General features: G+C 44.2%; 4 protein-coding genes and 1 long non-coding RNA gene across 5 annotated transcripts; 3 read left to right on the forward strand and 2 right to left on the reverse strand.

Annotated features, from left to right (window-relative positions):
- Nucleotides 1-8,354: 8,354 nt before the first annotated feature.
- tead1a (TEA domain family member 1a) lies at nt 8,355-39,204 on the forward strand. Its single transcript, XM_034589149.1, has 12 exons — nt 8,355-8,615; nt 23,676-24,131; nt 30,169-30,233; nt 31,620-31,682; nt 33,332-33,463; nt 33,766-33,815; nt 34,291-34,352; nt 35,552-35,679; nt 36,696-36,869; nt 37,695-37,835; nt 38,547-38,699; nt 38,821-39,204. Exons 2-12 carry the CDS (start codon nt 23,927-23,929, stop codon nt 38,932-38,934), a joined length of 1,287 nt encoding a protein of 428 aa, XP_034445040.1. The 5' UTR covers nt 8,355-8,615; nt 23,676-23,926; the 3' UTR covers nt 38,935-39,204.
- A 5,856-nt stretch (nt 39,205-45,060) lies between these two features.
- On the forward strand, nt 45,061-47,575 carry LOC117763759. Its single transcript, XR_004614212.1, has 3 exons — nt 45,061-45,071; nt 45,253-45,257; nt 47,489-47,575. It is a non-coding gene; the product is annotated as an uncharacterized LOC117763759 (long non-coding RNA).
- On the forward strand, nt 45,325-47,581 carry rassf10a (Ras association domain family member 10a). Its single transcript, XM_034589148.1, has 2 exons — nt 45,325-47,442; nt 47,496-47,581. The coding sequence occupies exon 1, from the start codon at nt 45,758-45,760 to the stop codon at nt 47,174-47,176; it is 1,419 nt and encodes a 472-aa protein (XP_034445039.1). The 5' UTR covers nt 45,325-45,757; the 3' UTR covers nt 47,177-47,442; nt 47,496-47,581.
- A 13,919-nt stretch (nt 47,582-61,500) lies between these two features.
- si:ch211-266k8.4 (rab GTPase-activating protein 1) lies at nt 61,501-106,665 on the reverse strand. Its single transcript, XM_034589147.1, has 15 exons — nt 106,452-106,665; nt 105,257-105,344; nt 105,055-105,162; nt 104,359-104,551; nt 104,102-104,227; nt 102,857-102,980; nt 102,177-102,246; nt 99,792-99,906; nt 99,496-99,613; nt 95,026-95,138; nt 79,984-80,088; nt 78,347-78,531; nt 76,725-76,843; nt 73,736-74,029; nt 61,501-62,292 (listed from the first exon to the last, which is right to left on the reverse strand). The coding sequence occupies exons 1-15, from the start codon at nt 106,598-106,600 to the stop codon at nt 62,226-62,228; spliced, it is 1,974 nt and encodes a 657-aa protein (XP_034445038.1). The 5' UTR covers nt 106,601-106,665; the 3' UTR covers nt 61,501-62,225.
- An 878-nt stretch (nt 106,666-107,543) lies between these two features.
- olfml1 (olfactomedin-like 1) lies at nt 107,544-112,441 on the reverse strand. Its single transcript, XM_034588841.1, has 8 exons — nt 112,023-112,441; nt 111,493-111,596; nt 111,185-111,375; nt 110,403-110,506; nt 109,772-109,963; nt 108,538-108,718; nt 108,302-108,461; nt 107,544-107,924 (listed from the first exon to the last, which is right to left on the reverse strand). The coding sequence occupies exons 1-8, from the start codon at nt 112,146-112,148 to the stop codon at nt 107,768-107,770; spliced, it is 1,215 nt and encodes a 404-aa protein (XP_034444732.1). The 5' UTR covers nt 112,149-112,441; the 3' UTR covers nt 107,544-107,767.
- Nucleotides 112,442-116,467: the final 4,026 nt, after the last annotated feature.

Genomic DNA, 116,467 nt, shown 5'->3' on the forward strand with positions numbered 1-116,467 from the left:
CGAGAGTGAAACAGATGAAAGGATCTGTTTTCCTCACACATTCCACAAGAGCTTTTGAAAGGAAGAGGAGGTGTGTGTGTCTGTTTGAGTGTGTGTCTGTGTGTGTGTGTGTGTCTGTGTGTCTGTGTGTGTTAAATGCTGCCTTTAGGGACACATTTCAAACAGAAGACCAGTTCATTGGGAACAGCTTTTCTAACTGGGAGCAAACTTTGTGTCCCCGATTGGGAAAGCATTGATCTTCGGGTCAATGGTTTGGGGTTGTGTTAAATTCCCAAGACATTGATGTGTAACTTTGGTCATCACATGTTCGATCTGGGCCCGTTTCGCTCCAGACATCGGAAACGTACAACTAGAGTCGGATGAATATCAGCTTTATCATGCAGTTTTTAAGGGGGGGGGGGAGCGAGGAACGATTGGACAGGCGGATGAATTTCTGACGTCTTCAAGCTCTCGCACACTTGACGCAGTCACGAGTCGACTCCCCAAACTCCGAGCTTCCAGTTTCTCACTGCTCCCGCGTGAAAATACAAAAACCATAGACGACGTAGCCTCAGCATCTAGATGGCCCCCTGGTGGCTGGCTGCAGTACTGGTCATACATCCCGCCTGCTCCTTCTTTGCAGATGGATCCTTTACGTTAAATCGAAGCGTACGTTAAACACATTTCTTTTAAAAGATGTTTTCTGTCATTTTAGACAGTTGTTATTACACTGATATATGCAAGTGTCCGTTTTCCCAGTGATTTGGTTTTAAAAAACCCTCCCCCGATCGCTACTGAGCAGATTCTGGCTCCAAATGTGTACATATAAGTGTGTGTGTGTGTGTGTGTGTGTGTGTGTGTGTGTGTGTGTGTGTGTGTGTGTGTGTTAGAGTTAGATTGTGTGAGTGGGTGCAGTCCTCACAGCTGTATGAAGCCCTGCAGCGGCTCCTGAGGGATCTGAAACCATGTTACGATCATTTCCTCTCGGCTCCTTCGCCCGGGGAACGATTCAGCCGCTGTCGTTATTACCTTGTTACGTTATTGTTATTGCATTAAAGTTACACTGACGCTCTGTGAAGGGGTCACATGGGGACACGGAGGCGCATTCCTCTGATTGAAGACGCCACGGCGACGGAGAAACGGACGAGTGCTGCTCCACAGACGGGAATTGGAGATATCATCACTTTTCATAATTTTGACAGTGGATCCTCCGACGAGGACGATACCGACGTCCCTCCGTGTGCTTGCACAAGGCTGCGGCGGAGGGGTAGAGCGGTCGTCCTCCACCCAGAAGGTTGTGTGAATGGGTGAATGTCAAACTGAGCTGTAAAGTGCTTTGAGTGCTCATCAAGACCAGATATATAAATACAGACCGTTGACAATTTGCATCGTGATCCAAAGCAGCAAGTGGGACATTTACAGCTCCGGCCTTTCCACTTTTAAAGTGTTGCTTTCAGATAGGGTGAGGTAAAGTTAAGGCCACGGTTAGGCAAGAATTACCTCTGGTTAATGTTAGAGTAAGTCTACAGGAAATCAATGAAAGTCTGTGTGTGTGTTTGTGTGTGTGTGCTCTTGTATCTTTGTGAGGACCAGTTTGAGCCAACGACCTACGGAGTGAGGACCTTTTGGCCGGACCTCACTTTGTGACCCTCCTTTAATGGACTGTTTGGGGTTTAAAACTTGGATTTAGGGTTACGGTTAGAATTAGGTTTAGGTTAGGTTAAGGGTTAGGGTTAGGCATTTAGTTTGGATGGTTAGGGTTAGGCTCAGGGTTAGGGGCTAGGGAATGCATTATGCCAATGAGTGTCCTCACTAAGACAGCTGTACAAACGTGCGTGTGTGAAGCAGTAGAACAATAGGACCTCAGACATTTGCTAACACACCCACATTGGAGGCGGTGCTTATGGTGAAATGGAGCTCTCTGATTGGCCTGTTCTGAATCAGCGAACACAGTTTGCTTAATGATTCATGATTCACAGTGAAGCTCGTCACAACTTGTTGCTCGATATTTGTGTTTGATTCATTGATTTTATTCAAACTCTCTGATTCAGTTGTTTTATCCTTGAGGAAACAAAATGTGATTTTCCAAACAGGAGGAGAAAACCTGAAACACTTTCTCATTCCAGTCGACTCGTCTCTGATGACGAGCTGAACGCTGTCAGAGCGAGAGCGTCCGTCTCCGTCGACCTCTTGAAGACTCCTCTCCTCTGCTCACACCTCTAACACTCAAACAGGTCTAACCAGCACTTTACAGAGCACCTCCTTCTCTACCTGCTCTCTCTCTCTCTCTCTCTCTCTCTCTCTCTCTCTCTCTCCCTCTCACTGAACATCTTCTGCACTTTATTCTAACTTCAAGGTCTCCGGCTGCACCGAAGCTTCAGCCCTCGGCCGTTTGGATAAAAGCATCTGCCAAATGAGAAAACACATAAACGTGAACGCAGAAGAGCGTTTCTCTTGCAGGGATCAATAAAGTATCACGTTATTATATTAAGTGGCAGTGGATAGAAGGCCTGGTCGTCAGGTAATGCTGCAGAGTAGCGGCGGATGGCTTCATCAGTCACCAGCGTATCGATGTTTGTGTGTTTGACATGTCGCCTTCTCCCTGTTTTTCCTGTGAAGCTCCGGTGGTCAGGACTCATATCACAGCAGAAACCAAATATCACTCGGATGAGCCTCTACATCCCATCATGTGTTCATGTGAGTATGTGTTCTGCATCACACTGTAGTTTGAAGTGCTCTCACAGGATGCACATGTGTGGACATGACGATAACAGCTGGGACAAAAGCTTCCTACTTTAAATGATGAATTCATATTTCTAATGTAAACTAGGTCACATTAGTGGGTCTTTATTGTGAAAAGGACAGAGACACGTGCATCTTTAGTTACAGAAACCATGGTGTGAACACACGGTATGAGTAGGATACAAAACACCAGATAATAATGTACTGTAAAGTATTTATACATACTGAGTTCACAGTATCAGGGATCTCTCAATGCTGCACATTAGAATAGATGTATGTGTACAATCCCAGCCGTCATTGAGAGGAGGGGAACATCGTGGACGAGGCAGCGAATCACAAAGAGACAAACAACCGTTCACACTCGTATTCAAACCTGTCTCACCTGATTTAATGTAGATTATACGCAGATCACGTGTTTTTGTTTCATCGGCATCGACCCGAATCACCAAAATCTCTCGAATCTCCTCGTCTGTCCAAGTTGACGTCTTTGTATTCTACGTGTTTCCATTTTAAGATATTTGTATTCACGACCACCACATGTTGGAAACGTCATCAACCCGCTAGCTGGGAGTTTCGCTTCGGGGCAACGAACTCTGACATTTGTGTTCTCACATGCAGCCCCGGCCTTCAGGAAAGGTTCAGGGGAATGTCTGGAGTTCACTGCAGGTCTCAAAGCAGCAGTGTGTTTGTGCAGCTCAGTGCTTTCTGGTCAGTGTGGACCTCAGTCACCATTCACCATTGAAACTGTTTGAATCAGCAGCAGAGTAAAGATGCTCGTGACCTCCGACTCCTTCATTCTGTCTCTGAGCCGCCGGATCAATGCTGCTCACGGAGGCCGAGCCCCCGAACCTCGGCCCTGTAAGCGCTATCTTTCATGTCTGCGTGGCTCTCTTCATCCACGTGTCAAATACATGTCAGAACATTCAAAGGGAGGCCGGGGGCCGCACTCCTCTCTCTTAAAAGGGAACATTTAAAAAACACAAAAGGAGAGGAGGCTACCTGAAGCCCGGCGTTCCACCGGCTGCTGCTTTTTATTGCAGGACACATAATGGAGGTTTCATTGTGTTCAGGTAAAAAAAAAACTAAAAACCCATGGAGCCTTGTTTCCAGGCTGCCACGAGGTGGAGTCGGCCTCAGAGTGAAGCTCCGAGGAAACACAATGTGCAACGTAACCTCGTTCACAGCTGCAACTGAAATTACTGTGAGATTATATAGAATAATTAGAATATAGAAAATCCTCTACTTCCTCCCTCTATCCAGAAATTAAGCCAAATTATCCCCCGGTGCGAACGCTGCCATCTTGGACGTTTGGAGCCGGAAGCAATCGGGTGGGGTGGGGGGGGGGGTGGAGCCGCAGAGACTCAACCAATCGTGAGTCAGACTCAGCTGTCAATCATGACATTTTACCCCCATTCTATAACATCAAACAGATTGTATATCGCAGGGTTTATGACCTATACTGCAGCCAGCCACCAGGGGGCAATTGAAACGCTTTGGCTTGTGTGTGTGTGTATGAGTGAATGTGGCTGGTGCAATAAAGAGCATTGAGGGTAGAAATGGTCCATTTACCACTGGACTGATTGTTGAAAATATATAAATTATAATTTAAATACATAACATATATATAAAGAGATGTGTTTTTTGTAGAAATTAAGTAGAATATAGTTATTCCAAGTTTAAAACCCATAATAAGATTTTCACAGTGTTTCCTGTTGTGTAGTACACTACAGGATTGCAGTATCTTGTGTATTTGATGTGTACTCGGGATGCAGACTGAAGGAAGCTGAAGGAGGCAATCAGCAGGACCAGCTCCTCTTTTCAAAGGTCTTCATTATCCCACTGGTCTGATTAGGCTGATTCTTCCTCGTTGAGATCGACTGGTGCGTCGTTGTGTTTCACGTGTTTACGTCTCAACACGTTAACTCGAGACTTCAAAACCTTTCCCCTAAGAAATAAATGAATAAAGACAAGTGATGTGATTAGGGAGATGGTAAAATACAAATTAAAATACATATTCTGAGGGGAAAGGATCCGACCAGAGTTTTAAAAGATCCACTGAAGCCGTCCCAGTGTTTCAGACACATTTCCCATCTTGGATAATCAGGCAGCTTCAAGGCTGCGACTGGTGAAATCACCGCGTAAAAAGAATCTGTAAATAAACAAAACCTAAATAAAAAGCTAATGTAAAACTGCCTTTCAGACATTCTATGCTTCATGTAGATTGGAAATCAAAAGCATTTTCCTTCTCATACAAAGCCTCAGGAGTCTCCAGGCTGCGGATGTACTCACCCTGGCCTTTGTATGAGGAGGTGCACACAAACAGAACATATACACATACGTGCACACGCACTTTGCTGAAGGTTACATCGAAATCTACACAAACTGAGTATGGTTATTAATTTGTGGAAGGATGAAGGTGAGCAACAATCGCAAAGCTCAAGGTTTCAGAGAAGCGTCAGAATAAAATGCTGCCGAACCACAGGAAGCTGCTTTTCTTCTTCTTCTCCGTGTTCCGGCCTCAGCGAGAAGAATAAATTCCATCGGGTGGAAGTTTGATTAATTTCTTTATTTTTATTGAGTATAACTCGCTCTGGGTTTTCTACAGAAGCGTCGAGGCCAAAGTTTAGGTCACTTTTAATTAGTAATTTGTCTAATTGCATTAATGACAGTTCCAAAACTGTCGTCACCTTCCTCTTGTGATTATGATCGTTTAAAAAGAAAAGTCGTCTCATTCTCGGCTCCGGAGACTCTTTATAGAAATGGACGTGGACTTCAGGTCCGGAGAGACAAACCAGTGAGGAAGTGTTCTCTCCAATGACCAGTGAGGTCGAGTCGACTGGTTCTCAATGAATCTCAAATATCTCAGGTACTTTGCAGCATGTTGTGATTTTGACTTCATTTGGATCCAGAGTCTGTTCCGTTGTGATCGTGGTGTTGAGCCACTTTATAAAGTTGTCATAGTATCAATTAACTAATTAACACCAAACTTGTCAGAACCATATTTATATAAAACCGTATTTGGACTTTTCAGTTTGGTCCATGTCCCATCCACTAACATGGAGGAGGCAGAGTTTATGACCTATTCTACAGCAGGCCACCAGGGGGCGATCCAGATGATTTGGCTTCACTTTTTGACAGCTGTCAAAATTCTATCCATCTATCCATCTATATATCTATCTCTCTATCCATCTATCTATAGATACATTTATCCTTTAATTCAGACTTGTGTTGTGTTGTTATTATCAGAAATGTTTTTGGATTCAACTCAGTCAAGATTGTGAATTTTATGGAAAAGTGACTTTGTTTTTTTCAAACATTTAAAATTGGTATTTGTATAATGTGTAACATATTCCACAAGCACGTCTGAGAGTTGTTTTTAAATCTTTTACCGATCTGCTCAGTGACATGAACGTCGCCCTCAGCTCAGCTCTTCAGAATCAAGTCCAGCCCACGTGTGGAGTCGACGCCCTGATTGTTCAGATTCCTCCTCGGACCACACGAGGGCTCTCGCTGACGCTCTGCACCTGTGGACGCCGACAGACTCTGTATTTCCTCCACCTCTCGCTCCCTCTCTCTCATTTCAGGCCCAGCAGAGACCAAACATATTCAATTACCCACAGATAGCTGCACAGATTACAGGGTTCACGTCGAAGCAGCGCGGCCCAAAGTGGAGCTCGTTGGACAAATTTGCTTCTCTGCAGAATTATTGTTAGCACATGAAAGAGTTTGACAGCGAAGAAAGGATCCGAGCAGCGATTTGATCTTTTTTATGTCAAACAAGTCCAACATTATGCAAATCTAAAATCCTTGACACTTTTCTAAATCCCGTTTTCCAGACTCCAGCTTCTGGGCTCCCCGGCGCAGGCAGCGCGAGCCGAGCAGGAGAAACCAGGTGAGGTCAGATTTCCGGTCAAACTCTTGACCTTAAGGTCACGGAGCTGAATGTTTAACTGCCTGTTCTGTGTTTGCGCGGCTCCGCCTCCCACACGCCTCCCGGAGACGTCTGAGAAGCCTCATCCGTGCAGCGCTCACACGCGTGAGTCAGCTGTGTGCGGGTGTGTTTGTGTACATCCTGAAGAATTTTACTAACATACAAAACACAGCCACGCTGCCATGTGGAATGCCGGCCTGCTGGCTGGGCCGGCCGCGGTGTCGGGTTGCAGGAGGTGTTCCCGGCTGCGACCCGAGCGTATCTGTGTTTGTTTTATGTCACAGCCCCTCCCTCCGGAGAGATGTCAGTCCAGCAGCGCCTGAGGGGATGAAACCTGAGATAGGAGAGAGGTTAGCAGTAAACAACAACTCCTTTATGAGGAGACGCAGGCTGCAAAGATCTGAGGGAGGGAGACACAAAGATTTGCTGGTTGGGGCAGTGGCTGCTCCCAAATGGGGTCCCCGACAACCCTGGGGGCCCTCCGGGGCCCTCCGGGGGGGGGGGGGGGGGGGCTGGAGCAGAATGAGTTGAATCTCACAGCTTGTTCATTGGAAGTCAGGACAGGTTGAATATCAGATAAGATTTAAGATGTGATTGTTCTCTGACAAACATCCAGAAGAAGCTTTAGATCGCTGGTGGTTAACATTTTCTAATTTCATCAAGAGGCAAAATACTGTAACTGAGCCAGAGGTAGATTTACGAGCTAGTTTTCATCTGCTTCAGCCAGATTATATCATTAATTAGATCATATCATATACTATGAGACATTATTAATACTGCTCTTATTTTTAGTGATATACTTTATATAGGCTAAACTAAAGAGAGCCAACTTAAAGTTACGTCAATGCTGGAAAACAAGCGTTTCGCAGAACGTTAGCAACACGTTAGCAACACGTTAGCAACACGTTAGCAACACAACCAAAGAGGCCACGGAGTCCAGCCTCCTCCGTGTTATTTGACAGGACATCGACCAAACTAAAAAAATCACGATACTCATCATATATGTTTCCCAAAGATGGTTTCTGTCGTTTCAGGTAGTTCTCATCACGCTGACGTTTATTCAAATGTTTGTGTTTCTGATCAGTTATTTGATTAAACCAGGGCGAGACGTCGTGATTGACAGCTGAGACTGACTCACGATTGGCCGAGCCTGTTGATCGGCGGGTTCAGGAAACCGTTGATGGCAGCGTTTACATCCAGGATGTTTTTGGCTTCAGTTTTTCGGATCGTGGGAGGAAGTGGAGACGTGTTGTCCGTCTTTATTTACAGTTGTTATACAAGGGGAAAAAAACAATGTAATATTTTAAAATGACGAAACCAAGGGTTAATTTTATTGCTTAAAAAAAATAAAACATCCACTGATTTTCTTCCCCTATAATTTGCTTAAATGTTTAAAATAACTCAATTAAAATAAACATATCTATATATTAATATCTCGTGTTTGATTCGCCGCAGCTTTGAAACTTTGAATGTTGCTGGGTGTAAAGTTGATCTGACGTGGAGCCAGCTGCTCCTCCGCACGGCAGGCTGGTTTATCTCCAGCCTTTCTCTCCCCCTGTGAATAGAGTTCACTCTTTTCTTTTGTTGTTAAACGCAGCCCCTACAGTCCAGCCCCTCCCCCCTGCCCCCCCCCTGCTCTCTTTCTCTTTCTTTTTCCTCCCTCTCTCTCTCTCCACCCATCCTCCCATCCCTCACTCATCCATCCAGGGTGACGCCAGCGCCTCTCACCCCGCCCCGTTCAACTCAGTCCACCGCGTTCATTTCATTCCTGCTCCCATTCCGCGCATATTTCGCATCCTTGGAGAGACGCTGCGCATTTTACGCACTCAGCGCGCAGCGAGCCTCCGCCAGAACCGACGCCGAGCGCAGAGCGGAGTTGTCGGCGGGTTTCCCGGTGCATTGAGCGGCTCGGATCCGTGGGAAAGTGTGGGAATTAATCCAGAAAAGAGGCGCACGAATCGAGGTAAGTTCCCAAGGAGGAGTCCCGTCCCCCCCCACCCCCACCCCCCTCCTTCCTCCTCCTGCGTACGGAGCTGGAAGCCCCCGGACGCTCCGCTTGTTCTCTAAACCGCGAAGTGGCCAAATCGAAACAAATATCGGCGACACGGCGACTCCCGGTTTCCTCGCGTTGACGTGAAACAAGTGGAAGCAGCTGATGAGCGCCGGCAGCTCAGGATCCGGGATCCACAGTTTCCCCCCTCCGATTTCCTCCCGACACCAAAAAACAAAACCTCTATTTCTGTCACTTCTCGCCCGCGTTTCGCTGGAATTACGCACAGAGACACATACGCAAATTTCATCCAGAGTTTCCTGCGTAATGTAAAAGAGGTGGATGAAAACAAATGGGCTGCAGGGGGAGAGAGAGAGAGAGGGAGAGAGAGAGAGAGAGAGAGAGGGAGGTTAACAAAGCTGGGAGTGAATGGGGGACTTGTTGCATCGGCGGGGTTTGTCTCTCTTCCTGCACAGGCCCCAGTCACAGGAGCAGGCCAGAGGCTGATAACGTGCACACAGCAAGTGTCCACCCAGCGGACCGTGCACATTATCCGGCGTCACACAGGCAGCTGCTCCGCTCCACCTCCACCCAGACACCTCCAGGAGACCGGGGCCGGTTTCTGTCATCAGACCCAACGTGCTGCTTCGAATGAGCCTTTTAAAAACACGCACCTCACATCAGGCGTGCGTGTGAAGTTTGGGGTGATTTGTAATAATGACAGATTTATACTCGAAAATGTAGATATTTCTGTAATTAAATTAATGCCGTTGATTTCGAATGATCATTTTATCTCCTTTCTCATCATATATATTCATATACATGTAAGTTTCTGTTCCTACACGCAGCTGCTGCTATTAATAATAGATTACAACTTATATTTAGTGAGTTTTCTGTAATGGATTTATTACATTGATTCAAATGAGTTATTCTATCTCCTTCCAAAGACTGATCATCTATATATATATATATATATGTTTCTGTTCCTATACGCAGCTGCTGCTTGTTATTGAAAAATTAACCTTATTAATAGATTACAACTTGTATTTAGTGAGTTTTCTGTAATTGATTTAATGCATCAGGTCAAATTAGTCCTTTGAGACTCAAACTGTCACTTTAACATTTCATTTCACATCATATATGTTTTTCGTGTGTGGTGATTGATAACAATAAGTGATCACAGCTCATATTAGTGAGTCGTCTGTTGATTTGAATGCGTTGGTCGTTTAATCTCCCTCTGAAGACGCAGATATATTAATAATATCAAGTGATTACAACTTAAATGAGTTCTCTGAGATCGATTTAATGTATTGAGTCAGTTTAACCTTTTTATTTCACATCAAATATATTATGCATTTCTTGGAATTATTGATAATAACAAATTTTAGTGCGTTTTCTGTGAGTAACTTAATGCGTTGGGTAAAATTACTAATAATAACTGTATCTCCTTCTAAAGACTCCGCTCGTGTGGAACATTTCATTCCACATCACATATATACATGAATATGAATATGTATGTTGCGTTTCTGGTGATTGATAATATTAATTAAGAGATTACAGCTCGTAACTCATGAGTTTTCTGTGATTAATTTAATCAATTTGTTCAAACTAGTCATGTCTTAAGGCAGCGCAACATTTTATCTTACACCATAAACTGTGTGTAATAATTCTGTGTTCGTGATTTCCTTGAGAACTCACCATCCTATAATAACCCACATATGGGCTTGTAGTTGTGGTGCGTCTTGTTTCCTTTGGAGAAGCGATTAAAGGGCCGCGCTCGTCCCTCTGCAACAAGAGATATGTCGTAATGCAGGCGAAACCACGATGTAATAATTGGGAGAGAAAATTACAGCCCTGAGGAATAAAAATAGTAGATGACAGAAGCAGGGGGGGGGAGGGGGGGGGGGGGGGGGGGGGGGGGGGGGTGTACGTCAGAGATGAAAGGGTTTTAGATTCAGAGAATACGACTTCTGGTGGAGTTGATGTGATTTAATTCAACTGTTGAGTGGAGATAAATGCTCATAATTAAAATCACGAGGGGTTAATGATGGATTTGAACGTGTTAAAACTGCTGCTCACAGTTGTGTCTATGGTTTGATTTTTAATCTGCAGGTTATTTTCTGGATTTAATCGACGATTTGTCCGTTTGTGTCCAGAAAATGTTAGAAAATAGTGAAATGTGCTCATTAAAGTCCCTCAGTGTCTCTGAGTGACGGCAGCATTTTAAAGCTCCTTTTGCCTCAGAAATGACTGATTGATAATAACCAGATTTTAAACAACAGTATCTGAGCTAACGTTGTCAGAAACACAGAATATGGAAGTTTTCCGACTCGGTAAATGTTCCTGCGTGTTTGGTAGAAGAAGTTTTGGTTCATCTGCAGCAACAACACAAGTATCTGCGAAAAGGAAATATGGATCCAAACACGTAAATCAGTTTTTTAAAGTTAAAACCTACTGAGAATGTGTTTATTGTGATTTTTGGAGCAAATTAAGTGTGTGATAGTGTAACAGAGGACGGAGGTGTGTGTGTGTGTGTGTGTGTGTGTGTGTGTGTGTGTGTGTGTGCGCGTGTCATTGTCTTTTGCTGTGTCTAGGCTGGTGAGTGTACAAAGCTTTGTCAGTCACCCTCGGCAAACAGCCCCCCCCCACCCCCTCCCATTGCCCCTCCACTTTCCTCCCCTCTTCCAGCCCCCCCCCCCCCATGTCTCTCCCTCTCCAGTCCGTTGACATCTGTTTTGAGTGTTTTGTGCACCTGTAGAGACCGAGGAAGTGTGTGTGTGTGTGTGTGTGTGTGTGTGTGTGTGTGTGTGTGTGTGTGTGTGTGTGTGTGTGTGTGTGTGTGTGTGTGTGTGTGTGTGTGTGTGTGTGTGTGTGTGAGGGAGAAAGAGGAGGAGGTGGAGGAGACGAAAGGAGGTGCAGAATGCAAATCCAGGCGTTTGTTCTGGCCTAAGCAACGCAGACTGACTGACTAACGACCATTTGGTGTGTGTGTGTGTGTGTGTGTGTGTGTGTGTGTGTGTGTGTGTGTGTGTCTGTGTGTGTGTGTGTGTGTGTGTGTGTGTGTGTCTTTGCCTCTTGCTGTCCAGGCCAGGCAGGCCCATTGTTGCGGCAGCAACAGGCGTCGGTGGATGAGGACGCACCATATGGCCTCTGTGTGCTTTAGTCACAACCGCTGTGTACGTGCGCGTGCTCGTGTGTGTGTTCATGTACTCCACCAATGCTGTCACAATATGGTGCGGTTTGGAGGCGGCCGGCTGCTCGCTGCCCTTCCTCCTCTTTCTCCTCTTTTCATCTGTCGTCTCATTTCTCGACAGGAGGACAGAATCCGGCACACAGATTTTTTACTGACGTGGGATTAGGTGGAGTAATCTGCCCGGCATGAAATTATGTCTTGTGACGTCCAGATGTCGGCACATTCTGCTAATTTAATTTATTCAAAATACAGCCTTCTTGTTTTAGAGTTTTGAAAAAGGACAAACTGGGCTTGAATCAACAGGTGATTCAGCTGCTCGCTGAGACGGGAGGTTTTGTTATTCATATTATTCAGAATATTCTTTTTTTTACACAGTTCCCTTTTAATTTAAATTTTGAAACCAGCGTCCCAGCAGTTTGATTTATTGTCTCTTTAAATACGTCTCCGACTCCTCCAGCTCCTGCACGTTGTTAAGTCTCTGCTCGTACATGTGGAGACTTGCCACGTGTGTCAGGAGTTTAACATACAAAGTGTAAAAAGAGCGAGAGCTGCGTGTAATGACATTTAGGAGCTGGTTTGTTAGAGCGACGACGCAGAGTGTGTGCGGGGGGGGGGGGAGTGGGTGTGTTCGGGAGGGCAGGGGGCAGTCAGGGTGTGGGTGGGGGGAGAAGGAGGGTGGGTTTTGGGGGGGTGAGGTGGTTGTGCGGGTGGGGTCGGCTTTGTTTAGGTGCTGGGGGAACAATAGGCATCCTCTTGGGTGGGGTGGGGTGCAGCCGGGTTGTGTGTGTGGGGGGGGGGGGGGGGGGGGGGGGGCTGCAGGAGGCCGGTGGAGCCTGTACTGGCTCGTCTGGCGGCCTCGGCTCCTCGTCTGTCCGCCCCTCCGTCCCTCTGACGTCCACGCCGACGCAAATAACATCACAAACACACATCATTCACACGGCGTATTTAAATCTGAGTGAGAACGCAAAGTGTCAGTTGCTCCCGACGTCCTCCGGGGGGGGTTTTCCCGTTGAGTCGTTTTCAGACATGAACTCCGAGGATGTCCGCAGCAGGAGATTCTCCGCTCAGACGCATTCACAACAAAACAGAAATCTCCGGAGCGTCAGGTGATCACGAAGGAGGCCGGACACAACGTACAGAAATTCTCACATGTTGTTTGTCTGAATTTCTTGTACGTGTATATCCTGAGATATTCATATTCTTATCTTTTCAGTTATGAGTCCGTCTCTCGTGTTTGTAGCATCATCAACACGCCAACCCGCGGTGAATCCTCCGGATAATCTCCTGCAGTTTTGTAAAAAAAACTATCCACAGATAAACCGTGATCAGATGTTTATACTCAGTATTGGCATCAGTGTTAAAAAAAATGCTGTGTTGTGTTAGAAAGCAGACGTTGTGTAGACGGGAGAAGAACTTTTAAAAACCCTGATGTGTTTGCCAGCGTCTCAGCTCCTGACATCAACGCGACAGGCAGCCAACACGTGGAAACTTTTGTCAACAACTACTTTGCCGTTAAACCGGCTCTGCTTGTTACTCCCTCCGCTGTCGACTTAAAGGTGGAACAACAGTGTTTTTGACGAAAGGTGATAGTGTTAAAAAGATAACGTTGTGATGCCAACAAATCTCACACGTGTTTCATTTCCCTGTCAGACGACTGAAAGGGAATAAATCACCTTTAGAGTTTGTGTTAGTATTTGTTGAGATAAACGGAGCTTTAGAAAGAAAACAAATGAAAACCTTTTGCGATTTGTCTTTAATCTGTCTTTAAAACAAACAGCAGGAAGTCCACATGTTAATGTTTGACATATAAAACCAGAAAGAGGGACGTGCACAGTGAGCGTTACTCAACAAGTGAAGCCATGTTTATCAGAGAAATCTGTGCTGTCGGGTCGCACCACTAACCTGAACGTGGTGGTGGTAATAAACCATTTCTCCCAGCAGCAGTTTACTCAGAAGAAGAGGAAGACAGTTCAGTGTCTCTCTGTCACGTCAGTGTAGACGTCCCACATTTAGAAACACGAGGACAGTATTTTAAAACGTGGACATGACGTGATCTCAGGCTCTGAAGGGTTTGAACAGCGAGCAGATAAATGGACGACGGGAAGTCAGAATCAACCCCTATGTTTCCTGATCGCAGCAGGAAGTGAGCAGGAAGTGTAGATTTCTACTACTTCCTGGTTTCCTAGGAACTGACACGATTAAACAGTGACTCTGATTCTCTCACTGTGGAAACGTGTCTTTTGTCTTCGGCTGCTCGGACACCGATTCCTCCCGGTTGTTTGTTCTCTGATAACATTTCTCAGCTCGGGTGTGGAGCGTGATGCGTTATTCAGAAATAGCCTCAATGACGGCTGAGTAGAAACCAAAGAATTATCAACTGGATGAAACGTTCAGCAGCTTTTTTACTTTGTCTGTTTTGTTTTGTTACGATGATAATTGGTGCTAAGATGAAATATGAATGTCTCTTCCCTCAGTCGAAGTATTTATTAGCAGTAAGAAAAAAAAACGTCCGTTCAATTTAATCCGCTCAGAGGCTGGTGATGAAATCAACATTTTCCTCAGGTTTACTCTAAATTAAAAACCTAAAAAGAGAAATAGTGAACAAAATAAATGTTGTAGTTGACTTTGATCACCAAGAACTCCCGTGACATCGTGAAACCCAGACGGTGAATCCTCCTGCTGAAGCCCTGATGTCCGGAGGCTCCTCCTCGCACTTTGGCGCTCTTACATACCGTCCTCCTGGAGAATATCAGGAGATCATCCGGAGTTCTGTGCTCGTCTGAAAGCAGCTTCACAGATTCAGTTTTTTGGGGGGAAAGATGAACAGGAAGTGCTCAGAGCGTGAAGCTAAAACCAGGTAGATCCTTAAATAACCTGCCACACACACGGCGGCGTGTTGACGGGATGCACGTCCGCCACGTTCCCTGCCTCCTAACCTACATCTGTCTAAATAAAGCAGTATCCAGGTCTTAATGGACCACAGCTGGAAAACACAGTTCAGAGGCTAATTCATTTTTAGTGTGTCTGTGTGTGTGTGTGTGTGTGTGTGTGTGTGTGTGTGTGTGTGTGTGTGTGTGTGTGTGTGTGTGTGTGTGTGTGTGTGTGTGTGTGTGTGTGTGTGTGTGTGTGTGTGTGTGTGTGTGTGTGTGTGTGTTGTCAGCGGTGGAGAGCAGCAGAGCCTGTGTTAGATGGACTGGATGTAATTGTAGTGGTGAGTGGATTGATGGAGTTCACTGTGCAGCCATAGATGTTCCTTTACTAGGTGTGGAATAGGACACACACACACACGCACACACACACACACACACACACACACACACACACCACACACACACACACACACACACACACACACACACACACACACACTCTGCACATGTGGTCCCTGTCTCCGCACAATGTTCCAGAGTTCACACTTATTAAATGGTGTTGGTATTGCTGTAACCTCGCCAGGCCTGTCTTTCTTTTGTTGTGTGTGTGTGTGCGTGTGTGCGTGTGTGCGTGTGTGTGTGTGTGCGTGTGTGCGTGTGTGTGAGACAGTCTACGTGTGACACCAAACCCACCCACCCCACAGGGAATGGCTGGATAATGGCTGGTTCTGACTCAGCAGAAACTTGTGGAAGAAGAAGAAGAAGAAGAAGAAGAAGAAGAAGAAGAAGAAGAAGAAGAAGAAGAAGAAGAAGAAGAACGCAGAGGGGATATAGGAAAACAGGGATGAGAGCTGCTGGCGAAACCTTTTACCATCATATTTCCAGGAGGAAATAAGCACTTCACTGTATCAGTGAGCAATCTGTGGCAAATTACTGTGAGTGTGCATAAATGGTAATGCTCCTGTGAGAGGAGATGGTGAAATAATGAGGCGTACGCGGTGAAACGCGGCCTCCTCTCCACTCACAAAGCCAGTCCCTCTGTCTTTCTCTGGCTTCCTCAAGTGTGTGCGAGCGCAGAGGGAAAAAAATGAAAGAAGCTTTGCTGGTTTTCTTTTCAGCGACGCAGCTTTTTCATGCGGCCTCAGTGAATATCCGTCTTTGTTTTTTAAAACACGGAATCAGGTCAGAACGAATCAGACCAACTCGAGACTTTCATAAAGGTGATTATGGTTTTTTTTCATCCCCTGGCTTTGTGCGGGATGAACTAATCAGTAATGGATTAATTGAAAATCGTGATCATCTGAACCGAGAGCGAGCGCAGAGACGTGCGTCAGCGTGGAGACAGAAATCACGAGTAATGGCACAGAACAAAGTCCGCATCAGAAACGGCGGCGCAGGAGATCAGTCGGGTTCGGCACAGTGTGTTTCTCGCAATTTGGGTGATGAAACCAATAATCCACGCTGGGCTGCGGAGACTAATCACAAAAGCCAGAAACCCACGTATGGACGGCGCTTCAGTCCTGACACGATTTGAGTGTGTGTGCCATGAGACGATAAAGCGGCGAGAGGCTCGCTTGTCCCTCAGTGCAGAGTATAGATAATGTTCACCATGCGGCATCTCGCTTCACGCTGGATCGAGGCGCTCGGGAGGTCAGAGCAGTTCACTCATGATTCTTTTGAAGAAAACCTCTGTGTTAAGAGTCGAACGTCTGCAAACTGTCACATGCTCGTGAGAAAACAGGCTTTTTTCAGCTTGTTGTTCTGTTTATACTTCGCCCTGCACACAAATGATGTTGTGTGCGTGCTTGTGTGTGTGTCTGTCTGTGTGTGAGTGTGTGCGGGTCACAAGTGCACTCTCCTGCAGAGTGAATGCACATAGCATGCACTGAGGATGCTTTGATCAAGTTATTTCCAGAGGTCGTCGGGGACACAAATCCTTCATATGACTGCCGCCATATGAGGCCACGTGTGGTTCACCCGCCCTGACCCCCCCAGTAGGACGACCTCGTTGACTCCAGTGTGTCTGAAGCGCAGCTGACGGTCGCATCCAGATGAGTTTTGCTGACGCCTGAAGATGTGCAGCTTTTACACGTGGAGACACATCGAGTCATCTTCAGCCGATTAGTTTGAGGCTAATGTGAAAGTTGTGCTTTTTGAAAATGTTTAGGTCGGACTTTAAGACAGAAACAGAATTCTAGATATTGGCTCGGAGATAATTGTATTGGATTTGAAACATTCATTTTATTTCTCTGCTTTTCTTGATGCCAATGTTTGAAGATACCTGCTGGGTTTTTGATTCCTTTATCTCTTTTATGCCGAAATAATGTCAATTGTGTCTATTCCCATTGCAGACATTGTTCTCTGGTGCACGTTGGTCCAAGTTGCTCCCCCTGTGGTTTGTAGGGTGAATGCACAACGGCGTTTCACAAGCGATTCCATAAACATTCATTTGGAAAAATATTTTTTATTTTTACTGGACCTGCACCAAAATATTGGTCCACGTCCCATCATTACACAGAGTTTCATGGAAATCTGTTTTCCTAGTTTTTGCGTCACTCCGTTGTTGTCGTTGTTGTCGTGTTGGACCTAGAAGTTGTTCAGCTGCTGTTCAGGAATACACATCTCTTTCCGTGTATTGATCACTTTACAGTCAGGTGTTGGAAGCTGTGACTTTCACACAACCCTTTTTTAGATGAAGCAGAATACATGATTCCATGTGCAGCGACCAAAAACACAAACGGCTGGAAAAACACGTTTCGTATAAAAAGTTAATTATCGTAATATCGTGATTTTTCCTTTGAAGTAACCTCGCCCTATTCTGACGGTTTGAGTAACGTGAGTGTGCTTCAATGATCTAACCTTGATAAATGAAGCTCCCCAGAATCTGTTCAAGCATCAAACTCTTAAGTCACATTTGTATGTGAAGAGATGAGTCTTTTGTCTCATGGTCCTTGATGCAAGAAATATCACCACAGATGGTAAATAATTCTGTTTGGGACGTAAAGGACTTTAAAACACGACGAAACTTTGTAAAGTGGATCAATGTTTACTTTGAAAATCGTTTGTGTGTGTGTGTGTGTGTGTGTGTGTGTGTGTGTGTGTGTGTGTGTGTGTGTGTGTGTGTGTGTTCATGTTGGAAACGGTTAAAACAGATGCCGTGGAATGATCCAACAGAAGAACGAGTGAATCAGTGGCACTGACGAGCGTTTGATAACAGTGGACATGTAAACCAACAGGACCCCCCCCCCCCCCCGCTGACACAAACATACAAACCCATGTCCCTCTGGTACGGAGGTGCTCACACATCAGAACATTTCACAACAACCTCTTTGGCGTGTGTGTGTGTGTGTGTGTGTGTGAGAATACAGAGGGCTTAGCGCCATGCACATTGAATGCACTCAGACACATACATGTACTTGGCATGTGGTGGCAGCCAGTAAGTGCTGTAGGACAAGATGGGACAGAGGGAGAGCATGAGAGTCCAAGGCAGCTGCAGGACTGTGGCTGCGTGCCCTGTGTGTATCCTCCTGAGGGCTGGCACTGACACCGTGAAGCCTGCTGTCCTGGCTGGAGTGGCCCGGGCCTGCCTGGTGACAGAGAGAGAGGGGGGGGGGGGCGTGCACGCTGCAGTCGAGTCGCCCAGTCGTCGGTTGATTGTTGTATCTCTCCAGTGTCCATCTGCTCCCGGGCCCCCGAGGCCTCACTGTACAGTGGCTTCAGCAATTATTTAGACCCAGGAAACTATTTTTCATCTCAGACAAGGCTCGGGCGTGAATCTCTGTTTGTTTGGGGGTTGGGAAACTGGGACTCGGGCGGAGGAACAACCCCAGGGTTTCTTTTCACCACCTAAAAATTGTAACAAAACACATTTTCCTTTTACTTCTCAACATATTTCTCAGGATATAAGACGTGGATCAGACACATTTAGGACTGATCAGGTCTGTGAATATGTGTAATTTGGATCTAGCAGATTTGAAATTTGTTCCATAAGCGCCGTTGGCTTTTCTTCAGTCGCTGTTTGGTGACAAATACGTCTAGAAACCTGTAACTACCATCAATGTGCAGCTGAGATCATGTGGATTCATTAAGGAATCAACAGTTTACATTTATCTTTAAGTTTCAGAGCTATGTCCAAATGAACACGACAGATTTGGTGTGGAAGTTAAAGGGGCCGATGGAGAAATGCTGTTGTGCCGTAGATTTAATTTTAAATGGATAAAACTGTGTTTTTACCCATCAAACTACTGAAATCCTCCATTTCCACAGGTTTTCTGAGCCTTTACCGGTGGCTCCACAAATTGTGATCAGGTGCTTCCTGTTTGCTTTAATTATCCCTGAGCTGTGGCGAGACCCTGGAATCCACCTGTGGCAAATTAAATTGATTGGTCCTAGTTTAGGAAGGCACACGCCGCCGCCGGTGTGCGTACATCTGAGGTCCCACGCTTCACACTGCGCGTCAGGACAAAGAGCCAGTCATGACATCCAGGGAACTCTCTGAAGACCTCAGCCAAATACAGAGGGGTCCTTGAAGAGAAGCAGAGAGCGTGCAACCTGAGACCAGAGCGCCGGTTCTCCTTTCACCACAACAATGTCCTGAAGCACACGGCTGAGCTTTGGGACAAATCTCTGACTGTCTCCGAGCTTTGACATGAAGCCTGTAGAACATCTGCAGAGAGAAGATGGCACAGACACCCCCCCCCCCATCCAATCTGATGGAGAGGATCTGCCAGGAGGAATCCAGATGTGCAAAGCTTGTACTCTAAAAGACTCACAGCTGCAATTGCTGCCGGAGCTGCTTCTATACAAAGAACTGAATTATGGGTCTGAATGCATTTGTAAATAAGAATGGCACCGACTGCATTCCTCTGCCAAGCCCGACAGTTCCCTCAGATTCATTCAGGCTGCACCAAATTTCACATATTCATAGACGTCAGTCTCCTCAACATGTCTACAGTGTTTTTCATTAAGATCTACGAATTATTCCCTCGGTAATTGGTGGAAATATCTCACAGTGTTAAAGAAAGAGGAAAATGCCTGTATCCACCCCTTTCTCCAGATCCATAGCAGAATTAATTGGGTTCCTTCTTGGCTCCTGTCGCATCTGTCATGGAAATCCGTTCGGTATTTTTTTGTGGAATTCTGCTGACGGAATTCCAACCAACCAATTAACAGCAGACTGGGGCAAATGAGTCCTTGGTGGAGTTAATGAGGTTTTAAACAGTGACGAGGTGAATGACAGAAGGAAAGAAGAAGGAGTCATCCACAACAACCCCCCCCCCCCACCAACTCCGCACCATACAGAAGCTGTGATGATCTTCATGAATTTGACTGAGGCCCCTGTAGTTGTTCTGATCTTCATGAATCCATCGTGTTTTACCTTCTACGAGCTGGTTTCTAACAAATGATCGAGAACAAGAAGAGCCGGGGGTCAACTAACGCTGCGTCTCAATTCAGGGGCGGAGCTGCGATCTTCAGCCGACCTGGTCAACGCGTCCTCCACCTTCTGCGTGGACCACGTCTACTTAGTGCATCACCAGCTTGTCCCGCCCCTTACAGCCATCGCCTAGCAACAGAGCTACGGACGAGAAGGATTTTTTGGATGAATAATAATATGTTGAAAAGATGCTTTTTTAAAAACACGTGCACTATATTTGAGGTTTGGTTTGTTCCGTGGTTTTGAAATGAAATTGAATATCTTCCAACTTGACGCCACTGGTGTCATCATCCCTTTTATTCTTTATATGGCTCATGTGTTAAATGAGCTTTGTCTCGGTCTCAGCTGCTTCACAGTTCCACCTCGCTGTTTGTTGGCCTCCATTAATTATCATAATCTCTACATGGGAACTAGTTTAATTTGGTTTCATGTTCATGGGCTTATATAGGACGAGTTTGTCTGCTGCAGCGATTGGTTTTATTAGATCATGTGCTGGTTTTATGTGTAAAGAAAGAGCTGCGTATGTTTCTGCTGCTTTATTTGACTGATATTTTATTGTAGTAGCTGTAGAACTCTTTTCAGAACCCAGGGTCGGAGAGAATTGAACATCGCATTGATATTCAAGGTTCAATTTTACTTTATTTATTTTTAAATAAGATACAATTATATAAACCATGACCTTCATGTGCAGTGTAGGAAGTTTCAAAACTCCAAACATGTAGAGCAGCGCAGAAGAAGAATGGCAGCAATTCATGTGGATACAAAAGAGACAGAATGTAGCTGCGGGAATTTAAAGCCCATTGAGTTTAAGAGTATCTGGATTCTTCTTCTTGTTGCTTCGGCATTGACCTTCAAAGAGGTGAACACTGTTCTGCGGTAAAGTGCAGAACCACTCAGATCATGTGAAGAAGAAATATTCTACATTTCATTTATTGTTTTGATTTATTTATTTTAGAGGGAATCCTTAAAGGGTTATTTGAATGTGTGCACGAATTGATTATTTCTTTCACAGACCATAACTGACTGAAGAGGGGAGAACATGAAGATACTCACAGACACCAGTTGTCAGTGACGTGGCTTTCTAATAAGTTGATGAGGCCAATGTGCATTTCGTTAACACATGGTTCTACACTAGCAATGTTTTCGAGTCGTGTTTGTGTTCACCTGATCAATGAGAGTCTTAATATTCACCCTCGTTTTAGTTTAGTTTTGCTGCTAAAAGGCTAACTTTGTTGTTTGGGTCTTGGCTAATTGTTGACTGTGGGTTTAACAAAGCTTTGTCCGTAAAATAACCATGCTAATAACATAGCTAACCAAGGCTGGAAGAATCATTGATGAGAACTAAGTTTGTGAACCAGAAATTTACCGGCAATCCCAACCCGAACAGCGTAATCCACCGTTTTCCAACTTCAGTGCATTCTGAAAGTCGCGGCCTGATGACGCAAACAGAAACACGTTATCTGCAAATAGTAGAGAGGAAATACTGAGTCCACCAAACCAGACACATTCGTGCTGAGCTTTGGAATCCTGTTCATAAAAATCACACAAAAATCAACAGGTTTTGTGACAAGGGACAACCCTAAAGGCCAGAACCCACTGGGGACGTATCTGTCCTCAACACTTTGGTTATACAAAGACCTGATGACTCACAGCAAAGGTCCCTGTACCCCAACAAGACCCTGCAAGGCCCACCCGGTCGTGGGCCTGCTCCCAAGTCCACAAAGCACATGTCCTGTTGAGTGAAGAGTAAGAAGTTGGTTCACTGATCCACAGCCAGAAGCAAACTCACCTCGCCCCCTCCAAAATCTGAGGATCTTAAGCTCAAACAGAAGAAGCCAACTGGGCCACAACTTTGTGAGATGTTCATTATTTACAGTATATTGAGGAAATACATAGATTTGCCTAGAATTGGGTTGCACAGCAGGAGCGGTTCGGAAAACTCCCTTTGAATCAAATACGATCAAAGGCTCCGTTAAGTGTGAAGGATCTTTGGCTTTCGCTCACACAAACAAACTCGCACTCGGCGAAGAGGAAATGAATCTTGAATGAATCTTTGTTTGAATGGAAAACTGCAAAAAGGGGGGGGGGGTGTAAGGGAAGAGGGGAAAGAAAGCGAGGGCGGTGAGTTGGGAGAAGAAACGGAAACGAGGGTAAACAGAAGGAGCGCGAGGAGAGAAACCTGAGGACAAACTGGTCAGAGCTGCAGATCCCGTTCAACACATGTCCTCCCGTGGCCTCGCGGTGTCCTGAGCTTAAGAGTGTGGACGGGCTCAAATGTGTCCAAAATGTTGCGCGCTCCATTTGCATGCTCCATTTGTATGTGTGCACATTGTCAAGTGTAATTGTGTTGAAATTAGCCAGGCAGACACACACACACACACACACACACACTGACACACACTTCACATTACAGGCTTGTGCAGGCTGTGGCAAGGGACAGAGCCTGGGAAGTGTGAACAGTAGAAGACCAGACAAAATGACATGTGTTCGCCCGAGGAGCTGGCACTGTAATTGTGTGTGTTTCAATGTGTGTGTGCATATGTTTGTGTGTGAGTGCAGTGTGTGCTGCGCCAAACCCTGCTGTTTACCGTGGGGGATTTTTTGAAGAACTCTAGGCAGCTGGCAAGCCCCCATCAGTTTTCCCTTTTTTGTTTTTTTTTTAAAAATCTGCTAGTGGCAGTGTGTGGTAGTAGTCCGTCCGTCCGTCTGTCCCATTCACTTGCTCCACTTGTGTGCATGTGGATTTTATGTTCCGCAAACACAACAGTTTAACAAAATAGGCAATTTCCCACTTGAAAAGAAGCAATAATTTCCCTCTATCACCTGGGACGCAGGCTCTCGAAAGACATAATCAGAATTTAAAGCTTTTTTTTTTTTTTCCGGTTGGAAAATATCAGCATGAATCACAGATACCCAGCGGGGAGAAGAGAATGACCCGTTCTGTTCGCTTTTATTTGGAAATGAAATTCTCCTGTTGGCGTCTGTACCGTAGAGTGTACATAAAGATGGATGACGATAATGTCGAAACGCTGCCATCTTGCACCCATGACATTATTCGTCATCTGGTAGTCGTCCTATCCGTCATCTGTCAATCGTGATGTTTCACCTCGTTTTTATAGAATCAAATAACGGACACGTCAGTTGTGATAAGAGCGACCGAAAATGACCGAAAATGACCAAAAACATATTTAATGCGTATGACTTTCTAGTTTGGTCCATGTTCCATCATCCACTAACATGGAGGAGGCAGAGTGTATGACACATACTGCAGCCAGCCACCAGGGGGCGATTGAGACATCTTTGTAGATACCGACCAAGTTTCCGTGCCTTTATACACTGCACTTCTTCTTCTTCTTCTTCTTCTTCTTCTTCTTCTTCTTGGTAAATATTGCCAAGACTGATTTGCGATTTAAAGCTTCTAGTTGCAGTTTGTTGTTTTTCAGTCACGAATGTTTGCACGTACGACAATATGTAAAAGTTAAAAAAGTTTGAACTTCAGCAAACAATAAAATCTTTCTCTCTTCCTTCCATCTCAGGGTTCCTGCCGCCGGCCGTCGGACATCGCACCAACTCGTGGAGTTTTCTACAGTCGGATATCGTCCACTTTGGGATCACGCAGTTAGCGTTAGCATTCTGCGTCTAGTAGCTCACAGCTGGCTGTTCCTGCTGGGGGTCAACGATTCCCGTTAGCGTTGCTGTTAGTTTGACTTAACATTACCTACTTAGCATCAAACCATTAGCATTACTGCTGAGTACACGAGTTGGCTAGTTAACGTTAGCTGGCATCATGGAGCGCAGTAGCTGGAGCGGCAGCGAGAGTCCCGGGGAGGACATGGACAGACTGAGTGACTCAGGAGGGGACAAGACCATGGACGGGGACCCGGAGGGGGTCTGGAGCCCCGACATCGAGCAGAGCTTTCAGGAGGCCCTGGCCATCTACCCGCCCTGCGGAAGGAGGAAGATTATACTGTCGGACGAGGGAAAGATGTACGGTGAGTAACTGGGAATGGAAACAAGACATTTTCAGTTTGGTTTCTCTGCTGAACCAACAGCTCCAAATACCAAAAATTATAAATTTAAATGATATAAAATAGAGAAAGAATCATTTTCTCATTGGTGAAGCTCTTAGTGGCTTTAGGAACTATTCAGACCCCTTAACTTTTGCCCACTTGATTTTTAAATGGATGAAATTGCCATTTTTTGCCAATGAATCTACACTTAAAAATGTTACATGTGAATTTATTAAAAACTCTCATTTGATAATGTATTCAGACCCTTAATTCAGTTCTGTAATGGCTCTTTGAGTCTTCTCGAGTGAGTCTCCACGAGTTTTGAACGCCTGGATTTGGGCTGTTAATCCCGGCAGATCCTCTCAATCAGATTAAAGGGGAAGTGTCTGTGAACGTCTCTCTGCAGAGACGAGGTTTTCAAAGGCTCCTCCGGGAGTTCTGTCCAGTGCTGTCCTGGATAAATGCTTTGTGTCATTGTGGGGCTGAATGGTGGAGTGTCACCCCCGGCCTCAGGTGATGTGCACTCCCTGTCTCTGCTGCTGAGAAGCCCCGTGATATCCTGATGCTGCCACCACCGCAGTGATGGTGGCAGCATCAGGATATCACGGGGCTTGTGCTCACCAGACAGCTCTTCTGCAAAAAAGAGATGGATTTTGAAGTCATCAGAATCCTGAGAGTCCTTCCCCCCTCATGCTCTCACTCCTTTAATTGCTCTTTAACAAACTCAAAGCAGGCTGTCACATGGCTTCTGTCTGTCCACTCGACCATAAAGACCTGATCGATGAAGAGCTGCTCAGACGATCGTTCTTCCATCTCTGCAGACGACCTCTGAAGTCACCGACACCTTTTTCTCACAACAAAATTGGCGACTAAACATCGTTTTTTAAACTTGGGTACAGCTGATAAAAAAGGGCGATTTTCTCCCATTGCCAGTAGAGTTGGAGTTTCTCTTCTTCATCTCCCCTGCCGATCAGAGGCGATAGAAACCTGGAGAGTCCTTTGACCCGGGAGTGAATTCAGATTGAATCTATTCTCAATGGTGTTAGTTTTCCTTTTTCACTATTATTAATGTGGAACAATCAAAAGTTTAGAAATGTTTTTTTAACCCCTTGTTTTAACGTCGACAGAGAGTTCCTTAGTTTTCACAGGTTGTACATTATCCAATCAATTCAATTTGCCACAGATTGTGTGCGAGTGTAAGCGGCCGTTGATCTTTCACTCAGAACGAGGACGCTTTTTTGACACTTGTTAGTGTATTTATACATTTAGTGCGGAACCATGTGTTAAGGGTGCGAATGGCTTTGATCGCTAGTCGCTAATTGGCACGTTGCGCGTTGTGCTAGAATGTAACGTCTCCGCACCGTGTGATTGGTCGAGCTGCGGAAATGTTCGCTGTGGCGTGTGAGAGACTTGAGGGTTAGAGCGTGGACGGTCGGAGACTCGGAGATATAACGTGTAAAAGAGAGAGAGAGAGGAAGTAGAGGCTGTAGGTGCCTGAGTGAGTGTGTGTGTGTGTGTGTGTGTGTGTGTGTGTGTGTGTGTGTGTGTGTGTGTGTGTGAGTGAACTAATAAAGTGATGAACAGATGGTCCTCTGGCTGCCACCAGCTGTGCCTCCCTCCCTCTCTCTCTCTCTCTCTCTCTCTCTCCCTCCCTCTCTCTCTCTCTCTCTCTCTCAGAGTTCACTCTCATGATTACTTCACTGCTCTGACTTTTAGGTTTCATAGTATTAAATACCTTTTTAATATTCGACTCCTCGTGTGCCCTCGACGATGTTTTACCTCGGAGCCTTGATGGATTTCTGCACAAACGCTTTTTGTGAAGAGTTCAAACCGTTTTCTAATTGTTGAACTTCTCCATTTAGACACATTAGTGTTCATCCTCTTTTCCACCGGTGAAAAAACCCACTGACGTCTGCTTTTGTCTGCAGGTGAATAGAAACAATCTGCCTACACGTCCTCGTCTGTGATCGTCAGTGACTGGCCACATACTTTTAGACGTACGCAGTAATTTACTAATACCCCCCCCCCCCGCCCTCCCTGATACACTGACAAACTGAAACTCCTGTTGATCAGCGGGTCTCTTCCTGTCCTCGGCCTCTGTGGCATGTTGGTTTGCCGTTTGCTTAGCGTGTTGACTCTGTGTCCGGGGTTGTTGACATGTTTATCATCGGGGCCCTAATTACGTTAGACTGTGTCTGTTTTCAGAGGCAGAGCAGAGACGGCGAGAGGGGAGGGGCGTCGAGACCGAGGGGGTTTTAAACCGTCACTCAAACATCTGTCCAAGCCCCAATTATGAAGCTGTGTCTGGTCTGTTATTTTCTGTTCTGTTTCTGTTGTGAAATCACATTTTTTTTATTTCCTGCATTCAGTTTTATTTGACTTTTGGGAAACAGGGATTTTTTTCTTTCGCTAAACAAACACAGTGATGTTTGTTCTACTGGACAAAGCTTCCTGCGCCGTACGCACACAGCGTCGGTCGGTGTTATTTCCATTCAGTCATTAAAGGCAGTTTTACGTTTTTCTTGGGCGTCACATTAATTTAAAAAAATGATTGTCAGGTGAGTCGTCCGACAGAAAGGAACGAGGTGACACCTGAAGGGAAGGGGACTTATGTGGGTCTTAAAATACCCCCCACTGGTTACAGGGGGAAATGGACCGAAATATAAAAGAAGGAAAATGTTCGAAAGTGCCGAGACGAACTTAGCAGGAGAGAAGAGTGGAGGATTCATAAATGGATGCATGTCAAAGGCAGAGAGAATGAAAAGGTGAATAATGGAGCTATTATCCTTGGCAAAGGTACATCAGAGGTAGAAAAGTAATGGGCAGTGGCTTTGTCCCCTACAGACACATCGTATGGATCCACCGGACAAATGTGAAAGTCGTTTAAATGGTATTGAACCTTCGCTGCCTCTTAAGCTGCGGATCAGGGACATGTTGAAAACAGATGTGAAGCCTACAGCCTACTCTGTGTGTTAATGGAGGAACTGGAGCGTTGACACAGACGACAAATATCCCTCGAACATCTTCAGTACGAGTCTTATTCACGTGTTTCAATCAGGTTGTTTGAAACACGCCCACGTTACAGCCGAGTGAAAATCATTTTATTTCCTCTAAGTGAAGGTGTTTTATCACATTCGTCATCGGAGCTGCAGGTTCTGTTTGTTTCCCGTCTGCGATCCGACGGCGTTTCAAGAGTCAAATCAAGTTTCTTAATGTGCTGTACATAAAACAATGAAGAGAAGTAAAAGATTAAACCAGAACAAATGTCTAAGAAGAGATTAAAAACTGCTTATGGACGATCAGAGGGCGTGTTACAGCAGCAAAAAGGGAAACGTGAAGTAAAAAATACAATATAAGCACAAGGAAGTACAGAAAATAGAACCGTGTGCAATGTAAACTAACAGATATCAGATATCGAACTTGGACAGGGAACTTGTACAGTTAAGTTACAGCCGAGTATTGAAGAACAGAGCTTCAGTGTTTGTGAGGTCGACTGCGGAGGTGACGTCACCACCTGCTCCACTAAAGATTCCCAGGGTTCAGTTATTCTTTGAAAGGAATCGATGACGGCAAACCAATGATTAACTGCGTGGTTATCAGGCGCCGCGGTGATCTCAGACTGTACCTGAAAGAAAAACAAAGAGCCGAGAAAACAATTAAAGGCCCAAACCGGCGCTACCGAGGTCGGGCGGCGGGACCAGAGTTCGGCCCCCGTGGTCTCTGAGGTCTTCCCGGGGAACACAACAATGCAGGGCACTCCACTGCAGCCTTGTTAGCGAGCACAGTCAGCGAGGCTCTGACCTTCCTCTGAAAGGGTTTGAGTTGTTCTTTAAAGCAGCTGAAGCTCTTAATCACTGGACCGACCGTGTGTGACGAGCGGTCGGTAAACTACTGCGGCTTCTGTCCAGAGGACGGGGAGGAGGAAAAAAAAGGAAAATCGGTACAAAAGCGCTTATTCGCTAAGTGGTTATTTGTTCTCGTCGGAGTTTCAGCGCTCGCTCTATGACAAGTGAGGAATTAGATGATAATTTGTTTCCAGCGTGGCGTCTACATGGACTCTGCCTCGTGCACAGAGTTTCATTTCATATGAATCTCTGCGTCTCGTCACCTCATTTGGAATTTACACGCACGTCCGCCGCAAACTGAATCACCTTTTTCATTTTATCACAGTGTCCCGTGTGGATCCTCTTACATGAGAGTGAATGGAGCAAATCGATGTAAATAAGTGTAGTTCCAGAGCGTCGCCTTTCCTCAATATCTGCAGCTACAGCCGGGTAGAGAGGGGGCGGGGGGGGGGGGGGGGGGGGGGCTGTTCGTCACAGTTAATGACCATCTGACTTTGGCCTTGAAGACTTTCACTGGGCAAGTAGAGAAAGAGAGGAAAGAGAGGGAGGGGAGCAGAAGGGAAGCCCATTCACTACGAGAGGGGACAGAGGTGGGGAAAAAAGGGAACAGCCAGAACAGAGGATGGATGGAAGGGCGAGGGGAGGGAGGGTGTGTGTCTGTGTGTGTGTGTACTGGAGAGTTTTTGAGAAAGAGGTGGGTGGTGGGGGGGGAGTGAGGGATGTGTGCCGCAGGGTTAGTGAAGGATGATAATTCACCGTTAAGCCTCCTAGAAAGACCAGCTGGCCCCTCTGGAGTCAGATGTCAGCCTCCGCAGCCAGGACCCACTCTGTGTGTTTGTGTGTGTCTGTGTGTGTGTGTGTGTGTTGGCACTCATGCATGTATATACTTGTGTGTGTGTGAGTGTGTGTGTGTGTTGCTGTCGTCAGTCGCAGCTTTTGATTGCTAGAAGGAAAACACCTGCATGAGGAGCTGTAGATTTTATCACTCTAAGCTCCCTATCTCAGTGAGAGTGGTCAGAGCACACACACACGCACGCACACACACACACACACACACACACACACACACACACACACACACACACACACACACACACACACACACACGCACACACCATCTGCTGGTTAGTTAGGCCTATTGTTGTGAGCCATGTGGTTAGTGTGTGTAGAGGTTTGGCTTTGTGCTGATCTTGACCATCAGTTGGCCAGCTGGCCTCACTCTGCTTTTCCACTTGGTCGCAACAGAAAAGACGAAACCCGAAGCGAACCGAAGCCACAGAACTGTGGAAAAAAAAATAACTTCTCATTTCATTTCACGTGATTATTCAAAACCGTCTTTGAATGTTTGCGACTCCGGAGTCCGGACCCCGGGTCGTTCTTAAGAGGCCTCTGCAGAGCGGCTCCGTTAATCTGTTAACTAATCTGTGTTTTGTGCGGCGTTGGATACACACAGACACACACACACGCAACCGAACAAAGCCTCGTCTCTGTAACAGGTTCTCTGGATGTAACACCGAGGTTTTCTGCTTCTCTTTTCTCTCCCCGTCTTCCTCCCGCCGACTAATCTATACTAGCCAGGTCATGCTGAGTCTGCTGTGCTCCCTATTGAATGGGTTGAATTATTCAGCATTGTAAGTGTGTGTGAGTGTGAGTGTGCATGGGTGCATGGGTGCATACACACACACACACACACACACACACACACACACACACACACACACACACACACACACACACACACACACACACACACACACACACGTAAGCATGGGTACAGCTGGCCTGCTGGTTCCTTTAATCAGGGGACAGCCAGTCTGCATGAATGCCTGTATTGTTGGGTCATGTGTATTCAGGGCCATGGCGTGTGTGATTTTCGTGTGTGTGTGTGTGTGTGTGTGTGTGTGTGTGCACATGAGTAGTGGGCTCAACAGGGGTATCGTCACAAGGTCGCTGGGTCAACAGCACTAAATCAGGCACTAAGTTGTTTGTCGGGGTCATATGATTTCTGCTTGTGATGGTTTGTGAGAAAGAAAGATCGTCCAAATGAGTGTTCACGTGTGTGTTTGTGTGTGTCTGTGTGTGAGAGTGTGTGTGAGAGTGTGTGTTTGTGTTGAGAGAGAAAGCAACGTGCAGAATGTTTTCATCAACACGTCCCTGTGTCTTTTCTCCTCCAGGCCGAAACGAGCTGATAGCCAGATACATCAAACTGCGAACAGGCAAGACGCGGACGAGGAAACAGGTAAGAAAACCAACGTGTGCTTTGAATCACAAAAAGGAAATGATCCCTGGTCCAGTTTGGTCAAAGAAAGACAACATGAAATCAGAAGAAACTTTTTAAGTGATTAAAGTAGAGCCGTTTGGCTTTTACAGTTTCAGTAACGTTAAAAACTATAACGCTGAACTGTTGTGACCTGTTTTATCTGAAAAGAAACTGAGAACTAACGTGTGCGTTCGGGTCTTTTCATGAAAAGTCCTTTAACTAATGAACCGTCGATTATCGGAACTGAAAGACGCTTCCTGTGCCGACGCTCTCTCTCGCCATGTTAAAGAAAGTGAAAAGATGTAATCCCGGATCAGCACATTAATCCAAATCAGGATTTTTTTTTTTGGGGTAGTTTTTGAATAATCTTGCTGACGAACTGGAATGTTTCTCAGTAGAGTTCAGCTCCAATCGAGATAGAAGCACACAATCACAGATATCAGTCTAAAATCAAGATTCATGAATTATCCCATGAGGAATTAATGAAACTGTGTCTTATCTCACACTGTAAAATTGTATGGGTTCTTCCCTGAACCTGTAGCGTCTGTTTGTTCTGTGGAAATGCGTCTGGTGGTTTTTGTGTAATCTTGCCGACAGTCAGACAAACAGGCGTGAACACACAACCTCTTGGTGAAGGGAACTCGTCAAGGAGACAATGATCTTAAATGATCAACCAATGAGAGTCTGTGGAAATCTGTCAGGGCGTCGGTTAAAAGATTCATCCATTAAAAATGATCATGATATATGATTATAATATAATATAATATATCTATCTAAGACATTTCTCTTGTGTTGTTCTTTCACTTAACAAAGTAGAAATGTAAAACACAAGTTATGGTAAATGATTCCATGAGACATACAGAGAATAGAATATCACTATTACTAGAATATCTTCTATTTCCTATTCCTAAGATTTAACGACATCGCTGAAGAGCAGAAGATATAAATATGTTGAGGTGATTTAACATCACATGTAGTTTCACAGTGTGTTGATCTTAATATCTCAGTTCTTGGCCTGTGTTCCCAGGTGTCTTCTCTCCAAAGATGAACATAGATGGTTCTATTCACTGTTGTCAGGGGAGTGTGTGTGTGTGTGTGTGTGTGTGTGTGTGTGTGTGTGTGTGTGTGTGAGTGTGAGTGTGTGTGTGTGTGTGCGCGCGCCCTTCCAGTGTGGCAACAGTCTTTTCATAACCATGGCAACTCACTGTTTAGTCCTTCCTCCTCTCGTCTCTACCCTCCAACTCCCCCTTCTCTTACCCTCTTTCTCTCCTCTCCTCTCCTCCTTCATCTCCCCTTCTTTTCCTGTCTCCTTTCTCTCCTCTCTTTTTAATTGGCGCTCTTCCTCTTCCTCTTCCTCTCCTCCAGGTATCCAGTCACATCCAGGTCTTAGCGAGAAGAAAATCCAGGGAGTTTCAGTCCAAACTAAAGGTAAAAGGTGTTATAATCCAGATCAATTTTTAATTTTTAATTTAGTCGGTTCTTTATTTTCTGGTGTTTTTTTTTACATTTCCAGTGTTTTAGTAACAAACACATCAGATCAGTGAGGATTAGAACTAATTAACACGATAATTTTCAGTCTTTTCGTGGGATTTGTTGATGAAAAGAAAAATATAATCCTTTTATAGTCAATTATCGAAACCAGAAGGAAGCTCGGACAAGCCGTCTCTCCGCTAACGCTCTATCTCACGTTAAATAAAGGTGGAAAAACAATCCTAGATCCGCATGTTTAATCCAAATCCTCTTCAAAATGTCCTGCAAACGAATAAATTCAATCAGGCTGCAGCAAATTACACATGTCGGTCCCCTGAATGTCTGATTTCATCAATATCCAGGATTTATTTCCTGGTGAAAATGTTTTTTAAAATCTCTCAATATTAAAGAAAGTGAAAAAATACATTTGTGGATCCGCCCCCCCAGATCCAAATCTCTATTAAAGTGTAACGGCTGCTTCCCTGAGTGATTCCACGTCCTCCCATCTGTTGAGCAGTGTTTTGTGTAATTTTGCTCTCAACCATAGCAACAGACAAACAAATGAACGGGGGTGAAAACATAAAGGTAAAAAGGAGTTTTAAATGGATTATATACCTACACATGTATATTTACCATAAACACCACATTACCACAGGTCTGTCATGTCAGGGGGGGGGGCAGGAAGCTGTCCAACCCACATGGTTCCTGGTGTTTAGTGTTAAAATCCAACTTGATTCCCTCTGATAACGTTACCACGTCCCCCCCCCGGGAGCAGAGGTTTTCTTTCAGCCCTAATTAACTTGAGTGAAGCTGCCAATTAGAATGAATCTCCAGCTATTGCAGAGGCTGTAATTCTGTTTCAATCAGCTGTTCGCTGCTTTCACGCTCCTGACGAGTTCAGACGTCACAGCACAAGTCAACAGGTCAGTGTGACTCGGCTGAAAGTCACTGTTTTAAAAAGCTTTAACAGCCTGAGACAGATCTAACCCACGGTCCAATCACGTTCTACATCCGTGCATGAGACAGGAAATACTCTGAATATTCAAGATTTTAATCAAATCTCTTAAAAAAACTAAATATTAAGCCTACTGCTCTGTAATCTTTTTTAATTTTTTTTAATTTACATGTTTAGTCAATTTTTAGCCTTGCAGTTACAGCCCCTCGCCAATGGGGGGTGCTGCAGCCCCCCCAGCACCCCCACTTTCAGCATCCTTGTCTACTTAGAACGTCGGTAAACACTTTATGTGTAAATCTCAAGTTTCAAGTCTTCTTCAATACAGCTGATGTTCTTCTTGTAAATTATTCTAATTTCTAAGAGCTACTGTTTCTCCTCTTTGTTTAACATGAGCTGCTCCATATTTTACTGTGAATGTAAATCTGTGAAATCCTAAAACATCAGGAGACGACAGTTTGAGTTTCCCCCTCGAGCTTTGATTGTCTGCTGCATTTTAGATTCATCAGTTTCAATAATTCCAGTTATTTCAAGAATGTCCTGCTTCTCACGTCTCCCTGCGTTCGTCTGTAAGAGCAGGACAATAATGATGATGATGATGATGATGATGATGATGATGACGATGATGACGATGGTGTTTTGTGTCCACGTGCAGGACCAGGGCGCCAAGGACAAAGCTCTGCAGAGCATCTCCTCCATGTCCTCGGCCCAGATCGTCTCCGCCACCGCCATCCACAGCAAACTGCTGCCTGGAATAGTACGAGCCAGCTTCCCCGGCAACGCACAGGTAACAACAACACTGTGGATAGAAAATATATAATATATAATATATAATATATAATATATAATATATAATATATAATATATAATATATAATATATAATATATAATACAGGAAACACAATGACATGATTAATGACATTTTTCTTTACAAACTAGAGAGCTTCAAGGTTTGCAGCCTCGCTTCAGTGTATTCATTGTGTGTGTGTGTGTGTGTGTGTGTGTGTGTGTGTGTGTGTGTGTGTGCGTGTGCGTGCGTGTGTGTGTCTGTGTGTGCGTGTGTGTGTGTGTGTCTGTGTGTGTTCTCAGCTGTGGCAGGGGATGATTCCTGGGGGACAGTCCAGCTCCGCCACAGAAGAGTGAGTCACCTCAAACACCCTCATGACTGTGTTACTGACTTTCAGTTTTAAATGTGTCACAGCTTATGGTTAAATAAATATATATATATATATATATATTTATATGGATATATATATTTATTTATATATATATATATATATATAAAAATGGAGTAGGTGGATTTAGATTTTATTCGCATTATCTCGTTACCGTCATCATCTTAACGTTTGGTGTATATAAAGATGGACGTGTCTTGCATCGCTGTTACACGACCATGTGATGATGATGATGATGATGATGATGATGATGATGATGATGATGAGGGGATGAAGCAGCTCTTACTGAACTCCCAGATGCTCTTGACCTTCCGTGCTCCTGCTCCTGTTCATACAAGACACAGAATTCCTCCCTGAACGACGTGGGGACAATGTGACTGTGTCTCTTCTGCTTTCAGCCTGTTCACTTCTCCCCCGTTTGTCCCTGTCCCCCCTCCAGCATCAAGCCGTTCTCTCAGCAGGCCTACAACGTGCAGACAGCAGGGACCACCACCATCACAGGTGAGAGGATTGTCTGCTGTCTGTGCAGCGGACATGCCGCCCACTCCCCCGGCACTTAGGCCGCTGTCGCTCTACAGGGAGGGTTTTGACTCCGTCCTGGCGCCAGACATCTCCAGTGTGTTTGGAGGTTTGTCTTGTGAAGAGGTCAGAAAGACAGAGAGTGAGGAGTCTTGACTTTTCTTACGTCCCCTGTGGTGAATAAAGCTCTGACTCAGAGAAGTTGGACAGACATTAAGATGAATTATTAAGAATTGTCAGATTGTATATTTCTGCTACAGCGTTAAAGAAGTTAGAGAAACTAAAACCTTTCAGCCCCAGATCCACAGAATAAAGGAGCCAGAGACTCATGACCTTCATTATCCCCCCCAGTCTTCTGCATTATGGCTAAAATATGCTTGTTGCTTTCTGCAGATCATCAAACCCAACGTCTGATTTGGGAACCACTGCTCTACGGCGTGTGGATTTTTAGTTTAGATATTGGTGCAATTATTTAGATTTAATGCTAAATCTGTGCAGGAAGAGTGAATAATATCTTTATTTGATGGGAAGGTGGCCGTTGTTGTTAGCTGCTGGTTATTAGCCTCCTCTGTGATTTACGTGCTAAACTAGCTGCAGCCAGATGTACGATAATTATCCGATTTGTACGATAATTTCACTCTCCAGCACGGGCAGTGATCGGGGGGGGGGGATTTTTATACTGTTTTAAGCCTGTGTTACTTCCATCATTTCCCATCTGGCTACCCTGACTAGCTGTTAGCGTCACAGTGGTTTTCCGTCACCACATCTGGCCACATGACCACATCGCTTACTACAACACAAACACAACGGACAAATACTACGATGTGGGAATTGAACTTGTCCCTTGACTTCCCCCCGTTGTTGGTGTTTCATTGTTGACTTATTGACGTCAGGGCTGGAAATCGAACTCAAACCAGACGTTAGAAACAGAAGCTGGAAGCTAAACGACGAGAGGAGGCTTCTGTTAACGGAGCCGATGAGTTTTGAGTCTGTTCCCACTCTGTCACATCTGCTCCCATTAACCTCACCTCCGCTCGACGGGTGTGAAATTCTGCACATTAGCAGCAGAGAATAATTCCAGCATTGGTGAAGCCAGGTTTAACTCTGTGTGTGTGTCTGTGTCTGTGTGTGTGTCTGTGTGTGTCTGTGTGTGTCTGTGTGTGTGTCCGTGTGTCCTCTAGCCTACGAGCCCCCCGCTACAGCCCAAACACACAGAGAGCCGGCGTGGCAGGGTCGCTCCATCGGCACCACCAAACTACGACTGGTGGAGTTTTCATCTTTCCTGGAGACACAGAGGGACCAAGAGGCCGTGAGTCACACACACAAACAGACACACACACACGCACACACATGCACACACGCACACACACACGCACACACACAGTAAACAATCCCTGTTGTCCTATAAAGCAAGATGACAGATAACCTGCAGCAGAGAACAGCGTTAAAGGCCTGTGTGTGTGTGTTTGTGTGTCTGTGTCCGTGTGTGTGTGTGTGTGTGTCCCTGTGTGTGTGTCCCTGTGTGTGTGTCCCTGTGTGTGTGTGTGTGTGTGACTAACCTTTGTGAAGCTCTATCTCTGCGTCTGCTCAGTCGATCCGTCTTCCTGACACACTCGGCTCTCTCCGTCATTTCTCTGCCTCGGACCAACGGACAGCTGACATTCATCTTGTTGCTTCTAGTTTAGAAAACAAAGTGTTTGTCCAACGATATAAAAGCCGACGTTTCATCACATGTGGAATCACATGAAGCATGAAAATAATATTATTTATATTTGGTTTAACTGTCGGCAGGAAGGCAAATAAACATGTGATGTTCAAAACTACAGGAATTAGATTCATGTTCAGGGCTTAGCAACTTTTGTTTTTAATGTCAAAATTGTGATTTTGTGATTTTACAGTCAAATTGATCTAATTATTTTATCAAATATATATTGTAATTATTTAAAAAAAATATGAAGCAAATTTTTGGTTTAACTAAAGCAGCATCCAACAAAGTTTTTAGTTTGATTTTACATAGTAGCTGCTTCAGGTAGATTTTTATAGATACGATCACAAATTTTGTTCATATTTTATAAAATACTACAACAATATTATATATAGATATATGAAGTGACTCCATATTAAATACTGTAACTTCTTAACCCTTCGAAATCACAGTTTTGATATTGAAAAGTATTATTGAATGGAATTTCTGTTCTTTTGATCGTCACTTGTTTTCTTCCCAAACGTGAGATGAGAAGATTGAACCTTAAAGTCTTCTCCGCCTCTGAACTCATCCTCCTCTTCTTCCTCTTCCTCCTCTTCTTCCTCTTCCTCTTCCTCCAGTACAACAAGCACCTGTTTGTCCAGATCAGCCAGAGCAGCCCGACCTACAGCGACCCGCTGCTGGAGTGCGTGGACATCAGGCAGATCTACGACAAGTTCCCCGAGAAGAAGGGCGGCCTGAAGGAGCTGTTCAGCAAGGGGCCGCAGAACTCGTTCTACCTGATCAAGTTCTGGGTGAGAAGAGAAACGCTTTTCATTCTGTTCTACACCGACATCCGTCTGTGATGAGAAAGAAATACAGGGAACGAGTGGAGTTGTACTGTACCTGTGTTTTTCCACCCAGAGCCTCGTCTTTGTCTGCACTTACAGGTGTGTGTGTGTGTGTCTGTGTGTGTGTGTGTGTGTGTGTGTGTGTGTGTGTGTGTGTTTCATGTCTTTCCACCTGGGATGTGGAGTTGGTGGGTTGATGAAAGCACCGTCACGTTGTTTGAACACCTGCTCACCTCCTGCCTCCTCCCCCGTCTCCACCTGTGTGTGTGTGTGTGTGTTTGTGTGTGCATGTGTGTGTGTGTGTTTGTGTGTGTGTGTGTGTGTGTGTGTGTGTGTTGGTGCTGCGGAACACCAAAGGACTTTCAGAGATCCAGATCACATCCCACGTGTATCTGTTCCTTTTCCCCTCAGCGTTCTGCCGACGCTGTGATTTGACGTGTCGCTGCAGATCACAGGCGTCTCAGTTTATACAGTTTACGACACAAACAGCAGCTGATGTCTCTCTGGATTATTATTTCTTTGCCCCAGTGAAGGCGACAGATGAGGTTTTGTTCTCATTTGTAAACAAAACACTTAGTTTTTAGTTATATTAGTTTAATAATAATTATTCAGCCTCCACCTGTTGATGCAACACGTGTAATGTGACCGAGCTTCCAGCAGAGGGTGCTGCTGGGTAACCTTGCCTGTGCTCATGTTGTCATGTTGTTCCTGTGATTGATTATTGATTATTTCTAATAATCTCTTCCAGCTTCTATCGTTAATCACAAAGCTCTGGTCCCTGTTTTCCAGGCGGACCTGAATTACAGCGTGCAGGACGACCCTGCGGCGTTCTACGGCGTCAGCAGCCAGTACGAGAGCTCGGAGAACATGACCATCACCTGCTCCACCAAGGTCTGCTCCTTCGGCAAGCAGGTGGTGGAGAAGGTGGAGGTGAGGACGCTGCTTCTCACGATGATGCAGGGTTGAGACAGGAAGTTTTCATTGTGTCACTGAAATCAAACAAGACGATATTTAATTTACTCATAAAAGACTTTTCTCACAGAAAGTGATATTAAATTAAATTCTGGCAGCCACCACGGAACTAAGGAACATGAGACATAACACTAAATATTTAAAAAATGTCAATACGATATTTAAAATAATGACTAATATCAATATTTTATTAATGTTCTTTTAAATACCTTCTTTAAACCCATTTTTATAGACTTGCTTTCATGTGATCGTTTTCTTTTCACCTTTTATTTTACTTTATTTTTTTTGTCAGAGAAGTTTTCACGTGACACAGTTCTATATATATTTAGTTAATTTGAACACTACCTTGTTTCCATCTTAACGTGGTTGTCTCCTTGTCACTACCTGCTGATTATAGTACATATATTATAATATATAATAATATATTTTGATTATATTATATCATATATCATAATAATAATAAAGGGAATTTAAAATAAAGGTTGAAATTGGTCTTTTTGTCCCGGATTGTTCCCATAATGCTTTGTGCTCTCTCTTCCTCTCTCTCTCTCTCTCTCTCTCTCTCTCTCTCTCTCTCTCTCTCTCTCTCTCTCTCTCTCTCTCCCCCCCCCCCCCCCCCCCCCCTCTCTCTCTCTCTCTCTCTCTCTCCCCCCCCCCCCCTCCTCTCAGACGGAGTACGCCAGGTTTGAGAACGGACGCTTCGTCTACAGAATCAGTCGCTCGCCCATGTGTGAATACATGATCAACTTCATCCACAAGCTCAAGCACCTGCCGGAGAAATACATGATGAACAGTGTGTTGGAGAACTTCACTATTCTGCTGGTGAGGACCTCGCACACTGTGTCGCACTGCAGGGGAACGCAGACGCACTTACAACGGCTGACTTTGTTCTTTTCTCTCTGTGTGTGTGTGTCTGTGTGTGTCTGTGTGTGTGTGTGTGCAGGTGGTGAGCAACAGAGACACTCAGGAGACCTTGCTGTGTATGGCGTGTGTGTTCGAGGTGTCCAACAATGAACACGGAGCACAGCACCACATCTATCGACTCGTCAAGGAATAACACACTTACAGACACAGAGGAGACACACAGACACACACACACACACACACACACAGACACACACATACGGCCTTTGTTTGGGCGGTTAACGGCGTCTCTCAGCCTTCGACTTCAAATGGCTGCACGCTCACTGAGGCTTCTGGGAGAATCCGGACAAAGGGATGGTTTTCTTAATTATCATCTTTGCTGCAGAATCGTCCCCCAACAGGAGCATCTTCACACAAGATATTAACTCGGACCGGGATATTAGACGCTCGTTAGCTGAGTGGAAACAAAGCACAGTGACAGTGCAGCCATGGAAACGCATTCAAATCGACCTGGGGTTTTTTTTTTATTAGTTTTTTTTTCAAGAACATCCTGACTCAGATTTCATCAGGAGATGTCACGTCTCCTGCTAATTGGTTCCCGACCACACTCTCTCTCTCGCTCCCCCCACCCCTCTCTCTCACTCAGCAGATTTGTGTTTCTGTCCTGTGAGAGAGAGAGAGAGGGGGGGGGGATAAAGGAAAAACTTTCCCGCCCTCCTGTGGAATAAGTGTGTGTTATCAGCCCGAGTCTCGACGCCCACTGAAGGTCAGACCCTGTGAATCACCGATACGAACACGTGGTCACGGTTCAGAGGCTGAAACCACCGCGAGTCGTGTGAAGCTGCGTTCTTGCACAAAACTGAAAAAATAAAAGGATTTTTTTCTCCCAAAGAAAAGAAAATCTAATTTCTACCTTTTGTATGTTTTTCTTTAAAAACAAAAAACAAAAACAAGAAGAACTTCTAACCTTTGGGTAGAGTGTGTATCGATAGTAGCATAGAGACTATATTTTAAATCCAGGATCACTATCTAAAAAAAATTATGTCAATAAGAAGTGAAATATAAGTGAAAATTGAAAAAAAAATTCAGGTATTTGTGCAACAGGTGACGAGAGATGAATAAAATAAGTAAATGAATAAATGAGTCAAGACCCTGTTGGAGTTATAATCCTCAAGATTTCCGTCCCGGTCGATTTAGCGGATGGCGACGAATGCATCGTGTTTCCTGTGACCTTCTCTTTCCTCAAGTAGGAAAACGTGTGTTAGCGTCAGCACTCACTTAGTACATCTCTACAGTTATATATAAATTATTACGTTAACATTGGATCACATACGCTATCTGAGCCAAAGACGTGTTTTGAGGATTATAACTTTGAGTAAAAATGTGTTCGGTCCATTTGAAAAAAACACTGTGACTCTAACGTCCTTCCTGGTGTTGGAGGAAACGTTCGGTTAAAATAAACCTCTGATCCTCAAATTTAACTTCGTTCAGAATTCTTCTACCAGCGAAACTCGAGCTTTAACACAACACGGGCTGTAACTGAAGATGGACAACGCGTCTCTACTTCCTCCTGTTGTGCTAACAAGAAGCTGAAGCGGCTCAAACCCGGGACGTGAACGCTGCCGTCTTCTGTCTGTGACGTCACGTGGAGCCGGCGTCTGATTGTGGAGTGGCAGCGAGGGGATGAGCGCCCTCGACCAATCACGAGTCAGTCTCATGAACATGGAATCTGTCTGATAAGAACCAATGAAAATGACAGAAAACATCTTTTGAGAAACATTTATTTGACATGAACTTTGACCTTTGGAATTTGGTCCATGCCCCATCTGCTAACCTGGAGGATGTAGCCAGCCACCAGGGGGCGATGGAAACAAACCAGCAACGCTTTGGCTTCACTTGCTGGGAGTCGTCTTGTCGTCCATCTTTTTATCCAGTGTGTGATTTCGTCCACGTCCCGTCTGCTAACATCGAGGAGGCAGGGTTTTTTTTGGACCTGTACTCCAGGCAGCCACCAGGGGGTGATCAAGTCATGTCGTCCATCTTTATGTACAGTCACACTGACGCAGGTGTTGGAGACTGAAATGTTGTTTTACGTCCATATTTAAATCGAAGGTTGTCCTGTTTTCCACGTCGGGACTCGTCCAGTGTTCGATTCCCGCTCTGGAGGACTTTATTGTTTTTAAGGACACGGTTCCCTTTAATCAGCGGAGGACTGGTTTCCTCCTTGTCCACGACGCCACGTCAGCATAAAAGTAATTTATGAAACACAAACCAAAAACCCTGTAGGTGGAAGCGTAGCAGGTGTCAGTGCCTTCGGTTGGAAACACGTTTCTTACTCCTGATGATTTGTTGTTGTAGACGTCGGGTAGAAGAAGATTTCAGTGAATATACAGAATCACGTAGTTTTGGGAAATCACATGCTGTCGCCGTCCGAAACCATCTGAACGTCACTGAGACACGTTCCTGTTCACGACATTTAAGCTGTTTACGTTTTCCTACGTGATTCATGAAAACGTTCGTACGTGACGGAGCCTCATTCATTAAATGCAACAGACTCGTTCTAACGTCTGTAGATAAATCATCTGCTCGAAGGAAAACGTAACTTATTTAAACTCAAAGGAATAACTTTCCAACATCTCATTTGTAAACTGAAGATAACAAGAAATGTATGTTTGCGTCTTAACGAATGAGGCCCAGATGTTTCCATGTGTTATAGTGATGAATGAACAGTGAAGAGACAGATGTTGTGATTCTTTCTGTGTCCAAACATCCAGGAACACGTTGTTGAACCATTTGAAACGAGCCATGTTCAGTCCGAGCGACCAGCTGTCGAACACTTGGTCTTCACGAGTGAAGACTCACATCTGACTCCGAGGACTTTCTACCTTTGTGCCTAAAACTATTCCGACCTGCCATCGTCCCAACTCGCTTTAGTTTCACTCTATTTGTCTGAAGACCCGTGTGAGCGTCTCTCTGTGTTTCAGCAAAACATCCGAAAAAAAACCTTTTTTTCAATTTCCTCCGGCCTTCAGCTTTCCCAGAGTCTCGTCTCACGCCCGCAGCGGTTTCCTGTTTGTCGCACGTAGCACGTACGTGGGAATCTAACGCGCGGCCTCGGAGCGGCTGCGTCTGCAATAACGAGCCTCTGTTTGGATATCATTTACCACCTGCTTACCAAAGACAAGTCGATTTATTACAAGTCAGAGTAACTTACAAGCTTCTGCCAAAAAAAAAGAGAAACGTCTACGAAACCGGACGAGAAGCAGCCGCAGCTCCTGAGCTGTGAAACTGTAAAGAAGTAAAACAAACTAAATTAAAACAACTAAACTACAATGAATGGAATTAGGTTAATTTCTTCATTGAAGGAGACATATGAGGCTTTTTCAGTTTGTCCGTCGGGGCCTTAAAGAGACAGGAGCTCAAACCAGGTGTTTGAGACAGAGGCTGAAAAGAGGAGCAGCAGCGATGGACAGTCTGAGGAAATGAAAACCTTTTACAGTCGTAACACAAATGAAAAAATAAGACGCTGAATATGTCTCCTTTAATGAACATGGACACGTTGTAATGGTCAGAGTGAAGGAACCCTGCGAGAAGGCCACTGGAAACTGTGATAAACTCAACTTTAGGACTTTTCTGTTAAACGTCAACTAGAGAATCTGCTGAAACAAAAGTCCCACAGGAAGCAGCGTCAACGTTTCGCCTGGAAGTCGCTCAGAAGGTTTCAAACCCGCCGAGTTTCTGAATCATCGTCGTCCGTGTTTGTCAACGTTTTCTCGTACGTGCAAGTTGGATATTTATCTTCTTTTTCCGAACCTCGCGTGGCACAGGAATTCTGTCTGTAATCAATTCCAAAAATGGCCTTGAATCTTTCCACTCCGGTGCACGTGCAACACGTGTGTGTGTGTGTGTGTGCGTGTGCGTGTGCGTGCGTGTGTGTGCACTGAGGGTTTTTGATAAGGTGCTTTGTATAAAGGTGACAATAACGTTTATTACAGATGTTGTGTATATCTTTGATATTCTAATGTTTATCCTATTTTGCGAAGAACAGAGAACATTTAGGAGAAATCCAGAAGCTAGTGATGTGTGTCCGTTGGTTCCGCACAGGGTCTGATCTTTGCTTTGTAACGTTTCTTTTCTCCCCTCATGGCTAAAAGTATGTTAGATATTTTCTAGCTTTGTAGAGACTTTGTACGCATATGCTATTCAGTTTAAATAAATGGTCAGTTCCAAACTGTGCTCCGGGCGTTTGTCTTCACTCGTTGGTCCTCGGGGAACGAAGGCGCATCACAAGCATTCAGTCAGTGAATCTCTACAAGAGAATTCACCAAGGACCTGGTATTCCAAGAAAGTAATAAATGAAATTCTTGGATCCACTTTGTTTGTCCAGATTTTTGTCAAAATGTATTATTGTACAACCAAATCTAAACCACATTTAAATCAGATTTTCACTCATGTCAGTCCCCTAAATATGTCAGATTTCTTTCATGAAGATTTATGAATTATAGTCGAAGAAATCAACAAGAAGGAGATAAAAGTTTTTGTTGAATTCTGCTGACAAACAAATCAACAAACTGGAATGTGGCTCAGTGGAGCTCGAACCTGCACCAAGACCCAAAAGCCTCTTTAAATCCAATCAAGCTGCATCAAATTTCCCAAACTCATAACTACCACTTTCCTTAATTTGGCGGATTCTTTCAAATTAAGATCCATGAATTATTCAACGTACATTTTTTAAAAACATAAAATATCTTACAATATTAAAGAATGTCCAGATCCTCATTAAACTTCACTGGGTTCTTCTCTAACCCATAAACATCCTCCCACCAAGTTTCATGGGAATCTGTAGTTTTTGCATAATCCTGAAAAACAAACAAACAGGGATGAAAACCCGGTCGAGGAGATTACGCATCTTCAAACAAATCCTTTTGGAAACTTCCCAGTGGATCAGGAATCCTTCATCTTGTTTCCACCGAGAGAAACTGTCTGAAAACTTCTAAAATCATTTTGTATAAATGAGGTAAATAAAGATTAATGTGGCTCGAACCGTGCAGTATGTTGTCTGAACACCAGGGGGAGCCATACTCCCAAAGATTCACCCATCTATTCACCAATCATCAACAAAGCATAGTTTTCATGTAATTATTCAAATTAACATCCCTGATATTCAGTGGTTATTAAGAGAAAGGAATTATTTCACCTCTGTGTCAATTTAATTTACATTTTATGTTTTAATTCCTAAAGAGTCTAATTAAATAAACCGTCTATTTTAAATCTATTTCAAATCAACGATTCTGTGTTTGTGTTGTCGTTCTTTCTTTCGAACCTTTAACCTTTAACTGTGGGTCACACGGAAATGATGACATCACAGGAAATGAGATCAAAGATAGGGAAAAAAAACAACATTCGGTGTTATCTCACATCCCAGACACTGACGGACTGATCCTCTTTATCCAGATCTGCTGCACGCCACGCTCTCTCTCTCTCTCTCTCTGTGTGTGTGTGTGTGTGCAGACACAAACATACAGTATTACTCAGAGCAGCACGCACACACACACACACACACACACACACACACACACACACACAGGCATTAGTGTGTCTTCCCAGATGTTTTTCAGAGCAGTTATTTGACCAACAAACGTGGTTTTGTGCATCACTGAGCTGAGGTTACAGAACACAAACGCACTAATGGTGGCTGCTGGGGGATGAACTCCATTAATGTCACACACACACACACACACACACACACACACACACACACACACACAACACACAACAAAGCACTCTTAATGCAGATAGATAAATAAATAAACGAACAAATCCCTTTATGAGTTTGATATTCGGTGGTGAAAGAGCAGATTATGGACTCAGACTCTGTGTGAGATCAGAACTCTGCGGGTGTAATAGATGGATTTTCCTTCTGCTTTCACGCTCAATCCATCTGAGCCTGAAACGTTCGGCTGTGACGGGGATTATGAGACGAAGCTGCACAACAATGCTGCTGCTGCAGAGTCAACCCAGAGGTTTCAGCTGGAGGGGGGGGTGGATCTGTGTCTCGGCTCATCCTGAATCCTGTTGTCCTCGGAAACTATTATGTTTCACTTTAAGAATATGTCAATGTTCTTGATTCAAGTTCTATATATAAAATTGGTTGTATTTGAGTTTTCTTTCTATCTATTGTAACTCACATTAAAGTTTATGATTAAAACAGATTCAGTTAGATTTGTCTCTCGTGAGGGTTTGATAACAATATCTGATATCTGATATCTGCAACAGTCCTGGAAATATCGGTCGAGTTCTGATTGAGAGTCTTGACTTTCCCACTAGTGTGTGACCTTAAGACTGTTATCACACACACACACACACACACACACACACACACACACACACACACACACACATCAAACAACAGCCGGGCATGGTTCGGTAATCTGGAATGATTCTGATACCTGTAAACTATTATACATTTTGTGTGTGTCTGAGTGTGTGGGTGTGGGTGTGTGTGTCTGAGTGTGTGTGTGTGTGTGTGTGGGTGTGTGTGTGTGTGTAGCAGAGAGAGAGGCTGGTAGAGAGACGGAGGGGGCGTGTCTCAGCCCTCAGCCTCCTCCTGCTTGTCCCGCAGCAGACTCAGTCTGTCCCGTCACCAGGACGCACCTCTCCTCTCCTCTCCTCCTCCTCCTCCTCTTCCTCCTCCTCTCCGGAGCAGTGCGCCGGCCGGAGCTCACTCTGCCGGGTACAGAGAGGGATGAGGCCCCGGCAGGCAGCCCGGGAACAGCGAGGAGATACATGGATGTAATGGTTGTGGAGACGTCGCTGCTGGTTCTTCACGGACCTGACGGATTGTGAGCGCGTCACAGTGGGAACTTTACGCAGCGCGGAGTTTTGTTGTGGATGAATTTTACGCGTCGATGATGGATCATTATGTTTAAATCAACTCCAAACGGACTCTGGAATCTAAAGACTGTTCTTGTCTGTGTAACTTTCTGAGTCACCACGTAAACTTTTTTCTCCCGGAGATGGAGCCGGAGGAGGGGAAGGTCTCCGTGTGGGTATGCCGGGAGGAGAAGCTGGTCTCCGGCCTGACGAAGCGAACCACCTGCGCCGACGTGGTGAAGGTTCTGCTGGAGGACCAGAACCTGCAGCAGGGCACCTCCGCCGCGATGCTGTCCGGGTCCCCGCAGTCCTACTGCTTGGTGGAGAAGTGGCGGGGCTTCGAGAGGACCCTACCGAACAAGACCAAGATCCTGCGGCTGTGGAGCGCCTGGGGAGACGAGCAGGAGAACGTCCGCTTCGTCCTGGTGAAGACCGACGCGTCGCTGCCCAACAACGGGCCCCGCAGCGCCGAGGCCCGGGTGGTCCAGAGCCGGGACAGCGGGGGTCCGGGCGCCGGGCTGAAGGGAACCGCCAAGAGCTGCTGGACCGCCGCGGCCGCCGCAGCCAACCTGTCCCAGGAGAAGCAGCGGCGCATCGTGCGCAAGGCTTTCAGGAAGCTGGACAAGATGAACAAGAAGAAGGAGCACACCGTGTGCAAGGACCAGGGCTCCGTGGAGAAGATGGAGACCCTGGTGCACCTGGTGATCTCCCAGGACCACACCATCCGGCAGCAGGTCCAGCGGGTCAAGGAGCTGGACCGGGAGATCGAGCGCTACGAGACCAAAGTGCACTTCGACCGCATCCAGAGACACGGGGTGAACTATGTGCAGGACACATACATGGTGGACGCGGCGGCGGACCCCGCGGCCGCCGGCCCGGACTGTCAGGACGCGCGCTGCACCGCGGAGGCGCTGGCGCAGTTCGAGGAGTACGCGCGCCGCTGCGAGGAGGTGGTGCGGCTGCAGGAGGAGCTGACGGAGCGGGAGGCGCTGGTGGAGTGCATCACCGGGGAGATCCAGGAGGAGCTGAACCGCCGCTGGATGACGCGGCGGCGGGAGGAGAGAGGAGCCGAGGACGCGGAGGGCGCCGCGGAGGAGACGAGCCGCGCCGCGTCCGCCGCTCCAGCTGTGGAGCCAGATGCTGAGAGTCAGTCCGAGGACGAGGTCCTGCTGGAGGAGGAGAGGATCAAGACACAGCTGGACACGAGTCTGTACATCGGCCTGAGGCTGAAGACAGACCTGGACTCCATCAGGGGGGACTTGGACCTGAGTCTGGCACTCTGGGAGACCAAGGAGAGCGAGCTGCTGGAGCTGCTGGCCCGGGTGGAGAGCATGGACATGGAGCAGCTGGAGGGCTCGGTGGGTGATGGTGCTGAGGAGCAGCTGGGGGCAGGGAGCGCTGACACTGAAGCTGCCCCCTCAGAGAAGAGCAGCGGCTGGGTGGAGCAGGCCAGAGGACTGTCCAAGGCCTGCAGCACCAACGACGACGACTCGGACACAGGCCTGAGCTCCATGCACAGCCAGGACTCCGACAACCCGCCTGTGTGCGAGTCGCTGGTGTAACTTTGGACTCGAACGCAAGAGCCACAAACTCAGGGGCCGAGAAATCAGTGTTGGTCGAAAGGGGGAGATGGTCTTCCTTCCTCAAAACGCACCTCAGTACGGACACTGTAATTCTATAGCAATAATTTCTGTATGTAGTCGTTGCACAATAAGCTAGGAGGGGGTGCTGCTCCACCGCTGACCTTTGACCTCCGTGTGGAGAGGCAACAAACTAGACCACGTGTTAGGAGAATTAGCCTCGAAGAGTATTAAAGCAGTATTGTGTAGTCCTCAAACTGGTTTACACAGATCTGATCACAGAGCGCTGATAAGAGCTGAGGCTGAGAGGTTTCAAACGGAAAGTTTCCCTTTAAAAAGGTCAACGCACAGGACAGTCTGATGTCATCACACACACACACACACACACACACACGCACACACACACACACACACACACACACACACACACACACACACACACACACACACACACACACACACAGGTCAGACACACACACATGCTGTCCAAGCTCGTTCAGTCAGACACACAAAGAAGCAGCATCAGTTCAGTGTCGTACCAAAAATCATCATTTCAATTTGTAGAAATCCTTAAGTTTTATCAGATTAGGAAAGAAAAACGGCAAATATTGTGATCAGGAGTTTACATGGACACCGATATTCTCAGATTAAGACAATAGAATTACGAGTAAAGTCGTGATATTATGAGAAAAATGTCTTTTCTTTACAAGAAAAAGTTGTAAGTTGTAATTTTACTTAAACAAAGCTGTAATACTACCAAAAAAGTCATAATATTACTAGAATAAAGTCGTAATTTAACAAGAATCAAGTAATTTTCACAAAGTTGATCTTCTGATATTCACCCTCTAACATTATTCTCGTTAATGTATTTTATTCTTGTACATTTACAACTTTATTCTACAAATCTCAGATCTTCATTTCCTTAAAGTCGCCCTAATACTCCGTCGCACTTACATGCAAACAGCGTTTTCCGATCACTTTAACTTGAATAAGCTCATATAGGAATAATCAATAATCACATTAAGATGTGGAGTATTCCCACATTAGTTGCAGTTTTCGGTCTGATCCCGTCTGAGCCCAAGAGAAAACGAACCAGGCCCGACAGACGTTGTGAGTCTGAACCCGACCAGCTCATGTCAACTTCCTAATCAACAGTCAGATCGTCGGTGTCCATGTAAACGTCTCTGATCCGTTTCCCTCAGCACAGTCGACACTTCACATCGTCCTCAGTGTAGATGTAAAGTCTCTGAAGCACAAAGAGTCGTGTTGGTTTAGTGTTAGAGATAAAAACATGTGGTACCTGTTCTGTCTCTGCAGCTCAGTCAGTGGATGTTTAGTGGATCTATCAGCCTTTAACATCTCTTATAGAAACTACACACGCTGTCGGCTGTAGCTTCACATTCACGTGACATGAGAGTGATGTCGATCTCATCTCATCATCACACGTTATGGATGTTTCTGAGCTTCAGGGGTCACGACCTCCAGGCTGGGAACCTCTGGTTTAAAGCACAGGGAACAGATTCAGATCCAGATTCAGATCCAGATTCAGATTCAGATTCAGTGCAGCGTCGTCACAGCAACATCACATCAGAGCAAAACACCGAGATTCTGGGCACTTGCTTGATTAAAGGTGTGTTCCAACAATTTAGTCCGCTCCTCTGTAAAGAAAACTGAAGCAGGAGAGACGGATACACCCTGATAGGTCAAAATCAGTATCCTACATTTCCCACAATGCAACTTGACAGCGTTTGTAATCAGACTTTCCTGCCTCTTGCTAAACTAAAGTTTATTTAATGTGTGAAATTGGTGGAATGCCCCTTTAAAAACATGAGTTTGGCTTCTTTCCCTAAAAAAACATCACAAACAAGTAAAACCTTGAGTTTGTATCGAGGTTAAACTTCAGAAACGATTTGCTTGTAGTAGAAATGGGTTTGATAAGGAAAAATCCACCAGGGACACAAACATGAGTCAGAACAACAGAGAACTACGATCTACAAAGTCAATGAAGTGTTTCTGGATCGATCAGCAAAGTTTTACTAGAGAAAAATACATTTTACGTCAGATGTGCTGTACTTCCTCTCGTAGAACAGGAATGAAGCTAAACTACCCTGGATACACGTGCACTTTATTTGAAGCCAGAGTCTGTGTAGTGGTGATGGAAGAGCGGAGCCATCTTGTTTTTATATCATCGAAAAAAAACCCAAACTTATCAGAAACACTGTGTGATCAGAACTACCTAAAATGACAGAAATCATCTTTAAGAAAAAATGTTTCTAACGTGTACTTTGATTTCTTTGTTTGTTTGACCCATGTCCCGTCCACTAACTTGGAGGAGGTGGGTGTTTATCTTTATTTACAGTCTATGTTCTGAACGTCTGAGTCCAAGCTTTTGTTTAATAATCTCCGAGACATAAAGATGAACTATTTTAATCCTTAGTTCACTCATTACGTCCTGGAAGTGGCTCCTGGTGAATATGTGTGTGATCTGTTCTCTCTGGTTCCAAGAGCTGCACGGACGAGACCGAGAGGAAAACATTAATTCAAGATCTTCCCTCGAGTAAACACACCGCTCAGTATTTGCGTGGGGCCGTCGTGATGTCACATCGTACATGTTTGACTTTGTGTGAAAAGTAAAAAAACCTTTGTAACACCCAGAGGAGACTGTGGCTTTAGCCGTTAGCTGTGTCCAGACACCAACATATATCCTGTGTCGCTAATTCATGTCGTGTGATCGGCGAAGCTTCTTCAGCAGCTGTGAGGCGACAGCAAGAAAAACGATGGGATGTTCTGTGGCTGCATCGTAACACCAGTCAGCTCCTTATTACACATGACTGTTAGTGGTGAAATAAACAGTGAAACACACCTGCTCTGTGCTTTGGTTTTATTCAGCGTGACTGAGGATTTTATACAAACTGATTTCTTTCCCCTGCGTTTTACTAAATATCTCCGTTCAGACGAGAACAGAGAAACGACGACGACTAACAAACAAGGAGGAAAAGGTTTGTTTTGTTAAATATCATTAGATTATTATTATTTTAAAACTAAAACGTATCAGGAATAACCTCCGTTCATTAAGACGCATGTTATGTGACCATTAACGTTCACTGTGCACGTGCATGTTGATGTGAACAGGAAGCAGATTGTAAAACTAAAACATAGAAGTGTGGAACCTCCAGGTTTGTGGTTTCTTGTTTAGTTTCTGAATGAAATAATGATCTGGAGACATCAACACTGCAGAGCTGGACAGTGAAAGGTGACTGTGTGTGTGTGTGTGTGTGTGTGTGTGTCTGTGTGTGTGTCTGTGTGTGTGTCCAGTCGTACCCGTCATGCATACTTGTGTTTAATTGCTGCTTCTTGATCGCTCGTCCATGAGCTCCTGCATCAATAATGCCACAGCATGAACCAGAGACCTGAACACTCAGGTTTCCACTCAGTAACACAAACCTTCACAGCTTCTCAACAGACTCACATCACACACATCACACACGTTACAAAACTAAATACACATTAATTCACTCACTTGTGTCCAAGTCGGTTTTTAATTTGTCAGAGTTTTGAAATTTAAAAACGTCCAAATGAATAAAAGTGAACGGATTCTAACTTGTGGCGCTCGCAGCGAAGACTAATGACATTTTAAATATTCAGCAGCAGCGTCTCAAAGTTCTCAAACAGCTTCTTGTGCCCATTGTGTTGACATTGTTGTGTTAACTGCTCCCCCACACACACACACACACACTCGAGACTGAATTTTCAATCTTAAGTTTAGAAAAATAATTAACAGAAAATATATTTTAAGATATAGAAAGTTACGCCACTGGACGTTTCCCATTTCTCCAGTTTTCTGTTGCTCGTTAAAATGAATCGTTGCGAATTATTTAAATTACGTCACCGGGGAGAACGACTGAGTTCTTCCTCACAGCTAAAGCAGAATCTACTGGTGTGATGACGAGTTTACACCATGTGACAGGAAGAAGCTCCGCAGAGCGTTGGGATGTAATAACTGAGCGATGACCGAGACGTTAACTTATATGAAAACCATCTAATCTTTAAGTTTTTTAACTTTGCAGAACTTTTACATTCGCTGAAAACATATAGAGGACAGTGAATGTGATGAAACAAACATTATGTTCAAACGATAACAATCAAATCTTTAATATTTCTCCAGATATATGTTGTTTTTTGACCTCTAACGAGATGTAAAAGTCACATCGTGTCCCTGACGTCACTGACGAGTCAAACCTCCTCTTCCTCGCCTCCTCACAGAGTTCCAGACATTTCTGCAGACAAAGGTTGTAATTTGGTGCCGTGTTTCCGTGTGGGTTCATCTCTGCCATGAACACGATGCCACACCTCGCTGGTCTATGTTCGGCATGTGAAGCACCATCCCAGAATGAGCCTCGTACCTACAGCTCTGACTTCCACCCGGGGGAAACCACGATACGAGAGCACACAGATCAAATCCAGTGTTTACTCAACAGAGCCGCTGCATTGTGAGCGCCACGGGGGGAATTCCTGAAAAGTGTGCGAAAGGAGAAAACTAAAAACACGGGGGAACATATACTGAATATAATTATATACATGCAGACAGATTGAAAATAGCAAAGACACTGAAAGAAGAGCGAGGTTAGGGCTGAAGAAGCAGCTAAAAACAAACACAACAGTTAAAGCTGGTTTCAGACCCTGAAACTGGAAGAATACAAAGATCTCAGGATGGAAAAGAGGAACCATGAAGACGTCCACTAGACTCCAGAGCTGCTGGTGATGAAGTTCTTCCTCCTGCTGCTCTACCAGGCTCCGGATCTATAGATGGCATCAGTCTTTCAGGTCAACGTAAAAATTCTCAAGTATCGTTTAACATGTTAAAGCATCACATGGAGAGTTCAGCTTGATTAAAACATCAGTGAATGTGTTTTATTTGGCTGCAGGAACATCCGAGTAAACACCCGAGTGCACGTCCATCACACGTCAGACAGTTTCCCCGAGGCGGCGTCTCTCTGCTCGGTCGACTGTCGGCTGATCCGTCTCATGTTGACGTGTCACTCAATATGTTTGTTGTCATCTGAAACCGTGCGTTTCATTCCTACACATTGAAACCAATCCAGGGTTTCGTTAACTGGACGTTGAGTTGCTCAGGATTTCGCTCCATCTGTTGTTTAACTGTGTAAATGTGTGAACGTCCGAGTGACTGGCAGCCGACACACTTTCTCCTGTCGTCAGTGGCTCAGTTTCCACCGTCGTGTTCATTTGATATCAATGGGCTCTTCTCTATCTCAGCTCTCTCTCTCCGTTCAGCTGGGACCGGCTCCAGCTTCGTCCACAGGATGAAGTGTGTAGGTGAAGGACGGAGGGAACGTCTTCCTCTGAGTGTGTGAGTGTAAAGTGTGTGTCACGTGATCACGCTGTCATCGTACTTCTCGAGTCACGTTCATCGTCCAAGCATGATGCTGGAAAGACGTCACATGAGAAGAGATGCGTAAACAGACGTGAGCCACATCCGATTACACCTTATAATACTAAGTGTCACAAAATGATCAAATGATCGTACATCATGGACATTTGGGCATTAATGATCGTACATCGTACAGAGGGTAAAATAATCTCACAAATACGATAATTATGGTACATCTGGCAACATTTGACGTAAACTTTATCGCCACCTACTGGTCCAGTACGGTTGATTGAGCGTTTGTAGCCCGATTTGAGATATTTTGTAAAAACGAAGGTTGTGTGAACAAAAATGTTTTTTAAATGGAGACAGACACAGAACTTCAGCTGAGCCCTTCTGTGCACATGACGAACAAACATAAAGACACGAAGAGCGAGCGATATGATGAGGTTATGCAACCTTGTTAGTGTGTTTGTGTGTTTGTGTGTTTGTGTGTGTGTGTGTGACCCCGGTGATGTGTTGGCAGAAACAATGTGAGGTGGTGTGAGGCCAGTTACTAGCAGCTGCTCACATCTCCACCGAAAACACTGGTTTATATAACCGGTGCTGAGAAACACACACTGCAGGGACAACACAGTGTGTGAGTACATGAGTGGTGATTTAACCAGCAGTCTCTGTATGTGAGTGTGTTAATGTGCACATCACAATAATGTGTGTGTATTCCAGGAGCATGGCAGCGTGAAGATGACGCAACCGTGTAACGTATGAAATGAAGTGAAAACGTCACGATGAAAAACAAAAACATCAAACAACCAGAGAGGAAAGTGAAGAAGTGAGTTTCTCTGCAGCTTCAGGCCGCGCACGTGAAAAACACACAAACATCTGTCCAGTGTGTGTGTGTGTGTGTGTGTGTGGAGTTAATCCCTGTGAGAGGCAGGACTGTGTGTTACAGGGGGTGAGATGCTCACACCAGAGGTTTGTGTGTCCTCCAAACACACACACACACAGACACACACACGACTGTCTTAACAATACGTGCACATCACCATCGTTCCCTCACAGCAGATCTGATGATGAAGAAGATGATGAAGATGAGGATGATGAGACGTAGTGGACGGACGTCTCCTTCATCTCTTCACCTTTCATGCTCTCGTTTGCTCTTTTAATCTCAGTGTGTGTTTCCAGCGCTCGGGGACAAACCTCTGGTCCCACAGCTGGGGACAGATGTGGCTTCATCTGAGTTAAAACACCTCGTCAGCCGCTAATCTGCTGCTGGAGCGAAGCTAAACGATTTAACATTTCACTGGATTGATCGAGATGATGATATTGGAAAAATAATGAATTAATGTGTCAGTGATCAGACTGAAACGACCTCTCTCACCTGAGAGACGCAGAAAGTCTCAGTTAAAAGTGTCGGTTTGAAAGAACAGGACTGAAAATATTAAAATATTAACCTGAAATCACTAAAATTGTGTCTGTCCTATAAAATGAAATGAATTAGTTTAAATTCTATTAAAAACTAAACTGTAAAAAGTCAGTTATAAACCCAGTGACAAAAATTACACGTGAAATTTGTATTTAAACATTTTTTTTAATTCAAAATGAAAACTGATGGACAGATAGATAGAAATAACTGAATTTGAATTTCTTGGAGGATTATTCTTATTAATTCTTCCAGTAGATGTTCAGATGCTTCAAATATAACAAAGGAAAAGTTCTGTCCGTCACAAAGATAATTCAATAACAGATTAATAATACTAATACCAAACGGCAGCAGGCGGTCTGAGGCGTCTGCAGGAGCCACCTCCCGGTTGTGCACTGACCATGTGGTATTAGATCCCCTCAGCATTAACCTTTTATCACAGCTTATGTAGAGCGCTGACCCCCGAGTAACAGGTCACGCAGCTCATGATTTATTGAGCTCGTCAGTGATATTATTTATTTAAATGTTGTTTTTCCCCTCAGTGCTGAATGTGTCTGAATCCACATGCTCCATAAAGTCTAGCGACACTGACAACTGAGCGAGCGGCTGCGATCATGAATAATGAAGCAGAAACAGCTTGTCGGGCCGGAGCCGCTGTTCTGCCGCGTCGCTCTGCATTAAGCCTCCGACTGATGAGGCCAGAGAGGAGGAGAGAGAGAGTCTCACTTCAGACGCTCATGTAGCGACAACAGCTACGAGCGAGTCGGACGCGTCAGCAGCCGCGTGAGAGGGCAGGAGATACTGAGACGCTCTTCACAGCACGTGTGTGTGTGCTATCAAGACTTTAATGTGAAAACGTGATTTAAAACCAGTGTTAAAAAAAAAACATGACTCCTTTAAGCTGCGGTGTCTTGTGGGTAATAAATGCTTTGCTGTGTAATTATCTTGTGTTACAGCAGCAGAGCTAGAAAGTGACAGGGAACAAGGATTAACAAACAAATCGGGTTGTGAAAGTGATTAGAAGCTCTGATGGTGTGTGTGTCTGACACGTCAGGTTCTCTGTGCTGCTGCAGCTTCAGGACGTTTATTTAAAGACCCTGGAAACGTTCTCTCCACGAGCTGTGGTTCTATACGAGTAACATGGTTCTACAGGATAGAACCGAGAAGATATGAAATCAGTTAGAAATCTCTGCAGGAACATTAAGTGTTAAGGGCGGAGAATTGGATGTGAGAACACGACAACGACATGTTGGCTCACATGCAGAGTGAAGGTCATACGTGTGCTCATTCATTCGAACACGCCCCTGCAGAGGAGAGTCCACCACGCACATGGAAACTCACAGGTTCTGGGAAAATGTCGCACTCGGGTGACGTTTTCTGTTCGTACTCGTCCACGATGTAAAAAAAAACCCACTCCGGGGATTATTTCCAAAGTTCTGTGACTGGTTCCTGTTCTGGAAGTTTCCTGGAAGCTGGTGAAAGGAGAACTCAGGCAGAAGAGTTTAGTAGACTTGATGCATCAAGGAGACCAGAAGGTGGAACAATAGATAAAAGCAAGTGTCACCACCCAGTCTGAAGATGTCTCCCACAGCCTCCCCAGTATATCTCCCTCTACTTGCGTCACCCGTTCCAACAGCACATCCATGAAACGCTAGAATTGCTGTCACTCTCCATGTTACACGTAGGTGTTGGCATCCTAGAGAGAAGGGAGAATCTGTGGAACTAGACAGGCGCTCTTCTCCTGTACAGATATGTGTAATATACAATATACATTAATATAAAGTGGCGTATACAGTAATGTGTGAGGATTGTTCAACAGTTACCAGTTGTTATAAGAACGTTTTAATTAAAACCGTGGGAACGAGCGACTTTATTCCTCAAACGAGAGCCAGGGACAAATTTAACAGCCTCCAATGAAAACATGTGGCAGCTCGGTGTTTGATTAATGTGGGTGGAGACAGCAACGGCGTTACAGGAACCAGCTTTTCCAGTTACGGTGAAGTGAAGCGCCCTTTATGCACAGGTGCACAATTTGAGTTTGAATATGAACACGTCTATCATCTGATTTGACATCTCTTCACGTGGAGCTTCCTCCAGTCGGAGACGTCTCGAGACCGAAACCCATGAAGACTCCGTGTCGTCTGACTTGTACTTTATGTTCTTAAGCTTCAGATCACGTTGAGGGAACAGGAAACTTGCTTTTCTGCCTCTTTCTTCACAGACTCCTCCAAAATATAACAAATCGGGAAAACGAAAATGTCAACGTTGCAGTATTTTGTCCACTAAGCATCACTGCAGTTAGTACGACACGTACTGAAGTCACGAGTTATTTCTAAAAGAAACACTGAGCTACTTTGTTAGCGATGCTAGTGAGTGTGAGTTAAAAACCCAAGGACGAGGACGAGCAAGGCCGACCTGCAGAGAGAGAGAGAGAGAGAGAGAGAGAGAGAGAGAGAGAGAGTAAACAAGAGAAACAAGAGGCTGTGATTTATAGAGGAAAGGGGGGGGGGGGGGGGGGGGGGAGTCAGGCCTTGACATTTATGACCTTGACGAGCCGGTTCTGTTCCGTTTTTATTCGGTCACTTCAATCTTCCCCGGCTCCTGCACCCGTCTGCCAGTCAGAGCCAGGAGGAGGGGGGGGGGGGCGATCAATATTTTACAAAAGCAGCTCAGCCAGAGAAGACGGAGCGGCAGCGGTGACGTCACGGACACGAAGACACAAAGACACAAAGACACAAACTGTAGAAGCTCCGGAGCCGAACACAGAGTCCTGACGGGCAGGGTGACACAAAACAAACAACGTGTGTGTGACTGCAGCTCCTCCGTCACTTTAATATCAAGATATGGATTTTAATTTTAAAGTGTCACTGCTTTCGATTCATTTTCTTTTTGTGCACTTCAATCATTTCTTCAAAAAAGCACAATCAGAGACATAAATTATTAATATTTTCTTATTACCTGTAAATCTCAAAGCACAAAGATTTATACTGAACAATGAAAAACTTCAAGTCCAAATTAACTTTACATTTTTAATTATTGTTTGGAAAGAAATTAGTACTTTCAATTATGATCGTAAGTGATATATTTTAATGCATATTTTTATATGCATAGAAAACACTTTTTTAAATGACACTGAATCGAAAGGTTACGAGTCGTGTAAATGCAAACTTATGCAAATTATCATAAATGAAGTGCTTTGATATTTCAGAATCAAAACACCTTTCCCACTGCACCTTGTAACTATCAAACAGTGACCATTACCCATGTCAGGATATTAAAAAGTTAAATGGAATTAGTTGCAATGAGAAAATTGTACATTATGGTAAATATATTATTTCCATCTTTCGTGTGCATGAAACACAAAGAGCTCTGGTTCTGTATCAGAGGAGAAAACAGTCGGATAAAACGCTGGTGCATCATCTGGTGGAAAAAACGAGATGAAAGATGAAAGGCATTTTGGAAAACTGGCATCGAACACGAGGACGGCTCATCTGACGGCGTCCCGACATCATCACACAGGAAGTGAACTATTTCAGTCATTCGTTTTCCAGGGTCGGGTCAGAAGTGGAACAGTGCAAATGACCATCAGGCAGAAAATAAAACCTGTAGAACCAATCAAATAAATCCTCCCCGGTGAGGGAGAGGCGCTCCACCCGGCGCAGTAATGTAAACTGTGGATTAACCATCAACCAGGAGTCAACACTCGCACGGACCGGAGCTGCCTTGAACCTCAGGTTCCCTCACACCTGACGGAGGCAAACACAGCGTCAGCGTCTGAGGGAACAAGACGTCCAACAGATCTGTGAAGGTTGAGTGTGTGAGGAGGAAAAGCTTCTCCCCAGAATCACTCCCACAAAGAAAAGAGCCGACAAATTACAGCGTGGTACGTGTGTGTGTACTTGTACTTGTGTGTTTGAAGGACCACTGTACTTGTATTGAGAAAATAACTTTAAGACTTGTTTAAGGATTTGCTTTTAGGGTTAGAACTACGTTTAGTACAAGGGTTAGAAGTACAAGACTGTGTGGTGCATAATTTATGTTGTGGGAACCTAAACCGTCACATTAACCTAAAATAAATCAGTAGACGTGAAGGCAAAGACTTGTTTTAAGGTTAGACTAAAGTTGGATTGTTTGTCTGTGTGTGTGTGGGTGTGGGTGTGTGTGTGTGTGTGTGTGTGTGTGTGGGTGTGTGTGACACTAAAGCGAGTTCCCACAGGTGGACGACATCAGAGCTGCCAAGAACATGTCAGTCATATTTCACTGGGTTTACATGACAGGTGCATCGTGACTCGTCTTCCACTTAGCCGGTAAAGTATAATTATAAATACACATTCAACCTTCATTCATTCAGCTGCACAATAATCTCCTTCTCTCCCAGATATTCATAAAAGTTGGAGTATTTGGTGGCGAATATAAAGTTTTGTAAAACCAAATAACAAATACTCTCCACACGTCTTTTACATTTTTCTTCGTGTTGACATGTTTGTTGTCCTGCTGCAGCATGACGTGAGACACACGAGGACGATGAGTGGAATTAGATAAGTTAAGAAGCAGCTCAGGGTTAAAAGAATGCAAAGCTGCTGGAGGGAGATCAGATCTGAGATCAACAGATTCGAAAAGGCAGAGGAAAAAGAGACAAACAGCTGAAGTGAACATCTTACTGTCGCTTTGAAATCACCCAGGTGTCAGAGAACAGGCAGAAAACCAGCTGCACTGTTTCACCGTCATTCAAACAGGCTCTGCAGGAGAGAGGAGCCGTCGAGAACATCACACATTGACGTGTTCTGGAAAACATTTTAGTTTTATCAATCTTCTCGTCTAAGAAAGGAAACCAGCTGATGCACCTCGGCCTCAAACATCTTTATATTTTCACTAATTGTGCTTGAATCAACTCAAATAAACACGAATCCATCATCGGGACCGGTTGGTTTCCTCTGGAGAAATGACACCATGAGTGATTTTACAGATGATGCTGCTAAACGGAGCGGCGGCTGCACAAGGTTGCACATCTGGAGAGTGTGTGTGTGTGTTATGTGTGTGTGTGTGTGTGTGTGTGTGTGTGTGACCGGGCGATAGTGCGAGCGGCCGACAGGATGTTCGCTCCGACTCCAGCCTCATCTCCATCGGCACCAACAGATGAATGGAGGGAAACAGATGCTGCCTTTCGCTTTCCTGTTCGCCACTTCCTATTACCTCTGCAGTGTGTGTGTGTGTGTGTGTGTGTGTGTGTGTGTGTGTGTGTGTGAGTGTGTGTACCAAGCCTTATTTTCCTGTTTCCATTATTTAATTCCTAAAGTTCTCGTCAGCTCAACCAAGTGATTTAGACGCGACCTGATGTGTGAATTACTTCATGTTCCGTCCACGGACTCTGGTCTTAAACCTGACGTCACTTCACCAACCCTTCTGCTCATATTCCTCATTTGAGTATCATCACTCTGAAAGGTTTACATGCTCTAAAGTTCAGAGGACGTTCAGTGAACTTGGAGTCACTAGCTGCAGCCACAGCTCTTCAAACTGCCAGTTTAAAGTCAAACACTTAATCAGAGCCTCACTAGATTCTTCTGTCTGGTCTCAGAGCAGCAGACAGAACGACAGACGCCCGAATGATCCACACGTCGGCAGAGTTTGTGATTTAAAGTCGACTCTTCGTGCTTCGTGTTTTTCTTCCCGCTCTGAAGTCTCCGTCACTTACTCCCAGGAGTTAATCTGTGTGTCTGATATGTAAACACAGATCTGAGGAGTTACTTCACGCTGCTGTCGTTCGGTACGATCTCAGATCTGAGGCTGAGACGCCGAGCTGCTCTTCGACTGCGGAGCAGGGATCAGGTTCAGAGAGACTCTCCTCCACTTTCCCTCCCAATGAAAGAATGTGACGGTAGATTAGCTCAACAGGCAGAATCAGGAGGCAATCATTAACTCCAGCTTCCTGCTCAGCTACACACAGGAATCTTTGGAAATCCATCCACCTTCCCTTTCACACGTGGAACTGTTAAACACGTCTCTCGTGTTTGTTCCATCGATCTCTCTGATCTAATCCGATCTAATACGACTTCCTGTGCTCATGCAGCTTCTTTCTTTGACCAAATGGATTCTACTTGAGTTTGTTTTGCTTTGATTTGTTTATTTTTTAATCCGTCTCTTTTGCAATTACCTTTAAATGATGCTGCATTATTTTATCAGCTTTCCTACTGATTATATCATTTGCCGTCATTGATTTAAATGATATATGAATTTGCTTGTTGTCCTTGATTGTTTTCTTGTTTTCATTGGTCCTCTAACTTTGTAACGGCTGTTTTGAAAGTTATTATTTCATACTTTTGAAAACGGAATCCCTGCTTTTAGATTTGAAAATGACAAACGGACGTTGAGCTATCGATATGTGGCATCTGGTCAAAACAGATTTATTCTGGCAAATATGTTCTGATCCTAGTTTGGTGAAGATTGAGACGGTGGAAAAAGTTTGTGTCAATATGGATCGACAAGAGTTTCACGTGTTGTGGGTTCATCGTGAAGAAGTGAGGTGCTTTGTTAAAGGCAGGAGCTGAAAGGGAAACATCAGTAAACCCTGGCCTAATGACTTCCTGTAACTTTCACTGAAATCTGTTTGGTGCTTTTTGAGACTAGTGAGCAAACAGAGAGCAACAGAAAACGTCACTTCCACTGAAGACGCTAATTATAACATGTTATGAGCCTTAAAGCCTTCACATCCCAAACAGCAATTTCCCCCGATTCTTCATGTGAAGCAGCGCAAACGTAAAAACGTGTCTAATCCTCCCGGAAAATAAACAACATGAAAATATCTGATAATGATAATGACTTAAAAACTAAAACGGGTTCTGCTTCACGTGTTCTCTGTTTGGTTTATTCTCAACGCAGGATTATCAGACTTCTGACTCACACGTGAACGTTAATGTTTGACTGTGAAGACGTCTTTCTGTTTCATAATCGCACCGGAGCAGGCTAAGTGAGCAGAGGTATGTGACCCCCCCCCACCTCTCTGTCCAGGTCGTGCAAGTTTGTGTTTGATCCTGAACCAACAGGTCAAACCATTACAAGGTCAGAGACTGGGCTCGGTACATTCCTCAGCCTTTAATAGGTCACCACTGGAACACGTCGCCCTGGAGGAGAGATAGAGGATGAACAGGACGATCGGTTCAAAGAAGGAAAGAGTGAGAGGAAGAGGAAGAGAAACAATCTTCCCATGGGCAGGGACGCACTTGGATTTTCACTTAATAGATGAATACAAGCGGTGAGATTTACAGAATATTGAACAAGGTCTTAAAAACCATGTAACTCTAAATCTAAATGTGATAAACACGATGTAACGAGTATGAGAACAGTTCTGATCGATTTGACGTTAGAACCTGCAGCTCTGACTCGAGACGATAACGTGACGCGAGGGTTGAAGCCCGATGAAAAGCCGAGGAGTCTTTGAGCAGGAGGGACGTCGCGGTCGGTCCGGGACAGACTTCCTCCTGAATAAGTAACAAGGCCCCATTAAAAAGTCAAATATCAATATTTTATTAGTGTCGATGATGTAAGACGATAAAAACAGAGTCATTCTGTAGCATTTATGGGTCAAGTGGAAAAATAAGAAACAGCACCAGTGCAGCACATAGTAACACCAAAGAGACACACACACATTATTCATGTGCATGTTTCAGAAATCTGTCTCCACATGAACTGATCTACACACTCTGGTTCAGTTAGTCTGCCAGTTTAAATCCACAGGTCTGTTCAGGTGCTGACTCAGGTCCCTCACACGAGTCCCCACACGACCCGCGCAGCGATAACTCCTTCGTTCCAGAGACAAGCTCGGGAGCCGAGACCTTCCCCGGTTGTGATTTACGATTCACGACGTACACGTAAACAAAAACACACACACGAGTGGTGATTAGACAAGTGAACAGTCAGCAGAGCAGGGACCGAATACTGTGACATCAATTTACGTGATGAGCAGGTTTCTCCTAGGAGATGATAAACATATCATTTAAATCAAATACAGGCACATACACTTTATTGCCTGTTAGTTGATGGTTCGTGAATAACTCACACAGACGGATCTGCCCCCAGGTTAATGTGCGAGCAGGGACTTTTAGTGGAGTTCCAGTGGACTTGTTCTAGTGGGAGTTGTTCATTTGGGTTTTGTGTCTCGGTCCAATAACCTGATTCACTAACTAGTGTCGTCTCCCTCTCTTGTTCCGTCACGTCCCTCTGCCTCGTCAGATGAGCGTGGACTCCCTGGCGTTCCTGAGCGGACCACTGATCTGATGTCTGGACGACAGCTCCCTGAGAGACGACGACAGGGAGAAGAGTAAATAAAGACAAACAGGACAAACACAAGACTCAGGAGATCAGGAGGAAAAACGTTCTGCTCATATTCAGGTTCATAATTTAGATTTGTGTTAATTCTTGCAGCAGAAACAGGACTTCCAGGTGAACGGGTTAATAATAATTAAATTTTCTTCTCTTTTGTTTTGGCAACAAAAAGCATCAAATTCCTGGCATATTATTTTGTTTCATATTAAAATGTTTGTCTGGGACTCAAATGACTTTTTTGCCAAAACCAATTAATTCTAAACGTTCTCCTTATAAACGACAGACATTTGTGAACACACCCTTAAGCTATCGAGCCGATTGCATTAGCGAGGAAACCGTGATGTGGAAACAAATAAAAACATCCTGAAAGAAAACACACGTCTCTGAAATATGTCCGAGGCCGCCTGCTCTCTTCTCACCTCCTCGTTTCTGTTTCTCCTCTGAAGGGATCTTACATTTTTCACAGCTCGCCAGCCTCTGGGCCTCGGCGGCGGGAAACGGGCGCCGTTCCTTTTCCACGACGTGACACACATTTCACCATCTGATAACAATCGTGACGCGCGAGTTACTTCTGATCCCGACGATGGGAGATCACAAATCTGGTCGATTCCCAACAGGAAACATTCTCCCGTGATATCACATATATCAGATTCTTTTTCAAACTCTGTGTGACTTCATCTCTGCTGTCAGGGCCGGTTGCCTCGCCTCAGTCCCACCACACAAACACCAGCTCTGTTCCCTGGATTAAAATGTCAGACTTTAGCTGTGGCGTGAGGGAGCACACGGGACAGAAAGAAAGACACCAGTGTGTCTGTGGGAGCACCTTTGTTTTCCCGTTGAGTCTGAGTCGCTAGGTTTGATTTGCATTGTGCGCTGGGAGTCAGCGTGTGTGCAGCGATTACCCTGAGCAGGTTAGCTACGGAGGCTTTAGCCGCATGTGACCGGAGACAAACCCAACCTGCCGGTAAACAGCCATTCACTGGGGCCGGCCCTCTGTCTGGCTGGCCCTCAATGCATGTCTGTGGAGGTGGCTCAATGGAAGAATTGACACTATGGTAATGGGCTCCTTGATACCGGGCCCCCCCACAGCACAAGCGTATGGCCAAGTCTGTCACTGCCACTAAGCTGCACAAGTCCACGGAGGGACGGGTGAGGTGGGCCCCACATGCTATTCAGCCCGCGGCCCGAATAATGAACCTGAATAATCACTCTTATAGCAAAAAGAAAGTCTGTGAAGAAGCTGAGGTGTGTGCCACATAACAGACAGACTCCAAGGAAGCAGAAAACCACAAAACACAACATGCGGCTCGAACAAAAACCTGACGACTAGTACACACCGTGCCACCCACGCACACTTTTCACCGCTGTTGTAAAACTTTGGGCGTTTCTGCACAGCAACAAAACAACGTATCGGCTGCAATATAAGACAACAAAGAAAGTTAGGTTTAAGGAAGAGAAGCACAAGAACGATATGTTGTCGTTGCCGTTCGTCCGTCTCTCAGGAGGATTATGCAAAAACGACTGAACCAAAAGGACGGAGTCGTTAACATTTGGAGACGATTCAATTAAGACGGTGGATCCGGGGTTGTTTTTAGAGAGAGGGCCCTTCTAGTCAGAGTACCAGAGAAACTACGATCTTTTAAAGAATTATTATACGAGTAATTTATTGTGTTTTGGGGGCTGATGCCAAAACTGATATTAGAGAGTATAAAAATGTCCTTTACAGATATATTGGCCAATATTTATATTTGAAAAACATTTGCCAATTATTCCTAAGATGCCTTTATCAAACTCTTATAACAAAGAAATGAGACTGAGGCCTGATATTTAAAGAAAACAAACAAATTCTCATCTTTTCTGAATCGTCCATATGTAAAACAATGTCTGTTGGGCTCCAGACGCAGCTTCATTGTGTTGCTGGCACATCGAGTGTTTGAGTCACTCAGAGTTAATCAGCTGTATAAGTTGTGTTCGTCCAGTTTAACCTCAAGTTAAACAGATTATCTGAAGGCTGCTGCCATATGTGAAAATGAGTTCACGGTGTCTGACGATGTCCAAACTGCAGAAACGAACAAACAATCCCATTCGTCACAGACGGACTGAAAAAAAGGCTGAAAAGTGAAAAATGACGAGGGACGGAAAATCGATTACGAGAGAAGAATGAGAGCGAGGGAGGAATCGATTGGCTCCAGTAGCTCAGGCAGACGACGGCAGCAGGTTGCTGACGTCAGCGGTCGAACGTCGTGATGGTGCGAGATGGTTACGGTTCAAATCTATTCACGAGGTGTGATCAGTGATTTGTGTGGTGCACGGTGGGATCACTCACAGACCCTGTAACAGAGCTCAATAAGGACTGAGCAGGTTTTTACTGCTTCTCTTCCTGGACTGTGTCAACCTGTGTTGTGTTTTTAGAAATATTCTAATGATAATGGTTTTTTGATGACAGACGTAATTAGTTCACAGGTAAATCGCGCCCCCCCCCCCACGCAAATGCTACGGAAAGAAATGAGCAAATAACAGAAATCTATCAATAATAGAAATGGTGTCACGCAGTCACCGGGGCAGGACGTGCTTAATGGACTTGGGTAATGACCCGTTCAGCCTGTGCACATGTTGGCATGAGGCACAAGCTGTTTCCTTAATTTTATGTGGAAACCGGCACTTGTAAAAGGAAAACCCATCCGTCCGTGCAAACATCTACCTTAATCTCCATTCACTGTGTTTCACTTGTAATATGTACAAACGGGTTAAGATGTCAACTGGAAATTACACACTATTCTTTATCCATTGTGATTTAATTATAGTGTCCTGGGATCATGCAGCGTTCCTTGATTCAGGAGGAAAGTACAGACCGTTCTGTAATTTAAGTTTCTTTAATCAGAGTTGTTTTGAGTGATAAGCAGACGCGAGTAAATAGAGATTTATTATTCATTCTGCTGAGCTGACCGGCTGCACGCTGAATTAAAGACTTTACACCAGCAGCAAATCAGGATTCATCACTTTCAATTGAACACTGTATTTTACCTATACTCTGTAGAAAATTACACATTTCTTCTACGAGACACTCGTGGAAGAGTGCGACTCCTGCTTACAAGAAGCCTTTCATACAAACGGCATCTTGAAGATACTGTCTCCCGATTAGCGTCTGGGCTGGAACAACACTCGATAACAATCACAAACCAGGGACACGGTTCAGCTTCAGCTCGACCGAGGTTGGAGCCTCAGTTCCCGTCTGCTGTGCATCTGTCAAAAACATCCTCCAACCCGACACCTCCGAGGGAAAACAACGACGGTGAGATATGGTTCCCGTGTTTCAGGGGCCGCGGAGCTGCGGCAACAATGAGCTCTCTTGACATGTCGGTGCCTGACAGACGGAGTCATGTGACCCCGTGGCCCCACGTTTGTCACTGATTGCACAGCTCACTGTTCGGTCGTTAATACAGTTTCCAGGCAGAAGGAGCTGTCATGGAGCCACTGAAACATTTAGACTGGGTGTCAAGTAGGGACCATGTTACAGGGGGGGGTGGGAATCATGTAGACCCCCCACACACACACAATCTTGCACTTCTATCTTAGCGAGGACAGTCATTGGCAGAGCCCCTTATCTTAACCACCACAACTAAAACCCCTTACCCTAACCGAATTCTAACACGAAGCCTTAAAGGTCTCGAGCGTTGCAGGAGAAGCTGGAACGGAAATGACAACGTTGTGAGAGACGCTTAAATTCTATGAACAGCTTTAGAAAGTGTAGGGTCCATTTTGAATGTGGCCCCCCCCCCCAAGCCCCTAGAAATACACACAGGTTTCTTAATAAGACTTTGCATCGACCTCCCTTCATTGTGGACAGCCGAACCCCCCCCCCCACACACACACAGTCATGTTCAGTCTGTTGTGTGCCTGGTACAGTAATGGGAAAGTGTTTGCTAGGTAACATCAGTCAGGTGAGCTCAGGTTGCTTAGAGGCTGTGTGAGACTGCACACCCCCCCCCACACACACACACACACACACACACACACACACACAGTGTATAAGGGTAAATGGTTACAACCAAACATGCATACACATGTATAGAAATCCATCCATGCTGTGAGGGCAGCACACAGACACACACCTGAACGGGGGGGGGGGGGGGGGGGGCGCGAATCATTATCATGTCTCCGCAGCAGCCGACACACACCATAAATAATTCAGATTCAAATTACACTGTGAGGAGACGAGAGAGGCACAGGGACGACGTAATGTGCTGCACCAGGACGACCGTTTCTCCTGCAGTGACTCAGCTCCTCAAACCGTTCTGCTTCCACCGACTTCTCAGAGTAAAAAGATGGCTACAGTGGGCGAGGGCTGGAGCTTTGAGGAAGAAGAGGAGCGCTGTATTTGATGTAGCTTTCCGACGCCGGCCTGCGTTTTTTATTTGTGTCCATCTGACGACTCAGTGACGAGCGCCTTTCTCAAACCGAGACAATGGCCTCAGTCATTCAGCCCCGGCTCCCTCATCCTGGCCTCAGCAGGTGTTCACAGATCAGATACAATCTGAGATACGGGCTGTAGGAAGTCCTGGGTAGTTCCTAAAGACTTCCAGCGTGACAGCTCATTGAAAACAAGTGAAACGTAGATCACAGCAGCAGCAGCGCGCGTTGGTTCCCTTCACAGGATCTATATGATGGTAGTTCGTATTGAAATTGTATTAAGTTTCCTGTGATTGACTCACTTGGAAGCACGTTCTCACACTTCAGTCTTTTCCTACATGAACTCAAGACGTCTGAGGGGATAAACAAAGAGGGGGGGGGGGGGGGGGGGGGGGGGACTCCTAGAGTCACACCAATAATTTTTTATTGCTTTTTTTCCCCCACTCAAGAGTGAATACAAGATGTGGTCCACTCTGACTTCCTGTGATTTCACTTCGGTCATTATCTCTGATTTGTGCAAACCCCCATCGACTTCGCTTTATCAGATCCACAAGGAGTTCTGTGCTGATGCCGGATCAGGTACCTCAACCCTCGTTCTGCTGATCTTCTATTGCTATTTCTATTATTTGTCCAACAAGACGGGACCATATGGACCATTATCATTTGCTATTCAACAAGGGTTGCAATGCTGATTCTCCCTACCTAAGCTCACCTCCTCCTTGTTAGCAGAAGGGACCAAACTAAAAAGTCAAAGTATATGTCCAATTCATGCCATTTTAGGTACATTTTGTCAAGTGTTCACTTTACGTTCAAGTTTGGTTTTAGTTTGATGATATAAAAACAGGGTGAAATGTCATGATTGACAGCTGAGACTGACTCCTGATTGGTTGACCACATGCATCATTGGGATCTTCCATCCCTCGGGCTCCGGCTGTGAAGGAGTACAAGGCGGCCTCCTCATGCATTGCTAAGTGGACTTTATTTGTAATAATACTGCACATTAAACCTTGTATCAGCTTCTCTTGAGGACACCCCCCTGAGACAGTAGTAGGACATACTGATGATTCCAGCTCCCTGAGCGTCGGAGGACTTTTTATCGTCTGTTTATCTCGGCTTTGTTGACTTTTACACTTTTAGCCTTGAAGGCTTCTCCCCTGACTGTCGTTAACTTTGACCTTCTCCATTCACAGGAGCGACGAGCCTTCAACCCATTACTGTCATTTAGATAAGAAACAACTTATGAAACGTTTCTTAGGATACTTCCCCCCCCATGTTTCTATTGAAGATTGACAGTTCACCTTTGTTACACAGGAAGGAAAAGAATGAATCTACCCAACAGAACAATTTAAGCTCAATCTATTCAATCCATCACTTCCCTTCACTGCAGGCATGGGGGGGGAGCCCGTACCATTCAACTTTTAGAAAAACAGGGAGGTGTGTTCCATTCATGGTTCACTCTCTTTAGCATTAATACCCGTTTGCCTTTGTTCACCTCTCTAGATAAACAACAAGGCGTGGGCCCAAGCTGCCATTCACCGTGCTGTACCTCTGCCTCGAGGCCGACCTGCTCGGAGTCAGACTCCACTCTCTGAGCTCTGCGTGCACACGTACAGGTTTCACTACAATTACGTGATCGGAAGAATAAAGGCCTACCCAGTGGTCATGTTTGCCTCAAAGTTGAATCACGGTTTGAAGTATCAGAAATGGATTAAAACTTCCCCTGGAGGCTGTTTAATGATGACTGATTAGAAAAGCCCCAGTCAATCAAAAGACCTCGAATGAAAACTTGAACTAAAAGCTGCGGCTGATTTATGAGCGGAAACAAATCAAGTTCAGCCAAAGTTTAAATGGCTAATTCACCACTATTGTGTTTCTCCTGCAAAGCCCAGAGGCTTAGAGTTGACACTTTGGTAAAGTCGTAGAGTGCGAATGCTTCTGCAGGGCTGGAGCCCAACCTGCGATCAAACAAACACCCTGGTGTGGGATATCACAGGGAGCAGAGCCCGGCCCGTATGTGGGTTGGCTGATAACAGCTGACATGAGCCTTCTACAGACTTTATGTGCTTATACACATGTGCAAATATGACAATAAACTGAATAAACAATACAGAGAAAAATGGTTTCTGTTGGACTTTGAAAGACATTTTTAAGAACAACACACAGACACATTATAAACTACGCATGCTGCCGCCAACGAGATTTAAAGTTGTAAATATTACTAAGACCATAATGTATTAAAGACCTAGCACATAAAGATTTTATAACATAATAATAAAGAATTTATAGTTACTTGTAACTGACTTGATGGTTAAACTAGAACATATCAAGCCTCAATTTTGTACTTCTAACATCTATATCGGTCAGGCTCTAATTGTGAGTCTTGCATTTCTCACACTCGTGTGTGATCTGAAGAATGTTTTGGTTCACAAAAAGCCTGCTGCAGATGACAGACACACACACACACACACACACACACACAGACACACTCGCACAAAGCAACAGCCGGGCGTCGCTGGGAAATCTGGGGTGATGTCATGAATGATTAAGATGAGCGTGGGGTTGTGTGTCAGGAGGATGCCGCTCAACACAAAGTGAAGAGGACGCAGGCAAATCTGAAATACACAATCAGACCCTCGGTGCTAAATCGGGCAGAGACGATTCAGTCATGATCTATTAAACCAGTCACATTTCACAGCAGGTGAGCGTGACACCATCACTGCCGACTTGTTTCGTGTTTAACGACAGGTTGAGACCAGACATGAGCAGGTTGTTAACGATGTGTCGTCTGAGCTCTTCACGTTACGCAACCAGCGTTAAGAACAGAGTGTGAACTACATATTACAGTGTTAAGATCCAATTAAACTAATAGAGCAATAGAGACAAGTATACCCTGTTTCCACGAGCCATCATTCACATACAAACGTTTGTATGTATTACAACCTGAAGAAGGTGAAAAACAAACTTCATAATAAATCACTTTGAATTCATTCTACAACAACAGATGCGGCAAACCAATGGAAATGAGTGATGATCAGACTTGAGTCAAGACTGATGTGTGGGCAGCTGCATGACCACAGGAAGATCTACGACTTTTAAGCTGCTGCTTTCCGAACTGCACTGAACTCCTAACAGTTTTCTGGAGGGGCTGCGTGTGCACTTTGAAGGTGAAGACGTGTTTCAAGGTTTGGATCAGGTTGGATTTAGGTTAAAGTTAAGGGTTTTTATTAGTTAAGTGGTAGTTATGGTTGAGGTTAGATGAAGTCGCAAGGAAACAAATGCAGTAAATGTGCGTCCTCTGAAGTCATGCTGACAATACTGTGTGTGTGTGTGTCTGTGTGTTTGATCTGTCATCCATCCCGTATCCTCACTTACCTGTTACATAACACCACTACACCTGCATCTTAACAATGGCAGATGTAGTGTGTTTGTTTGTGTGTGTGATTTACAATTATTCATGCATACGATTATAACCTGGATTTATTTCGCATTGTGTTTCGTCACATGAATCATCACACACACACGAACAACGGGGTCACAACAACAACAACAACAACACACGACCTCATATCCAGTGTTGCTCATGTGAACATGTACTGACAGTTTGCACATGTATGTGAACATCATGCACACAAACACAATTCCCCCGGGGAGAGGAGACGAGAGCCGAGTACGGGACAGGAGAGCGGCTCCCACACTGTGGACATGCAGTCGATAACACCGGTGGATCAGATGACAAGCTGCAGCCAACACACACTCACACACGCACGCACACACTCACACGCACACACACGCACGCACGCACGCACACATGAATCACTTCTTTTTAACCCCGTACAGGTCTCACCGGCTGCACGAGTCACATATGTTCTGCTGCTGTAACGTGGGAAAAACTAAAGCTCTAATTGTGTCAGTGACTTTATCTCTTTCTACCGGAGCATCACGATCGACTTCTACTGCTGTTGTCACGCACGAGAAAAACCTAACAACCACTTAACCCTGCAGCTGACACACAAACAAAACACTCGCAGGTTGTGCAGCGTGGAACTTTGCATTGACCGTAAAACCTCATCTCTAACCGCAACCGACCAGGTCATGTGTCACCTTAATGTCAAACCATGAATGAACACGTGCAACAAGAGACACTGCATCTAAAAGTAAAACGCTCTTAATGACCGAGGGAAAGCAAACGTGTGTCCAAGTGTAAACAAGTGTGTGTGTGTGTGCGTCTCCAAGTCTCAGAATACTGGTTGAGCTTGTTACCTGGAACCGTGTCAGACATAATTAGCGCCGTGATTCTCATGTTTTCCTCGACGCTGATCCGTCGTGACTCACTCATCGAGACCCGAGGGGACAGACAGACCTGAGATCTGTGAGGAGGCCGAGGTGGAACGGGTTCATACCGTTAAAGATAAATTCAATTCCTGTCTAAAAGTTTTTTTTTAAAGTTGATAAAACTGGTTTTCAAAGCACAGTTAGGGGCAAACGACAGATATGGAATCTATTTTGATCCTCTGTGTTGCTCTGTTTGTCCTTCAGGGCCACTGTACACAGGGACGTAAACAACCTGATGTAATGTGTTGCATCATGTGCTGGTTTTGAACTTGACCTTGGTGACCTGTCATCCTCTCCCACTCAATCATTCATGTCTATAAAAACGTAGCAGGGTAAAGGTGGAGAGATGCAGGAACTCTTCATGTGTTTTAGTAAAGCAATTATTTTCTATTTCTTCTTTGTGTTGGTCACGTAAATCTAACAATTCCTCTTTACGCTTTAAAAACTGAGGTATTTGGTCCGGACCAAACAAAGTAGGTGTGAAGGACCTTAAACATCTCTGTCCCCTGATGTGACTCCTGCACGAGAGAAGTCCTGGAAAGAGGCAAAGTAATTTCAGGGGTTTTGTGCGTCAGGGCCTCCAGCAAACAGATACAGTCCATCACTGCGGGGGGGCAGGACAGCTGAGCTCATCTTCCTGCACGTCGGCAGAACTTCCTGCTTTCCCACACATAAGAAACAAGCCACTGACTCACTCACACATTACTCTATTAATACATATACGTATATATGTTCCGCAGAGGGCCGGTGAACATACACACACATCACAGAAAGTCGTTCTGACATTAGTGCAGTTGTGTTCACCTCCCAGGAGGATTTTGGGAGGGGACATATACAGAAGGTGTGTGACCTACCCAACAGGAAACCACAGGTTTATTCTAGTGCTGTGGTGAACCCACCCTGTCCTGCTGTAAAACGCTACGGAAACACAACGGGGGGGGGGGGGGTGTATCTCTTTCTGTCTCTCTGTCCCTCGCACACACACGCGTCTCATAAACCCATTAGAACGACCATAAAAACATCAGTGGGTTCCATTTACACACAGTGTTTACATTCAGGCGTTAACACAAGTCAATGACTCCGAGAATCACCTGAGAATCAGGTGCGGGGGGGGGGGGCGCGGCAGTTACAAGCTTTTGTTTGTATAGAATCAAAGGTTCAACGGAGTAAAAGTTATATAATGAGAAGTAGAATGAAGAATGTATTTGTTTTAAACTATTTGCACACATTCACACACTGAATTCATTGGGATTCCTACAGTTACAAAAAGAAAGTGACTACAACTATTAAATATTTTGTCTATTTCACTGGTTTTATCGACGTGATCAACAACGAACACAGATGTGAGTCCTGACATCACTCTGTTGAGCTCAGTCTCTGCAGCACTCGTCAGGTCAGTGTATTCAAAGAGCTTTCTTAGTTTCTCGAGAGTTTAGACAGTCTGAGAAGAGGGTGTAAACTGACGGTCGGATTAATGTTATCACGACAGTAAAAACAATCTACAGAGCTGCAGTGTCTCCGTGTTTTCTTTCGCTTTTGTCCACAGAGGCGCCAAAACCAACGAAACTGAAAACTTCCTTGCAGGACCTTTAATAAACGCTGAATGGAAACTAAACGTTCCTCTGGCAGCTCTGTGATCGATCGACCATGTTTGATGGGGTTAGAGTCACCGTCTGTAAAGTCAACACGCTTCCGACCTCAGATCCTCAAACCATAATAACAGACTCACATGTTGTGTTCGACAGTGTGAAACATGATCTGCTGTGTGATGTGGTTTGTTCTGTTTATTATACTGGACCACAGCTTTCCTCTTCAGTCGGTTAATGGGATTATTTGGCAAGTTTGATCTGGTTAATTACAGATAACGGTCCAGCAAACGTACGATTGATGTAGTTGGAGGTTTCGAATGGTTGTTCGTTTTGTAGTTAATTGAAACTGACACTACAAATCCCTTGATGTCTGTAGTCACACAGGCCAAACCGATTGACACGGCGTCCTGCCTTCACTGCTGTGTGTTGGTCTGAGTGCATTCGAGCATGCAGAACTATCCACGTCCCATCTTCTAACATGGAGGAGGTTTATAACCTATACTGCAGGCAGCCACCAGAGGAACATCAAAACACTCCGACTTCCCTTTTGGAAGCCATCATGTCGTTCATCTTCATCTTCAGGTACTTAATGTCTGAGCCATCACGCAGTGTAAAAGGTAAAACTAATTAGTAACTGGGATATGAGCAGAGAGAACATCTGTTTGACATGATTTAAAACACATGGGAGTAGTTTCAGGTTTAGTTTTCGTGTAGTGTTTTCATGTAGCCTCCCCTCGATCAGGGCAATGCACACATTAGTATGCAGCGCAGGCATTTGTGGTTCAGTGATGCATAAATCATCTCAAGTTATTTTTAAAAATATAATCTAGGATAAATTAGTTTCATCCCAGTGGGTGGAGATTCAAATGAAAACACCAAACTTTGCCCTTGGGCTGTGTGGGTACCGTCGAACAACCACCACTGTCGTTACTCTCGAGGAAACTTCTTCTCTTGTTGTTGTGGAATTTAAGAGTTCACATGAAGAAGAGTGAGAGACGTGGCTGAGTAGAGCCGGCCTCATGATGGCCGCCGGCCCTCTTGTTCTGACAGTTGTGTTGGATGAAACTCAGGCTGATACTCACCTAATGAAAGCCATCCTGGGTGTGTCTTGCTGCTTGGGTTCCTCTCGGCTCTGAGACGCTCCGGATGACGGAGGGTTTGAAGCCGGGATGGAGGACAACGGGGGGAGAGTCGAGGAGCGGAGCGATGGAGGAGGAAAAGAGGACGAGGGAGGCGGGGTCTGGTTTGACGGGTTCTTTCCACTTCGCAGGAGACGGAGGGACTTGACCCGGATGCTGTGGTTGCTGTGGTTACTGTGGTGACGGGCTGCCTTGCCCACGGGTTCTGTGGCAGCTCTCGTGAAGGTTTGTTCCGCTCTGGAAACAAAACACACAGATTTATAGTCAATCACAAGTAACTTTGCAAATGGTGTTTAAGTAATTCATTAACATCTTATTTAATATAGGCTTGTATCAATAAGTGCATCAGATTATAAATTGATATATAAAGTAGGTAACAGACAATTGAAATATTTGCAAAAGTTACTCCTGCATTTATCTCTATGTTTTCTACAAGTGACACTCTGGGGTCTTGATCTGGTAAAACAATGTCACTCCAGCACATGATGGTAAAAGAAGTGTGGAGATGGTGTCAAGTGGTTTACGAGAGGGTGGAGACGAGGACACGCACAGCTTCATGTTCCATCACATAAAAAAAGATGAACGCAATTACCTCCGTTGGTTTGTTTGTTAGCAGGAAACTAGTGGACAGGTGGAGACTAAAGAAGCTGGAGGAGCTGTTATAAGTCGGGGAGGAACCTGTTAAAGATCTAGATCAGGGGGCAGATAAAGGAACGTGCGTCTTTATGCTGATCCAACACTGTAAATCTCAACAGGGACTTTGTACTCGAGATAGAAGCCATCAACTGACAGACTATAAAAGTGAAGAGCATATGAACCTGCTGAGGCAGGAACGAGAGCGGGGGGGGGGGGGGGTTTCTGAGGGACAGATGCCACAAAGCGACGTAAAACATTCCTGCTATTGTTCGGACGTTCTCCTCCAGTCGCTCGCTCCGTGTTTTGTCTGCTGGTTTCTTCACAAATTCAACATGTCTGATGAATAATTGTGACAAGATTCCTCCCTGACAAAGGCAGGTACAGTACAGACACAGACATGTCACACGGTCATGGGATAACGTCAAGTGACTGTGGTATTCAGGTGGTGTGACCCCTCAGGCTCGGTGATGGCACCGACCCCTGAACTTTGACCCCTGCAGAGAGGGTCCCACTTAACCACGTCTGATACGATCTGCGTCCTCCACGTGATTCTTCTTTGATGTTTGCAGCTGTCGGCTCACAGACTCGGCTTCGAACCACAATGTAAATACGAGGCACGCAGAGGAACTTCATTTACAAGCTAGATAACATCGACAGATTATAGCAAATTACAAAAAATAAGCTTAGAGTAATCCTTTCTGTATTCTATAATCTATTTATTCATATTGATAAAAAATGTGGACATATTGCAGGTCCAGATTTGACTAAATGTAACTACACTTCCTGTGGCCCTCCAGAATACAAATGCCAAGTGTGAAGCAGAGAAGAGTAAAATAGTTCCTGAGATAAATGAGCCACATACAGACAGATTTCTGGAATTAGTTGAAAAGGCTGAAATATCAAACATAATCGAAAAGCTGAAACACACTCTGAAGTGTTTCTTCCTCTCCGTCCCTCCTTCGTGTTCCACCTCTCACTCAACTTGTCTGGACGATTCTCATGTTTGGGTTTTATTCTTGTACAGATGAAACAACGTTTCAGCACCTGACAAAAAGCTTTGTCCAGTTCCATCCTCCGCTAGTAATTTTCCACCCAATTACAATAATCCTCCCAGTGACCCCCGGTGACCCCTGATGACCCCCAGGCTGGTGAAAACAACCTAAACCACTTGACACAAAGACTTAAGAGGTGAGGAATGACAAGTATGCTCGAAACAGAGGGACGTACACGTGCACGCACACACACGGGGGGGGGGGGGGGGACGCACACACGGCTCTAACACGACAGTGACGGCCTTCTGTTACGAGCGGTGGGCTTGTCAGAGGGAAAAAAACAACATTACAATGAGAGGATTAGGAAACTATTGTGAAATTCAAAGCGCTACTGGAAAAGCAGCTGGTGTTACTGGAAAGAAACAATAACTTTCAGCTGGTGTATAAAATCACAGGGTTTTAAATAAGAGTCCCGTATGGAATCATCTGCACTTACAGACATGTACAGTAGGAACATGTGTGGACGGCAAACGAAGGTGAAACTGTTCAAACAGAAAGGAGCAAGACAACTGGAGAACAACTTGTCTTTCCAACCCTTTGGTCGTGTTTGCAATAGATTTAAATGACAATAAAGACATGTCATAATCTTTATAATATAAATATATATACAGATTTACTTGAAACCCTCTATAAGACCTGACTTCAGTCTGCGACGGGGATGGATACACTCTGCCTCCACTCCCCGGGTCACATTGCTCTGCAGGAGACACAGTTTCTTGGCACCGATGCAAAGTGAAAACTGGGTGAACACACCAACTTGGCAGAACAGTGAGGTGAGATTACGCCTCAGTTCAAACTCCTCCACTGGCAAAGCAAAAATGAGTCAACAGCCTTTTATTAGTGTGTTTAAAAGAAAACACATATACTCACTAATTTTGGTGTAAAAGAGGTCACGTTTTTTTCCCGCAACATATAATTACTGCAGGGCAAATGTTGAAGGAATCAACCGATGTGTTTTGTTTGTATTAGAAGCACTAAAGAAAAACTTGTGCTAAACAGGGAGGTTGGAGATTTGAATTTGATATGGTGCCAACACGAGGACTGAAAAATGACATTAAAAGATTGAAGAGTTACAGCAGAGCAACTGCTTTTTGTATATTTTTCTGTTACTGGTGGTAACCTGCTGCAGTTTTTCATTTCTTTACACCAGACGAACACACAGTGAGATGTAAAAAACAAACAGTGGTGAACGCAGAGTGAAGGCATGTCACGCTCTGTTTGTGAGGTTTAACCTCTGTCCTCACCCGTCACTTTTCCCACCACCGGCTGGATCTGTCACCGTGACGTCACCGCCGCCACCCCCCTGCACCGTCGGCGGCTGGTGGGCTCGGCCCTCCTGCTGGCCCCGCCTCCTGGATCTGATCTGAGGGTAGAGGAAAGAAGAGGGAGGGGTCAGACCCTTCCTCAAAACACCCTCTACACCCTCTCCTTAAACAAACTTAATAGACATGTAAGTGTTATAGGAAATACCTGAAATAACCATCTTTGAGAAAAAAATATTTGATGTGTATTTTGACTTTTTAATTTGGTCCTCGTCCCATCAACTTACATGGAGGAGGCGACTTTATGACCTAAACCACAGTCAGCCACCAGGGGTTGATCCAGATGAATTGGCTTCACTTTTGCGGAGCTGTCACGTCGTCCATCTTTATATATATTTTTAAATGGTAGAGAACTCAACTTTATGAAGAAGCTACTTCCTGTGAGTTTGGGTGTGTGACCACCAGGGGACCAAACATGCAGCTAAAAAGTTTACATCCCTTCAACTGTATATCTGCATGTAACTAAGCTGTGCTCCTGAACCTTTTGATCCAAGTGGCTGTGTTACTCTATGACCCAAATTGATTTGATTTATTCATTTCAATGACCATATATAACGTGCTAACACCTTGTTTAATCCTCCTCCCCCCTTGGACGTGCTGCAGCTGCTACTGTGCTGGCAGCAGCAACACAAACACCTCGGCTTAACCGTTCAGAAAACCCCTGTCACCAAATATTATGAAAACTCTCCAGTGTAATAAAGGAGATAAGCTCGGGCCGTGTCAAAAGTGCTTTATATCAGATGCTAGCTTAGCGAGCCCCGCTGCCCAGGCCGGTTTCAGCTGAAGGATTTGGCGTCTAAATGGAGCTGTTAAAACTCTGGTCGTCGGACACTTGGTTCTTTGTCCGGGGCTTTCACACACCCGGCTCCCAGCGGATTCCGATTTCTTTATTGGCTGAAGACAACCTCATACTGTTCGGGAGAGGGAGCGTTTGAGAGAGTCTCCAGATGGCAGGCAGTGCAGACCGATGATCCCTGGGATTGCAGTTCAGCCGAAAGGACACGGCGTAAACAATTCCTCACTGCATAACGTGCGTTGTTTGGTTATGAATCGGTGCGAAGGGCGTTTATTTCACTGCGACAACCACAAACACCAGCAGTAAGTGGGTTTCAGCTCAAGGGCAGAGACGGTTTCCAACTGCACCTGTTCTTTTGGGATCAGTGCTGCTAATGTGAGTGGAATTTATTATAATCAGAGGGGAGGGCTGATAAATCATTATTCTCTCATCCAGTCACCAAACAGCTGTGCCAAACACTGAGAAAAGTGGAAGCTACCACTTCTACAGTCTCCTTAAAGTCAGGGAGGCTGCACCATATCTCACACCCTCATAGATATCAGTTTCCTAAAATATGCCTGAATTTCTTACTTGACAATTTGGACAGAAATAGAAAAAATAAAGTCTAAATCAAAGAAAGAAGAAATCAAAATCAGAAATTAGGAGAAAATAAAACTCTGGTGCACAATAGAATAACTGATTTAAGAGAATGTGATACAGTTAAGACAGGAATGAAATCTCATGCTGTACAAACAAGTAAAAGATTTACCTGAGCTTTGGTCAGAGAAGCTGAGGTCCGGCTCCTGAAAACCCGTCCGGGCGCAGGACTACGCTGTCTGGTCTTGACCTGCGAGCTCTTCTCCTCAGTCCGCTGTCGGCCCATCGGGTCGATCAGGTACCGCTGGGCCAGACGCATCACACGGCTCAGGACGCTCTTCGCTCTGGTAACTGAGTCTACAGAGACAAAAACAATGATTCAACATCGATATTATGTGTTTCAAAGCCCTGTAATTTAGAGAATGCAATTTTCTTGGTATAAAAATGCAAACACTCCAACTTATTATCATCAAATCCTCGATTTATGGACATCCAGCGCCTGAGCACCACTCAATTACAAACTCCAGTGGACAATCCTGTGATGACACCGCTGAGCGCGTTGGAGTAATAAAACAAGTTATCATTCCATTACAGGCAAACCCCGACTGAAACGCTCGTTGTGGTTGTGTACGTGTGTTTCGGTGCATGAATGTGTCCTTGTTATGCACAAATGAATGTTATCAGTGGCTCACCATGTTTACACAGGGGGCCGAATCTGCCTGCTTAGGCAAGCTGTGAACACAAAGACCCACTTACACAATGTACTGTCTGTGTTTGTGTGCAAGCACGCTCACGCATATACAGACACAGAAATGTACAACACAATGTGTATAACACAAGGAGTGCACAAGATTTTAAACAGTGATTTACACCGTGTGTTGGAGTGAGAAGCGTCAACATCCTGATAACAGGAAGGGAAACGTAACTTCAGCAGTGCTTCGGTAACGTGACATTTTCTGCAACTGACGGTGACATTATAGAATCACCCACATATTCTACCAGGAAAACTTTTCTGACTTACAAGAAACGTGGACAGCTTAGTGCATTTGTCAAAAATACCACCAGCACATATTGTAATACATTAATCTTTTGTTGGACGACTGAAAACTCAGGATATAACAACAACAATTTAGGCTGCTGAAGAGATTAAGATTCTTCAGCCATGCAAGCAGCTCTGTAAAGATTTACTTAAGCACAGTCAGAGCATGGATTACCACAACCATTAATGTGTGTACAAAGTTTTATGGTGAAGAATAACTTCTGGGTAAGATTTATTATACTCATAAAGCATAAATGGAAATCCATCTACTAGTTATCTTTCTGGACAATAATAAGGCTAAAAACACATTATGACATTGACGTTGTATTTTCTATTTTGAAGAGAACAAAGTGTACAAAAACATGTGCAGCACCAGAACGTCACCTGTGGTTAAATCCAAATGATCTGCGGAAGAAGTTACTTCACTTTTTGAAAAGAGCAGAGCAACACTGAAAAACTAAATCATATGTCTCCTTTAAGTGTTTGGCTAAGATATGATAAAGGAACTGTATAGAAACCTCATTACAGTTTAAGTTTAGCGTGAGACAGGCTTCTGCACGTACGCGGCTCTGCCCCACGTTGAACCTGCTGAATTAGTGATTTAGTAGCACTGACGGCTTCCTTCCTGTATTAGAGGCCATTCACGAGTCAGCCTGAGATACATGGACGTGAGAGGTCTAGACCTGTTGTGTAGACTAATGATGTAATCGCACACACGTGAAAAATAGAACGAGACACTTGTTACACACACACAGAGACACGCCCTTTACCTTTCTCTGTGGGTTTTCCTCCTCCTGGCAATACTGGTGCATTTTCTTCATCCTTATCTTCTATGGTTTGGTTCGACACTGAGGCCGTCGGCTTCTCACACATGTCTGGAGAAACAAACACACAAAAAGAAACAACACTTATTAGAAAATATCGTTTACTGGCTTCATGACTTTTGCTGATGCATAACTGTAACTCCTCGTGTCTCAGTGGAATAATATGAAGCGATATGAGGAATAAGCATCATGTCAGGTACAGTATGTCATATGAACATGTTGCCAGTGGCTGCAGGGATGTAGAGAAATACTAATAACAGAAGGTAATGACTATAGTTTTAATTTAAAACAACAACAAAACTCCTTAAAAAGGGTGGAGCCTGACTTTAGAGCTCGAGGTCACTGCATGACCACCTACTCCTACGACCTGCTCCCATTGGACGGTACCAGCTCCAATGCACACCACGCTTTACCGTCTGATTCAACGCTAAATGGGATCATTATTAACTTAATGAACATCGTGCTGTATTGAAGAAGACTTGAAACTAGAGACTGAGACCTTTAACTCCTTAGGAAAATGTTATAAAACCAGTCGCTTCCACCTTTGCTTCCCTTTCCAGACCCACAGCTAAAATTCGTTAGCTTAGCACAAACATTGGACACAGGTGGTAATAGCTCAACTAGCTTTGTTCAAAGTTAACAAAAATCCACTTAAAAAACAGATCGAACTTGACCAACAATTCGTCTAACCCGTTGTTACACACACTAATGACTCTAAACAAAAAAGAAATGTGTTTTCACAGGTTAACGTCCTATCAATTATTGTTTTGGGCCATTTGTGCTTCCTCAAGTTTAACGTTAAGTTAGAGGACAGAACAATAGTAGCATCACGTATGTTTCTAAATCCTCTAGTCCATTTGTTTCTGATCTACACGTCGAGTTGTGCAGTTTTCCCCGTGGCAGAGTGCGGCTGTGTGGGTCTGGTCATGTCAGAGGGCAGGGGGTGATGTTGACTTGTAATTTTTTTTTCCCGAGTCTATCAGCATTTAACATGGGCTCTAAGGATAAGGCTGCCACCGCCAAACAGGAAGAGGCAGTGATAAAGTGCGAGGTCTTTGTAGGTCCTGAGTGGGGTTATCTTTGATGTTAAAACAACTCCATCTCCCTAGACACACCCTCCCCCCCCCCCCCCTCATATGGCCCATGGCTTCTTTCCTCCCTCCGATCTGTCTCAATCACTGTCAGACATCGGTTAAGGAGAGGTTCCCTTCCACAGCCACATGCCAACATCAAAACACCGGCGTGTCGCAGCTCGCCTCCTGCTAGCCACCCAGCGACTGACGGGATAGAAACATATGGCATTAGCGCATTCACTCAACTCAACTACAAGTTCAGGAGGGAAGTTAAAGTAGGTTATGTCCAAAGTTCAGGAAATCCATTTTGCAGACTGGTGAAAGCCACAGAATTCAACTTCTGTCACTTTCATATCATAGATTAGTTTGTTAGTTTGTTAACTAATGGCCATAGTAAAGTATTGTGATACCTACATTAGAGTACACGTTGTTAAAAAAGTATTAGAAAGTTACACAAACTGAGAATCTGTTTCCACGGAGACAATATGGTGGAATATGTAGCCGCGCAAACGGACCGGAGCCTCGACACTGCTGAGCTCACCTGTTCAGTTTCTGTGTGACTCACAGTTGTAATGAGAAGGTCTGAATGTTTGTGATTTATTGCTGCAACGAGGCCTCGTGCAGGTTCAGTGCTGCTGCCCCGTCTGGAGCTGCCAACCAGCAGTCAGATTCTATTCTTACACACTCCCAGTGCTTTTAAAAACAATGATCTGGGAACACCTAATGGCACAATATGAATAACAAGTCAGGCTTCTGATATCCGATTGTCGCCATTTGTTTGTTTGTCAGCAGGATTACTCAAAAACTCCCAGATGGATTTCCACACAACTTCGAGGGACGGGACACGGGCCAGTGAAATAAATGGTTTTAGCGGATTTAAATGTGGTTTCATAAGGGGGACTACCGGTTCCTGGAAGTGCTACGGAGTGCCATTCTAGTTATGTATGAATAAATAAATGTACAAATCCAGTGTAATCCAACTAGCAAGGCAAATGGGGTAGAAAGGGGTTCTAGTCTCAGTCCTATCAAATATCTAAAGTAAGAAGAGAACAGCAGCAGCAAATTCTGTGTCACTAACAAGTTTGAAGGACAGTTTGTCTTTTTAACCACCGAGGTCGATTAGATAAAGAGGAGATGAGGAAACTCTCAGGTAGGAGACAGGAATAAGAAGCTACTACAGGTTGTGCATCATTTTCCCTGGAGGAAAAACACTGGATCCACTACTTCACATTTAACTTGCTTTTCAATAATCTCCTTTTCTTTGAGAACTTGAATAAAACAAGTTATTTTAAAACGCACTGTGTGCTTGTCCGGACTTGAGATTAGGTTTTATGACAAATTAGTCCAGAAAACCAGGTTATTCCAAAGGGTTCATGTACTTTTTCTTCTCTTAATCTATTTAATAACTTTTACAAAGACTAATACATTTCTGTCCTTTGGCTCAATGAAGCAGAGTTACTCGTTCTCCTCGGCCCAGTGGCTTCTCTTCAGTGTGGCGGAACAACCTGTGCTACAACAAGCTGCTGTTTGTTTGGCGTCGCCGGGTAAAGGCCACGCTGCTTATGTTACAACGGAGCAATTAAACCTGGATCAAAGATAAATTCATTTGCAGCTATTTCTTTGATTCCGAGCCAATTTCAGTTGAATCAAAATGAGTTTCAGATGACACAACATAACAAGTTATATTAGGTCGTTAGATGTGTTTGTGTCTTTATTGAAAAGCCAATAAATATCACAGTGAATCTCGGCCGTATCCCGATGTCTGCTGTGAACTCCTCTCCAGGTCATTCCACGGCTTTGCTCTCAGGTTAAGGTTCGTGTTCTGACTGGGCCCCGACAAAAGGGGGCTTTTCCTTGTGTGAAGTCGTTCTGTAAAAGATCTACTGGGATGTTTAAGGTCATTGTGCCGCTGCATCAAGCAGTTTTTATAGACAGCCGCTCTGACATTATCTTGTAAGAGATACGCTCAGAAACGTGGGAATTTATTTCCCCCTGCGGCGCTGGCGAGCTGCTCAGACCCGGAGGCGGCAGAGCAGCTCCACCTCTGGGCTGATGTTTTCACGTCGGCATGCGTCCGTCTTTTTATACCAGAGGAAGTTCTGTATGTTCATCCTAAATGATTCGACAATCACAAATCAATTAGATTGGAATCCTACGGTTTCAAACTGTGACTGTTTGGATGTGGACGATGATTTGTGTGTTTGTAATTAAAGTAGGTGTGTTGTTGATTACAATGGGTCGTGTCAGCGCCTAACTGTAACTTCGATAAGGATCTGACCAAATTCCAGTTCTGATGATGTGTCTGGGATCATAAACCGAGTGACATTTCACAGGCGTTCCGCTGACAGCCGTCACACACTCCAATGATTCTCCCAGTTTAAACAGCTGATGCCAAAACAGAGGTTTAGACTAATGCCATAATGACACTTGCCAAATAACACACACATGTGGTGTGGATACACTCCCTGTTCTCTTACAATACACTAATGACTTTGAGGATGAGACTTAAATCCTACAATACATAAGAGTAATAAGAGTAATAAGAGCTTAAGCTTTAAACAGATGTAGTGGAAGGTTTACTCTAAATGGTCCAGTAGGATTTTAATGATTCACTGACTATAGGGAACGAAACTAGGAGCGGTTACACACCTACGTTGTTTGGTCCGGACCTTCAGACTTTTCAGTTCAGTCCCAAACAAAGATATGAACTGGTTCATTCATTTTTTCCATTCAAACGGAAAGACTGCTCACAGGCCAAGGTCAGACACACGCCCATCTACCGACCAATCAGAGTCGAGTACAGGTAGACGCAGCCCACGTAGGTGATGACGACAGGACGCACGCATGTCAGACAAAACTCTTTAGTCCCTAAATTACAACGTGAAACCAGAACTAACCAGATCAAATGTAAACAGTGGAACAGACGCTCGGTTCAGACTTTTTGAAAACTGCCCTTGGTTCGATAACAAAGATCTGACCTGACGACAGCTCATCAATAAACTGTGATCAACTGCAAACAGGCCCCAGCACAAGGTCCAACACGTGCTCCCTAAGTACTGGTTCCCTCCATGACACACCGAGCGCAGTGCAGATCCGTGCACAGGGGATCAGGGTCTGTAATTTAAGGTTTAACTGTTGACCTCAAGTTCTGCTGACATCCAGCATCCAGACACACAAACACAGGAAAACAAATGACATCACACAAACTGATGAGGCAAAAAAAAAAGAAAAGGCATCAAATCAAAACATACGGTAAAACCCCCGACTCACAACACAAACGGCAGAGAATGTGGGTGAGCTCAGCTCCGGGGTTTCTCTGTGACTCAGGGATATAATGAGAGGGTATGAATGACAGTGTGCATTTTACTGCCCACTCTCTCTCCCTCTCTTCCCCCCCCCCCCCCGTCTCTCCCTCTCTCCCCCTCCCTCCCTGTGTCGAGCAGTTTCAGATGACACAGTGCTCTGCTGATTCCTCACTGTCCAGGAATTAATGCTGATGACACGCAGCCTTTTGAAGGTTGTGTTTAGGTGTATGTGAGGCGTCTGCCGTCCTCTGGGAGTTGGGGAGGGGGGGGCAGCACACCTGTAGCAGGGATTGAATGGGCTCTAATGTCGGGCTCAGCAGCTCCTGTAGCCCGGGAGCTCACTGACGCTGCTCACTGACGCTGCTCTCAAGTGCTGATTGTTTACAGACGGGGGGGCGGGGGGGGGAATTAAGACAGAAAATCTAAGTAATAGAAACGGAAACTCTCTTGAGGGAGGGAATACAGAAGCAGAGGATAAATATGGAGACAAATTGAAAGATTCGACTTCTGTATAAACCGGACACCCAACAGAGAAAGTACGACACGGGATGCACTTACAAGAAATGTGTTTGTAACTTAAACTGAAAGCGAGACACTCTCTACACCCCCCAGAGGAACTGCTGGACAGTTTCTGAAGAATGGAAATGAAATCCGAGCTGAACACAAAAGACGAGCCAGAAGAAGTGTACGGGAGCAAGGAGAGAAGATGTTCGGCTGCAGTTCTTGAAATTGGAAAACCCTGCGTAACATAACGACCTGAGGGCAAACCGCAGTTTGGGCTGATGTCGCTATTAAGCATTTTTTTTTTTTTTTTTCATGTGCCCCTCACGGTAATGAAAACCACAGAAAGTCCATCCTGCTGAGCTCAGGTTCTGGGGACTGAAATCAGATTGGTTTTCTCACACTGACCTCAAACGAAGAGGAACGGCTCTGCAGGGCAAAACACAACATTAGAAACCAATAAGGACAGTTCGGGTTTTTTGGGGGGGGGGGGGGCATGTAATACAGCAAATAACACCTACTTAATGACTGAGCCACTGTTTAAACTCAAGCTATAAGAAGATTAAACATGATGCAATGTCAGGGAGAGTGTTTACAAGCGAGTGTTTATGAGTTGGAGAAGTGCAGGTAAACAGAGAAGCTCAAACTATGGGCTGTTGAACGTTGGTACTGACCAGAGGGATTTGTTAGGGTTAGTCATCAAATGTCTGTTATTAGAAAGACATGCTGAGCAAACAGCCCTGTGTCTGCCCAAGAGTGTCGGAAAAACATTAAGTCACGAATGTAATTTATCATGTTTAAGTTTAAATAAAAATAATAAAAGAAAGTAAAAAGAGAACAGAAGCAGCTATACGGCCTAAACGTGTGTGTGTGTGATGATAGACGACGAGTTCACGTTCTTCCCCCTTCACTACATCAGGGGCCACAACCTCTCGGTTGGTTCTTATCACAGAACAATAGGCGGCACCGGGAGCTGGTGAAGTTGTTATTTCAGCCCACTGGTCAGGTTATTTTTTCTAAAACACAACACAAAGAACTGCTCAACCCCTTTGCTCCTCCACTGCAGGGTACAGTACGCAGAGAGGAGAAACAGGAAAAGGGTGATGTGAAAGACAGAAAGGTAGGAGGAGGCCGATAAAGACTCTGTAGAGATAAACTGATTATTCTACTTGTATAAACCAGTCTACTGTACTTTCTATTTTCAAACCAGTATTTCAGTATGACATGTAAAGTAAAATCCCTACATTGTGATTTATTCCTCTGTGCATATTACCACATTACTGTTTTTAAATAAAAGCTTCTACAACAGGGAATAAACCAGCATGTTGTATTTGATGTGACTGGGCTGAAGGGACAACATCGTTTGCGTCGCTGAGAATTCAATGTGGGACTTTTCCTTTATTTACTTTAGTTTCTGTCCGAATAAACATTAAAGCAAACACGATGAAACTGTGACTGAGCAATGAGGAAGCGAGCCAATGTGTCGTGAGCTTCTTTAGATTAGAAAAGCCTGACCAGGGCCCGGGGATTGAGAATTAGCCTCGGCTAGAAATCCTACATGCAGAACATGTGTATCAGGTTCCGTCGACCTAAAACAAAATGAAACAGCGCCCTCTGCAGCCACAGATCATTATTGATTCTGTTGGGCTCCGTGTGGTTTTCATGTAGAGAAATAAAACTAGGCCCCATACAACAACTGAAACATTAAATTGATGTAAATTAGCCCACACGAACATGGACGTGCAGACAGAAAGGTAAACACAAGCCAACACACAGGGGAGGACGACGACAACAACAGAGAAGGAAGATAGAAAATGGAGGCAGAGATTATGAGTGAGAGGAAGGGGATTTCCACCGAGAGGCCGTGGTCCAGTTTGAGAGAAAAGCAGCAACTCTTTAAAAAGAGTTAATGGAAAAAGCTCTGCTTCCTTACTCATACATTTTTAACACCTCTCTATTACATGATCTTTCTAGGATATAGAGAGTATTTTTAGACAGCTCTTAGGTCCTCGTCGCTGTTAACGGCACAAAAAAATAGCAGTAGGCTGGAAAAGGGTCAGTGGCAAACAGAACAGTGGATAAAGAAGTTATAGAGCCAAGAAATATACACAAACACACAAATTAACTACTAAACTTCAATTTAGTATTCAAATATTGCATTTTTTGCATCGTATACATTACAACAAAGATTAAGTCATTGTTTTTAAAGCCTTTTCGAGACCTGCACGTACCCTGCAGTGGACCACGGAGGTGTCGACTGATGTAAACATGTCACTCTACAACAACATGACTGTCTCTTATTGCCCTTCTTCTCATTTAGTTGAACTGTTTCGGGACCATTTGAACCACAAAGTCTTTGTTGTCACACCATTTATCACTAATGGAGCAGGGACATGGCAATTTCACCTTTCAGCCCACGGCAGTCCCTCATCACTTCAGGGCTGGAAGCTGTTTGTAAAGTTCCTCAATTACATTTTGTGATTTAGGGCTGAAGATATATCTATCAAGGTAAAGACCTTGGAAATTCAAGAAATAATGTGAACTCAGAGACTGAATTCATGATGCATTTTAGCTGTGGTCCCTGATGTGGACATCTCAAAACACACACACACTGCACTGAGTTATACACTTTTTAATAAAAAAAGACGACTAACTGACATTCTGTAAATTTGTATTTCATTATGCAGATGATACTCTTATTTTTATAACTAAAAAGAACCGTAGGATGAAAATGTGTCCTTGAAACAAAACATGATGAAATGTGTCTTAGGGAAAACCATTAACAACCGGTTTCTGCAGGTTTAATGGAAAACCTATAAGACCTTAATGAATGAGATCTCAGACCCAAGTCAAGTACGACGGATAATTGTAGAAACACTGAGACTCTTCACTTGGATCCAGTCGTTGGTTCTAACAACTTGGCCTCATGAGCATCAGACCACAAAAATCCTCAATTATCGCTCATAATTATGTTAAAGAATTCAGAAACAATTTTCTTCAAGCCACTTGCAAATATTCACGTCCTCGGGCAGAGCAAACACACAATTACGGTCACAACACCCACACTCTACATTTGTCACAACAGTCTGGATTAGTTATAATACTTGAAAACCCAAAGGAATCAACATCGCGTCTCGCAGCCCGTGTATCCTCATTAATCAAATATCAGACAGCAGCTGAATTAGCCCCGATGTTTGTTTTTGTGTGTTTTACGCTCTGCATGTGTGCGTGAAGCAGTGACAGACAGGAAAAGCTCCCCCGGGGCGTGTGGTATTAATCGGTGGTGGGGAATACACACAGCAGTCAACATGTGTCTGATGACAATCAGAGGAAAACACAAAGTGAGTGCACTCGCACAAAGTTCCTTTGGTCTGTTAGTAAATCAGTGGCTTACGGGTGAGGCGGCCACGGGGTATGGGGGGGGGGGGGGGGGGGGGGGTAGAAGAAGGAGGGAGGGAGGACTTAAGAGGAGGAGACGAAAACAAGAGCAGAGAAAAGAGGTTGGCAACACATCAGGTTTGGTTTTAGTTCCAAATGTTCATGAGTGAAATGTGTCCAACTTGTTTATTACAGAAACAAGCAGCAATTTCATACAATATATGCTGAAAACAAAACTATGAAAGTTTATTTTAAATCGTTTTCTTACAATTTTTACTACATATAACAATTAAAATATGTTCGATACTATTTATGGTTTAATGTATTTTTCAAACTTTTGCTCATCAATGTATTTACATTCAGTGATTACTATTCTTCAGGTAACTTTTGTTTTTGATTTCCATTGACTTCAAATGCACATGAAATAGATGCATGAACAAAATGAGGCCTCACGGTTTTATCTCTATCAGACTCACTGTTTCAATGCCTCGACTTTTCTCATACATCTTTATCCAGAAAGTTTCAAAGCAAAATTTCCTCCTCAATCGTTTTGAACTTCAACTTAAAAAAAAAAGAAGGGATATTTGTAAACATTATGAACCAGAACAGAACTTGAGAAGTTGAGAAAAGAGAGAAATGGGAGCACGGAGGAGCTGAATGGTGCAAACAGAGAAAAGGGATGAAATAAGAGAGAGAAAGCAGGATGGTGATGGAAGGAGGAGATGTTGGAGAAGGAGAAGAGCATAATGGAAGGGAGTGGGCCCGTTCACTGCTGATCCCCACTGACCTGTGAGTTCTGACCCCTGCCACACCCTGTCATTCAAAGCCCGTCTCCTGATGCGCCCGCAGGCCGACTGCAAGGTCAAAGTTCACCCCGAGAGGTCAAAAGGTCCGACCAGGACTCCAGGGCCAGGGCTACATGATGCTGGGCTACGAGCGGTAAGTAACACATAATGCACGACCGGGTTGGCGAACTGCTGACATCATCACAGAGGGGGAGAGAAAGAAAAGGAGTGATTTTAAAAAGGAGAGAAGGAGAGAAGGAGAGAAGAAGAGAAGAAGAGAAGGAGAGAAGAAGAAAAGGAGAGAAGGAGAGAAGAAGAGAAGGAGAGAAGAAGAAGAGAAGAAGAGAAGGAGAGAAGGCCTGAGGGATAAATAGAGGGAACCAAAACAACCAGATTCTCTCTATCCTGCAATTACAGCTGATAAACTAAGTCCTGAGTCCTGGGGTTTTTAATTTCAACTCCACAAAGTTCAACATTTGTTTACAAAGTTTAAGTCATTTTATGGTGAAGGCTGAAGTTAAATTCTTTACCTCTGTGATCAACTCCTCTTTCTGTAAATGTGCAAATCTAGAGACTGACCTGTGTTTGACTTATAAAGCTTTAGACTCCTCGTCCTTCTATTCACACTGATCTAAGTTTTTTATTTCACTCATGCTGCACATGAGAGGGTTTTCAGATCTTAACTGATCTTAAAAACACGTAGGAAAACCTGATAGAACGCACACGCGGTGGACGAGATTTCTCACACAAGCACATCAACGGAAAAAAACAAACACAAAAGTATTGAGTGACAACGAATGTTACCTGTAAAACAATAAGAGAAAGTCGTAAAAGAACTTGACTTCTTGAAACCCCGACTGCGGGAAGTAACTTGTTTAATATGAAAAAAGGGACGAGCCAGATTTCAGAATATGCTAATAATCACAACGTGAACAAATTATGCCCCAGATTTGAAATGGAGGAAAACATAATTAAGAAAATCCGGTTAATTATTTAGATCACACCTCCTTTAAGTTTCAGGGCTGATTTCTGGGTCAGAATATAAACAAAGCTGCTTAAATGACACACACACACACACACACACACACACACACACACACACACACACACACACACACACACACACACACACACACACACACACACACACACACACACACACACACACACACACACACACACACACACACACACACACACACACACACACACACACACTCTCTCCTCTTGTGGCAGTTATATAGCAACACATAGAATCCAGGTTAACCTCAGGGGCTCCACAGGGTGTTAGAGAAACAGGGCAAAATGGAGAGAGGGTAGTGGTGGAAAACACACACACATACATACACACACAGGAAAGCCTTCAGGATCAAACCCTGGAGGAAGGGGGGGGGGGGGGGCTTGGTAGGATCTGAGCCAACACTGTTTCCTTTCTTTTCTTCCTATCGTCTCATCTCCTCTTCTACCTTCAGCTTCTCATACAATTATGTAACGTTTTTTTTATACAAACGGCAAATAATTAATTCATCTCCTAATTTCATCTAATTAAGACCATGTGCAAACAAGCACAGCATCTCTAACAAGCTGGTGTGTGTGTGTGTGTGTGTGTCTCTCATTGTTCTCCTGCTATGTTCTTGTTCACCTCCCTGACCAATGCCCTTCTTCCCCCGTTCCCCTCCCTCAGTTTGTCTGGACGACCAAGAGGACTCGATTCCATACTGCCGGTATTTCACAATCATCGAGGTCATGGTGGCAACACTCAGCTTCAGGAAGAGTTTCTCACTCTTGCCTCGAGCGATGCCTCACCACTGTTTTACTTTGAGTTCCTTAAACTCCACGGCTGGGTTTTGTGTTGACCTGAATTGTACGTGAATTACCCAGACGTGTGAGGCGAAGACACAAACCTGACTTCAACGATTATAATTGTAGAGACAACGCACTTTTACGGGCTATTTGTCGAGCTCGTACATTTCCGATTTGCCCTTTTACTTGCACAATTGTCCGTGGCCGTTTCACTGCAGGTCGCCACTGTGAAATGTGCAAAGGTTGTGTCTTTGTGTTTATCTGAAATTGAAATGAAAGCAGAACACTAAGTCACTGAGTTGTTATTCTGTGCCTGATCTATGTAGCATAAGGTCAGGTAGAAGGGAAATGGTGTCATCCTTGTTTCCAGTGAAAGTATTGAACAGTTTTTGCGGCTTCTCTCGTTGGAATATTGCATCGACATCACAGTTTTTTCCTGATGAGGAAAGTGCTTCAGTCCCCATGAGGGCGACTGGTCCCTGCAAGGTCAGTGTTTGTATAGGAGAAGGTCCCAAATAGGTAACACTCACACCGCAAATACACACAGACACACACACACACACACACGCATGAATATACATAAAGCCGAGCAGTGAGTCTGCTGGAGCCAGATAACAGATGGACAGTGAGGTCAAAGACGGTGAGAACAAAACACTGAGGTTTAGAGAGCAGATGGGCAAAGAGTTCACTGATGGGAAGAGTGAGAAAACGTATCGACACACAGTCAAAGTGTCAAGAAATCCTACAGGGACAAAACTGCCATAGACGGCTGATAAATTATATCAAGAAAGTAGAATATATATGTATAAAAATGAGTATAACATGAGCACACGGGCAGTGAATGCTGAGTCACTTCACTGCAGCTCGAGCAGCAGGTGAACAGGAAGAAAAGAGTGCCGGTGTCCTGGGAGCCTGCTGAGGAGAACAGGACTCTGGCACCTGCTACTGCACAAGAGGACAAATGGAGACCTAAGGAGGGCGGGAGAGGGAGAGAGAGAGGGAAAGAATGAGGAGGAGGAAACGATGGAGGGCAGAAAAAGGAGTAAAAAGGAGAATAGTGTAGGAGTCAGGACGGACATGGAGGAGAGGAGCGTAAACAGAGGAGTACAACAGGGAAATATCCTGGAAAGACGGACAGAGGGACACTTTAAAGCTCGTCGGCCTGACTCGGCACCACATGAGGTCACTTCCACTCTGCTGACCTGCTTCTGACAGACACCAGGGACCGAACATCCCACAACAATATCCTTCATGTCAACTGTTCTTACTGCGGCCAATGTACCACAGAAGTACTCTTTACTCATTTTACCATGGAAAGTCAAGTTGAATACATAAAACCATTTCCTAGGGAACTATATGGATCCTAACGAATACAAATCTGTGTGTGTGCAATTTGCTGTAGATCCAAACAAAGCAGATCTAGTGGATTTAAAGCTGGGGTTGGTAATCCTGGAAAAAGCTAGAACCAAGAGCAGGCTACACTTGCAAACCAATACATCCCAACCCCTCCAATCAGCTCCTCTGGTCAAAGCTCCGCCCCCAAAACACATGAACGTACACTAACTGCTACAAGACGACTTTTCCCCCGACTCGTTCGCTAACTCCTGTCCATCGTCTCTGCTTCAGCGGTGTTTGTCTCACAAATATATTCATGCAAAAACACTATACAGTATTTCCATAAGTGACGTACACAATACCATGAGAATTAATCTGCTAAATTGAGGTAAAGCCCCGATATATAATAGATTAATGCAAGTTTTAACGTACAAATAGATGTAAAGTTTGGATGTTATGACAGAACTCAAACTAATTTGCTTCAAATGGTTTTACAGTCTTTACAGCATGTGTCCCCCTCTGTCTTAAAAAAACGTTCAGCTGTAAACTCCGAAATGTTTTCCTGTCGAGGTCCTGAACTGTTGACGGGGGGGGGGGGGGGGGGGGGGTGTGTGAAACACACGCCACAGGATTTGTAACGACATTGTGACCAGAGACGGTGAGTGAGAGAGAGCATATGAGAGAGAGAGAGAGAGAGAGAGCATATATGAGAGAGAGAGAGAGAGAGAGAGAGCATATATGAGAGAGAGAGAGAGAGAGAGCATGAGAGAGAGCGAGAGCGAGAGCGAGAGAGAGAGAACAGGAATGTGGGATTGGGTCGCAGGAGCAGGGAATGAATCAGCTCATTTCTGCTGCTGCCTTGAGGGCGAGACAGTCTGACAGGCCAGCAAATAAGGATGACTCATCCTGACTCACACACACAGCCACACACACACATACATACACACACACACACACAACGCTGGCTGATGGATTATCCCACCATAAAACACGCTTTTGTGGCTTTTAGTTGCCCTGAAAGGAAACTTCTCATGCTCTCTCAGATTCTTCTGCCCTTTTTCGCAAATACACAACTCATTCTGTCATGCTCTCAATCCCGCTCTCTCATGCACACACGCACGCGTTGTCATAGGTGGAGCTTCACTTCAGCTGTATGTCAGAGCATGAACATGGTTTAAGTAACCACTCGTCCAGGACTCTCAAAGAATTACAGCTAACACACCCACAACACGGGCAGGACAATTTCATTTGTCAACACTACACGTGGTTTTCCATTGGTTGGGGAAGTCCTGCTCTCAAACTGAAAGACTTCCCTCTTGTAGATATAAAAAGGGAAATAAAACATGTTTATGTGGACTTATATTAATTTCCTGGAACTGCAACACACACACAGCTCTATCCCAGCTGCATTGGCAATCACAGCAGCCCTGCAGCCACCAACCTGTGACTCATCCTCGCAGCCTTTTTTCTTTTCAGCATGCACACACACACACACACACACACACACGTACGTGCACACTCATAACCGTGACAACGCACACACATGCACATCGGGTTTGCATTCCAATCCGTCTGCCTTTTGTGAGGATGAGACTCCAGTGGTGACGTGTTCCCAGATCTCGTGGAGGTGATATCTGAACAATCTTCAAAAAGAGAGAAGCTCTTTTGATCAGTCCCGTTAGAGTAGGTAACACACACACACACACACACACACACACACACACACACACACACACACACACACACACACACACACACACACACACACACACACACACACACACACACACACACACACACACACACACACACACACACACACACACACAAAATCAGCCTTTTTCAGATTGTTAACCGACAGTTTCAACTACTAATAATGACAAAGGGATAAAAACTGTGTAGAAACGATGCATCTTGAAACATCAACCTCTGGTTTAACCTCACTTGCAAATGACAGGGTTTCCTACTGACACACAGACACACAGACACACACACACAACCTCCAGCTGTGGACTTTTCTTTGATCCTATCCTTTAAACGTTTTTTACTTTTCTCTCTGCTCATGTGTCTTCACCTTATTCTTTATCTGCCTTATTTCCTTTTTGGTACAGTACTTTCTTTAATCAAGCAACATTAGAGCCTCCATGTTTAGTTTTCACTGTGTCATGTGATGAAGCTCCAGCTTTCAAGATGCATAGTTCTCTTTGAAAAATAATCATGTTTCACTTTGTTGTTGTGATCTAATCTATAAAAATAGCAAATGTATAATCCTATAAGACGGTAAATTAGGAAAAAAAAGACACAAATCTCTAATTTATTCTAACAAAATTACAAACCAACAATTAAGCACTTGTAAACTGGAGAAGATAAGTGGAACTGGGTGAACAAGGGCTGTTTGTTTCCTCGCTTTGTATCTGGGTTCTCAGGAACAAGATGGAGATATCGTCCCCGAGGTCCGGCCACGGTACAAGGTGATGTTAAGACCAGACAACCAAACCGTGTGTGTGTGTCTGTAACAGGATCTGCATGGGTGCCACTGAGGGTTAAGTGATGTAGGCTGAACCAGGAACTGGAGTTTGAGTGACCGTGCTGTGAGTGGTCCCCGGTGTCCCTCTGCATTATGAGCTGCTTCCGAAGGACAACTGCTTTGAGTCGGGGACAAAAGCCGAGTCCCCAGGTGAGGAAACGCTGATTTTTGGGTCAGTGGTTAAGGTTAGGATAAGAGTTTGGTAAAGTAGTGGTTATGGTCTCCAAAAGTGACCTATTGTGTTGCAAGTGTGTGTGTGTGTGTGTGTGTGTGTGTGTTACCTGTTTTGGATCCATGGTGGCTCTCATCCAGCACCAGACTGTTCATACATTTAATCTCCCAGTCTTGGACTTCAGTATTCCACAGTGCAGGGATTAAAACGGTGTACTTGGCTCTGTGGGATTGAAGCGAGGGAGAGAGAGAAAGAGGAAAAGAAAACAGGTGATAATGAATCAATAAGGATTTTCAAATGTCACTGTATTACACCAATTCCTTCATTGTAAAGATGGAGGACCAGGCTCCCAGAGACAGGAAGCTAATGGCCAAACATCATCAATACAACTTCCACAATCAAATTTCATTCAGGTGCACCAGTGCTCCTAAAATAAATGTAAATGTGTCTATATGACCCGTATGTGTGAGTTTCCTCTGTCAAGTTAGTTTAACTCACTTCAAGAAAGAAAATTTCCCTTTTTCAAAAAACAGGAAACTTATAGAGACTGAGCTTAAACCTTCATTTCTACTGTTTTTAAGTAGTTAAGTTTTTATTATTATTATTCTTCGGACAGTAATATATTGGCTTATATATTGATGTTTTACATTTAAACAATAAAACCGATTAAAAATAATTATAAAAGGAAAACACAAATACAACCAAATATATACAACTTGAATTGAGCAAGTAAACATTTTTAAAAAGTAAAGATAAACGCAAATATTTTCTGCATCGTTTCTGTAAAATAAATGTTTTCATATCAGCAAACAAACACTGATAGCAACAGGTCTGTGAAAGGCTCATATCCTCTGATTTGTGTGAAGCTCTAGAGTCGAGGAATGCTAATTGGTAAGTACGGTGTAAAAAGAAATTAAAAAACCTTCCGTCAAAAGGACGATCGAACCGAGCGAGTGCGAGTCTGAATGTTTCTGAGACATGAAAAAGCTAAAGCAGAGACTTTATAGAAACAGGCCGTGTCAGTGTGAGGTAAACAGATGACGTGTCAACCCCTCCAGCTGAATGAGGGTGTCAATGTGTCAATGAGGATAAATGAATGAATGAGAGGAGGCAAGGAAAAGGAGAGGGGGGGGGCGTGCAGAAAAAAATGAGAAACGCAGGGAAGGTTGCACGGCCCAGAGAGGTTTATGGGAAGCGACTATTGCGAAAGAGGGGAGTAAACAAGAGGAGAAAGAGATAGGGCTGGTGGAGGGCGCTATGAAAACCGGTGTGTATGTGAAGTGAGTAGGAGGGGGTGAAGACGGGGAGACGAGGAGACGGAGACAGACGGGACTGGGGACGGGAGATATGGACACAAAAGGAGGCACTGAGAGAAAGAGGTAAATGAGTCACTGGGGTAGTGAAGGTTGTGTGTGTGTGTGTGGGGGGGCTCCTGTTTGAAAATGATGTGTTCCTGTATCGACTCAGCTGTTCACACTCTTTCTCAGCGGAGATTAAATATATGTTCTTGGAAACAAAGAACATTTGACTTGTTTGTAATGACTGTTTTTTTTATTATTAATCTGGTTCCAAGTCAAAACAAGATCAATAAATCCACTGGCATAACAGCAACACAAATATTGTGTAACAGAAGTATTGTTGTGCTGAAACCGGACAACAAAAACTCAGGAACTTCTTAACAATCCATCATCAAGGTCTTAAGAGTTTTAGACCAAATTTGAGCAAGATCTCATTTACCTGCTAGAAGTAACATGACAAATTATAAAGCCTTTAAATTCCTGATGCCAGTAGGTGGGGTTATGACTATGATTCAAAATTGGCTTCAGGTCAAATTCAAATCATAAGTAATTATGATTATATTGTATTTAAAGTGAAGTTCTCGTGTGTGAGAGAGAGAGAGAGAGAGAACTGCATTGCATGAAACTATGAGGTCTGAGTGTGGACAGTAAAAACTTTATGGACGAGCAAATAGCGCTGCACACAGAGCAAAACACGAAGTTGGGCGATCTCTAATATTATTATGCAAAGTGTAAAATTTGGTTCATTATGTAACTGTGGCAGGACAAATCAGAACATGTCGAGCCGCCGCAGACTAGATAATTAATGTGAAACACGGACTCTAGTTAATAATTTAGTTGAAATCATCACAAACAGGAAACTGATCATTTCCTCACGGAGGTTTAAAGATATCGAATTTGATGGAAAAGAGCACTGACATCAGATCAGTACTCTATAGACCAGTACACTGAGTTTGGGTCAACAGACTGGAGGGGGTAACTGACACCAAACAAAAGAGACGGAGGAAGAGAAGCTGATTTATGAAGAGGAAGAAGAAGTGATGAACGCTCAGATGAGGAGCAGGGGAAGGAGACAGCAGATCTATCTTAGAACCCGACACAGAGAAAGTGTGTGAATCCTTCCAGAGAGCGAAGCGGCTCTGTGAACGGTGATATATGGGGTTTTGGGCGTCATTGTGACTGAGCTGACAGCTGATTGACAGCCCAGTGTCACCAGACAGTCACGTGAGATGGATGAGCCTCTCAACCAATCATTGATCAGAATGGCCTGTGCGGCTGCATGACAGCTTTCATTTATAATGTTCAACCCGAATAAAAAAAGCAGAGCTCCTTAAAGAACATTAAGAGAGGTTGAAGACCCCCCTCCTTCATTTCTCTCCCTAATTAGTACACCATCTTCTTCCAGCCTCTTCTCTCTCTGACCCTCCATTCATCTTCCTTCCTCTCTCTTACCCCACTGCCCTCTTTCTTCCTCTGAATCTTCCCAGAGTAAGGGGATCCTGCCCTGGGAGACAGTCGGACCACTTAGGGTTGACTTCTGACCGGGCTTTCATAACGATGCCAAGCAGGCAACAAGGACTTCTCAATGCGACGCCATGGCAGGCTGCCCACTGAACACCAGAGCTCGGGCAAAATGAGACTGGCAGTGCTGCCCTTGATGCATGAATATGCAAACAGCAGGGGAAGTGAACCCATGGATCAGAATGTGCTTTTTTTCCCTGTAGCACAGAAAGCACAAGCTGCTTTCAGACCTGCACTGAACTTTGGGTATTTCCCTGAAATGTTCCAGAGGGGCTGTATTTAAGAGCTCAAATGTCTGAGTCAGTTGCTCCGGACTTTTCCCCGAGCTTCTCCTGTCAGCCCCCAAATAAAAATGTCCACAAAATAGTGACCCATGTAAGTACACGGCAGGAAACCTCCCAGCGAACCAGTGGCCAAACAGACAACAAGATTCTAGAGCTGGAGGCGAATGTGTCAATGTGCTGGGAACAAAAACTAAAAAGTTGGTCTGCATTCTTCAGACCAACTGGACTTCAACAGCAACAGATTAATGGAGGAGCCCATCTGTGCAATAACTTTATGAAAACTTGATTTAAATACCTCAAATGAGCTGATCAAACAAATGTAAAGGTCAGTTAAAGTTGTTTAGCTGTTTCCTAATAATAATATTAAAGATGTGTCCTTCATAATCCCCTTTGCAGAATGTTGTCAGGTGCCTAGTACGACATTTCCTTACTCGTGATAAGTTTCTTTATCACGGCCTGTGACACAGTTTATGGAAACTTTATCCAGAATCTCCTCCAGATCTCTGTCCAAGGTAAACAAGCTCAGGTCCAAATAGTGAGACATTTTCTACACACATTAGATTTAAGTAGCCAAGGGAAGCTTATCTATTAAAACAAATATGATAAACTGGATTTTAATCATCACTGTGCACCAGTCTGTCTCTCACACACACACACACACACACTGGCTGTATACACAAACCCAGTGACCCTGCTGGGTTGCCATAACTACCGCTCCATGTCAACAAAACATGTCCGACGGCATGTGACGTTTATATTGAACATGGTGAAAGAGAGACAGAGGGGTCCGCCTGAAAGCAGCATGGGCCGCCATTCTGGAAACTAATTTAGCATAAAGGAAGTTCAATCCAAACATGTACAAAATCAACCGCGGAACAACAATGACATTCTGCGTTTCCTGGAATGCTCAGTGTCAAAACATGTCCGGCCCTGATGAGCCGATTCATATTCATGAGCTGCCCGCGGTTTTTATTTAAGGGCCAAGCATCGAAGATCTCAGCTCGGAGAACTGCGCGGCACATTCTTCAGAGGGAACCATCAGGAGGGTGTTCTGCAACAATATTCAGAGATGTGCGTCTCAGAAAACACGTTATAGCTCGTGTTGTGTTGTGTCGTGTTGTGTTGAACGACATGTGAACAGCTGAACACACGAGGGGATGAAAATTATAGTGTCATTAAAAACCAGGATATGTAACTGTGGGCACAGAAGTAGGGACGTTCATCAGTAACCGTTTAACCAATAACCAGAAAAAGAATCACGACTGATTTATACTACGAGTTAATCTGTTTAAGAAACTTCCTTGGACATCGGTAGAAAGGCCGTCAGCTGAGGACTAAGGTCCTGGCACGTTAATGAGGGTTGATCATTTTGATTATGACCTGAACACAGTTTACTCTCATGTGCATCGTAGTGACTGGTTAGTGGTAATTATCAGAAGCAACATTTGTTTACACGCACAACTTCCCCTCACTTACACGTCCACAGGAACCCTCAACAGCAGCGGTAGCACCGCTCCCTCGTCGTTCTGCTCCATCAACCGAGGCTCCAACAGGTCGATGATGGTCAGAGCGATACGAAACACCGCGGACAGGCCTGAGGACGGACAGCGGCAGTTCCAAACATCACTGCTATCACAAAACATTATCACTGTGCTGTGCGGCGATAAGATAGAGATAAGACACATTAAGTCTGTTAAATATCAACTCGTTTAACTGGTTTGCTTGTACGTGTGTGTACGTGTGTGTACGTGTGTGTCCGTGTGTGTACATACCGTGCAGTATGATGAGATCCCAGGCAGCGAGGACAGAATCCCAGCAGGGCAGCGCAGTGAAGAGCGTGAGGAACCACGGCATCACAAAGTGGACTGATAAGACTCCCACTGACTCCTGCAGGGAGGTTAGGGGGAAACGAGGAGGGGAGATTTTAACATAACCAAACAAAAGTATTCAATACTTGTTGCTCTGCCAATTTCCGTCAGTCTCCTTCACTGACCTCCGAGAATAACTGACAAGAGCACAACCCCAAGGAAGAGGCACAATGGATCCAGTCTGTATGGCAGCTAAAGCCTTAGAGCGAGTTCACCCGGGTTCTTTAAAAAAAAATGCACACACACACACGCACTAATCTTGGTGTAAAAATAGTTTTACATTTTAAATAATTATGGTGTGTAAGTCACTACTTTTAACAGTAGTAGAAACAGTAAAACTTAATCATACATCTGTGTGATAAGAACTACCTAAAATGACAGAAACCGTATTAAAGAAGAATTGAACGTTTGCTTCAAATATTTTATTTGGTCCATGTCCTATCTCCTAACATGGAGAAGGCAGGGATTTCAGCCTATAGTGCACCCAGCCACCAGGGGGCAGTCCAGAAGCTGGGTTCACTTTTGCAAGCTGTCGTGTTGTCTTTATTAAAAGGTCTATGGTTTGAACCTGAAGGTTTGTGTGGAGTGTACATGTTCTCAGTGTGTCTGTATGTGTTTTCTCTCGGTACTCTGGCTTCCTCCCACAGTCCAAACACGTGGCATCGGAGTAAATGTGCGGGCGAGCGGTTGTTTCTCGACACGTCAGCCCTGTGACAGCCTGGTGAACCCATCCAGCCCAAGGTCAGACTGGCTCCAGCCCCCACTCGACACTAAGGATAAGCTGTGTAGCTCGTGGAATGGAAAGACTCAAAATGCACTCAGATGTGGAGGGTAGAGCAGGGACCTGTTTACAGCTCGCCTGCCTTCACTGTGCTGAACGGCTCCATTACAAAGGAAACGCTGACCTCTGATCTCTAATAGGATTTCTGTAAGAGGGGGGAACTTATTGTGCCGACAACAAGGCTCCGTGGCGTGTGTGTGTGTGTGTGTGTGGTTGCGTTTTGGCTCCAGAAGAGGCAGCTTTCCTCCCAGACCTGCTGAGTCAACGTGAAGTATAACAAACCCTTCAAAGACACTTAAGCAGCATTACCCGAGGCCTCGAATGCATCAGTGTGTGCACACGTGCAGAGTTTGAACTGTGGAGAACAAGGTTGGAATGGGAATCACGAGCAGAGGAAGACGCGTCGCTTTCAATGAGACGTTTAGAGAGTAGAGGACGAAGACTCTACAGCTCAGACAGCAGCTCTGTGAACTTTGTTGTCACCAGCTCGTAAACCAAACACCAATATATCACCAAAGTTATTATAACTGTGGTTGATATCATCTCTGCACCAAGATATTTCAGTCTGGACAAGAAAACCTGACAAGCTGACTAACAAATCAGCATTTCCTTCCACAGAGCCGAGCCGCTGACGACACCGGAAAACAGTCAAGCTATTATCTTTTATTAAGTTTGAGAAATCCTTTGCAGCTCAGTTATGTTTCATCAAACCTTCACTCTTCAGAATCATCTTCTGAGCAACATCACAGGAACTTGTTTTCTCTAGAGATGAAGTTAACTGTTTTTGGAGCAAACAACATTTAGATCTTTGTCGATTTTCCCAGGACATAAACCACTGATGTCAACATTTAGCAAGTATTTATGTCTCACGCTGAACACACATTTCAATAAATAGTGTACATGACAGAATTATGAGGTCCAATAAAACAACATTTTATGGTTTCTAATAAAATTTACAGTTTTTGTTGGGAGAAGCTGGCAAAATGAAATATCCAGTGTCATGAAATTTGCTTTTGTGGATATAAATCTTGTTTTTACAGCTTCACTTATGGTAAAAGGTTGTTGTGTCTGCAGTGAGACTCAGTAAATTCCCTCAGTAGCCGCGCAGTTGTTAAATCTCCGCAGGGACAGAGGAGGGAAACTTCCCAGCTGAAGGCCTGTGGCCGACAGAACAACCAGTGATCCTGCTGCTGGAGCCTGGAGCCGACACAGTGAGTGACAGGAGGCCCCGTCGATGACAGATACATTACAGTGGCCCCTCCTGTGCAGATGAGCCACTCATCACTTGGCCATATGGCCTCAAACACAAATACACCTCTATGCACACACTTTCTTGACAAAGACATTTTCCTGCTTTATTCTCACTGACATTTTCTGCACATTTAACTAAGGCCCTGGCAGGAAAACGTTCGGGTCCAGAGCAACGGCCTCGAACTCAGCACATGTCTATGATAAAGAGAGGAAGAAAGTGGAAATCTGAGCTGAACAGAACATTGAGAGAAACTCACCAGGTGCTGGGAGAGCTTCGGCTTCCTGTGTTTCAGGAACTGGTCAAACACCTTCACCTGGTGTTGGACCCTGAAGAGAAACAACAGCATCGTTGAGCGGTGAACATTGAAATGTACCACTAACATTTATAATGATTATAAATAAAGGCCACCGTGATATGGGCTTTGCATCATTTGTGATATCTTGTTAAAGTCCATCACATACAGGCGAGAAATGCAGTTTTCAACAGCCCAGCTCACAGTGTTACAGCCTATTGTACCTAGGGTAGAGTTCTATTATCAATAATATCTAAATCATATGTGTATTAGAGCAAGGATTACAATCATAACCTCTCTTTCCCACATCTTTATGCAAAGGTTGTGTTGCTAGATGTCACGCGGCTTTTTCTCTGGACTAGTCCGAATAAATATTTAATCAGTCATTTCCCCTCTTCCTGTTTTGAACCAAAAGATTATATTTATTCGTGCTATGAAGTCTAATTTCTCTGTATCTCTGCTGCCTGTGCAAGGTCATCATGACACAGCACCTTTATTAAACTCTAATAACCAAATGTCCCTTTCCTTGATTCTCCTTCAGTAAATCTTGTGGTTTAAACGTACATACCAAGTCCGTCTCACATCTCCTGGATTCTCAGTTTATAGATATGATTTCATTGTTATATCCAGTCACACACTCTTACTTGGAGAGGCTGAGGTCAAACAGTTCAGCCAGATATTTAGGTTTATCCAATAAGGCCGTGAGAGCCCAGAACGCCTCCTCCTCTCCCAACTGCATCAGCAGAACAGCAGCTATGTAGGACATCCCTGTAAAACACACACAGACACACACACACACTTGATGTCCATTCATTGTGGACGACCTAACCCTTCCCTCAACCAGGACCAAAGAGAAGACGTATGGCCTCATTAGGACCTGGTTTTGTTCCCCTTGAGGACGACTGGTCCTCATAAGGTCAGTGTTTCTATCAGAAGTCCCATGAGAAAACCCACAAAAAGTGTGTGTACACACTTACACAATTTTTCCCATACAGGATGTTTTATACACCGTATTAAAAATGTGTACGTTACAGGACCTAACATTCATCAAAGGTCTGAGACATTGGGATTTAGTTGAGAAGCATCAGCAGGTGAAACTGCTGAGCAGGATGTGTAACCTCAGTGAGCTTTGTAGAGCAAACTATGAATATCTGCCCTCTCCTCTCTACTTCAGTGCCTCTGCCATAAATTTAATAAACTGTGCACAAAGCAGCACAAGGCAGCGCTCAGTGTAACGCAGAGGTTTATAGCTGCAGACTGTAGAATATTAATGGGATATATAAGTCAGGAAGGGAAGTTTCATTCGAAAATATTTTCCACTCAGTGGTTTAACACAAACAAACACAAACAAAGTAAAACAGACATAAATACAAAAAATATGAAAAGTCTGTTTGAATTTTATTGTGTCTGGATTTTTATCCATATTCATACTTGCACTTTATTGTAGAAAGAGTTCTGACATGATGAGAAAATCTTACCAGATTATAGTATCGTTGATTCTCTCAAATTTCCAATGTCAAACACATCAAATGAACTCAGAGATTCCAGATTAAGAAGATACTTAACTCTCTGTATTTTATGACATGTTTACTTGTGTTTATGTTGATATTGTAGAAAGAGCCACGTTTTATTTTGCAACGTAAAGAAGGAAGGTTCCTGAGGCCCTTTATAGTAATAATCCTCTGCTTCCATCAAGTGGTCACATCGTGTACTGCAGCTATCTGGAGCAAATGACTAGCATGACGTCATCCTGATGATGCCACTAACTACACTGTAGTCAAACGATTACAAGTCTAGTCTAGTATTTATTTATTTTAACTACTTTAAATGATCTGCTGGAGGAATCAGAAGTACCTTCACCATAGACCAGTGGTGTGTGAGTCACTTACCTTGGGTGTATCCGACCTGGGGGTTGTATTTTCCGTAGGCGATGAGGACCCTGAAGAGCTTGGCCTGACCCTCGATGGCCTCCGGGCTCTCCCCCATCAGAGAGCGGTGTGTTGGGAAGGAGCGCTCTGTGAAACACGACAAGTCGATATAAGTGCTCTGCCACTTTCCCCCTCAACAATAGATCTAAAATCTGTTTCTATTAATAATGTTAAACATACAGAAACCAAGTTTTTTAATGAAATCTGTTTAAACTCACGCAGGTCCAAGGCGATCTGTCGAAACAACGTGATGTCGTCCACAGAGTAGCACGGCTCAGGGCGGTCGGGCGACGGCTGGTGGTTCAGGTCCAGATCGTTCTGTGTGTCGCTGAGTGTTGCTATGGCTGACAGGATGCCGTACTCACTCACACCCAAGTCCACCAGGGGGCCCCGCACCTCTAACAAGCACTTCTGTAGGGGAAAGAGCATTTCCTGGTTAGGAACTAATCAGGACGCACAAGCTGCTAGAAAGAGAAAAACAACCATTCACACATACGGACAAATCTACAATTAACTTAACCCCAAATCTGCGTGTCTTTGGACTGTGGGAGGAAACTGGAGCACCCAGTGAAATCCCACTATAGGCCATATGGTAGGAATTATAATGATGTCACTATGAAGTCAGAAAATGACATCATATAGGCAGAGTGTAGTCATGACTCATGCAATAAGACTGGAGCCACGATTTACAGCTTACTCAGATAATTGATCATTCATCATCGTATGGTTTAAATGATGTCATGATCATGTTTCTATGAAACGATATAAGTGGGGGTATGAGTTCTACTGAGGGTGACTCTAGTTAGTCATTTAATTGTGGAAATCACTGCCTCAACTAAAGTAAGTAAAGGTTTTTTTTTAAGAGTAAAAACACAGGAGAACAACATTTAAAAAGCCGAGTCCCATCTTGTTACCTGGTAGTTGAAGTCACTGCTCTCCCTCAGGCCGTCCATGCCGAGAAGACACCTCCACACTCGACCTCGCAGAGTCGGAGGAACGCCCATTCGGATGAATCGCTCAATCTGACCACACAAGAAGCAACGTGTTTTTAAAAAGGAGCTGCTGCAGAGTGAAACATCACAGTCAACATCTTCTGTGGTTTAATTCAAGTCTGACCTGGCTCCTGCAGATGAAGCTGGATCCGTTCCAGTAGCTGAGCAGCTCACACAGCTCCTTCACCCTCTGTGAGCTCAGCGGGGGGTAACTAACAGAAACAGAAACAACACAACACGGTGAGACTGGACTGATTCATCGCACCATGAGAATCATCCGGTTCACAGAAGAGTGATGAGCAGAGACTGCAGCTCTGAGCTGCTGATGTGATTCACTACTGGTTCTAGAAACGATCCAGGGTTCTGTTATTGTTTGAGTTTATATGTGACCGATTTGCTTTCAAGTTCTCAAATTAAATAATATCTCCATAAGAGATCAAAACATGTCATGTTGAGCACTAGGATACTTATGAGTCATTTCTTACTGTGATCACACATCTAATAGAGAAACTGATGGTCACATTGATTGGTAAGGAAAGTGAAACTGTTGATTGTCGTCCCAATATCCAGAATTAAAAACAAAAACTCTCAGACATTTTTACTAATCTGAGCTTGAACATTAAAACACATCAAGTCTTGACCCTCCTCAATGTGCTTTCATATAGAATAAACACTATATCGATATATATTGAGCTTTTCGTTCCATTGCTATTAGTGAAAATGACCTTGGAAAAAAATCAAGTCATGTGAAGTCAGATCAATTTATATAGCAAATTAAAAAATTATAAAAAAGGAGCTTATTATATTAATGTCTGTTCGTGTGTAGGTTGAGGACAATTTAATTATAGTTATTTAGATTGAATTCAATAAAAATCTAATATTTGAGAACAAACAATTTGTTCATAATACAGTGATACTGATAATAAAAACATAAGAGCGATAAAAAAATCACATGGTGAACGTTTTTTATAGAGATGCGTCTTAAGAAGTGAGATAAAACTGGAAATTAATTATAATATAGATATAAAATGAGCTGCATGAGAAACCACGTCGTCACAACAAAGTGTTTACACAGATCAAAGCCAACATCCTCTTGATCAGAACTAACTTCAGCAAGGACACAACTTAATGAACGTGTTGTGATGAATGAAGAGGAGGATATGAAACATAATGTGACTGAATGATTAACTCTTCTGAACTTTAAATTGTGTTATAAGGTTAGAGCTGGTTAGCAGCTGGTTAGCAGCAGGTTAGCAGCAGGTTAGCAGCTGGTTAGCAGCAGGTTAGCTCTTGCCCCAGGAGTTAGTCTGGCCCCGCACCTGTACTCATGACACCGGTGATGGACCTTCTGCTCCTTCCTCCTCGTCAGGTTGAAGCCGAACTCGTCGAAGTGCAGGTTGTCGCTGCGCCTCCTGCTGCTGGAGCTCCTCCTGAGGACGGAGCTCCTCCTGCTGCTTCTCCTCCTCATGGTTCAGACCCTGAACTTTCCTCCTCACACTTTTGCTTCACTTTTGAATTCTCTGATTTCTGTTTATGCACAAGGCCCGCCCCCTGTCCTGACCCTCATTGGGTTAGCTGGTGGGCATGAAGCGCGGTGATTGGGTGAGCTTAGACTGGACTGTCCGAGTAGACCAATCAGAGGAGGGTAGAGGGTGGGGCCTGTCGCAGCAGCTGGTCAGCTCAACGGTCACACTAGACCCGCCCCTTTCACTACGTCATCATTAACTGAAAGTGTAAGGGACTTTCATATGTCCATCAAACATGATACTATATATATTTATCCTTAAATAATACCTGATAATGATACACAATAATAAATATACAAATATTATTATATCCATGATGTCTGTCTATATATATATGAAGAATTATTTAAGGTCTGGATTATCATATAGTACATGATCATCCTTAAAGAATATTTAATGGTAACATATTATAATAAATACACAAATATTGTTCTATCCATGAGGTCTGTCTATGAATATAAAGCAAAACAAATAATTTACAGCATTTAAATAGTTCCAAAAATGAGGTGACATTAGTGGCAGCAGCATCATTTAAAAAAGAAAGAATATAATACATAATATTTAATAACTATTATAAATATAGGTCTATGATCTCTTAATCATAACCTTGTCTTAAGAGCAGAGAATACAGACAGACAGAGGGATAGATAGATAGACAGATAGATAGATAGATAGATAGAGAGACAGATAGATAGATAGATGGATAGATAGATAGATAGATAGATAGATAGATAGATAGATAGATAGATAGATAGATAGATAGATAGATAGATGGATAGATAGATAGATAGATAGATAGATGGATTAAATCATAAACTATAAACCACATGTGACAGCAAACATTTTCAATCCTTCATTTGCGTCAACTCAATGAAAACAAACACAATATTTTAGTGCATTTTTTATTATGGTGATACAAAGTATAAAGTCTCTGGATAAAATGCAGTTGCTTGGACACAATCGTTAACAGTGATGAAGGCAGCGTCCATTGCCAGCAAAGGATCACTAAACTGAAAACAGCAGATTATAAACTCACAAGAATAAATCTCTTTTTCTACACGGAAGCTTTGTATGAGTGAAGTGAGAACTCAGGTGTTGTGGTTCTATCCTCATTTCGCAGCGACCTGGTCGTTCCTGCGCGTCTCCACTTTGTATATCGTCTGGTAGCCGTCGTCCCAGGCGTACAGCTGCTTGTCTCCGGGGTGGTAGTTGATGCTGCTGTGGCTGGTGTAGCGCTTCGGGAAGAACAACACAGGACTCTCGTTGCTGCGGACGCGTGGCACAGGAGAGAGGATTAGTTGGGTTCAGTTGGGAAAGAGATGTTTTAGAAATCTATTGCTAAGGGGTTAGGGTTAATCCTCAGTCAGTCTCAGCTGTCAATCAATCATGACGTTTCCTCCCAGTTTTATAGCATCAAACAACTCATAAGAAACATAAACACTTGAACATATATCAACGACCTAAAAGAACAGAAACCATCTTTGAGAAAGTGTAGTTTGGTCCAAGTCCCATTTGCTATCCGGGAAGGAGACAGGTTTATGACCACTACTGCAGCCAGCCACCAGGGGGCAATATAGATAATTTGGCCTCACTTGTAGGGACTGTCATGTCGTCCGTCTTTACAGTCCCTGGTGTAAACCAACCTGTGGATGGTGTCGTGGATGTCGTAGAGACACTGGACGGTGGAGCGTCCTCCGTAGCGTGTGTTGTAGACGACGTACAGGGTCCCACATATCAGGAAGGCTCCTTCAGCGTCGTGACTTCTACACTGTGTATCCCACGTGTACTCAACTGCCAGACTCACTGTGAAAAATAAAGTTGATTATAGATCAGATTAGTTATAAACGTATGTAGACCCGTAGGGGTGGTGGTCTCTCACCTTTATCCAGTTTGGTGATGACCAGGTTTCCTCCGTACTCAGGGTCAGCGTGGATGACCCACAGGCCGAGTTCATCCACAGCCAGGTCCAGGTAAGTGTCGGGGTTCAGACTGTAGACTGGGATTCGACCTGCTCCCGGGAGGAGAGTGTTGTCCACCACTGTACCGTTCAGCAGGTCCACCTTCATGTGAAGGAAACCGATGGAAATAAACCAATCAATATATACTTATCAATCACAGTTATGTCCGATATCTTTCTCGCAACAGAAGAGCAAGAGTGCAAACAAGACAATGGCATTTCACTTTGGGAACTTTCACATCAAATCAAATATACTTTATTGTCCCATTGGGAAATTTGTCTTGGGCCAAAGTGCTACAGCAGCTGCAGAAGAGAACATCGTACAGGAAACAACAACAAGAAACAACCGTACATAAGGACATATCACTCAAGACCCAGAATAATAAAGCAGAATAAAAGTGAGTTGAATATTGCACCTGTCCTAAAAACACTTAAAATGACAAAACACTTAAAGGATGATAGCAAGATGAAAAACAGACACTGGCTTTAACACTTAAAAACCAAAGTGTGAAATGTGCTAGACAAACATCTACCTTCACTTTTTAGTTCAAAATAAAAGTTGAAGGGTGAAAAGTGCCTGAGACCACAGACAAAGATCAATTAATTAAAATTAAATCCGACCAAACAAGGTGGTTTGGTTCGTTTTCAGTGTTGAAACCTTTTTTGGAAAGTTTGCTGGATTGCTTGAACTCTTCACCTCCAGTGATGTAATGCTCACAGTGAGACTGTGTGGGTGCGGCGCCATTCAACAAGTAAAGCTGTGCAGAGTTTTCTTCTACTGCATTTAATTAAATTATATATTTTTTGAAAACAAACAACTTCCAATTATACTTTCTGAATCAGTTGCATTTGCTCCCTTGAGCAGAGTGAGCTCGGTTTACTGGAACACAACTGTTGCTTTTGGCATCATCAGCTCTCTGACCTCAACCAACACGGAGCAGCAAAGGAAACGGTTCTAAACTCAACTCCCCAATGAGTCAGATGCTTGAAGCGATGTGAGCTCAGTGGCCAAAGCAAAGCTTGGAATCAGCATCATCTCGAACTGCTCTCTGAAGCTGCTGCCAGGTACGTGAACCCTCAGCCTGTTAAATACCAGTTTATAGAAACACAGCGGAGATCAAGTGCCTGCACAGTATCAGGCTCCCTGTTCACTCACCTTCAGTATCTGGTTGGGTGTATCGGCCTTGTGGTAGTAGAGGAATCCGTTGTAGACCACATGACCCGTGCCCTGCCAGTGGGAGGGCAGCTTCACCACCTTGGCCGAGGAGGAGGTGGTTCTCTCACTGAAGCTCTGCAGGGAAACGTACTCCAGCAGCGTGTCGTTACGGACTCCACTGAGCAGGTAGACCTGGAGGATTCAGGTGTCATGTTTATTTTCAATTCTTGGTTAAAATATTATGATATTTTCAATTTCAATCCAATCATTTCAATCCACTGTAGTTTTAAAGTACTGTTATGTAAATACCACCAGGGGGCAGCAGAGCACACTATACGCCGACCTTCATGAGGCTAACACGCTAATATACAGTTGTCGAATTAAAAAATACAGCAAACATGGAGCAAAATGTGTATTTTTGGAACAGATGAACACTCATCCTTATGCATGACTTTTGCATTTTGCATTAACACAACTACCCGACAACTTCAGCGAGATAACAAAAGTTGTTAAGAGAAGAAGGCTGCTCACTCACACTCAGCATAAACACACTTCTCTCCCTAGAGAGAGAAGCAGCTGCCGACTGTAAACATCATACATCATAACTTCATCTTCACAAAGAGGACCAGACCTTAGAAGATTGTCCTGATGGATCCTTGAACCAGGATCCGTGCGTGTCTCCTGCCTTCTTCACAATCTTCAGGGACTTGATCTGACTCAGAGCTGTGCTGCAGTCTGGACACAGTGGAGAGAAGAGGATGAGCAGATGGTTTCACTGAACTGTACAAAGTCCTGTTTATTTTATTCTAACCTCTGCCAAGGAAGTTGTGTTTTCATCTGTGTTTTTGCTATTTTAGAAGGATACTACTAAGAATACTAAACGGGTTTCCATGACACTTGGTGAAAGAATGGAACAAAGAACAAGAGAGAACCCACTGAAGCTCGGGGCGGATCTCCTTCTTTAACATTGTGAGAAAGGCAGTTAGCTTTGGGGGGGGGGCTCTCCCAGTTCCCCTCTAATGTTGTTACTGGTGTATGTATGAGGTCATCAATTGACTGTGCAAGGAAACACCCACAAAAACTATTCTGGGTATTTGGAACACGTCCACCAGTTTCTCAGAGAGGGACTCCTGGATCTCGATGGAAGAATTGTGCGTCTCTAGAGGACGGATATTCATGAGTGTAATTTGGTGCAGCTTGATTGGATTTAAGGAGTTAAGGAGGAATGAGCTCCACTGAGCAACATCTTACTTCTGACTTGGATTCTGTCCGGTTACGTTTCTCCTCTTTTTCATTCTCCTCTGTTTCTTAAGCCTTGACCAAGATGCAACAATCATTATCAGTTCCACCCACTCAGCCTCCTTCCTTCCTCCCTTCCTCCCTTCCTCCCTTCCTTCCTTCCTCCCTTCCTACCGTTCTTCACTATGATCTTTGCTTTCTTCTGCAGCTGGTCCAGCTCTGCAGCTTTTATCTGTTGTTCCAGCAGCGCCTCCTCCATCTCGATGTCGCTCTGCGAGGGGATCTTGTTTTCCAGATACTCCAGCTCTCTCTCCATCCGGTCCACACGCACCGAGACGCCGTCCACCTGACTCTTCACCTCGGACCTGCGGAGGGAAACACCATTTCATTTCACGGACGTTAACTGTGGTTCCTTCTTTTTATCGCATACTGACAATTCATTCTTATTTGTAAAAAGTGTAACAGTGGTATTTTAAACGTACCTCAGGACACTGAGAGAGGACAGATAGGCCCTGACCTCAGAGGAGAGGTCGTAGGTCTTCTGGGTGACGCTCGTCGTGCTTTGCTCACATTGACTCAGACGCTCCTGATTTCATCAACACAGAAAAGAAGAAATCATTGATAATGTGACTTATGTCAAATAAAACAACACGTTCTCCTCTTTATTCTTTAATGAATTTCACTCTGACGTCTCAGTCATCCTGATGACGTCGTGTGGAAGTGCAACAGCTGCAGCGGTGTTATGTAACAAACTTTTCATGCATCTGTACTTTACTAAGTAGAATTATTTTCAGGCACATTTCAATAGATTTGAAAGAGGCTGAAACTCCACTATGATGCAATAAACTGTTGCATTAAGTGAAGAACATACTTAAAGTATATTTAAAAAGCAGGTACATTCTACTCAAGTAGAAAAGTTAACTTGGTGCTTTTACTCGAGTGCATTTTACTCTTTTTATTTGTTCTTTTACTCAATAAAAATGTGAGACTCACTCCTCCACCACATGCTCACCTCCATCTGAGACAGCCTCCTCTCCAGGTACTGGAGGATGAAGGAGTCCTGGGCCGAACCCTGACTCTGGACCGAACCCAGTGTCAGACACAACGAGAGGAGGACGGGAACCAGTCGGCCTGACATGATGAATATGAAGAGGATACGAAGATGAACTCTGCACTCAGCTTCACTGGTTCTGTCTGTTCTGTCAGTGATAACGAGGCTTCAGCTCTCCTGCAGCGTCCCACCCACTCAAACAGTCCTCAAACAGGGAGATGAATCCATTTGTCCAACTTGTGCTGATGAAAGATGATCCTGTAACTTTTCCTCCTCGTGTTCTCCACCAGTGTTTTACTCCTGTTTCAGTTGCAGCTCCACAACTTTCTGCCTCGTGTCTCTGATCGCTCGCTGCTCCACTGGCTTTTTGGATCCAAGTGAGCCTCACCCACAATCCCTCCCAGTTCCCCTCCCAGTCCCTCCCAGCCCCTCTCCCTCTCTCTCTCTCCCACACTCTCAGTCTCTCTGGATGTCCCTCGCCCACACTTCCCCTCCGTGCATTTGAGGTATGAGAGGGGAAACCAATAGATGGGAGGGGGAGAGAGAGAGAGAGAGCCAGAAACAACCAAAACAGTTCAGACTGGTTCATCCAGCAGTTTTATTTTGTAATAGTCTCCAGATGTTGCACTGACACGTCCTCAGTTCTCTCACAGAGAAGAAACTGTTCAATAAAAATGTTAATATCTTTGTCATAAAGTAAATCAGCACGAGCTAATCCCCTGGGAAAAGTTCAGTTTATTAGTTTATTTTAATCCAAAAGAAGAACAAGCAGGAATAAGAATAGTTTTATATTACGTCATTATATAATAAAATAACATAAATTAAGGAAATGTCCTTTCTTTGATTTCATTTCTTTTCACAAGTAACTCAACAAATAAATTATACATTAATCAATAGACATCATCGTAACATAACTATTACTCAATAGGTTCATACTGTTTCATTATGTTGTTCTTCATAAATCTTCTTGAATTGAATAATATTTGAGCAATATTTTAAAAGAACTTATACTTAAATTATATTTACCTTTATGATCCTTGTCATTTGATATTAATGTACACAGCTTCTGCAGGTTTTCAGTTTACACATCACCAGTAATGATATGGAAAGAACTAATGTTGAGACAATAAGATCTACGTTTGTTTCTTTGTTAACATGTTAGTATCTTCTCCTCATGTAGATGTTCTTCTCATTGAAGCTCTGCAGCAGATCCACTGTTTGAAGCCCACGACCAGATGTTGTCTGTCATAACAAAGCAGAGGAAACAGGCCCAGGTGGCTCAACAGCAAACCACACATTACCCATAATGCCAGTGGTGAGGTCTGGACAGGAATCAGTCAGAATATTAAAACAGCCCTGGATCAGCAGGTCTGTTCAGACTCCATATGAAACGTCCTGACACCTAACCGGCATTTTTCAGTCTGAAGACACAGTAACTGTTACTTTGGGAGGTTGTGACGATATTAGATGATAACACGTCTGTTGTGTTGTGGTCTAGACTCGTGTGGGAATAAATGACCGGGCTGTGCTGTGTGAATAAATCCTCTTATCTTCCTGGTGGACTCTGTGTGTAGAGTCAATGTAATGAAGAGGTTTTGTTTGTGTGTTTCTCTCGTAAATAGTTGTGTGTGTGTCCTTTTATTTTCCGTTGTTCTTCCCTTTTTGTCGTTGTGTTTTGTGGATTCTGTTGTTGTTGTTGTTGTTGATGTTGTTAATGTGTAAATGTGAATATTGTCTTTGTGTTGTTTGTGAATTTATCATCATGGGACAATAAAGCTCTAACGTTTCTGCTTATATTAGTGAACTTTTACATCAAACCACTGTATGAAGAGAAAAGCGCAGTAAGACTATATATGATAATAATATCTTTATCTATGTTTCTCATCAAGGCCTCAAAGTGCTTCACATAAAAGCAACACACTATAATTATACTATAATATAAAAACAAATAAAAACACTAAACATGTGAGAGGAATTTAACCCCTGATCCACATTACAATAATAATAACTAGAATTAGGTAAAATCAGGGAAAGTGGTACAGTGAAAGTTTGTATAATATATTATAAACAATGTAAGAGAACTTACCCACAGACTGAAAGATTAAATTGAATTTAGTGTTTTCAGGCCTCTGCTGTTATACCATGTTGCTACCAGGAGGTGGCGTCATATCACAGTAAGCATTCTACAACATGACATATAGACAGTCTTACAGTAACAGTCCCCCCCCCCCCCCCCAACCTCTTTACCGGTGGTCTATAATTACAGCCTCCTGCTGAATCCTCTGTGTGGAGCAGAGGTGATAATTATAAAGCAGTAAAGACAGAAGGAGCTCAGTTCATGAGAAGCTGCTGCGGTTTCAAACATTTATATATATATATTTATCCCTTCAAAATAAAACAATGTGTCAGGGTGATGACAGATCACAGGTTTGATGCCGAATGTGGAGCGTGTTGCTCAAATGGATTTCTGTTCTCTTTCTTTTACTTATGTTTCTGTTAATCTTTTCATTTGTCATTACTTCATAATCACGATTGTTTTATCTGCTGTCTTTGATTGTAGATTTTGTACTGCACCTTGCACTGTCTTTTGTATTCTTGTTTTTATTTGTCCTCTTCGTGAAGCACCCTGTAACGTGTGTTTTGAAAGGTGTCGTATAAATCAAGTTATTATTATTATTTTGTTGTAAAACTCTCCTCTACATCACAACCCGGAGGAAACGTACGCAGCAGTAAAATCTATTATATGAATAACAGACGAATTAAACAATCATTTCAGTGAATATTAACCTTTGACTTTCACCCTCAGGTCGAGAAAACTGAACCGACTCAGTCACATAATGAAGACAAGGAGGACGTGTCCCTGTGAGATGATGAACGGCTCCAGGGTCGCTCTCATTACAAAACATGACCACGTAAATAACAAGATTCTGCCTGAGAGGACATTTAACTGTGTTTTGTGTTTCCTTTGACGGTAACTTTCAAAATAAAACACCTTGGTGGCTGCTCAGTTTTGTACAACAGTGTTGTAATGAAAAGCCTTTGTTTCAGGGAGAGGGTGCAGGATAATACCTGGGAGAAGTTTGGAGTTTTACATTGTTTTAGGTGGTTGGATTGTGCTCAGGCACCTAACTCACACATGTGGGTACACACACACACACACACACACACACACACACACGCACACACACACAATGAGATGTCACCTAATAAAAGATTCATTACATTGTGTGGAGACCTATAAAATATCCATAGTGTCTCAGCAAGACATCGAAGTGGGTTCACAGGACTGACAGGGGTAATCCCCAGAGCTTTCTGTGTGTGTGTCTGTGTGTGTGTGTGTGTGTGTGTGTGTGTGTGTGTGTGTGTGTGTGTGTGTGTGTGTGTGTGTGTGTGTGTGTGTGTGTGTGTGTGTGTGTGTGTGTGTGTGTGTATGTTTGTGAAGGATTTTAATTGACGTATTGTGTGTTTGTGTATCCATGGGTGCAGGGACATTTTCCATCTATGTGAATGTGTATATATTTATCTGTAATGACGAGGCCAAGCTTTTACACGTGTTTGCTTCATGTCTGTATGTGATGGTCTATGTGCATATATGCATGAACTGCTCGTGTGCACTGTGTGTGTGTGTGTGTGTGTGTGTGTGTGTGTGTGTGTGTGTGTGTGTGTGTGTGTGTGTGAGTGATACCAGCTTCCTGCCCCCCCCTCTGTCTCTTGACCTTTCTTGCCTCCGTCTGTCTGTGCGTTTGTCAGATGATGAGGTTTTAATGGCAGCCGGTGGAAACGGGTTCTGACCGAGGACGACTCTGTTCAAACTGAAACACAATCATCTGTTCAATCAGGTGAAAGCTTTCAACTGGTTTTTATAAGAAACATTATTAAAAAGATGGATGTCAGGTGACGACGCTGCTCCCTGATGATCTTTATATGGAGATATTTACTTCTTCTTTGTGTTTTTAACTTTAACTCTTCAGTCAAACTGTCTCTACAATGTGAATCATCATCTTCATCACCATCACATCCAGCTTGTTCCTGATGTTTCACATTCTCTTTGTCACTTCCTCTCTCTCTCTCTCTCTCTCCCCCTCTCTCTCTCTCTCCCCCTCTCTCTCTCTCTCTCTCTCTCTCTCTCTCTCTCTCTCTCTCTCCCTCCCTCCCTCTCTGGGTTGTCCGACTTCCCATGGTTCCACTCTTAAAAGTTTCAGTAGCAGGACGCCCCCTGCAGGTGCAGCGAGTCAAGTTGAATGTCACGTCGACCCCGGTATAATAACTAATTAGGTTTAATTCATTGTTTCTTCACGGCAGCGTTTCTATCGTCAGGAACTCTTCAACCCTTTTTGTTTCTTTTATTTCAAAGCAAATTATTCTCATGTGCATTTTAACCCATGAGGATGTTTAGCATACGAGTC

Source organism: Hippoglossus hippoglossus, chromosome 6 (genome assembly GCF_009819705.1).
Source record: "Hippoglossus hippoglossus isolate fHipHip1 chromosome 6, fHipHip1.pri, whole genome shotgun sequence".
NCBI classification, from domain to species: Eukaryota; Metazoa; Chordata; class Actinopteri; order Pleuronectiformes; family Pleuronectidae; genus Hippoglossus; species Hippoglossus hippoglossus.

Excerpts from the sequence above, each read along its gene's own strand:
- si:ch211-266k8.4 (XM_034589147.1), bottom strand. The coding sequence starts at position 106,600 with ATGAGGAGGAGAAGCAGCAGGAGGAGCTCCGTCCTCAGGAGGAGCTCC. Across the intron at positions 105,345-106,451 it reads CACCGGTGTCATGAGTACAG|TTACCCCCCGCTGAGCTCAC; the intron begins GTGCGGGGCCAG and ends TGTTTCTGTTAG. Across the intron at positions 62,293-73,735 it reads CCCAGGATGGCTTTCATTAG|GGAGCTGTCGTCCAGACATC; the intron begins GTGAGTATCAGC and ends GTCGTCTCTCAG.
- olfml1 (XM_034588841.1), bottom strand. The coding sequence starts at position 112,148 with ATGTCAGGCCGACTGGTTCCCGTCCTCCTCTCGTTGTGTCTGACACTG. Across the intron at positions 110,507-111,184 it reads AAAGATCATAGTGAAGAACG|ACTGCAGCACAGCTCTGAGT; the intron begins GTAGGAAGGGAG and ends CACTGTGTCCAG. Across the intron at positions 109,964-110,402 it reads CATCAGGACAATCTTCTAAG|GTCTACCTGCTCAGTGGAGT; the intron begins GTCTGGTCCTCT and ends TGAATCCTCCAG.
- tead1a (XM_034589149.1), top strand. The coding sequence starts at position 23,927 with ATGGAGCGCAGTAGCTGGAGCGGCAGCGAGAGTCCCGGGGAGGACATG. Across the intron at positions 35,680-36,695 it reads CACAGAGGGACCAAGAGGCC|TACAACAAGCACCTGTTTGT; the intron begins GTGAGTCACACA and ends CTCTTCCTCCAG. Across the intron at positions 37,836-38,546 it reads AGGTGGTGGAGAAGGTGGAG|ACGGAGTACGCCAGGTTTGA; the intron begins GTGAGGACGCTG and ends CCCTCCTCTCAG.
- rassf10a (XM_034589148.1), top strand. The coding sequence starts at position 45,758 with ATGGAGCCGGAGGAGGGGAAGGTCTCCGTGTGGGTATGCCGGGAGGAG.